Source organism: Ammospiza caudacuta, chromosome 8 (genome assembly GCF_027887145.1).
Source record: "Ammospiza caudacuta isolate bAmmCau1 chromosome 8, bAmmCau1.pri, whole genome shotgun sequence".
Taxonomy (NCBI): Eukaryota; Metazoa; Chordata; class Aves; order Passeriformes; family Passerellidae; genus Ammospiza; species Ammospiza caudacuta.
Window position 1 is genome coordinate 25,921,848 of NC_080600.1, and position 114,007 is coordinate 26,035,854.

A 114,007-nucleotide genomic window follows, 5' to 3' on the forward strand; every position below is an offset into this window, starting at 1 on the left:
GCGGCCCCGCACGGCTGAGCTGCCCCGGCTTCCCTCTCACCTGCTCCGTCCAAGCCACCTGCTGCCCTGGCTGCTCCCCGGCAGAGCACCTGGACCCGACTGGCCCTTTCCCGAGCCAGCACCTGCTCAATCTCAGCAATGCTTTCCAGCTCCAAAGGGCCATTATTGGACTAATTAACCACATATACACAGAGATGGAGAAATGGAAACAATCCAGGTTTGTACCCAGTCCCTGCCGTGACTCAAGGAATTACTTTTTGTACTTGTATTTGTTTGGCTATTTCTCCTTTTTTTACACTTACCTATACTTGATACTCCATACAACACACATTTATCTTTTTTTCTCCTGAGCTATTACTTTGGAAAAAAGGAAAGCTCTACCAGAAAGCAGATTCCTGCAACAACTTCCTTTGGTTTTTTTTTCCCTGATTATGTGTATTGCTACCAAAATATTTACTTCTGTTTTCTCTGACTCTACAAAGAATGAAGTTGCTTTTGGAAATCCCTGTATGAAACAGTTCAACAGGATCACCTCCCTCCTAAAAAAACCTTCAGGCTGTGGTACTGGATAGCACCTCCTTCACCATCTTAGTTTCTCCTGAAATGCAAATCTTTCCAAGTAGGAGAGAAGGTAAGCAATGGCTGAGGGCAAAATGATCTTGTAGATGTACAAATCTCAAAGAACTCTGATTAATGGTAACTAATATCTCTTGATCTCCACTCCATACACCACACAGGCACACTCAGCCCCTGGATCCCAGCAGCTATACTCTGGTTACACAACTTCATGATAGCTTATCACACAGTCCTTCACTAAAACCAATTACTGTAGATCTCTCCTGTCAAGGGTGAGAGCAGCTCTAACATCCTTCATGAAGGCACAGCTTGATGTTTAGAGATAATGCTCCAGGCAGAGTTTTGAGACAGTCACCAGTCTGTTCACCAGGCTCCTGACTGCAGGCTCCAGCATTTGCCTAAGACAAGCAGTGGTTACCATCCAGCTCAGCAGCAGAAGAGCTATCATCTGACCTGTTGTAAGAGGTCAGGTCTTCCACAGCAAAATCCTCCTCTGAAAGATTGCTCCTTGGATGTTGAAACAGATTTCTCACACATGTCTAGAAATCAGATCCCTATTCACAATTCTGTTAGCAGGGTCCCAGAAGGCATGTCATGTTCCACACGTTAGATCTAGTGGATCTCCTGAATGCAGACAGGCATTGTAACACCTTGTTTCTCAGCATTCCACATGCCTGTGCAATGACACTGGAAGTAGAAGGAACCTGGCTTGTAAGGTAGCAACAAGACTGCATGAATTTCACAGCCAATGCCAATTCCATGTGGCAACTCAGGATATCTGCTGTTGTTACAAAATGTGCCACCATGGTCCCCAAGCAAAATAAAAATCATTAGAGGGAAAAAAAGAAAGGGATGAATTAACTACATATGACTTACTGGTGTCTACTCAGCTACCTAGAAAAATCCTGCATAGTCAAAAAACTGTGGTTTTTTTTTTCAAACCCACTGATGTTTGATTATGAAACCCAGGGCAAGGTTTCCCCAATTTGAAGTTGCTGGCATTGACATGAAGTTGTGTATGATTTATGACTGAAAGCAAATGGAAAATTGATGTTTCTTTCTCACAAATGGTAGAAAAATGCCATTATCGAGTCTTAAGAAATACCGGCAGAATCCCAATATTCTGAGGTTTAAGTAGTTGGAAGCTATCAAACAGCATACATGTGATACAGTTTCTGTGAGTTTTTAGCAAAAAATAAAAACAACTCCACAGTTAAATAGCAAAGTAAAAATGCAGAATCCATATAACAAGCTATACTGGCTTCAACGCCCATTGACTGCATTCAATGAAGCCTGAAGACAGGTCAGGTTGGAAAAGGTGGTGGATAATTACGGGCAATGCACAATGTCAATACATCACCCTATATTCTGAAAATCAAAACTGCTTCAGGAAAGAACAGGATTCATTAAGGACAGCATTCATACATTTGTATTCTTCAACAGAACCTAGAAGACTGTACTGTGTCTGAAGGAGTTGAACTGTGCTCCAGTTCAGAATGGAAACAAACCAAGCCCGTTCTCATCAGGCACATCATACTGGTCAGTGGATCTTGGCACTTGAATATATTCCTCCTGTTACAGTAGGAGGAATAAACTATCAAGGAGCTGTAAAAACTACACTGAGATGCTGGGCTTGCAGGTGAGGATGCAGATTGAGCTCTGGGTGGGAGGCCAGAGAGAGACAAGAGGCTGTGAACTGCAACTTTGGGATGACAAAAGGCACAAAGATTGGTGATGCTGGCCAGGTGAATGGACACTGAGAGACACAGGAGGAACTTTTTAATAAGAAAGGAGATGAAGTTGGGTGACACCAGGAAGGTGGATGGACACAGGGATGGCAGCAAGAGCTGAAGACCCCTGGAGGAGACTTTTCCACACTGGGACTGTGAAGGCACAAAGCCTTTGCTGGGGGTCCCTGCTCAGAGGCACCAGCTCCAGCTGCTTCTGTGTTACTGTGCCAGGAATAAACGGCTTCATGGGCATGTGAAGCTCCGCTGTGGGCAACCCGGGCTGGAACTGGTGAGGAAACTCGGTCTGGCTGTGTGAGGGGCTGTGCTGGGCGTCCAGCGGGGCCTGCCCCGTCACTGGGGCCGCCTGCCACGAAGGGCTCTGGTCCCACCTTGGGAGTGCAGCTGCCAGAGCCTCGGGAATGGGCACACTGGGAAGTTTCATCAGTGGGGCGAGTGGGGAAGGGCTGCACTGCCCACTGCACTGCTAAATGCCAAAGACACCTGCCCCAGCTTTAACACAAATAGTACTGGAGCACCCATTAGAAATAAGATTTTCTTTACTCCTTGATAAACAAAACCAAGGAAAACCAAAACAAATGTTCCTTTCTTCTTAAAATATGTGTAGCAAGCTTGTGTGAAATCAAGTAAAATTAAAAACAAAACCAACCAACCAAAAAAAAAAAAAACCCCTAAGAAAACCTACACCACAGAAACCTCCATGAAAATAGTGCCAGGTGAGAACAAATCTCAGGCAAAACTGAAAAACATATCCAAGGCAGACTAATTTAAACCTCTTAGAATGCAAGTTACATAAATTTCAAGTTTCTCAGACTCCCACCCACTTACCAACATTCAGTCTATACTCCTTCAATCAGCTCTAAAGTATAGTCATCTGCCTTCAGTCAAAGCAAAAGTCGTATAACAAATGACACAAAAAGAGACAAAAGGTAAGCAAGGAACTTTTGCACCAGAGTATAAATGGATTTCCATCAACTCATCTGTGACTATCCTATAAAGCAGCTTTCTACCATGGAAATTATTTCCAATTTTGTTAATTCGCAAACCAACTAAGTCAGGTAAGCGCTTCCTAAAACCCAGATTTGACTTCTCATAACTAAATAACAATACAAAAGCCTAAAACATCAGACTTCAAGAACAAGCTCCTCTTGAACCATAATCTACACTTCATGACTGAAAGGCAAAATGAAACAAACCTGAAAAAGTTTAACAACTCAGTTTTATTAGTGATAAATAAAAATCCTTGGCCTTTAGCCATATCTGCTCCAGTGACGGTGGCAGAGCACAGTAAGGGAAAGGAGGAGGTACTACCTTTGGAAAGGAACACAGACAGACTGACAGCTGGGTCAGTCTGGAACACCGCTTTTCACTGCTATGACACAGGCACCTTATGAGATTTTACTTAGTCAACACAGCTGAGTACCTGAAAGATTTATAAGGGTTCTTTTTCTGCTTATTTGCAGGCAAGAGTTTCTTCTTTTATTTATATTCCTCCTCCTCTACTAATGCACTGACTTGATGAAGCCTTTAAGGTTAATAAAACATACAGAAACATAAATGCATGAAGCCAAATATTATGAGCTTAAGCAGCTATACCACAATTAGTTTAGAATCAAACAGGAGAGGTGGAAAAACATTAAGAACAGGGATAATACCTAAATACATTTCCTCCAAACATTTGATGCTTACCCCAACTGTGGGCATCTCTCAATTTTTTCAAGAGTAAAATAAAAAAACAACAAGATTTAGATAAATTTTGCCCTGAGCATTATCATCCTGGTTTCAACCACATGCACAGTGTCCTAATCCTCCTAATTTGGTTTTTCCTAGCAAGTTTCAGCTCTCTCTCCCCTGCCCAGCTTCATTCATGAGTCTACAGCTACCCTATCTTCAGCCTTACCTACTGCTCATATTCATTCATATTGGTCACTAAAAGCAGCCCTTAGCATTTTACTTTTATTGGGGATTGTGGGGCTGCCCACAGTCAGCTCACACAGACGACCAGAGAGGTCACAAGGCTACACCAATATCTAAAATCACATTTTTCCTGTATTAGATATTGGATTTTGTGCCATATGCTGCATGTATCCATGTGCCAACCAGTGATCAAAAGAGGTATCAAATGGTGGATCAGGTTCTCAAGTACATCATACAGACAAACCAGGTTTTTTTTAATAACCATTTGTGGTGTGAAAAATTAACAGTGTTTTACATTTCTACCAACAGAAGTACTACATTTTTAAATACACTTACAAAAACTTTAATTCCAGAAGTCACTGAAGGAGCTCCTCCTTTACCCCATGTATATTTTCAGGAAAGGTCATGCCCTGTTGCTGTTGATAGTACTCAGTGTTTTTCCCCAGTACTGCTGATGCACAGCTCACCAAAACAGACAAGGAAAGAGCATCCAAGGAAATCATGTCCAGTTCATAAAGACGTGACTGACCAGTACTACCAGCCTTTCAATACAACCACTTCCTTGGGGCCACTCTCATGCCTGTTTGTTTGTAATAACAAAGAAAAATCACCATTGTACAGGAAAGAAACATAAGAAGTTATGCATAACATAAAGACTAAAGATCTTTAATCACAAAAGATGATGAGTAGGGAATTAAGTTAAGCTATTGAATTAATAGTAAGCAAATTTAAAGCTTGTAAATGGCAGAGCTGTTAAAAAAAAGAAGGGGAAAATTATATGAAAGATCAGTTGCTTTTTCAGAAATTCAGAGTGTGCCTAATTTGTCTCCTTGTAAAATGAAAGGTCATTATTTAACTTTTTACTCCATCACAGCTAAGACAGAATTCAAAACGTACATAATTCTGCTGATAAATTAAAATGGCCTCACTCCCCAAGTAACGGGAACTTCAGCTGCACCAAAGAAAGCAGTGTTCTGCAAAAATCGACCTGCCTCTTCACATACAGATCTGCAAAAGCATTCTAGAAGAGAACACTCACTTGGCAGGGAACAAGAGTCTAGCTCCTATTTCCAAATCAATCTTGTGAACAAGAAAGCCAAATGATCCCTACACACAAGTGAGTGGCCCAGCATTAGAGTGTTATGCCCCATTTCATCCAATATCAGCCAAGAGAATGGCAGCCCTTGCTTGGCACTATCCTCCCAACATTATTTTATAGCTTGTTCATTACCTTATATCTCTGAAAGATTCAGGTGTCAATTTCAACACTTCCAACCAAGAAAAAACAGTATCCAAGTCTCTCATTTTCTTCGGAACAGCTCCCAGCTACAATAAACCAGTATGTGGCTATCACTGGTAGAAGAGAAAATTCAATCACATTAAGAGTTCACCCATAGAAAAGAGATCAGTGCTTTGGATTTCCACTGCACACAGCTGACTGTACTCTAAAGCTCAGAATTCCTACAGTGCTGGGATGCCCATTTCAGCAGGGTGGAAGCCCCAGTGAAATGCTGGGTGACACATGTTCTACTGGCTATGTTAAAAACAGGGTAAGCATTACTTTAAAGGTTGTAGCTGCAGAGAGATGTCAAATGGATTTCCTGACTTGCAAACGCCTTTTTAATCACCTTCAGTGCAGCAGCAGCCTGCAAGAAAATGCTTAGCAGAATCACAAACTTTGAAGGAGCCATACCAACAGAAAGTCAGGGTTGGCAGTGAAAAACAGGATAGTCAAAAGCAACAACAAGGAGCTAATTTAAACAGTTTTCTCAAGACATGTCAAACAAGGAAAGACAAAAAACATTGTCACTGGGCAGAGAGAGCTCTTTTCAGACAGATCAGCTTCTGGAAGAATCCCAAAGTTGTCATCAAAACCAAAAAGCCTCACTTCTTACACAAACTGTTAAGCCTTAGGCTAGGAAGGATTTTCAAAGCAGTGACAGAGTCTGCTTTATTTTGCATCATTGTGAATACATGATTTTTTGTGAAGTTAATGAGTGATAGAAGCTGGAGAACAGGCTTCCTTCGGTGTTCAGACACAAAATCAGAAAGTCATATGCAATGAGAAGTCATTTAAGCTCTCCTTTATTTAGAACAAGTGTTTATATTCAGTGTGTCTCTAAGGGAGAGGTGCAGACAATGGTCTCCACAGTCTTTCTACTGTATCCCTTACAGATCTCTTACAAATTCAATCAAAAATTGTCTGAAAAATCTGTCCAGTCAGGTAGCTGTGTCCCATGATGAGAGATGCAGTGTTTAATGTAACTGGAGGGACTCTGGGCAGAAGAAATCAGCCCTTGATGATCAGATGGTTCTTGTCTCACAGGTAGGTGGTATGATGAAACAAAGATGGCATCAAAGATAGCACAGCTATCAATTACAGCTTTTACAGATACATCAAATTGGGAAAATACTGAAGGTTGGCCATCAGACAATCCCTTCAGTATCTCTGCTACCTACTGAATATGCAGAAAGACAGTGTACAGCACAGGTCAAAACCTTGTCTTTGTAACCAAGCCAACTGCTCTTATCTATTAGCACGACCATTGGCACCTCCCCGAGGGTAACCTGGAACAGTTCCACAAAAGCCCTCACCTGTAAATAGATTAGGTATAAAAGGGTAAAGGGTATCATCCACTCAATGTTATGGATTAAAATATAATAGGAAAAGTTCCATATAAGCTGGAAGGTACAGGAAAGCCATTTCAAATATTTTCATATATCACATGAATGACTCTTTTTGGTGTTTTCACCTACTAATGTACAGTTCTCACCAAGCACTTTCACAGGCAACACAAAAAATATCCATTTTGGAATAATTTAAACTTTTAGATGAATGCTGATCACTCTACAGAGATTGAAAAGATGAGTTCCCTAACCATTTATTACTAAAACGAAATTAAATATTAATTTAAATCTGTTTTAAAAGTGGATTTTCAATCAATTTTTTTAGTCCACCTTTTTTTAAAAATCTAATAGTGAGATGCAAGCAATTCAAGATATTCTAATAAACACTATATTTCACTCTAGGGATACAATATGATAAGAGAACAGAAAACCAGGCAATTTTAGCTTTTTTCACGGGGCTTTCCTCCTCTCTGATTGACATTTACAGACTTGATCTTTAATAGTTTTGATAACAACTGAATGTATTCATTTTCACTATAAAAACTACAATTTTTCTACATCTTAATAGGAACTTTACCCACACCCAGGATCAGCAACAGTATGAGTAGAGTGTTTCATCAGTAATATATCAGATGCTGACAAGAAATCCTGATAGTGATCAGTTCAGGAGCTACTCTAAGACTTTAAATTTTCTTCATTAAGCACAAAACATGGTCGCAATTTTATTTTAATATCAGCATTTTTATCAGACTGTTTCTAAAAACAAGACTAAACTGTTCCTAACAAAAAAGAAGTAATTACTTTTCTTCATTAGTTATCCTTAAATGTAACCCACACTGCATTCTGCAAACAAAAGTGTGAATTTTCTTTAAAATCCCTCTTCATAAGGGAGGTACCACGATCAAAGAACTCGGCAAGAGCATCATTTGGCTGCAATCACGCACTGACACCTAGTGAATGCTTGCAGCTAAGGAATCCTGCGCTCATCTCCTCCCTGCCCTGCACCACGAGTGTTACCAGCACACTCATCCTCACAAGGTGCTTCAAACACAGCGTGCCCCCAGTTCCGACAGGGGGACACCAGGACGCGTGTTATTCCGAGCATGAAGAGGCACACAGAGCATGTGACCAGCTCAAAAGCCTCTATGTCCCTGTAAACGAGTCCCTACTTTGCTCTGTTTTTCACGCATAATGGCAGCCTAGTGACAAGTGCTCAGCACGGCAGTGGGAACGAGCAGACAGACAAGCTCCTCCAGACGAGATGGATTCTGCCACCCCCCAAATCCACTCAGGGAGTCAGCTGGCTCCACACACAGCACAATTGTTTTCTTTCCATTATGCAGCAGATGGTGCTGGAGATGATCTGAAAAGCCCTTAAACGTGAACGGCACATGCAGTGAAACAGGGGAGACTGCAACCAGAGGATTTATAGCCGAGAACAATCTGGGGTCAGTGATTATGTCATCACATTGTCACTCCTAATGTGTCTCAGCAGAGATGCAGAAGCTAGCTGTTCAATCCATTCATCGGGCTCCATGCAGAATCACCAGCCTCACATCCTCACCACAAACAACAGAGTTCCTGACATTCTTACTCCACTGCTCTTATTCTATAATTGCATTTAAGGGTTCCCTTTTCCCAAACGTTTTGCATTTCTTCAGCCTAAAACCCAAGGTAGCAATTATCTCTTCTCTCGAATTCTTAGGGAGCACTGGACAAATTATTCAGTGAAAAACTGCACTGCCTAGTATTACAAGCCAAGCCAGAAAACAAATTCCAAAATAAGCCTTCAATCTCTTTCTTACAAGTGAGTTGAGGTTGTGTTGGAAGGCAGGGGAGGAGGGGCAATGCAATACACTGCCAGACGCTATCCATCTCCCTAAATCTTTTCAGACCCATGTTCCAAATTCCAGTTTTCACAGCATGAGTTTCTTGAATTTCCAAACAGAATGTTCCAGAATCACATAAAGCATTATGAATTGTATACCTCTGCAGCCTGTAAGCATTTTTCCAATATTAGCTCTGAATTGACTTTAATGGAAGTTAGTTGGAAGAAAAAAACAAAATCAGTAATTCCAGAACTTCTAGCTTCACTTGAAAAAAAAATTATGTGTATCCAGGGTATTCATGCTCGGCTCTGGGTGCTAGGCTCAATTTCTCTCATGTATATGCAAGTTATTTTGTTACACCTATAACCTACACAGGTGATAGCAGTAGTGAAAAGTCCTTAATAAATGGATATTTGGATGAAGTTATCACTAAATAGTAGGTTGCTCTTTCCTGTATGACCCTTTTCCAGCAGAACTGCTTCTCTTTGAATGAGCAGCTCCAGTTGCAGAGGTCACAGTGGTCCTTTTTCCTTTTCATGATTCCATAATAATCCACATTTGTGTGTGGTGATAGTGGCAGGGGGAAAGGGAGTTCTCCCAGCCCAAACCACGAAGACCAGCAGGCCACTGGCAACTACCTTTACTTTCCAAATTTGTTTTTAATGCATCTCTAAATTACCACATATTATGAGGATAAATTTCTTAGATGTACTATTCAGAGGCTTTTACAACATTAAATTATCTACTTTACCTGAGTTGATTATTTCAGCAACTTTGTAATTCCCATTTCCTTTTTACCAGTTACAAAACAAAACAACCCATGCTAAACTTGGGGTTATGGCAGGGACTTCACAAATCTGAATAACTGGCTTCTTATTTTGGAATGAGTGCTCAGAAGGAAAAGCAACAACACAGACAAACTATCTAACTTTGAAAAAATGACCCAAGCAGAGTCACTCTATCAAGGCTTATCCTATAGCTATTTGGTTCAGGATACACCCCAAACACCCCATGTCACTTTTGCCCATCTGAGACGGTGAGGGACAGACACTGAAAAACACACAAAATTACTGCCACTGTTAACAAATTTTAGTTTGTGAATTGGGTGCAGTATTTTGAGATCCTTCATTTAAAAAGTACAGTGTAAGTCTCTTAAAGAAGTAAATATTTCACGAATATTTTATCTTGGAAACAAGTTCAAGCCAAAGTAAACATTAGCAGAAGCAGCGCAAATTCTAAGCAATTAAACCCTCAATGGTTTTTATAAGCATATACAAGGTTCACAAATATATAAACATACAAATTTTTAGGTATACAGAGTGCGCTCCTGCTTGTTGAGACCGTATCTGGAAGACAACATGTTTTTCTATGCTATCACCACAGTAAGGCTTGACAATTTTTTCATAATTTCTTATTCTGTGTAAAAAATTAGAACAGGTATTCTTGTCAAATAAGAATTCACATTTAGGTGTAAACATATGGGCAATTGGGGAGGAACCGCAGAGTGCCTGATCAGCTTTCAATGATCAAAATTTCTTTTGTAATAAAGAATATTTATACTCCCTCAAAGCAGTATCCTGCTTGGCAGCTCAAAAATCCTTGTTGCCATGGGAACTGCAAAAGAAGCCAGTTGTGACATAGCAAGCCTATAACAGAAACAAGTCTACTGTGAAATGACCAACAGTTCAGGGTTTTGTATAAAAATGCTTGAGTATTTTCAACCTGAAAACAAAATGCTGCCTCAAATCTTTCTTCCAAATCCTCCTTCCACAAATATATTGCAAATTTTCATTAAAATACAGACATTGCTTATATAAAATGAGGTAATTTTGTATTTCATATCTACTTCATCCAGCACAAAAATACCTACTTCCATATGTGTCCTTTGCAGATATATTTGGTACAAAGTGTACATTAGTGATTTACTGTACTTTATGTAGAGAGACAAACATCTCAGAAACAGAAGAGACAAAAGACTAAAGCAAACACAAAAAAATACTGCATAAGAAACTATATAAAGGAAGACTTCTAATGCAATTATATAAACCAATATTTCAAGGGTATACATGCAATTTGCCCTTTGTATCTGTTCTCACCAGGTAAGAAAAATCAGTGCTTGATTACTAAAATAGAACATCATGCCTTTTGAGAAGGCTGTTGGCACTTCAAAGCAAAGTGAAAAAGCAGTGTCAAACCCAGAGTCATGCAGTTCCCACTTGAACACAGTTTGCAGAAGTGTGAATAAAAAAACCCAACAGGCTGATCAAAGGATCCATGTAATAACATGGGACTCATACTGTCAAACATAACCCTTTCAGTACCCCATTATAATCTTATCGAGACACTAGACTTATTTTCCTGCCAAATATGTGTATGATAAAAACGTCCTGAGAACACCACATGATAAGGACTGCACTGAAATGATGTGACCTTTAGGTCACATATGCTGATTTGTGACACATCAATGAAGTTGGGGAGAACCCCGAAGAAAACAGTTTTGCAAAACAGTTACCTGCAAAACTGCTTTTATATGCCAAAGCAGGCTCGGATATGTTTAGAATACCTTTTAACATTGTAACTACTTAAGCATCACATTATGACTAATTAAAAAAGAATCCTAGGGAACTAGGTACAAGTCTTATCTGCAGACTGCCTCACGGCTCCAGATTGCTTTGCAGAACCATTAATTAGGAAATACGTTCTTTTTTATCTGTTCTAACAACACTTGCTTATCAGACAGCACATTATACAGAATGTATTATCACTGAAACCAATTAGTTTGGATTACCTTCACTTCACCCCCCTCCCTGGAGGGCAGATAAGAGCAGCTATCTCCATTTTGGCCATGCCCACTCTCCTTTTTGACCTAGCCTGCACACCCTGGCACAGAACTGTGCAGGTCTTGCCAAATGCTTGGACTAATCGTCAAGTAACTGAGGCTGTTGAGAGTAATGGAAGGCATTCCCAATGGAGAGGGCACTGCCTGGGAAATGGGAAATGCAACAGGCTTCACTTTTTTACCTGTCAAAGCCATAGAGCAAACAGGATGAAGGAGAGGGAGAGCAGTGATACCTGCATCTTTATTAATGTCTGCAAAAGTATTTAAACTGGACTCAAGAAGTCAAGCAATCTACAACAAAGTGAACCAGTTCAGTGAGAAAACCTCAAAAAGATAAAATTTTACTTTCAGAATAGTGTGGCATTATTCATTTGACAAGTTTTTAGAATTAGCAAAAATATATGCTTCCTTAAATGGGTTGTGGGATAAGAGAGTAATACATTACAATGATGCGTACTAGAAACAGCAAAAAATAAAAATATTAAATCTTCTAGATTATTTTACATGCATGTATCAGTCCTTCACTTAACATTGCATCTATTTGATGAATCCTTTTTCCAGTGACACAAATGTTCTATTTTTTTCAGATTCATACACACCTTAGGCAGATGTGTTCACTGCCAGAGATACCTGTGAGAGATGAAGAGACTGATGTCCAGAGACCTCTGGAGTGCAGGTGTGAGGGGCAGGGGCAGCTCAGGCCTTGCCCTGGAGCCTGCTGTACCCCAGCTCCCAGCACAGGGGAAGCAATGCCCCACACCCCACTCTGGGGCTCCTAACCCAGCTCCTAAGTGGCCAAATGACCACAAGGCCCACCTGGGAGAAGGGCCCAGGAAGGCCAAGGCGTATTTAAGGCCAAACACAAAGCAATCAGATGTCTTGACCCTACTTTTATCTCAGTACCACAGGAGTCCAGGAGTTGGTACTGATATGTGTCCTTTTCTGAATCTTTTCTGCCTTCCTTTCTTCTTCTAATTCCTTCTTCTTGGAATTTTTAAGAACTTAAAACTGAATTGGTTTACAGTTTGCTAAGTTGAATGGGCCAAGTTAATGCTTTAAGAAATGTTTTATGTTGATTGAATGCTGCATTAAACCCTTTTCAAAGTTTCTTTGATTTTCTAAAGCTGCCAATAAAGTTCTTTTTGTTGTTTTGATCTCTTGAGAATACCTTGTCTGTATTTCTCCTGTGGGTCTAACGTAGAGTACATGAACAACTGTAAGACCTTTCCAATGGCTCATCAAGTGAGTTGCTTGGGGCCTTTACAGCACTCAAACCCTCTTATTCTCTGGCTCAACATTTCTCTGAATTAGTGTGCTGGGCTTGGCTTGGAGAGAGTTAAATTTCTTCATAGCAGCTGGTAGGGTGCTGTGTTTTGGATGTGTGCTGGACACAGCGTTGGTAATTCCAGGATGATTTTGTCATGCTGAGCAGTGCTCACACACAGTCAAAGCCCTTCCTGCCCCTCACACAGCCCCACCAGGGAGGAGAGGGAGCTGGGAGGGGGCACAGCCAGGACAGCTGCCCCAGCTGACCACAGGGACATCCCACACCACAGGGTACTGTGCTCAGCACACAAACCTGGGGAAGAAGGAAGGGGAGGTGTTTGCAGTGACAGTGTTTGTCCTCAAGTCCCGTTACGTGTGCTGCAGCCCTGGCTGTCCTGGATGAGGCTGAGCACCGGCCTGCCCATGGGATCTGCTGGATGGATGCCTTGTTTGGCTTTGTTTGTGTGCACAGCTTTCCCTTTACCCACTGAACTGCCTTTACCTCAACCCACAAGTTTCCTCACTTTTACCCTTCTGACTGTCTCCCCCATCCTGCTGCTGGAGTGAGTGAACAGCTGTGCAGCATTTAGCTGCCAGCTGGGGTTAAACCAAAACCATCAGTCACCATCAACCACCTGTAGGAGATTCCCCCATAGAAAGTAAAGCAAACCCCAGCTCAGCCCCATTCCCCCCCTTCACTGTGAGCAAACAGACTGATGTAGTACATCCGTGCAGTAACATCTGTCTGTGGTTAAAGCAAGCTGTGCTACCAGTGTGACAAGTGCCAAACAAGGCTGTCTGCCGATCTGCAGCGTCTCTACAAGGCCATTTGTTTCCAAAATACAACAATTTACAATAGTGAATGTGTGTTGTAACACACATCATAACCTCCTGCAGTTGCTTATTGCTTATTCCCTCCACAGCCATTGCAATGCAATCACAGAGGCAGGAAATAATTTTAAATTGTCATTAGAACAACCTCACAAAGACAAAAATCTAAACACTAGACACAAGACCTATCACAAAGATAAATTCATAGCAAGGTAACAGTGCATGCTGCAAACACTTTTTTGACTATTACATAAGTAAGGGTCCCCACAGAGTGAAGAAACCAGTCTACATTCAGGTGCTTTAGATTCCATATATACTACCTAACTCAAAATACAACCAGATTTCCCAAGGTTCAACCAAAATTCTACCACATATTGCAGAAAGTTCTCTTTATTTCATAGTAAAAGCTAAGTACACCTAAAAAGCTTTATGAAGTGTAAGAACACTTTAAAATAAAGCATGCTTAGTCACAAACTATCCACATTTTCTCATTTTGTTGCACTTAACTGCATTGTCTAAAACAAATTATGATGACAATTTTAGTGACTAGTGAGGGATGTTGTTGAGTTAACCTGAACTACTCTTCAAATAATAAACATGAAAATAACATCTTGAAACAATAGCCACAGATAAGACCAGACATACAAAAAGGGCAGACCTTTCCTTGTAGTCAATATTTAAAACCTCTATTTTAGAGATTTCTTTAGCCTGCCTTGTTCTGACAAGACTAAAAAGCACATAAGTTGTGATTCTGGAATCACCCTAAGGTATGTCACTCCAGCACCTATGTCCCTGGGTGTTTATTTACGTGGCCACTTCTCAGGGTAAATATACTGAAATTTACAAATCCCTTAGAGCTTTGTTTTTTCTACAGACACTATGCAAAAATCCATTCTCCAGTTTGCCCACTGATAAAGTAAGGGTGACTAATGTGGATGAGAAGTCTTTTGCGGCAGACTTGCCCCAGTAAAACATCCTCGTTCAGAACACTGCAATATATGGTGGGTATAGTTACCCGTTAAGTGTGAATGAACATGGGAAACTGAGCATGTTTTGCAGCCTGCATCGAGCTGTTCATTATTTAGCTCTACTAGCCTCTCACAACTGTTTGTTTCCCTGTCTACCGAGAGCAGAAGATGTTTTAGACAAAGAACGAACTGGAGGTATATCATCGCTCCCGAGTTTGCTGCGCTAAGTGGATATCGAACACAGTTTCTCACACAGGACAAGCACAGTCTTGCAGCACCACAGATCTATCCAGAACCACAGACTACACAGAAATCAATCCCCTGACACATTTCCCATTTATTCCGCTGTGCCGGGGCCAGGGGGGCCAGCGCAGCCCGGTCCGTGCGCTCCGTGCAGCGAGGCCAGGCCCGGCCCGGCACCCCCGGCCCAGCGAGCCGGCCGGGGCAGACACACACACGCATACTCACACACACAGACACGCACACAGACACACAGACACGCACACAGACACACGCACACACACACAGACACGCACACACACGCACACACACACAGACACGCACACACACACACAGACACGCACACACACACACGCACACGCACATACACACACGCACACGCACATACACACAAACACACCCCGAGGGGCTCCGGGCCGAGGGCCGCGGCTGGGAATGGACGTGCTGGGCCAGCGGCAGCGCCGAGGGACGGCCAGAACCCCAGGAGCCCTAACCCAAGGTAGCCGCAGGCCACCTCACCTCACCTCGCATCCCTTTCCGCGTCAGGTGTGCCAACCGCCAGGACAGACAGGCGCCCTTGCAGGCGAGGATCCAGATCGCCTCCGCTCTGGGGACAGCCGCTGTCTCTGGGTGACTCCCAAGCGCCGATGCCAGCGGGGTTTGCTCTCCTCTCCCCTCGCCCGGATCTCCCAGCCCCTGCGCTGGCAGCGGCCGCGCCGCGCTCCGCCTGAGCCTGAGCCCGGCGGACGCGCACTGCGCCTGCGGGCCCTCACCTGAGCCGCCGGGCTCCCAGCGCCGCCGGGCGCTTCCCGGGCTCGCCAGCCGGGCCCGCGCCCGCTCCGGCAGCCGCCGCCGCCAGGGACGCCGGGCCCCCGCCCTCCATCGCCGGCAGAGAGCGCGGCCAGCGGCGCTGCCCCGGCTCCGGGGCGGGGTGACCCCAGCGGCTCCCGCTCCGCCCTCCCCGGGGCGCCGCTCGGGTCCGGGCGCTGCCGAGCCGGGCGGGGCCGGGGCAGCTCCGAGCGGGATGCTGCGGGACACGCGTGGGTATCGCCCGTGTCCCATGGGTCTGTCACAGGTGTTTCCAGTACTGCTGCAGAGCTGTTGACTAAACAAACAACCAAGGGAGGGGTACCCAAGCACAACCACAGCTCCTTGTTGTTCTGCTTGTTGTTTCAGGCATTTAATAATTTCTTACTTTGTGCTCGTCTTCTGGTAAGCTCAAACCCCTCTCAGACACATACTGATTATTTTCAGTCTAAGTCAGACAAATTTATTATTTATGTACCTGCTATTTTTTCAATACCTTTTCCTCCCCAAAACCAACCAAACCAACGTGAAACTTGTCCTTTAATTACACATTTTGGATTTTGGATATTTTGGATTTTGGGTTCTCTCATCTCTCCCTATCTTACACCCTGCCTTGACAATTGTTTTTTACAGCTGATGTGAAAAATCTAACTGAAACAGTGCAGCCTGAGTGCTCACTACTTGAGAGTAGCAATACTCATTTCTAGGGTGGACAACCTCAACAGACCATCAGCGGTTGAAAACTGGAGAGAAGGGACAAAAGGCATGCACCATCTGACTGCTCCATTTGTGCTTCTCCTGGGGTGCACACCCGGAGCTCACAGTTCCACATCACTCAGATTCCTGGGTACATCTGTCTTCCCAATACTCTTCAGAGGATCTGATGTAGAGTGCATATCTGCACATCTATGATGATTATTAGAGTTTGTGCTTTTAATTTGTTCAGTGTAACCTTCATGGCATTACTTTAAATTTAAGACAGAGAAAAGTTCTTAGAAACAGCACTCAAATATGATTGCTACCTAAAAATTTGGCTCTCGTGTTATCATAAAATAATAAATTCTACTTAGAAAATAATGAGATAAATATTTTTTTCTTTATAACACAAAGCTAAATCTTCACTTCAAATGTAGAATATAATTGAAATTATACCTACATTGCAGCCTTGGTAGCTAGAGACTTTATTTAATATCTGGCTTTTCAGGTGTCTCAGAACACCTGATATGAAAAAGGGATTGAAGCATCATGAGCTCTTAGATGTTATCCTGGGATCCTGAATAGGATTAATAACCTCAAGAGTTTAAGTTCAAATGATGTTTAAGATCTTTCAGAAAGCATACAGCTTCAATTTTTTTACTTTTCACAAACCTATTTCTAACATTTTATATATATTTATATTTTACTTTCATAGCACCTCTTGATATTCAATAGTTTATAGTGGGAAAATAAAAAATGCAGACAAAACCATTAAATACAATAAAAAATGAAGTCTTTATTCTTTTGGCTCAACTGTAATGTGGTTTACTGTTCTTTATGGTAATAGCATTTTCCTGCATGCAGTTCACCGACACACAAGTCAATATTTTTGTAAAAGGAGGAGTCAACATCGAATTTTTGCTTGTGTAAGAAACACAAAATGTCCTGATGTGATCAATTATACAAGTTTGCTATTTAATTCCTGTGGAAAAAAAAAAAGCATTGTGGATCCCATATTATATTTAGAACAGTTCTAGTGCAGCATGAATCAACAAGAATAAGAATAGTCTATGTAAACAAACACTGGTAAAGATTTCATGAATAAAAATACTACCTTGAAACTTCTGATGCAGGCAGTGCTAGAATCTTAAACAAATCCTTCCCACCACATTTCAATTACAAGTTATATCTATTTGGAAGCAAGTGCATTTTGGACTCAGTTTGAAACTTATTTCACATTAAAATGTGTGCAAAAATACAGTACTAATAAAAAAGCAGAAACCTAAAGCTACCCCATTCTTTCCTTTGTTTCTTATTTTGTGAAGTTCTTGAATTAAAAAGTGCTATGGATAGAAAGTAATAAAAGTGACAGTAACATCAACCTGAAGATAATTCTCATTTCTTATTTTATGTACAAAATGCTGAAAAATAAAATAAAATGGTATTTTTTACAGTATTTATATTTTCTTAGAAAATTCTATCCATGTAGTTTTCAACAGATTAAGCAGTTTGCAACATATCCTGTACAGTCTGACTATGCACCGTACAGTAGTCACTTAAAATTTTAGAATGCAAAGCAAGAAGCTCTTAAATAACTGCAAACTATTGCTTGATGTCGTGAAAGAATGATGACCAATTGAACAATTTATTTCACTTAACCACTGAGCTATGGCTTCCCATATTAGACTCTTAACAGTGGAAGGAGTAAAATTACAGCAGCAAAGGCAAGATAAACATGCATCAGTGATAGCTTCCAAACTGTCTATAATGGTACAGAATACTTCATATTAGCTGTTGAGAGATTGCAAATTACACTTACTGTGGTACATATTTGATGCAATAAATATTGTGCACATGTCATTATTTGTTTGCTCAAACATGCACCACGGGATAAAGTAACTATTTACATAGAGGGTACTTTTTTAACCAACACATACAATGTCAACCTTGCTGAGAGCAGAAGATGGCTAAATGATACTGCAGGGTGAAGCAGAACAACTTCATAATCCTTGTGTTTTGCAGGTTTTTGGTAAGCTCAATTTCCCAAGGTCAGGTAAACTGTTTTCCGCAGAAGAATACTTAGAAGTGGACTCTATGTCCCTTGGTAAAATTTTTATACGGAGATTGTTCAACTACTGTTAAATGACTTATGAAAAAATAAAACATCTGTTCTATTATTGTAGACTCTCTGGGACTTTACAGGCACATTAAGATTTGTCTGGATGAGATACGGATACTGTTTTTAAGCACCTCAACATACAGAGCCACCCTGAAACATGGAAGTAGTCAGACTGCTGCTTTGTGCGACGTCATGTTTTCCCATGCATGAACTACAAGTGCAGCATGCCTTCATGCAAATCACTTCTGTTTGTACATTATAGAGAATCTGAGAGTAGAACACCTGGTCCTCATACCCCCTTCCCCAACATAAAACCCATATACAAAAATAGTCACATATAATAGTAAACAACCTGTGAATTAAAAAATGATAAGTTCACCAACACTGATTTTTGTAAAAATATGGCAAATGTGACTGTTGAAATGCTAACAGTGGATACAATTTTTGTACTGTGTATTTCATCTTAAACACAGAGATTCATAGGTTTGCACCTTATTTTTTTAACTGGTCCCTACAGTCTGGTTGGCCATTTTATCATCTCTTCAGCAGTGTCAGCTGGTACTAAAAACAACAACCTCCTGTCAAGATGTTACCCTGTTTTACAGAGTTGCAGTTTGATGACGAGGGGTCACTGTCTTGCTATAGGCACTGACCTTATATATATATATATATATAATTATATATATATCTATATATGTAAAAACTGACAGTTTGGCATGTACCTCCTACAGGAGTCCTGTTGACACAAATACATACTTTTTCAGGCTGTAAACAGTTTATTACAAACAGCGTTCTATGTTACTTTTTACTTTCCCTGCTGTCTTTACCTTTATCTTCTTTTTCTGACTTGTCTTTTTCATATTTATCCTTGTCTGGCTTTGTTACACTGTCATAAGAAGGCGGGGAGGTTGTCGATGGGGTCATATCTGTTTTTTCTGGAGTGGAGTTCTCATTTAGTTTATCCATAATCATATCTTCTTTCATGGGCAGATCATCTTCCTCTTTACCTTTATCCTGACTAAATATACATGATACTTTTTTGACTTTTTGCCTCAGGAGATGACGTCTGTAAGCACGCTGAATGATGACAGCAGACACCTCCTCCTGCTTTCGTTTCAGTGTGGTTGTAATTGGTTCATAGGAGACTTTAGAAGGATTGGCTGCCATAAACCGATCTTCCATCTGTATTCTGAGGGCATCCATCTCCCCACTTTCCCCCAAAACACGCTTTGTGAAAGCAAACAAGATGTCAAGGCAATGAATTCTGTCACCACTCACCATGGGCAGATCCATTGCAATGAGCTGGACTTTGTTGGGTTTTGCTATGAGAAGAGGTGGATCTAATGAAGCGGCAAAATCTGATAATTTACTAAACTCTATGAATTGTGTTGCATCGGGGTCAAACTTCTCCCAGACTTCATAGAACATCTCAAAGTCATCCTCGCTCAAGGGTTCAGCGCTTTCTTCAGTAGCAACACTGAAGTTCTCCAAAATCACAGCAATGTACATGTTCACCACTACCAGAAAGGATATGATAATGTAGCTGACAAAGAAGAAAATCCCAACAGAAGGGTTGCCACAGTCACCTTTCACAGAGCTCCCTGGATGATCTTTATGGGGGTCACAGTCTGGCTCCCCACTGTTGAGAATTGGGGCGAGCAAACCGTCCCAGCCAGCGGACGTGGTGATCTGGAACAGGCAGATCATGCTGTTGCCAAACGTTTCAAAGTTGAACATGTCATCAATCCCAACTTCCCTCTTGACGTAGGCAAAGTTGGACATGCCAAATATGGCATAGATGAACATGACCAGGAAGAGCAGCAGCCCAATGTTGAACAAGGCAGGGAGAGACATCATCAAAGCAAAAAGCAGAGTGCGGATTCCCTTAGCGCCTTTAATGAGGCGCAGGATTCGACCGATCCTGGCAAGCCGGATGACTCTGAATAGTGTGGGAGATACAAAGTACTTCTCAATCATCTCAGCCAAAAACATACCTGGGAAAAAACAAGTTAAATCAGTAAAGAGTATTATTACATTTTAAAACCACTGCTAAAGATATATTCTAAAAGGATTGTAGAACTTTAAGAAGAGTAGGATACTTAAACAGATTTTTAGGGATTAGCCATTCAGTTTTTTTACAAAACCTTTGTGTTTGGTATACTTTTTTAGGACAAACTGATAACTAGTGTATGTATATTAGCAAATGCTGAGATTAGAGGAATACCCTTTTGTTAATTGTAAGAAAAATAATCTCAGTTAATCTGAAGAAAGATCATATGCACATTAGTATTGAAATTCCATGTAATCAAGTTTAGGTTATTTAAAAAAATATGTGTATTTTAGGAGAACTGTGACTTCTTAATCACACAAAAAATAACATGAACACAGGTTTATTAGTAATGACACAGAAATTCCAAACATAAACAAACTGATGAAAAGGTTAGTTATGATTCATGGAAGAATAAAAGAATTGAGCATTGTATTATGTGCCTCAAAGCAGAAAAATAACTTTTTTGATACAAAAATAGCAAAACTGATTTGCATATTAAGGAGTACTTAAAACCCCACAATTTTTACTCAAGTTCTTTCAAGTTTGCTGCTCTAGATAAAGCAAAGGTTAGTGCAGTCATTATTTGTTACCACATCTGCTTCAGCTCTGCTCACTCTATCTCAGGCACAAAGCCTCTCAGGATCAAACAAAACTGAAGTAAGCAAGGGGTTTTACCCTGCTATCTGGGGTGCAGGCATCCTACCCTCATAATAGTCCCACACAGATTTTACTCTTGGATTTTGGAAGACTGAACTCTTTCACCTGCAACTGTCACTGTAAGTTTATATCAAAATTGCCTTTCATGCATGTGTAGGAATCTCTACTGATTTCAGAATATAGATCTAATTTCAACCAGTAAAAAAGTAGGTGTATGAAAATCTCTTGCTAAAAAATTCTTACCATACTTTTCAGTTATGTTATGGATAAGACTTTCTAGTGACAAAGTTGAACAAAAATATAAATAGATTTTACACGGCAAAAATATTTCCATGTTTACAGAATTAGACATTTCATAAAAGTGAGTTGCTCTTACCTACTATGGAGAGAATGACAACCACAAAATCAAAAATATTCCAACCTATAGTGAAGTAGTAATGACGAAGTGAAATCAGTTTCAGGACAAATTCTCCAGTGAAAAGTACGATAAACACCAGGTTAATCCAATATAAAATGTTTTCCATTTCTTCACTTTGATCATCTGTTTCTACCATCATTGTGACCATGTTAAGGCAGATAAGTATCATGATACTGATATCAAATGCTTGTTTGGTTACAAAATCAAAGACCATGCCTTGGAATTTGTTCTGTTATAACAGAAGAAAAAGAAAAAAATAGGTATTTCAGATTAATAAGGCTTTTCTTTTTTTTTTTTTTTTTTTGCTTACAGCTTATTTCAGCCTAAGGCATAATAGAAAAAATCCAATTTTAAATAGATGTAAAAATAACGGAAAATAGTTCTATTCTTACTGCTGGTCGAGGTATAGGCTTTTGTGGTTTCTTTGAACCCAATTTCTTCATTGCATTGTAGTATTTCTTCTGTTCTTCTGTCATGAAAATATCTTGACCTCCAAAGTAAACCCGAGAGACAAAAACTGGTTACAATCATGTATCTTTATTGATTACTTATAAATAAGACTAATGATCATATTCTCATCTGTGGGAAAATTTAGGACAGATATAAAAATCGTCTTTTATGATTTTTATATTAAGTATTAAGCGACAGAAAGTGTTGACAGCAGCTGGAACACTGATACCTTCTCAGACAGTGTTGACAAAACACAAAGACTAAAGAGGGTACAAATAAAGATAATACAATGTTTGTTATCAAAGTTCAGAAATCTATACTGCTGAGCTTTGTGACATGAAAGTAGTATAGCAAAGAGTTTTTACAGCTACATTTGGCTATTTCAGTGGTTAGCCTTTTTATGAGTCAATTAAGCCTTCAGTCTCAAATCCACATCTTTACAAAGATGACATTGAGTATTTCACTAACCATGGAGAGTCATAGATTGTCATTTGTCCATCTAACCCTCATCAAGACAAATTATAAGCTTTAATAATTTAATGTATTTACTATGTGGCACTTTAACTAATTTATCATAAAAATATTAATAAAGTTGTCATCAGTGGACCAAGATTTTTTTAATGTTCTTTTCAGAATAATAATGAAGTACTTATCTTCTTTTTCTGCTGGTTGAAATTGTCTATGATGACACCAATAAAAAGATTCAAGGTAAAAAACGATCCAAAGATGATAAAGATGACAAAGTAAAGATACATGTACAGGTTATCTTCATACTTGGGCTGATCCAAAACCTGCAAAACAGGCATAGAAACTACACATTAGTTTAACAGTGAATACAAAATATTTGCTTGTGGAGATTTCACTGCTACAGGCACTTAGGAAACTGCACAGGATTGTGGAAGAGAGGCATCCAAGCCATGTTTAGACTAAGCATATTTTCTTGGTATAGCTATGCACCTTCACTATACTACAGCAAGCCTCCTGCTGAGACTGCAGCTTACAAAAAAAAAAAAAACGAAAGAAATGGAGCTTTACTAGTATAGTTTATTCAATTGTCTACTTAGAACTAGAGGAAAACTTGCTCCAAGGGAACAAGGGGCAGGCCAAAGGGTAAGAAAATGCACAGGTCTAATTAAAAATAAGCACTCTGCCCTAAAGAAAGCAGTCAGGCATCTTGCAGAGCACAATGAAAGTCTTAACTATAAATAAGATCAGTATTACAAAAAAAACCCCAAAAACCTCTCTGTGATGGTGTCTGTTTCCAAATATAAAGAATGGCTCAATGCATAATGAGAGGAGGAGAAGGTATTTCATGGCAACAGGTGTGTTGTAGGATTGGGGAATTTTGATTCAAATGTACCATAGAGAAAATGGAATACTGTAGGACTGCTCCTCTGCTTACCTCATTTCTTGTAGTTTTCCCATGACTTCCATTTTCTTTAACTACAAAATTATAGTAACTCTTTGTTCTTTCATTTTTACTGTAATTTCTGAAAGATGTTAAAATTACATTCTCAAATCTTGGAGCTCATACAATCAAAACAAATGGAGTCAAGGGACTATACTTACATTACGAGAATCCACAGCTGCGTACATGATATCCATCCATCCTTTAAATGTAGCCTATAAACAGAACACAGGTGTTTAGGTCACACTGTTCCTGGAAAATGCCTTGTCAGAAGCATTTTTTAGGAGCTGAAGACTAAGTGTTTTTTGTACTCCTCATGAAAACCAGCAGAGTGAAATCCTAATAGCTGACTCTTGCTTTCTATTGTATGTTTTATTCATGGACAAGAATTGCAAGCCAATTCCAATATCTGACTATAGAGGGGCAGCATCCATTAAGAACTCTTTTGTCTATTATGAATAATATCTGGTGTAGAAGTTATTTTTCTGTGCATGAGCATTAGAGGTTTACTTGATACAGATTCAATGCAGCTACGGTCTATTATGTTTGAATTACGTTTTTTTTCTCATAGTCAGTATATCCTCTAGGCTTGTGTTACTTCTTCTGTAGAGTTATGGATTTATCTCACACTTCATAATTCAAACCAAGAATTGAGAGACAAAATTTCTAAATTAAAAAAAAAAGAAGTAAAAAACTTTTTACTGTTGCAGGTAAACAATAGAGATACAGAAAGATAAACAGAAATTAAGGACTGGTGACTTACCACTTGGAGCAGAGAAAGGTAACCAAGGCCTACATTGTCAAAGTTGACCTTCACATTCTTCCAGCGGGCAGTTTCGTTGTTTTGTATGAGCTCCTCACACTGACTGAAGTTGTTAATTTGGCTGATATCGAATCTCTCATCAGTTGTAGTGTTAACACAGTAGTAAAACTTTCCAGCAAATAGATTTACTCCCATGATACTAAATATCAGCCAGAATATAAGGCAAACAAGAAGCACATTCATAATAGATGGAATTGCTCCTAACAGGGCATTCACCACAACCTGGAGTACAAATGAAACCAAAGAGAGACACTGTAAGAATACAGGCACCAGGATCTTACCAATGCTTCACATGTAACATGCAATTATAATTCTAATATCTGTGTTACAACTCAGTTGTTGAGAGTAACAAGTCAGAAAAGCAGTACAGAGAAAAGATAAAATGCCAAACTTAGTTAGAAGGAAAAATACAAATAGTAGCGAATGTTAACTTTAAAGAATGGGTAAAGTAAGAACCATTAAAACAAACTTTAAAAAAAAAGAGGAGAAAGAAGTATTTATCAGTACTTTTTAGATTATTTACTTAATGTATATCTGCAAAACCGTGATAATTATAATCCCTGACTGAATCGAACAAACCAAATTTTTAATACTACATGTTTACTGGATAAATCCAAGCAAGTCCAAATCTATTTCTAAGCAAATTTCTAATTGAAATTAATTTTGAGGATTTTTAAAAATAAAACCAAGTAATGAATGCATGACATTTTGGATGTTTACATTTAGAATTAAAAGTGAAAATGTTCAAACCAGGAAAACTACTGAGTATCTGAACACACCAGAGCTGTTAGTGTTCAGGCAACTGGCAGATAGAACTTGAAAAAGAGATTTAATTCCCAACTGAATTTTCAGAAAAATCAGGCTTCAGGAAAGAAAAATGTGAAAATGATTTCATGTGTGATGATGAGCAATGATTAAAAACATGCCAGAATGAAAACAAAACACAGAGGAAAATAAAATTTAGGAGAAAGTAGGTCCATTATGAATGAGAATTATTAATTTAATGATGGAATCAATGATGCTAAATTAATTAATTCCTATTTTAAATCTCTCTGTAAATAACTCTAAGAATATAAACCTGGTTAAGTATAAAGCACTTTGCCACCAACTTTGCCAAAACAACTGAAGCAGATCCTTAAAACAAAGAAGTTTGCTTTTTCTCAAAACACTAGCTATTACTTTGGTAGGCTTTTTATACTTCATTTAGTATATATTATGTAAGTACTAGGACAGATCATCTAGCATAATAAACTTATTGTTTCTGTTGGAAATACAAATATGTAATGAAGTTCTATGAAGTATTTTGGCATTACAGTTATATCTGCAACTAATACCATCCCTAGAATCAATGAATTATAAAATTAGTGATCCAGGTAGATGGGCTTTGATTCCTTGCCCTCTTACAGAACAGAAAATAAACCGTTTGACTATTAGATAGGAGATGAACCACCATCATGTGTAGTATAAAGGAGAATTGGGCTGAAGGAAAGAAGAGATCCCTGTTGTACTTTCAGGGCCCCAATCCTGTCAAAACACTACCTCATTTGGGTGATAGACACTTTGGACATATGAGAGCCTATAGGACTTCAGTGAAATTGTTGTTATATTTAAATTTAGGAACTGGATCAAATGAAGTTGCTTTCAATGTGAACTACTCCATCATAAAAGCACAGAATGGTGCATGGGATCCTAATTTTCCATGCTTTTTTGTTTGTTTGTACCTTTTTTCCATATATTGTAAATCAAATGTTTTAATAAGTGGTTATTTCTGTTGCGGAAATTTAAAACAAATCAGAATAGTTTCTTAATCATACTAAAAATCTCCTTAGCAATACCTGTTATAAATTAATAAGCAAAATTCATATATAGAATTGTATAAGTCAGCATCTGGGTTGAGAGGATTCCGTAACTGATGGATAAATCTCTTCTGACTATTTCAACAGTGCTGTCTTATGCTGACAAGCTTGTACTCAGCACTGAACCACATGACTGTAGGAGGCCTAAGCAAAATTAACAGTCCAATAACTATGCTGAATTAGTTTAAATTGGAAAATCATGTACTCACTTATTTTTACAACAATCTGACTGCAATAATAAATAGCAAGGTCATTTTTCCCCAATTTAGGAATATTTTCCAAATATATTAGGTTTTTTGATTGAAATTTATCTCAATTCTCAAAAAATGTAAGTAGATTTCTTAAATGTAATGATATCATCAGGAACAATTTTTGAGATATAAAGGGATAGTTAATGAAGTGAAAACATTTGTCCTCAAGCTTTCAGTCTCAGTACACCCAAGAATTCTGTTCCTCTTTGTGCTGCAGCTGCAGGTCCAGTCATGTTCTTTCCTTAATTGCTGGATTTCTACAGCTGACCTACTTTCTCTGGTATTAGTCTGAGTCCTGAAGCTACAGAGAACCAGCTTGTGATACGAATCATTTGAAGACACTCAAAACATACGGTTGAGCATCACTGGAAACACTGATCCCAACACCTTCCATTTCCACCAGTAGTAACTCTTTGAGGAAAGGGGGCTAGGCCTGGCAGCAAATGAAAGCAAGGGAAGCATAAGAAAGACATCAAACCCCTTGTTTTCTGCTTGAGAGAAAAAGGTATTAGTGCCTAGCACCATATAGCAGTGAGTGATACTGCTTGGGACAGAGCATGGACAGATTAATTATATTCCTACAGGTTATTTTAATGAAGTACCAAGTGCAAATTAAAGTATAACTTTCCTAGCAATGCCAGTGGTGGGAAGATGCAGAGAAAAAAATAATGTTTTTCATAGGGGCAATTTTTTTCTTTTAATTACTAGTTTGTATGGGCGCAAGTTGAAATACAGAGAAAAGTAGTGTGTTAAAAACTGTACCTGTACTGAACAGAATTTCTTGCTTGTATAAGGGAAGTGCTCAATGGAAGCAATTTAAGTGTCTATGCAAGTACATGCATTGTACCGGATTGTCATATTTTCAGTTCATACATGATAAATACCAATGGAATGATTATGTTATGAACAGACATCTTGAATTTCCATGTATCAGACCTCAAAATAGTCTTATACAAGTCATCAACTTGAGCTACTGTATCTTTAAAGACACTAAACTTGGAATTAATTACTTTAAATAAGGCAAAATTCAGTACATCCATTGGAATATTGCAATGGTTAACTGCCTAACTAATGAAGTTATAGGTCACATTTCTAGTCTTAAGTGATCTAACTTCATCTACTACTTTTTATTGCATTTTTTGCTAAACTCATAAATCTTCTCCTCATCTGGGAATGTACAGAGATACAGTTGGCAGACCAGGATCAAACATGTAGATAAAGTTTACACCAACATGGAAGTCATGGGATTTACAATTACCCCTAAACCTTCATGACAAGGTTATTGGGTTTTTCCTTGCAACAATGAATTGCCACTTAAGCAATTTTATATAAAAATTGAAATATTTTTATTTTGAGTTTTTTGTTTTGCTAATCATTGTCATAAAAGAAACCCCTACAGTTAATACGATGAGGTAATACTTTAGACAGGCCTTACCTCTGATATAAACATCCCAAATTTTCAAATTTGTTTTAGGAAAAGTCCTGAAATTTTTTGGAGGCAAAGAAATGCTATTTCCTGTTTGAATTTATAACATTTCATCAAAGCCCATTTTCTTTTCTACTGAAGTCTCTTCTCTTACTTTCCACACACACAGAGCATGACATTTTCTTCAGAAGCTCACCAGTTTGTAGTTGATTTACAAATTAGCTAATCAGCTTATCACCTGGGGTGGCAAAGAAGAGTGATCGCAGGAGGGAGCTCACACAAGGATCCCTCTTAATTATGGTGGGAGGGTTCCAGTTCAGGTGCATCTGCTGATGCCCACAATGGCAATATGTCCAAGAGAGACAGATGGACCCTGAAGGTGTAAGCCAGACACCTTCCTGTGGCTGGAGCTAGAAATATCTACCATGTCTGGTTGCTCACTACTACCCTTGAGAGAAACATTTCTAGAGCTTTTGAGTCATGGCTGAGTACACCAGGTCTTTGTCCATTTCAGTGCACTAAAGAAGTGATTTAAACTGACCACTTTGACTTTGCCCTGAGACACACTGATCGTGCCCTGTTGGGCAGCTGAGGGCCTCAGCTGTGGTAACTGATAAGAGTGGCAACAAACAGCTGGGGACAGGAACTTCTCAAATATACCAGCAAAAGTCTAATATGTTTTCAGGCTGCTTAGTGCTCTACAGATTATACTCAACATTTTACAAACAATATGGAAAGCAATGGGCAACCAGAAATCACTAAACCAGCTCCACCTCTAATATGCTAGAAAAGTTTTCTTAAATAGAATGCAATGGTTCTAATACGAAAGAGAGAAGGTATTTTAATAGTGCTAATTTACTTATTAACAGACAAATTAATTTAAAAACTTTTAGTTCTAAAAGACTTTCCCAATTTATATATACACAATACTATGTTAAAGGATATAAGATTATGTATGATAGCCCAAACTGGTACAAAATACACATGTGCATGCATACATGGATGTATGCACACACACTTTTAAGAGGAAGTATTGGAGCTTTTTTAAACTGTTCTGACAATAGCAGGATTTGTTTGTATAGGATAAATTCAGTAATATTGCATAGATCCATGCAGTTGATAGATCCTTGGGCCCTCCATGAAAGTATGAAAATGGGGAAAGGCCAAGGAGCCTCATTAAGTGTAACAATATGTGCAATAACACATGAATTCATATAAGCAGATGAAGCCTTTTGCTTATATGTTAGTGATAAATGTGAAATATAGAGGATGGTAGTGTAGCATTTCTGCATGGATTGGTCGTTGGTTATTCTGCATGCATTGTTTCCGTGGATGCATGCATTATTTCAGATTCTTTCACGTTGTCTTACCCTCATCCCTTCAAATCGCGACAAGGCTCTCAGAGGTCTCAAAGCTCTTAGTGTCCTAAGGGATTTAATCGCACCAAGTTCTGAGTAGCCCAAGGCATTAGCTGTTAAGCTAACCAAAGAGACCTACACAAAAACAGAAAGGCAATATTGCTCATTCATCTCTATATCCTTCTGATACATATGGTGGGAATGATGTGTGCCCTGAACTTCTCAAGAAGATTCAAGGCTGGACCTCTTTCTCCAGGAAACCCTCTATAATGCAGAAAAAATTTTATGTCAGACAAAGTAGAATAAAAGGATATTCTAGGTACCTGTTGATGAAATCATGTTGATAGCATGGTATAAAAGTGCCTTCTATAGTCACATAAACCAGTCAACATTTGGTGGGATTTAAACAAAAATGAAGTCACATGCAAAAACAAAACACCCAAAAGCTGGGTGAATTGGAATGGACAATTTAGGTCAGGACTTCCCATGATATCTTCAGGACTTGATGAGAATGTAAATGCTCTCAAAAACCACATCCAGACCTTGCTTTTGGTCAAAATGTAACTTTCTAGTGTCCAGAAAATCTTATTCAACAGCCATAGCTACCAGTGCTGTTCAGATTTAACAGGACTAATCAAGACTGAGAACCAACTGTTTGTTAGACAATGGTAGAAGCTTCACTGTTAGGCATATCCACACTTCATTACATTCCCTGTGACTCCTTTAACCACTTCATCAATTCTGGCTTGCATAACGCTGGTCTGGTCTGCAGGCAGATGAGTAAATAAACTAGAATAGCTGTAAAATAAATAATACAATTATCTTTCATCAATAATCCTTGGAAATGTATTTCTATTAGCCATTGGGAAGGAGTGACCCTAATAAATCAAAAATAAAACATATCACCTTCTATTTACGTCTATTTAATGCCCTTCCCTTCCATCCTTCCTGCTCTTGCAATTCCTTCATCTCCAAATTGTTCTTTTGGCTTTTTTATTTCAATCCCCTGTCTATAGATTAAAATGAATGTCTCAGATATTATTTTTTGTTATGTTAAAAAATGCACCAGGATAAGGTTGACATGAAAAACTAATAAAGCTAATAAAGCTAGTCATAGAAGTAACTAAACCACAGATTATCAAATAAGAATTAAATATTTGTTGATAAATACAAGTTCTACTGGTCGTGGCAATTTACACATCAGATGATTGAGCCAATACATATTTTACAGAGGTATAGACTCAATCATAAAATACTATATGAGCATATAGTCATGTCTTATCATAGGATTTGCAATGCTGCTCTGGATTTACAAAGTATAGCATTTTCCAAGGTCTGTGTAGTAAAGAGCTCCACTGTAGTTTTAGGGAGATGTTAAGCAATTTCTACAGAATTCTTGTGCTTTTCATAATGCACAAATAGGTGGTTTAAGATATACCCTTAACTTGCATTCCATGGGAATTACATCTGTGGAGCTGAGAGGTAAATCAGGCTATTGGGGATGGAAGGGAAATGAACATCTGCTATGTGATCAAACATCTGTAGTCTTCCATTTATACTACCCAGTACTTTACATACATTGTTGAGCATGTAGACCTGAAATTACAATGCACTTCTCACTAGGTCTCCTTCAGACAATGTGTAGCTGCTCCTTGGTAGTGCAGCCTTTGGAAAATCATGTGGGAACCCATTCCAGGGGGGCTTATCTATGGTTCTCTGAACTGTCTCTTTGAGGTCACGCCCATGATACAGTGAAAAGTGCAAGAGTACTGAATAGTACAATGGAACTGACAATTCCTAGCAGTATTTTCCTTTCATTTTGCACAGAGTAAGTGACAGGACACTTACAGTAATTCATTAGAAATTAGAAACAGTTTGAAAAATTGTTTCCATATACAAAAAAACCTGAAGAGGCTGAACAGCATCTTTTCTATACCATCAAAAAACGATAGGAAAAAGCATAATTTCAAGAAAGAATTACAACTTCAGAAAACTAGAGAATTTTAAAATAACATTTCTAGAGAAATAAGTATATCCAAATTTTTTTTCCATTCTGAACAGAATTATAAACCACACCACCACACCAGTTAAAATAGAGTTTTTGTTGAATAGAACAGAAATCTTATCCTGAAAACATAATATTCTTTTTTTTAAGCCTATCGTACAGGACATGAAAAAGAATACATACATCAACAATCAGGAAGTCCAGCCAGCACCATGCATTAGTGAAATAGGTTTGAAAGCCATAAGCAACCCATTTTAAAAGCATTTCCAGAATGAAGATATAGGTGAAAACTTTGTCAGCATATTCCAGCATGGTCTTGATAGTTTTACGTTGCTCTATGTAGATATCTTCAAATGCCTGGAAACAAATTAAAACGAAGTTTGAAGAGTGGTCCTACAGTAATTTTTTTGTATTGCTGTTCAGCTCAGCTGAAAGATGAATACTCTTTGGAACCAGCCTTATGAAAAGTATTAAGTGAAAGCTGAAGTTATACTTGAGGGAAAGATACGTGCCTTATCATCATGTATATTTTTTCAATTCAAATTTTTTCTTTGCAATTCCTACAGGACACTGCAAATTGTGAAGACATTTAATTATATCTTGCAGATATATATTTATATTATAATATATACTAAGTTGACATCAAATTCTAATTTGTTACCTGTAGCTATGTGATTAACTGTAATTTTAAATGCTTGCTGTTTAAAATCACAATAGTCACAATAGTCCCACACTTAATTTACCAGAGCACCGCTGCTGAGAAGAATCATGAAGACTATGAAGGTCTCAAACCAGTTGTGTTCAACAATCTTATAGCAGGTTTTCCTAAGATTCCACCAGATTTTCCCCTTTCCTTCTTCTACACTGACTTGACAGCATTTGAATCTCCGTACACACCCTAAATGTGACAAGAAATTTTAAGATGTCAGAATATAGTAAATATTTATAAACAATCACAATGAATGGTAATAATTTGACTTACTTCTTATCATAGTGCTGGTGCATTAGATCCTTATAATTCCTCTTTGAGCATTTTTGTTTAGTATTTGAATTTAAATCTATTTATCTTTTGCAATACCTTCCAAAGAGAGAGAACACTCAAGAGCAGTAAATCTATGGCAGTAACTCTGAAAGAGTTACTAATACTATCAGATATTACAACTATAATCACTAAACTTCTTTTGATTTTGAATAAAAAGAGAATCCTGCACAAATCTACACAACTAGGTCTATTTATCTTGCCTTTATTTTGCTTTGCCTACCTTCTGTAAAACAAGCTTCTGGCTCTAGAACTTCTTCTGGTTCTGCTTCTGGCTGTTCACCTTCTGGAGGTAGTCCAATATCAACTGTGCTGCCTTCTGATGAACTGGATGCATTCAATTTCTGTGAACGAAACCCCACATAATTATTTTTTCCAGTTTTATTATTTTGAATAGAAATTTATGTTAGAAATGTATATCAAAATATTTTGTATGTATTCAGTGCTGTGATACTAAAATAACTTCTTATCTACAATCTATAATGCCAAATTGCTCTACTACAGGTGAGGTCACAAGATTAGAAACTACATAATGTGCATTTTCCCTATTGAAAATATTTTGATATTTTCATACAAGGAATTGCTGAAATTAGTAGAGTATTATTCTAAGCCACACATAAGAATTTCAAAGTGAAATTGCAGTAAACTAGGAATGGGTGCTTTCCACATTTTGTACTGTTTAATTATTCCAATCATGTGGCTGCATTTTAGGTTACACTTTAGACAGCATGTGTTAATACCAATAAATTTCCAAAATCATGACCAAACCAACAGCAAGTTGCACAGATGTATTTTCATGCCTCAAGTAAATATTATTCTAGCAAGTCTGTATAAAGCTAAATCTAAAGTTTCAATGTAATGTTTTCATTATTATTGACATGAAAACACATATTATGAGTTTTACAGGATAATTTAATTATCTTTATTTCCAAAAGAGCAGCACATTACTTTAGGAGCAGTAGCTGATATTTTGCATACTCACTTGCCAATGCATTTTCTGAATTTATTGTGCATTTTGAAACTACTTATTACTTTGGTACAGTACACATAGATGTCCAATTACTATAAAAGGCCAAAAAATTTTGAATGTCTAAAGTTAAAACAAATTCTTTTAAACAATATTGTAATAAAAGAATCCTGCATCAATAAATCATATCAATATTATAATCCAAACCTTAAAAATTATTCTTTTACACCATCATATGATGCTGGCAACAGACAAATATGAGTACTATAATAAGTAAAAGTAGTTTGATTACAGCATTCTATGACTCTTCTAATGTTATCACTATATGGAGTATAACATCAGTAAAATGGCTGCATTGATAAGTAGCTAATCTTGTAAAGGGAATGATGTAAGCAGATTTAGAATAGAGTCTATAGGGAATTAATATTAGACAGAGATGTTCTATGGTAACATTAAAGATATATATTTTTGCTGACACTTAAATCTGAAGTTAGAGGCATTATTCCTTTAAAACATTCCTGAGTAGCTTCAAATTCTATACAGTTTTTTGTAAAGAAAATGTAAACAGTATTAGTCTGTGGATACAAAAACTAACTTGAGACATTTAATGGAATTTTACATAGCAACAAATATTCAGTTTGTTCTTCAAACAAAAAGAAGATTTATTTCTTTCTCCCTCATTCTGATTCTATTGAATCACACTGACAATATATTGTGTTGTGATTCTGACATAAGCTTATCTTTGATTTTTGTGTACCACGGTTCACTATAGAACACATTTCAGAGGAAGGCTGAGCAAATGGAAACATGTATTGGAGGGTGTATTATGCACCTAGTTTCGGTGCTATCTGCACACCCATTTTATATATGCTTTTTTGAATTTCCCAGCTAAGAAATTCATATCTCATATTTCTGCATGAGTATAAATATCTGTTGAGGTCAGGCCCAATGTACAAAGAGATGGATGCACACTTTTCTGCAGATCATTTTTGACAAATTTCAGATTGCAATATGTTTGAATTATAGATAATACATGGCAGTTTGATCATTGTGGAATACTGCCTCTAAAATGGAGAAACTGGAAAGTATGGGATAAATACTGTAGTCATCAAGTAAGGACCACAGCATTTAAACATCAGTGGAAGTCAATCATCAGTTTGAGGAAAAGCCAGAAATACCATAAATGCAAGGTACATTAAAAAAAAAATACATATTATGTTAAAATTTACCATTTATCAATACAATACAGTAAGTTATTTTAAAACTGAGAAATGACTGTTTTTATTACATAGTGTTTTCTTAAAATGTTGCTTGCATCATTCCAATCTGGAGAGCATTTCTAGCAGAATGCTGTAGGAGTAGCAGAGCAAACAAAAATTATGAATTGGCTGAACCATAAGTTTGAGAGACCTACTGTCCATTCTTTTACAGGAAAATGAAGAGTTCAGTGACTCAGATATTATGCAGTTAGTTTAATGAGCAAAAAAGGGTAATGAATTCCTATTACTGAAATTGTTCAAGACTAACAGTTAACTCAGCATGCAAGATTAGATATAGCTACTATAAGGAGAGATCACAAATATCAGATAGAAAGGTAAAAAATTATCAATAGAATAGCAAATTATCAGGAACATCAAAAAGACAAGTTTATCTGGGGCACTGTGTATGGTGAGATGTATCTTTCAAGTCTCTTCTCAATAAAAATCTGCTATGCTTCATTTACAGAGCTGTAACAATAATCATAGGAGTTAAACTGAACTGAAAAATCCTAAATTGAATTAACAGCAGCTGATACTTGAAATGCAACTATTAAATGCCTCATCCCACTGAGAACTCAGTTACTCTTCTGCTGATGTAACAGAGTATTTCCTTAGCATGCTGCTCTATTATACCTGAATTCGGCCCCAACCAGATCAGAATATAAAGAAAAGTATTACAAAAATTATTCAATAAGTTCTGTCTGTAAAAGTTCAGTATCATTTGGGAAAGAACAAAAACTAGAAATTTTCAACAGTAGAATTTCTTTTTACACTTTTCTTTGTTATTTTTAACATTGAATTTATTGTATGGCATTGTGTACAAAATGTATAAAATTTCGTATGCATTAGAAACAGCTAGAAAGATTTTATGATACAACATCTCAAGATTTTATCAACTCAATTAAGTTCAGTATGCTAGGAAAACTTTTCATTAACATTTACATATTTCCACAGCAAACTTATGCTCTGGCATAAAGCAACTGACTCAGGGACTTGTTACTGGTTTCTATGTATTCAACACAACATGACCTGGCAATGGATCATGTTATTGCTATCATGTTTGTCCATGCCTTAATACAGAGGAAGACTTTTTCTGGCACTTACTGTGACTTACCAGTGTTCACACATATGGAATCCAGTTGGCTAGCTAGACTACCCCAACTGCAGACCCTGAGATGTTAGGTATGTAGCATATATCCCACTTCTTTACCTAAACATATCTGAAAGTTACCTTTGTAGCTGGAAAATTGCTCTCTGCTCACCAGCATTACAAAAACTGAATTTAGGCTATTTAGTTAACATTAGCTTTTTTAAAAAATGAACCTATAGAAACGAGATAATAACCAAACCCAAACATTAGCTTTGATCTAATAGTAAGTCCATTTTAAGCTTTTTGTTATACCATGAGTCTAGATTTCAAAAGGATTCAGTCATGCAGATTATAAGAGATTTATCAGGATCAAGCGTTAGACACTCTTTGAGAGTTATGAGGAGAGAAATTTTCTGAATAGTATGCTAAGAAAATTATTCTCAGAGAAATCTGTTTTCTGAAACCTTAAAATGTACATACTCTACCTCCTTTTCGAAGAAAACAGTAAGGGGACAAAAGTAGTTAGATGTTTCTAAAGCAGCAGTATACTGATTATCCTAGAGATTTAAATATCTTTTACATCACATGTACCAACAGCCTTGCCAGACATGCTTTAGTCAGCAATACAGAACAATATGAGATACAGATTTTAATTTAGCTTTCAAGATAGGAAAGCAGCTTGCCTATCAGAGAAGCATTGCAAAAAGCAGCAGCCAAGATTAGGTCAGGAAGTTTTTGACATAATTACTTTCTGAACCTTGACAACATCGCATAGATTCATACAATTCTGCTTCACTTACAGCCAGGCCTCTTCTAATATTTCTTTGTTTGTTCCAAAGATGATTATCTGAGAGTAGATGGACAGCTCTTAGCTTAACATTTTTAACAAAGGCTGAAATTTCATGATTGGCCAGGATGCCAATAATAGATGTTGAAATCATAATTTAAGGGATTGAAGGAGCAAAGAGCAGGACAGACATAAGCAGGAAGATGGCGCCAAGAGAAACCAACATTTTGATTTTGCTTTCAATTTCCTTTCCTCCCAAATACCTGTGAAAATGCTAAATAATGGAAATTAAATTGGTTTTATTTTCTCAGTGCTGTCTGGATGTCAGTATGAAATTGAAATGTTCCATGACATAAATGGCAATATTATATCCAAACTATCCAAACTATCTTCAAAGTGGTAGATATCTTTGTGATTCCACTGGTGTAACTAGGTGGAATCTGGATTTCACTCTTTCTAATGCTTATAAAATAAGGCAGAATAACTCTCTAAGTATAAAAATCCAGAACACTGTAAATCAAAGCAAAACAATTTTGTGGTCATTATTGGTTGCAAAAACTGAAAAAAACCCAGTATCTCTAAATTATAGTCCACTCTGGACTTTATTGATACTCATAATTCCTTTGATCTATTTATTAATGAGAATTTATTAAATGAAAATATTTGCAAAAAAGTTGTATGCAAGCAAAAGCATTTTAAGTAGCAGTGGTAATATGCTCCAGTGGGAAAAAGCTCTCCTACCAGTACCTACTTTAAAAGGCTCTTTAATTCATATAAGCAATAGTGAAAGGATATTTCTGAAAGAGAGCAAGGGAACAACTGTTTGCAAATATTAATTAAGCAAAATTTCAATAACTCTAACATTAACAACTTAATATCATCCACAGTGAATCACAATATGCTAATACAATGTTACCAATTCACAATACAAAGCCTAAATGCTTCAGAGTATCAAGGGATTTTAAATAATGAATATTTTAAAATCAAAATACATCTTATCAGAATAATTATTCTTTACAAAATATAAGAGGAAAAGCTCTGGAGTAAGTATGTTTTAATTCCACTGATTTACAAAACTGAAAGCAGCAACTGTAGTGTTGTAAATATTATGGCATAGTTTAAGATGTGAAATGTAAATCACGCTGAAGCTGAGGAACTTCCGCACATTTTGATCCAAACTCAGTAGTTCATTTACTTGAATGCTAAACTTTGTTTATTACTGATGAGATGAGAATAAGTTTCTCAAGGCAGACAATTTTATCTATTTGGGGAGGTAATAATTTTTTGACCATAAATTAAAGAGCTATAATAAGATTGAATTGGGCCATATCTTTCAATCAGTGTTCTCTTTGCAACTCTAAACCTAAGTGTGAGCGTAAGTAAGCGCAGAACTGATCTCTGAATGTTTAACCAGCCAAATAACAGTTTTGTATGAATTCTTTCAACCAAATTACGGTCACATGCTTTGACTGCAGAAATTAAATAATTTCATGCTTAATGGTGCTCCAAGTACTGCATATTAATCTCCAAAATAATGAAATGCTTATACAAGTACTAAAGAAAAGCACTTCTAAAAAAAAAGTGAAAAATAAATACATGACTATGATGAGTTTGCAGGTTACCTCCATTGTAAGTTAAAAGACAATAATATGAAAGTTTTCTAAAACAGCTAGCAGGTTTTCATTATCAACACAATTTACAGATGAACTTATATATAAATATAAGCTTCTGATGAGAATTGTGGCATATGTGTTACATATCCTGCCTTCCCTCAAAGCAAAAGAAAACCCTTCAAACACAGAATCCTGAATTCTATATCATCAAGTTTAGGAGAGGTAGATAGCATGCACTGCAAAATACTATTAAAGTATTATGGAGAGGACCAGAACCACAGAAATCCTGGGGCTGCCGCTCTTGCCTGCCCATGCTGTGATGCGAGTCCCGTGGCTCAGCAGGGAGCAGCTGTGCATGTTGGTACTTATTGCAATGAATGGGACAGGATCATAGCTGAAGAGCATGCAGGCCAGTCAATATTGGCTAAAAGGTGATTAAATAGGATATAGAGAGATGTATAACTTGCTTAGGTAACCTGTGTAAAACTGGTGACACGATGCTCTGCCTCGCTAAAAGGCACCAGAGCTGCCCGCTTGACTGATCCAGCTTGGTTCTACTCCTGTGAGAAGTAAGAACGGTAGGAAATGAAGTTCAGGACACAGCACCTCTGGTTTTTTGCACTGAATATTGCTTAGAGTAAAATATACATTATTAATGTCTCTACAACAGCATTAGGAGAGCCCATTTTCTTCAAAGCATTGAAAAATATTTTGTCATTGTATATCTTGGAGTTATTATTGGCCTATAAGTTACATTTAACATAAATTAATTATTGTTACCCACTATTATGATTATTTTAACTAATTATTATACAGTCATACAGGTACTACAAAATTTTCCATATAAACCATCCTCATAGTACTTTAAAACCTAAAATGGAAAAAAAATATATTCATAGTTTCTAAACTAAATAGCAGTACTGCAGCTCAGCTCCACAGACCTTTATTTATAGGACAATGGACTCAGCACAGTGTTCCCACAATTATTAATGGCCTACTTCCATGATAAAGTTTTATTTAGTATTTTTTCTCTAATTTCCTTATTATACTATATTCACCCACTGACATCCTTAGGGACATAATGTTTTTATAATTAAATTTATTTTAGGTTTCAGTAACTTTCTAGAAAATTCCTTGTTAATTCACACCTACTAAGTATGTACAACATTTTATGTATTGTTTCTACAAAGGCATAATCTAGTCAACATTTCTATCAAACTACTGGAAAGATACATGTTCTATAATAAAGAATTCACCAAACATTAACACGCTTAATTAAAACTTGCTAAGAAATAATAATTATTTTGTTGGAATTCAGCTTATTGCCCTATACAACAGTGAATACATGGACTTGGTTGTAGACACAGAAGCAAGCAGAAGCACACAGACACACACTCATCAGCATCTGGCTATCCTGTACAGTGTCCTCATAGCACCTGGATGCCTCGGCTGCCTTTCATCTGCAAATCTGCTAATTGAACACAATTTGATGGCAGTTCCTGACTTAGATTTTTTTCATTTGTGGTGTAAGCAGTGAAGTGACTGGCAGATCAACTTGGCAACAGCAGTGTTGTATAAACAAGAAAACAAGAGAGGCCAGAAATGCAAGGCACATTATGGCATAGCAAAAAAGAGGAAACCTTATTAAAAGCCATCTGTAGTCAATTTTTAAATTTAAAAAATGCCTTATTTTCCTATGGAACATTTTCATTACAAGAGTGTTGGTCATCTGACTAATAAGCCAACACTCCACTATATCATAAATCATGGTAGTTAAGAGTATTAAGTGAAGAGTAGGAACTAGGATTAAGATTTTAATGCTTTTGTGTCATGCTTCTGTGACTCAAATCTACTTGAAATTTAGGCACTTTTCTGAGAAATATGCTCACAATCTTTGCTTACTGCTGTGTCTCTCTTAAAAATTCCTGAAACAAATAAAAATTCCTTTTATTTTTTCACCTTCAGCATCTTTATTAGCAAGAAATTTTGGCCCCAAATATACTCAGCAGAGTTTCAAACTTGGCCAGTTGGAGCCCTTGGCACTAGCTCATCCCTGACTTAATATGCATTTCTTTGTCTTATCACCTGTTCGCAATTCCTGAAGCACAACAGCATTAAGGGCCTCCAAGAATGCAATGAAGACACTGTTTTCTTTTAAATAGGGTAGGTGGTGTAGAAAGCCTTTCTTTTATGGTGTAAGCTTAATGACTGGAGTTCGTGCCTCAAATGTGAGACAATCTGCTTTAAAACTTTTCCTATAGGAAGTCAATATTTCTGTCATATTATAGAAGAACCCAATGAGGGTCCTTCTGTGGAGAGAAAAGAAAGATTTGGCTAATGAATACAGTCAGCAGTCACATCATCCAGTGATACAGAGAAGTAAGAGATGCACCATTGTCATACTCAGCCCTGCTAACCACCTGCACACAGGTTTGTGTAAAGCTCACCCTCCACCTCTCCTACTGACAAAGTGCTCTTGTGCAATAAAGAGCAGAACAACTGAAGGTTAAACTTCAACTGATTTTTTCTACACCCAAGTACTGGTTTTGAAGAGAAAGATAAGTATTAATGCAATCAATCTGAAAAAAAAAAAATTTATAAGAATAATAAAGACATTTGTGATAAGAAACAAGAAAATATGACTAAATGTGTAATGCAGTCGGTACAGAAAAGGATCTCAGGCAGAAAATTACTAGAATCTTACCCAAATTTATACTCTCAGATTCAAGTAAGAAAAAACCACTAATGAAAGCCTTTATGTTAGTTTACGTCTACCCCACAGCATGCAATACTGTTCAAAAATACCCATGCTAATGCTGAATGAACTAGCATCAGTATTAAGCATTGCACAGACTTACTCCACTTGAGCTGATGTGCCTCCACCACTTTCAGTTGTGCAGGACAAAGCAGTGGGTTAATAATACACACAATAACAATGCCTTGGCATCCTCTATAACTCTCAGTGCTAGATTGGATTTATCCTCTTGGCACCACCTTGTGCCAGAAAGAGGTACATTTTATTAGTCATAGTAAGTAACACATTCAAATATCTTAAAGCTTTGAAAATAAGAATGAGTAATCAAATGAAAGGATCTTATACTATGGTATTAAGCTTTGTAACTTTTTTGCCATAAGGCCATTACTTCACTTCAGTGGTTCTGCAACCATCAGCTGGATTATACATGATTTATTTTACATTGTTTAGTGATGCTAGTCCAGTATTCAAATGTATCTATGATGTATATGGATGCATTTTTCACTTTATAAAAAAGGTTAACACATCAGAATGAACTGTTAAAAAAGCAGATTAAAAAACAAACTGCTCTAATGAAATAAGCATGGAGAAATTTCCACCAGCCAGACACACTTCATATGACTTCTGCTATCCAGGATTATTAAACTGGTTCCTTTGCTTGTTAAGGATTTAACTAAATAAAATAGAAAAAAATATTAATTTTCTAAAAACTTTTCTTACGTATCTTGATTGTTACTGTAAGTGCAATATTGTATCACCATCATTCAAAACTCACAACCTTACATCAATTTTCCTTAAACAACATTACAAGTTTGTATATGCTTTTGTAAAAGAATTAAAGAAAGATTTGAATCAACACTCAGAAAAAAAAAAAAAAAACAAAAGAAAAGCATCAGAGTATTTAAAAGCTAGAAATAGGCTTACCTCTTTGCTTTCTTCCAGGTCTGATTCACTGCTGAACTCCTCTGTGTTTAAATTTTCAAAATCTGATTCTCCAACAGCAATGGGCACTGTCACGGTGAGACTTGGGTTGTTTATGAATGACATGTAATCACTTTCATCAACAACATATTTTTCCACACTGCTGCCTATGCCACTGGTCGTTCCATTCCCATCCTTGAGATAGGCAAGGTTTTTACCTATGTCTACTATTGTATGGTTGGAAATACAGCTGTCTTTTTTATTGTTTAGGTCTTCAAGAGGTTTGATTTCATCTAAAGCTTTCTGTTTTCTAACAAAGGCTTTTTGGATGAATTCACGCACTTTTCTCTTCACATAATCTATGCCTTTCTGAATCCTTGCCACAGCAATCTGGAGATTGTTCATTTCATTATCATCATCTGTAGCAGCAAGGTTGTCTGAACTAAATGAGCTCAGCAGCAAGGCCAGAAATAGGTTGAGTACCTAAAATAAAATAAGGAAAAAATTACTCTTATTTTTAAGTCATAAAAGATATGTCATTAAAAGTTTTTCAATATAAGACAATTTTTATTTCACACGTAACACTTTATTTCTATGCACCTTCCTGCTATTCTTTTCAGTTTATAATCCCTGTCCCCAACATTTTATTATCTTGCCAAAAGCACTTTTGCTGATTTAACGGCACTAATACAGGTGAAAATCTGAGCTGTTCCTTGACTGTCTTCTCCACAATCTGCAGTAGTACAGATCTGCTCCTCAACATGGAGAAAGACATAAAAAGGCAGAATACAACATAATGCAGTGATTTATGCAAGTTGTGTCCACTGTAGTGTTCATAGGACAGTGGAATGCAGGCAAATGCCAGTCCTCTACAGTTCAACAGACCACAGCTCTAGTGACCATCTCTAATTCAGAATATAGTAAAATTTTGTATTTGGCAAATATACATGAGTCTATCTTGGTCCTGGGCAGAAACACTAGCTAAGAAATAGTCCCCAGATGTGGTACACCTCAATTTCAGTAAGCTATTTAATCTCACTTTCAAGCAGCTATTTCAGACTTTCTTGCATGACATTTTACAAACATACAAGAGAATTTTGGATTGCAAGCAATTATGACAGACCATGTGCAAAACTGATTAAAAAGAATTTAATTAAAAATCAGTTAAATTATATTTGCAGTTCTTCCTGTTATGCCACAGTACTCACATTACTCTGATGATACTTGGTAGTGATGACTCTGGATAAGCATATTTATAAAATTTGTGGATCATACTAAAAAGAAAAAGGATGCCAGCACTCAAGGAGAAAGAACTAAAAATAATATAATCATGGTTTATGGCAAGTTAGTGAAATTATTCAAAATCAATATTTTGTTTAATTCTGAAGTACTGTTGTGGAAAGGATTGTTAAGAAAAATGAAAAGTATATACAAAGAAAATGTGAAAATAGGCAAAGTGGAAGCACTGCAGAAAGGGGTATAGAAGCTGCATCAGGAAAGCAATGTTGGTACAGAAATTTCATGTGTCTTTTGGGGATGTACTACAACGAACGCTCAGTGTAAGAATTGAAAGTATCATTATTCCACATTATTCAGTACTTGTGTCTTTATTAAAAATGTTGCTTGGGAAGAATTCAGAAGCCAGTAGCAAAATGGATAAGCCATTTACAAATCATCACTTATGAGAAAAAAAATTGAAGAGTCAGGCTTGTTTTGTTTTCCAGAGAAATGACTGAAAGTGGAAACAGTAAGCTTTTAAGTATTATAAATGTTGTCATAAAAACCAGCAGTTTTCCATCAATATTGAGATAATTTAGTTTACTTGGCTGTAAAAGGTGATTTGAATTAGATGGTTTTTTAAAAGGCACTCTTAACTGTAACTACAATTCAGCACGGCCCTTATTAAAGAGGTTATAGACTTACTGAGATTTAAAAGAAAAGTAGCGAAACATTCTTCATAGATAACCAAGGTGTATTTGAACCTGGTGTACAGAAAGGGCAAGTGAAATACAAGATTTCCTGAAGTCCTTTTCTAGTTTTCATTTTAGATTTCTAAATCATGAAAAACAAGAGATATGTCCTAGGAGTTTAAAAAATCCCCGCTGATTACTTACCACTAGGTTTCCAATCACCATGACCATCATGAAGACTGTAAGGCACATAGTTTGGCCTGCAACCTCCATGCAGTCCCACATGGTTTCTATCCATTCCCCACACAGCACTCGGAATACAATCAGGAAAGAGTGGAAAAAGTCGTGCATGTGCCAGCGAGGCAGTTCACAGTCACTGGAGATCTTGCAGACACATTCCTTGTAGCTCTTCCCAAAGAGCTGCATCCCAACCACAGCGAAAATGAACACAATGATGGCCAGCACCAGGGTCAGGTTCCCCAGAGCCCCCACTGAGTTGCCAATAATCTTAATCAGCATATTTAGAGTTGGCCAAGATTTTGCCAATTTGAAAACTCGAAGCTGCAAAACAGAAGAATGGTATAAAGTTCTTCGTTATCTAATTAGAATGAAATTGCCGCTATATATTGCATATGTCAGTTACCATGCGTCTACATCATGTCTCTTGCAATCGTTCGAAGTTTTAGTTACAAAATTTCTGATTCAAGTTCTTTGTACAATACTACACATCAGCAGTGGTAAGTCCTGATTCAAGTGATTAGAAATCAAAAATAATATCTCTATGCTCATTTCAATTACATTGAAATTATCGCAAAGACTCCTATTCAGACTTTGACTCTTAGGATTACTTTAGGTACTTGTAAAGAAGTTTTACTTGTTAAAGAAGTTGGACAAAACAGTCTTTCTCCTGTAAACTCTGAGAAAATATTACTAAAAATAAATGAGCACATATGAAATGTGATCAGTTGAACAGGACCATAAGTGTATAGTCACTTCCGGATGCTTTCAACTTAACAGGCTGTGAGATGGAGGAAATGGCTTTCCTAAAAAGAGAAACAAGCTAGAGTTGTTAATTACAGACATAAAAGTGACTTGCAAGTATCTTTAACAACATATTTTCAGTCTTTTAAAATAAATGTAATGTGTTTTACAAAGCTTGTCATGCAACATTGAGAAAAACAAGGGAAAGTATATTAATAAGTACAACTTAAAACAGACAAAAATCAAATTCTTGGAAAGATACAGCAATTGTTCAGACAATTGAAAGAAGAATACTAAACTGAAGATAAAACTAAATATTATTTCATGTGATGATTTTGTTTCATAAAGAAAATATGACATAAAAACAACTTGACATAAATGTCGAGTTAAAACCGGAATCTACTACTGAGAGAGAAGTCAATCCAGACAGATTTTAGACTTCAGGCAAAGTACAATGTAATGCTATGCAGATAAGCAGAAAAAACTTATTTAAAACCCCTTATTTTTTAAAGGGGATGTATTTAACTTTCATTTCAAGTTAATTTTTTTTTTTAATTTAAGGCAGAAGTTGATCTTGATGACCAGGAACTCTAGCTTCATGTCTCTCATTGTATAGGTCTTTTCAGAAGAGTGTTTGGACACTGAATTGCATGCTAGCCTAGTGTGTAAGAAAACCAAGGTTTTTCAAGTTCCTGTTCATGAAAGAGATCTCTAATAACAGACAGAGATACTGTAGTGACTTCTGAGCAGAAAAGCTGTCACACAGCAGAGAGACCCTTGCAGAGGATGGTACAGAGAAGGCTGGTAGGAAGGAAAAGCCCCTGGACAATGAAAAATCTTAACACTACTCTCTTGTAAAACTAACCAACAAAGGCAATTGGTAATGGAAGTCTATAAGCTAAAATTGTCAATCAACTTTTATTAATTAACTTATTATTTACCAAGCCATTCACTAATCTTCAGTCACATGTAGCTCTGTGGCTCTTGAATATTTTACTCCCTCATCTAGGGAGAAGACTCTAAGAAATACCTCTCTTAGAAAAGTTAATCCTTTAAGCATACTTTTGACAAGAATAGAATTGATGTTGACAATATCTTGAAGGAGAAATAGACATTACTATGATAATATGCAAAACAAACTTGATATAATATATACATGCCATGTAGTGAATATGCAATTTAGCATTTTGTAAGTTCTGAAAAGATCTTCTGTCTCAGCCAAATATCTAATTTACAAATGAAAAATGCACAAAATATATATGTACAAATACAAAAATGTAATCTAGAAATGTATTTTAAATAGTATATTTACCAATCGGAACGATCGAAGGACAGATAATCCTTCTACATTTGCAAGGCCAAGTTCCATTAAACTAAGACTCACAATAAAACCATCAAATATATTCCAGCCCTCTTGGAAATAATAATAAGGATCCATGGCAATTATCTTGAGAAACATTTCTGCTGTGAAAATTCCAGTAAACACCTGCAAGGAAAATACAGTTTCTTACTCCAGTTTAGGAAGAAAATATTTAAAAAGTAAAACTAATGGTATCAACACATGCTAAGTTATATTATCAGCAAGAAATTAAATCTGAATTTTCTCTAGATTTCCATACAATGGGGTAGGAATAAAATTAATATTGGAAATTTACATAGAGTTTGGGTTATAAATAAAAAGAATAGGAAAATGTGGTTTTTATCTAGCCTGTTAATATGCACGTATGCCAATACACAGAATATTATCTGATTTTAATGCTAATTTTTATCTCCTTAGAGCTCATCTTTGCCCTTGGACCACCTTTTGACTTCTAGAAATAAAGATAATTGTTCCTAGCATAAACTTATTTTATTAAGAAAAAAGTTATACAGACAGTTGAGCAGAACTGTTCTTCTTCAGGATGACCTGTGGAAGACATTGTCATTCCATTTCATCATTTCCTTACATCTGTCATGCTTACTGGGTCTTTCCCCTCTAAAATTCCTTGAACACCCAGATCCTTAGGAGGTGCTAGTGAGGAACACAATGGGTGTGGGAATGCAACTGAAAGTTCTTATGATTTGTAACTATTCATCAAATAAAAACAATCCTCCTTTAATGAGCTTCAATGACAGAAGATGAAGATTTTAAAAATCAAAGTGCATATATTGACTCAGTAGATCTTGACTCTGTAAAGTAAGAGTGGTGAAATTTACATGTGTCAACAACTTAAATTTAAGTTCAACAATCCCAAACCTCTAAATAGTCAACTTTTTCTTTTACATGAATGTGCATAAGTCACAAAAGAATTAAAGAAAAATGCATTTTACAAACATGGCACATCATGAAAGACTTACAAGGTTTCCTACTGAAAGCACACCACTAAACTGTTCTGTCATCGGGTAGTGCTCCATGGCCATGAACAGGGTGTTCAGGACGATGCAGATGGTAATGGCCAGATCAACAAATGGGTCCATCACAATCAAATTGACAATATGTTTGACTTTCAGCCAGGGAGTACAGCAGTCCCAAATCAAGCAAGTGTTAGCAAATTTATACCAGCATGGTGGACATTTCTGTCTGGATTCTTCCAGTTCTAGAGAGGAAAATGAAAATAGAATTTCAAATATATTTCTCTATTCCAGAATCACCTGGATATTTCTTTGAAACTAAATGCTGTTTTCCAAGGTACTGTTGGTAAATTGTGTTGATATTTTGAAACTGAGGCTGCTTTCAGTTAAAAGAAATTAAAATTTAAAATAATTTATTAAAAAAACCCCACACACCAAAATCCACCCCCAAAACAACTATACTAAAGATTCAATAGATAAAAGAACCATTCACAAGCTAATGCTTTATAGAATGCAAAAGAGAAATTTGTCTTAGAATCCTGCCATAAGGCTGGGGATGAGGGGATTGAAAGCAGCCCAGCAGACAGAGTCTTGGGGTTATTGGTGGCTGAAAAATTGCGTGTGAGCCAACCGTGTCCGTCACAGCCCAGAGAGCCAAAATCCTCCTGGGCAGCATCAAAAGCAGCATGGCCAGAGGGCTGAGGAAAGGGGTTCTCCTCCTCCAGCTGGATTGCTGTGTTCAGCTCTAGGGTTCCAGCATGAGAGCAGCTTCAGAGGAGGCCACAAAGATATTCAGGGGCCAGAGCACATGGCCTATGAAGACAGGCTGAGAGACCTGGGGTTACTTATCCAGAGAAGGGAAGGCTCCAAGGAGACCTTATTGCAGCCTTCCAGCACTTATAAGGGGCCTGCAGGAAAGATGGAGAGGGAGCCTTTATCTGGGAGTGGAGTGAGAGGATGAGGGTGTACAGTTTTAAACAGAAAGAGGGTAGGTTTGGATTAGGTAGTAGGCAAAAATTCTTTACTGTGAGAGTGGTGAGGCCCTGGCAGAAGTTGTCCAGGGAAGATGTAGATGTCCTATCCTTGGATGTGTTCAAGGACAGGTTGGATGGGACTTGGAGCAATCAGCTCCAGTGAAAGGTGTTCCTGTCCATGGCAGGAGGATTGGAACTCTAGATGATATTTAAGGTCTCTTCCAAAAAAATATTTTAAAATATCCTCATGAAAGATAAGCATTTAGAGCAAGCCTGAAGTCAGACAAGTATTTAGGCAGCATTATTAGGTCCACATGTGCACAAGTGCTCTTTATTACCTTCCAATTTTCTATTTGGGCATAGTCATTTAAGCCTCAACATAATGTTTCAGCCTTTCTTACAAATAATTTTTTAATTCCATGATTCAGAGTAATTGTATTTAGCCTTACAGAAAGAACAACATGATGCCTCCTTTGTAAAACAGCAAGTCTATTGAATTGGTAGAAGGGGATTGTTCTACTGCAAGAAACATAGCCATTTTAAAATTGGAAACTTGCTACTTCTACCTCAAACCTATCAGTATGTTGCAAGATTTATCTTTTTCCAAATTTATCAGTCCCAAATTAAAAAATAAAAAAATTAAAAAAAAAAAACAGCAAAAAATCCCTCCCCTAACTCCATATAGAAATCTCTTCTTGTCTAGGCTGAAATAGCTGCCTTAAAACATCACTACCACTTAATGCATCACACATTTAATAGCACTTTTAAGGCACTGTCATACAAAAAATATCTGTGCTACATACCTTCCATTGTGTTTGTAAGCATGCTGGCTATACTCATTGCTCTTTGCCTTGCACTAGGGTCTGTTAGGTAGTCCATAGGAACGTGGTAAGAACTAGAATGTCTCTTTCTTAAGTCAGTTTCCGTAGTAGTGCCCTGAAAATAAAGCACTGATGAAGTAGCTAATTGATGGTACATTTAATAACACCGTGAGTTACTGTAGAGCTCTACTGGTTTAGAACACTGCTGCCCCACACCGTGCTCCAGTGCTGCTGAGGCTTCACAGCAGACTAAGGTATGCCTGACTCTGCAGAGAACAAATAGTCAAACACTGCAGCACATTGCTCTTGTGCCTGAAGAATATGTTTTTAAGTATTTTGCTGAAACAGGGCTGAGATATTAAAGCAGATTTCAGACTAAAAAATGTTTCACAGTGCTTGTCAATGAGCTCTGCTCTAAATATCTTTCTATTTAGGCAGTGAAGTCTTTTTCTAAACATAAAAATGCACAGCCCACACAGCTAGCAGTAAAGGAACTAAGCATAAGTGAATTTTCTTAAAATAACTCTTAATTTAGAATAAACTATGAATTTCCCAGCACATTTTACAGACAAATTAAAAAATATTTAGTAATGCTGACATGAAAAAACCCATAGAAAAATTAGCTATATTACAGTCATAACCCTTGTAAGTTGTACTACCAGGGTAACATCAAAAGTTTCATGTATGGACAGCAGAAAGCTAAATACCAATTTAAAATATTCCATTAAGTAAATGTAATTTTTTTTCCATTTTGATATCCTTTCTGATATACAAGTACAGAACCATCCAGTTGAGTCTAAGCATAATGAATCAATGAGTGTAAGACTACACAAACTAAACTTATTCAATGGTTTACTATGTTATTCTGTAAATTCCCAAGTTTGCATGCATTTTCACATATTTAATTTATGAGAGCTGGACAACTTTAATTTCTCCTTTAGCTTATAGCTGAAATACGTGAGAGGAGCATTCACAGCTTAGCCAGAAAGGTCATTGTTGCCATGTGACTAAATTTGTGGAAACAGTGACTGATCATACAGGGACAGAACATCATGCCTGAGCTATTGCAGACTTCCTTACATTGCTAGCAGTGGCTGCTTTATCAATCATCACCTCTGGCAGAAGCTGTCCCGTAGGCGATGTCAAAGCTGGCGGCCCCCCAACTAACGACACCACTCCATTGCAGTCCACAGTGCTGTGCATCTTCCCGTTTGCTGGAAGTGCAGGGACTGTTCTGGATGACCTACTGGCCTGGCTGATGTTGCTGTTGCGCCGTTCTCCGTGTCTATGAGGAACAAAGAGAGAATCTCTTCTGCTCTCGTTGTCTTCAAAAGTGCTGTGCTCATCATCAGCAAAGTCATTTTCTGATCCCACATCCTTTGCTCGACCTCTGAAGCTGAAAAGACTTGTTCTGCTGTTGCGCCTTGGGGAAAACAGCGAGCCACGAATGCTCAGCAAAGACTGCAGGCAAATAAAAACAATTATTATCAGATGAAAAGAATTTAAAATACAACATTTTCATACAGAGGAAAAATCCACAATGTCTTAAAGGGTAAGGTCATCTACAAAGAAATGAACTGGTACAGTCCCCCCGCTAATACACTCCCTTTTGGGTAGTAAACAAAGAGCACATAAGTGACAGACAAAGACCAGTTATTCTACTGCTTTGGATTCAGTTTAATCAGAGTAAAAGAAACTGCTTGACAGAATTGTTTCCTCTGCTCTTCTGCCTATGTTATTACCAACTGTTCACAAACTGAATAAGTATATCTAGACACTCTTTACCCCAGGCTGGCATTAGTATGACAGGCTGAGTAAATAAAATTTTAGGCAAATTTTCTGTGACCCAGTCTGCACACAGATGTAGCTCCCAAATACTGCCTAGTTTAAAAAACATACATATCTTTTCAGATATTAAAGTAGACCATAATATAGGTTTCTTGTCTTTAAAAGTCTTAGCTATCCTGAATATGCAACAATTTGCTTGTAATTTTACATAAATAGGTTTGATAATCTTCATCAATATTTACTCATTGGAGTAAATATTCTGCTATTGGAGGATCTCCTGTATTAGAGTCAAATTAATGCTCTAGCCTTACAATTAATTATACATGTTCTTAATTTTAATTCATATCAGTAATTGCCTTGACTTCATCGGTAACTATTAGCACCTGATTTCACCCAAGATCTCTATGAATAGCAGAGATGATACATAATGAAGCAGTGTCTTTGTTTCACTTCTGCAACTTATCTTTGTGTACCTGAGCCCCATTGTATTAGGGGCTGTATTGCAAAATGCAGAACAAAAAGGCACTCTGCAAAGAACTTATCATTTAAATGTGACACAACAGATGGATACAAAAAGAAAGGGAATACACAGAAGCAAAATTGATGAGTATGATAAACAGTCATCTTAGCTCACCTGAAGTCACTTCCCTGTCAAGTTTTCTGTAGGCAGCATGGTAAAAGAGAGTTTTAAAGAGGGATTTGAGGAAAGCAATGAAGTGTTCTGTGAAAACTCATGGGAGCTTCTTCCAAGCATGAAGGGCAGCATACCAGAAAGAGCTCAAAGAAACTAGTTTGAAAATTTAACAGGAGGTTATGAATGCTGCTTTGGGTCAGTCAAAGCTGAGACTTGTTTACTGTAAGTAGACAAGGTGGGTTGGGAGGAACTTTAGGTACAGTATGTTTTATGATATTAAAAAAAAAATCTTTAGGTAAGTATGTTTACTAGCAGATTAGAGAAAAGCAATGGGATAGGTTAGTGCTCTTTGCAACAACATTCTTGATGAATACAGCAGTAAAGAGGTCCAAGTTAAAAATGATTCACAGTTGTGGGTCCAGAATAGGGTTTAAAAAAAAAGAAAGAAAAGAGAGAGAAAAGGGATCTAGCAAAAGGCCTTGTGGAAATCCTTTGGAAAACTGTCAAAGGGGTAAAAGGATCTCCTAAAGCACAACTAAACCAGGAGAATTGAGAGGAGAAAAAGTTATGAATGTTAGGAAGAATAAGATTTCAAGAGGAATAAAATGGTCATTTACATTGAAAGAAAATGAAATGCCAAGGAAAAAGTCAAAGATTATATATAAGCCTGAGTTTTTTCTAGGAAAATGGTATTAAAAGCTGGTGAGTGGAATTTCTTTTTAGTGGTTAGAATCCAGAGTGAAAAGGAACTAGGGTTGGAAAACCAGAGGGGAGGTGATTTCTAGACTGTCATAGTCAAACAACTGTAAATGAACTTGGAGATGAAAATGTTAGAACAAGAATTTGTATGAGGAATGCTTAATTTCTTACAAGATGGATGAATTGTGCTGCAGTTGAATAAGGCTGCAGTTTGAATGAAGAGATAGGCAAGAATATGCACCTAGGGGATCAGATGGATCTTCAACATGAAGTTGAAGTCAATTGACATGTGTGGAAATTTGTATAAGGAACAGAATGAATCATGAACTAAATTCAGCAATGAAGCCTCACAGAGATTAGTTAGACAGCTAACAACATAAAACAGTGGCAGACCAAGGAGGTGGGGTGGGGGGAAGGGAAGGATACATTACTATTGAGAAAGGAAATACATTAGGAAGTGAGTGGAAGGATTGGCGGAAATAGAAAGCCAGAAACATTATATTCCCACCACAGTCTGGTCTAAGGATGACAGTCCTTAGTAAGAAAATACTGGTTGAAGAGGTCTGAGCTTCTTTGAGAATGGGAGGCTGGAGAAAACAATACATGAAGAGAGTATGAACACTCATGACCTATTAAGGGATGAAACAAACTTTCTAGAGACAGAAATAGAAAAGGATTAAAAAGGCAGGAATGAGTTTAGTAATAATGACTAAAAAGAGGGAGAAAGCAAGTCATGAAGACCAGGGAAAATCAAGAATATGGAGATAAAAGGAAGAAGCATATAGAGGAACAAAAAGGGGTGGAAAAAGGAGAGAATGTATGTGAGATCTGGATTTGCAGTGCTAAGGGGAGAGTGAGAAGTGGGCAAATGAAGAGGAGCTTTGAAAACTGTAGGAGATAACATTACAAAACTATCAAATGAAATAAATGTCTGGATGGGAGATGCAGATGGCATTCTGAGTCACTGATGTTTCAATGTAAGAGAACACATGCAGAGACACTTTGCCACACACATTTCCACCTTCTTTAAGATAACACAATTAATGGTCTCACATCAATTAATTTCTTAAATTTCACATGAGCATTACTTTCTATTAAGCATCCCAAATTTTAATATTCTTCTCATTTGAAACATTACATTTTGTATGTATGCACCCTGTTTTGAAGCTACTCATCATGCTGAATACATCCAACTTGGTGGGGAGATAGGTCCATTTTAACTAAGAAGCTTGAAATACAGCTCCTATTAATTAGTATATGTAATTTTGATTTTTCACACAGGAATTCAGAGTAAAACCAAAATCTCTCAAATTCTTAGTTTCATATTTGGCTGCAAGTTTTTACTTGGTTAGTCTTTGATTTAGGATATTAATGAATCTGTGGTATCTTGCAAGAATTAACCAAACTGCTATACAGTGCTTTCTTTATATGATGAGTAGACAAAAAAGGTGTTTAAGAGGTAATAATACTATGGTACCTGGTGTGGGGAAGAGAATCTCTTTTCATATGTCAATCTATTCCCCTCAATGGAAAATCGGAAACCTTTCTTTTTGATGCTGTCCTCTGATTCCGATTTGTGAAATTCTTCCCCATCCTTCTCCTCGCCTTCAGACTGTTCTTTCTGCTTTTTTTTCTTTCTTCTATTCCTTCTCTCTTTAGCACTCTTTGAGCTCAGCTTTGATGCCTCAGAAGAACTTTCGGAGAATCCACCTATTCCACCTACTCCACTATAATCTCTTGAGTCAGCTGCTGCAGCTGCTGCCGCCGCCTATACACACAAGCACATGTGCAATTTACAGCATTTATACAAATACATACCCTGCTCACTATTTCAAATTTATTGCCACTCTTAAAGAAACTATTATTTTGAAATAAAAGCAGTGTTTCACTTCACCAAACCCAGCATATCATAAGAAGTGTAATTTGTGAAATACTACAGGAACCGTAATTTGCCAATGCTCCATAAACCAAGAGCAAGAGTAACCCAAGGGAAAACTGTGCTGTCAAAAAAACAAGTTAAAAAACATCTGTTTCAGATTGAAGCAATATGTTGCAATGATTTTTCATCTGAAGCACTATGTAAAAATAAAGAATCAAGGCTCAAACAAATGGTAAAATCCCTGTTAACTGGAACCAACACTTTCTTATAATATTTTGATGGGTTTTGAATACTCCCTAGTCTATTGAAGATCTTGTGTAATGCTGATATATCAGCTTTGCAAATAACAATCAGAGATTTGTGTTAAACTATCCACTATTACATACTTGTTGCTGTTTGATTTTCAACACATGTGGAGCATTTCATTAACATTTATTTACAAGGTGTGGTAAAAAACAAGAAAAAGAATATCTCCCAATTCCCCCCAACACATAGCAATTGATCAATGAAACAAAAAACGCTGACTGCTGCCTTTAGTCATGTGCCTATATGGAAGACATAGTTCAACTTCTGCTCTATGAGGCCACATGCCAAGAATACATATAAATTTTTCTATTAAAGATTTAAGAGCCTTCAAAAAATGAAACGTAATTTCAAAGCAGCATGTAATCATTACATTTGTATCAAAGTGTTTTCTTCGGTTTCTCCACTTTTCCCAACTCTCTTTAAAACTATGTCTTTCTGCTGTGAGAGATGGGCAGGGAGTATAAAAAAGCCAAATATTGCTGAAGGGAGTAGAAAAAAACCCTAATATTGCTGAAGCACCATCACGTACAATAGTTTTGCTTCTGTTACTTATATAAGCACAATTACTCTTTGGATTTTTTTTCCACATCTCCACCTCCATTTCAGACAATCACAGAATGGTTGAGGTTGCAAAGGAACCTCTGGAGGTCATCATGTCCACCTCTCCAGCAGACAGGGTCACCTAAAGCAGGTTGCCCAAGGACCATATCCAGATGGCTTTTGATTATCTCCACAAGCACTCTGGGCAACTTTTTAAGTGCTCCAATAAAAAGTTAATTTCCATCTCCAATTTGAAAACTCAGTGCTTTAGCTTTTTGGTTATTATTTTTGTCACAAAATTAACAGGTTCAATCAAACCAGCAAAACCAGTGCAATGGAAAACATCAGAGATTGTTTACAATATGAAGAAATTGATGAGGCAAAGTAATATATTGTTAGAAGTAGGGGAATAAAAGTTTTCTCATATGTGGACCTAAAGCACATGTTAACAGTCATGCATGGACTGAAGAAATTTTACTTTACAGGGATACCTGAGCTTCTTCCTGTTGCTTTTTCAGTTGTTCCAGCATTTGCTGAAATTCTGCCTCTTTCTGCTCTGCTTCTTCCATTGTTGCTTGATTCTGTTCTTCATAGGCCATGGCAACCACAGCCAAGATCAAGTTGATTAGGTAGAAAGAACCCAGGAAAATGACCAAAACAAAAAATATCATGTATGTCTTCCCAGCAGCACGCAGTGTCTGGAGAAAAAGAGATAATACACTCTTTAAAAAGACTTTAACTACTGTTGTATAATAAGTTAATCTCCATGTTATATTTTAGATATATAAGATTGATTTATGTTAGCACAAGATTATTCAGTTAATTTTTCCTTATAGAAATAACATTATATCCTAGATACATATGAAAAAGTTTTGTGTCTACAATTGTCAAGGTAAATCCAATTATGAATAGCTCAGAACTTATACCAGTAAGAATCTATACATCTACATTACAGCCTTTAAATTTAACAGTAGGTGGGGCCACTGATCAGCATCTTACCTTCCTGTCTCATCAGTCTCAAACTACACTGCCACAAAAATAGTGCATTATACAAAATGTTACAATGGAGAAAATTACAGTCCTTCAAGTAAGGATATTTGTAGTTCAGGGAAAAGGTGTAACTTTTTCAAACAAAACATATTTTTACTAGACTGCAAATCAATTAAACATAGCATCTCTTTACATCATGCATGGGTAAAAAACTTTGACAACTTAAATTCATGTATTCATTTAGGTAAAAAAACCAATAATGCTTAACCATCTTCATAAAATAACAACTATTCCCTATAATGTATTTAAGAAGCACATGGGAACCTAAATCATGAATAAGGGCCTTATTGTTTTAGACAACAATTTACATATATAAAATTAAAGACAATTTCTGTTCCAAAGGCCTTAGGGACAAGTGAATGAAAATAACTACGCAAATACTATGTAGTAATGGTATTGGTGATGGTGCTGTTTATTTTAATAAGTCCTCACCAGCTGGTAAAGATTCTCCCAAAAGTCCTGAGTCATCAATCGAAACAGTGACAAGAATGCCCAACTGAATGTATCAAAACTTGTGTAGCCATAGTTGGGGTTTCTACCAGCTTTCACACATATATATCCTTCTGGGCATTGACTACAAAAGAAGAGGAAATGCTATTTTTAACAACTACTCTATATTACGATATGCTGCAGTAAAACAAAATTCTTCAGGAGTACCAGTTGCTAATGAAATTATGAACAAGTAAAATGTCATTCTACATATCTAAGATAAAAATATATAGCTTATTAATTTTCACTTTTTAATTCTACTTCCTAATAATATTTCAATACTTTAGTAATATAACTAATAGTATTCTACCCTTCCCCACAATTTTTCATAACACATCTCCATCAGGACAAAAGAACACCAAGTAGCATGGCTGATAAACAGTTGTTAGCAAGTTGGCAGCAACACTTATGCACAGATCATTCATGTGATTACCTTTACAAAAGTAGCCTAAGAGGCTGATGGAAGTGCCTGTGTAAATTCAAATCACAAAGATGGTTGTATTTAGGTATAGCTTCAAATGCAAAACATTGATAATTTGCAACTCTACAGTTGATATTAAAGTTGACTACCTGAGCTATTCTAAGTAGCTTATTATTTGTCTTTGATGCCTAATGAAAAATGATGATCATTTTCTTACCCTGCATCTGAGCTATTGCCACAGAGCAGTGCATCATTTTGTCCTTCCAAGAAGTAGAAATGACCTTTTAAAAAAATCAAAAAGGTGATGAGAAATATAATATTTATGCCTAATGAAAATTGAGCAATTATATAGACTTTTACACTTGAAAGAAACTAGCAGAGCTAACAAACTGTTCAACTGCAATATAGAGTGGTTAGGAATGAAAAAAACATGGAAAGTATTGTTTTGACAGGAAAATTACTTTCTACAGAATCTTCAAGTTAGCCTTTCTTTAGAAAACAAAAAGTTAGTTATGCAGTTAATTCTTGGCAACCTAACCAAATTACAAGATACAAGGGGAATATCAAATTGTGTATGCTAGCAAATAAAAAAATACCAAGAAAATGAAGCAAAGGATGAGAGCAATTCTGGGACCTCATTCGTGCCTTTTGACACAGAACATTTAGTACTATTCATTTATAATTATCAATTACATATTATTTTATCCAAGTATTCCTTTAAAAAACCTGAACTATTAGGGATGAGATTTCTTCTGTGTGCTCAGCACCGGTGAGGCCACATCTCAAGTACTGTGTCCAGTTCTGGGTGCCTCAGTTCAGAAAGGACATTGAGGTGCTGGAACAGGTCCAGAGAAGGGCACTGAAGCTGGTGAAGGTTGTGGAGCACAAGTGCTGTGAGGAGCAGCTGAGGGAGCTGGGGGTGTTTAGCCTGGAGAACAGAAGGATCAGGGGGCCTTGTCACTCTCCACAGCTCCCTAGAAGGAGGGTGTACCCAGGTGGGGGTCGGTCTCCTCTCCCAGGCACCCAGTGACAGGATGAGAGGGCACAGCCTTAAGCTGTGCCAGGGGAAGTTTAGGTTGGACATAAGGAACAATTTCTTCACGGAAAGGGTGGCTGGGCACTGGAATGGACTGCCCAGGGAGGTGGTGGAGTCACCATCCCTGGAGGTGTTTAAGAAGACGGGATGTGGCACTCAGTGACATGGTCTAGTTGACAAGGTGGTGTTAGGTCAGAGGTTGGGCTAGATGATCTCAAAGGTCTTCTCCACTCCCATTGATTCTGTGATAACACAACATGTTCAAGAAATCTCTAATTAGATCTTGATTTGAGCAGCTGGGGAAGAAACCAGGTGTTTATTGTACCTTACACAAAACTAATACACAAAATTCTGTAGCAGAGGAATGTACTTGAACATTTAGGCTATCTATTAGGATGAGGTAAAAAATAGTTTAAAGTGACAGAAGGCCTAAAAACCCCCAACACGCTCTTCTTTTTTATTTTATTTTTCTTCCTTTGTAGCAGAAAAGGAAACACATTTTGCCATCAATTCCTAGTTTGTGATTCTTAAACACAAGTAAAAATGGGAATCTCTAATGGAGATTTTTTAGTCAGGTGGCACATTAAGCTAAAGTTGCCAGAACTAGGTATGTTCTGGCTGTTCTCAGGAAGCAGATGGTTCCGTGAGATTCACTGCCAGCTGGCATGGACTAACTTAGCTGGCATGAGCTAACTGAGGGCTAATGCTAAACAGGCAAGCAGGGAATTGCAACCAGTTCCTACTGACTGCTTCTACTCTGTCACCACCAGTATACAATAGGGGCAGCATAAAATCTGCTTATTTTAAAGAGAGAGAAATTATGTCCATAATTTATATATCTGCAATTCTAGTCCCAGATATCATGTAAGAAATCAATGAATTTTCAGACATTCTGGTGACCACAGAGTCACAGCCTGTGAGTGACCCCTACTTAAAAAGAAGTTTAAAAATGCCCACAGGCTCCAAGCAGAACTTGCAAAACCTTCTGTGGGCCTAATCCACATTCTTTTGTAGCACAGCTCCACTTTCAGTCCACTTCTTTGGAAAACAAACAAGACTCTTTTAATACAAAAATAATAATGCTAAATCAATAAAAACAGTAAATATGAGTTTGTAGAAAATATGCCATATACAAAACTATTCCTGTCTCCTGCCAGCATTATAACAGAACAGTCATGGGTACAAGTCCTACATAACACTTCCAGATACAAATAAAGGAAATGTGTTCTAGCTGGAAATATCACAAAACAATTGAAAAAAGTTCTTAGAGAGCTATTGCCAGTGATACAATGTCAATTCATTAAGGAACCTCTCCCAGGCATCTATGCCAGACATGGTTTTCTAATAAGTTTCATTACCAACTCAAGACACGAAACAATAGAAAAATAATGCATCAAGTATTCTGAAGACATAAGGCTAGGAGAAAAGGTATTTGAAATTTAGAATGACCTTTACAAATTGACAAGTTTGTCCAAAAGCAATTGGATTTATTCCAATAGAGACAAGTGGAAAATGCTACACTTGACAGGGCAAAATCAAATAGGTAAATACAAAATATCAGGATGTGGCTGCAGCCACCACTGTACAAAAAGATGCAGTAACTGTCACAAAATACAAACTGTTTGTGAATCAACAAATACAGTGCTGATATAAAAATGACTTAATTTTGAAATGTGCTAAAAGGAATGTTGCATGTATGGCATGAGGTAAAGATAAAAATCAGAAGTAATTGCTAGAGGAGTTAGCACCCAGTTTAAGGATCTCATTAAAAAACCCCCATGCAAACAAAAAGAGGCAAAATAAAAACAATAAGAAAAAAAAAAAAAAAAAAACAGACTAACTGGAAAGACTGAAAAAAAGAATAAAAAATGAAAATAGGTATAGAAAATGCAAAATGGCAAATAGGATTACTTGCCTTAGGAAAGACCAGAAATGCAGAGAATAAGAGTTTTTAAACTGTATAAAGACTAATATAAAGTAGTCTATGATTATCTTAGTCCAGAGCAGATGTAGTAATATATTCAATCAGAAATTAGGAAAATGTAGGTCAGATATTTAGAAAAAAAACGTTTCTATTTGTGTGACATAGTACCAGAAACAACTTAAGGGGAATGGAATGGAATCTGTTCTTCAGATGGCTTTAAGAATAGGTTATCATCCAAAATTTCTGCATGACATTTGTATATTTCAAGCATGCTGGGATGATAAGTATATTAAAAGATTATGAGACAATAAGACTTGGATCTAAAAGCATTTAGTTCTTAACTGAGGTTTCCTAACTTTCATTGATATAGTCATCAGTTAAAATATACATACAGACTTTATTAAAAACCTATAACACCTAATTATGAATACATTAAATATACTAAAAACACTAAAATAAATAGAAAAGGCTGAACAGATAAATGGGAGAGATTAACAATAGTTCAGAGTCATTCTATCTGAATTTTTAAAGATGTTTTGTTAACACAGTAGTAACATTAACTACCTAAAATGGTGGAAATAGTGTATTATGAGGTACAAAATAGAAAAAAGTGCTCAGTTCTTGATTTTTCAAAGAGAAGAAACAACTTAAAAGACAGCAATCTGGAATCCAGTTCTTATTTTGCAAGAAAGAATCTTGGGGTAAATCACTGGCATTCTCTTAAAGGAGTGTCTATGTTGTGCAAGGGTGTGTGGGGCAAAGCCACTCACCCAACTCCAGAAGGAACAACAATTCCTTTAATTCTACATTTACGTGCTCTGGCAGGATTCCTGGGCTAGCTGATGTTCAGATGTGGGCTTATGAGACTGGGCACTACCTTGCACTAACCTAGCTGTTACATTTCAGATCCCATGTTAGGGCTGTCACACTATTTCAAGAGGCTTGAAGCTGGAAATTTCTGGTTTATGCTGCAATGTGATTTTAATTTAGAAGTCGTGTTCTGTGAAAGAAAAAGATATTTTGCTACCCAATATAATGTTATGAATGTTAAATTATATAATGACAGTGCTTTTATTTATTAGAGAGAAATGAGTGCTTTTATGTCTCTTGGCCATATTACACACTTTTAAAGGCAAGAGAAAGATACTGATGTTCTCAAATCTGATTGAATCAATACCAGAATATCAATGCAGTAGATAATATAATTAACTCTTACTTTTGTCTTCGATGTATTCATCCCAGTTAAATATTGTCATTGTTGCATTAATAAATGTTCCATTTTCACCTATAGAGCTATTAAAGATGGAAATAACAGTTGTTTCAAAAGTAGAATTGTCTGGAGGCCACTGCAGGCATTTATTCCTCAGGTTGCCCATGAACAGCTGCAGCCCTATCAGTGCAAATACACTCAGACAAAAGACAGTCAGGATCATCACATCCGAGAGCTTCTTCACAGACTGAATCAGGGCTCCTACAATGGTCTTCAGGCCTGCAAAGAGAAAAGATTTTTATTATGATGTTAAATAGATAATAAACCCTCACAAAAAATCATGTGACTTTTTTCCTGATAAAGACATCATGCAAAAAGACTAGTAATTTGTGACACAATAATTTTAAAGAAAAGCCCTATTATTTGGAAAGATGAATGAGAATATGTAAATTTATACTTATTTTATAGTGTAAAAAAAATAGATAATACCAAAAACATTGTTTTTGCCAAAACAAGTGATTTTATTATTCATGCTATATCTCAACCCTACATAAAATAGCATTGTTTGCTTTTGCTGATGCTTCTTGCCCAAACCTTTCTTTTATGAACTTTTGCAATGTATTCTATATTAATGCAACCCCATTACACGTGCACATTGAAATGATACCGTAATAATCTTGTTACAATATATGACAGGTGATGGTTTGGAGAAGAAAGACATCTTTGGAACAATACCCCATGCATGGCCCATGCTATCCTTTAGAGTTTGGGGGTTTTTTTGACATAACTTAAAACTGAATTAAGTTGCTATATCAAGTGCCTCCAATAAATGAGAAAATTTGCATCAGTATGAAAGCTTAAAAGTAACTTATATTTAAAACATATAAAGGAAAGCTTGATGTCATAAGATGCAAATCACATAGGCTGTTTACTGCAAATATCTCATGCAAGAATTTGTTAAACTCAAAGGCTGATTTTTTTTTTTGAGAAGAAAATACAATTAATACAAGCATGAATCAATTTAAATAAATCACATCTTGATTCCTGCTTTTTGGTATGTTGACAATGTGTAGCAAACAAGGCTTATGATTGAAAATGTGAGCACAGCCTTTGTAGAACAAAAGTCAGCCTCGGTGTTTAACCTCGCTCTCACCTGGAATGACTGATATTGTTTTCAAAGCTCGGAGAACTCTGAATGTTCTCAACGCTGAGACATTGCCCAGGTCCACAAACTCTGTCACATATCTGTAATAGGGGAGTTCACACACAAACACAATGACAGCACACAAATAACAGTTGGAGATACGAGGGGCCTAACACCTGACACCAACTACTTCTTACCTGGAATTACAGAAATAGTTTTCAAAGCTCTCAATACTCTGAAAGTTCGAAGAGCTGAAACATTGCCTAGGTTTACAAATTCTGTTACATACCTGTAGGATTAAATCACAATTACTCAGAATTGAGGCAGATTTTATTCTATTTGCTTGGGTCTTTGAGCAAGACCTTTTCACCGTTCACCATATTTTGCCTGTGTTATAAATATACTTCTGGCCATAAAATTAAATTAATTTTTATCATAATAAATCACATTGACTCGATGTTTGAAAACTAATCTGGTCAGCTATTAGCAGGAAGTCAAAAGGATTCCTTTAATTCTGGTATGCAGAAAGGAGACAGGATATGAACAGTTCAGGGTGACGGCATTCACAATCCTAATGGGCTGGCACACCATGCTGGCCTCCGCAGCACATGCTTGGCTAGAAGTACTAAAATGTGTAAAAGAGTAGAAGAAACATATTGAAACTGCAGGAAGTCCAGGCTCCAAATATTCTGGCTGACAAGATATGAGGCAATTTTTAGTCACTAATCTCATGCTACCAGAAAGAATTTTTAATAAAAAAAATAAGTAGAAGACTTACGCAAATGTAATGACAGTGAAATCTAGCCAATTCCATGGGTCACGAAGAAACGTAAAATCTTCTAAACAGAAGCCCCTTGCAAGAATTTTAATAAGTGATTCAAAGGTATAAATTCCAGTGAATGTGTATCTGAGGAAAATATGCAAGACAGAGTTTATAGATCATGTTATTTTTGCAGTTTATTCTCTCTAGTTGTTTTATTCTCATTTTCTTCTCATTAAGTAGCATAAGAAATAATGGCAGTTACAACCAACTTTAACATCTGCATAATTTATACCATAAGGAAAGAGGAATGAAATTAAGATTAAAAGTCTGATAACCCACATCTTAAATCCAACTTCTACATTCTATGCAATAAGACAGATGCAAAATTCCCATTTACTTCATTGGTGCATGTTTATGACCAGTCTGAATCCATGTTATAACAAAACACACAGATGTATTATGTTAGGGTTTTAGAAGTTACTTTCAGGCTAAAAATTCCTTTCTTCAATGTTTTTTTTTAATGCTGAAATGTTGCTTACTCCCAAAAGTTGGCAAGTGCCAACCCTCAAGTCTTCATTGCTCTGTAACTGTGCTATGGAGTAGATATATCCAGTACTTTACCTTCAGCAAGAGAGATGCAGTACTGGAATCAAACAAGTGCAAAAACAACCAAAATTATTTATGAATGCCAATAAAATTTTGACTAAAAAATGTGGTTGAAATGTAATTTAATTCTGGCATTCTGAGTAATTTCAATCTTCTGTGTCCAAGTGATGTCATCCTGAAATTTAGTTTAATTTATATCTTTAATGAAAAGGAATTCAAATTAAACTGCTCAAAAAGCTTACTCTAACTGAGCTAGCCTGAAAACAATTTTCCAATATGAATTTTTTTCCATTCAATTACTAAAAAATTTATTTCCTGCAGAACTTTACTCCACAGATGAGGATATTCATTGTAACTCTAACTGGCACAATATACAGACATGAAGAAATATTCAAGCAACGAATTTTCATCATAAATATTTACTACATGCTAGGCATCCTGAATACATAGAGACTTACACTGAACTCAAAAGGAGAATGTCTTTGTTGAAACCTTAATAGCCCTATGGTGTTTTGATTTCTGGATATTAAACAGGTATGGATCAGCCCAAGCAGCAGGGAATGTGAAAGAAGCAGCAGAAAGGAAGCACCAAGAACTGTGTTTCACATTGTGGCCTGCAGTTTGGAATGTCATTGTGTGTCGACACCTCGAAGCTAATTGGACCAATTAGCCAAGCAGTCATCATTTTGCACCAATGATTAACTAACCATTTCAATACTTTTTTAATGGCTCATTCTGCATACAAGTTTTCCATTGTTAGATTGGTTTTAGTAAGAGAAAGCTGCACAGTGACCAACACAGCCATCCATAAGATAATTCCTTTATGTGTAACAGTTATTGCAACAGAGGTGAAAGACTGCATTTCTCTGCATTCTTGCACAGATGTGATATAGAACACAGTCAAAAATATTTATAATCCACTATTTCTGTATGATCATAAGAATAGCTTTTTTTACATTTTCCTTCTAGTACTGCAAACAGAGGAAGGACATTAAAGAACTTGTCATGACAAAATTATATGTATTTCATGTTACAGCAAAGGAAATAGCATCAGAACAGCTGCTGATAGGATATCCCAACAAGGTAGCTGCTGCCAGGGGAAACCATCCTAATATAATTTGCAGCAGTTTATTTCTGATTATTGGATATTATTCAAAGAAAATCCATTTAACTTACTCTACATTCTTTGTCCAGTCTGGAGGGTTACTCATGGTCATAAATACGCAGTTGGTCAAAATAGTGCACATGATAAGCATGCTGAATAATGTAGGCTAAGAGTTAAGGAACATAAGCCAGAAAATGTCATGAAAAGAGTATCAAATAGCACACTGCTTTGGTAGATTTTCACTATCAGGAGCTATCTATTCCTCTACTACTCTTTTAATACTCAGGGAAAAGCCCTGAATATGTTAAAACTTTCATTCCCTGTTTTATAGCCACAAGAGAACAATCATATACTAAAAATTAGAAAATCTGAAAGGTATTTTAAAAAGCACCCCAAGTCTAAAATATTTTTTCTTATTGAACAGAAATGTCACCCTTTGAAGTATTAGCTTCTAATTTCGTGGAATAACACAAAAAGTATTTCTTTTAGATTATCTAGAAAAATCTGAACTGCTTCATGCATTCAAAGAAATGAAAAATACATTTTCTTCACTTTAATGTTTTATCATAAAATTAGGCATGTATCAACATTTTTCCTTATCACTATGATACACTGAAGGCTAGCTGCCACGTAGTAGGAGAGAACATAGGGAAATCTTAGTGAGAAAAGTATTCTCTTGCTGTTATTTCACATATGACTTTCGTAATATAGATGCTTTTGGGAGGGGAAGGCACATGTGATTCTCAAAAAAATAAATCCAAATAGAATTCCAGAACAGGTCCATGTCACTCTAAATCTACAACCTTTTATTCTCAGAACTGCTGACATTCTTCTAATACACAAAAAAACCACAACCATCAAAATGAGAACCATGCAGACGAACCATGAAACGCCCACATGATGGCACCAACACCTAAAGCTACAGAGAGGACAAAGCTCGAGTTTGAGAACAGCTGCAGGTTCATGTGGTGCTCCTAAATAGAAATCCAAATACAGTGGGGTGAGAAGTACTGTGAGGTTCCCCTCGAAAACTTTTCTTTGCATGTCTATGCTAATAAAAAAACCTTTCAGTGATAATGATACCTCTACCTTCTGAGCTGTCAAAAAACTGTGGCATTATATTCCACAATCCTTTGGGTTTCTGTGCAATGAATATATTTTAAATCCTTTATGAGAACCCAGCTTTCCTTTATGGAATTCACATATGAACAGTGCAAAGGAGAAATAAATATATTATTTTAAATATTAAAAACCTATGTTACAAGTGTTTCACCAGTCTGCACTTTACATAGGCTTTCAAAATCCTTTTTGATGAAATGTCCACTTGGAGTTGCAGATTCTCACTATGCTTTCATTAGTGGAAAAATAATTATAATATACCTTACCAAAAAATTTAAACAACATGTTTTAGAATTCTGACTTTGGTGACTAGCCCTTCACCACTACCTCAGTCCCACAATCTTTTATTATTCCCCATAACTCAATATAATAATGCTTCAGAATATGGTAAAGAGTGTCATATAACTGAAAAATAATTATTTGTAGTGGCACCTGTAGCAAAAAAATTGAAAATAGGCTATGTAATATCATGATTGTTTTGGAAGTCATTTGTAGGCTAGGCATTGATAACAATGTCTAACAGATACCAACCACTGTAATTGTCAGTCTTCCAGTATACCAAGACTGAAAAAAGTCCTTTCAAAATTTAGTCTACTTAATCTTAGGATCCCTATATGCAATGCTAACACAAAGCTACTTTCAGTGTGCTTATGTTAGACTTCTGTAAATACAAGTGTGCAAACATTTGTATTCTTTCCTTATCAAGTAAGCTGGCTTTCTGAAGTCAATGACCTCATGGCTCATATTGGTATTTGGGATCAGACCAGTGGGATGCCTACTATAGTCTGCTATTAAAACACAGAAAAAGGCAAAATAATAGTTAAGTAATTATAATAATTTAGCTTTTCAAATCTCTACCTGCAATTGGAAATCTCATGACCTTCTTGAAGACTGAAATTAAAACATCAATAGGCCTACAAGTATATAATGCAATAATGATCAAGAAATAAAACAGACAGGTGGGATACATACAAGACTGAGAATGAATAACAAAAAAAAAAATCTAAGCTGTGTTATGAATCTATCTTTCTGTAAGTGTTATCTGAATCAGAAAATGAAAAGGAATAATGAAACCATATTTTTACTAAATACTCATGCAAGCACAGATCTGGGATCAAAGATTTGACTTTAATATACAGTGTCAGGGAAGAACTGAAAGTATTCCAAGCAATATATCTGCACTTTATGAAAAATGTGGAGGAGGGGAAAGATGAAAAAAAGATGTGAAGATTACAGAAAAAAATAAGAGGGAAGGAAAAATTATGTGGGGGAAGAAAGAAGATACAGAAATTGTAAAGGACGATGACTGGTTGTCTGGCTTCTGGTATTACTATATTAGGATCCAGCAATGAACAGAAATGAAAAAGGAGAATGAGAAAAAGAACAGAAGACAGAAATAGTAGAGAGAAGAGGGACAAAGCACTACCGATCACATTGATCCTGGGACATGTGCCGGAGAATGATCTAAATACTAAGTAACATCTCATTCATTACAGTTTTAGACTAACCACTTGAAAAGGATATGAATGTACCAAAATCTTAATAGCTATTTTTCTAAGAGGATTGAAAGGAGTTAACATGTACAGGGCAGAGGTGGCACTGAATCGGAATATTGCCTTCCCTTTATTTAATACTATAAAGGTCTGGAAAAAGAAAAAGAGAATGAAAACATGCATTTAGAAGATACCAAGTTACAAACCCTGAATCATTTTCATTTCATCATTAATCATATTTGTTCAATATGCTCTATTTGCATTGACACAATCCCCTTGTCCAGTTCACACATTGTAGCATCCAGCCAAATTACTATATATACAATTAAAAGAACACTTAAATGCATTGATAAAGAAATCATAAGTAATCCTGATATTGCTAGCTTGTAAACAGAGACAAGTATGAAAGTAATGTAGGCAATATTTGAAGAATTAGCATACTTTTTGTACTGTATAATATATACACTGAGGTGTGTAACTGTAACCAAAATGAGAGCCATCAAAACTTCAATCTCTAAATCAAATAACCAGCTTAAATTATCAAATCAAAGTACTAAGACAAAACTAACTCTAAGTGATCTAAGTTTTAAGTGATCATGAAAATATGGAAATCAAGAGGGTTCAATAACCATTTTTGAACATAACACTAATTTTTGCTGTACTCAATTTTTGCTGTACTCTGAGAGCAATGTATTACTCCCCTTTTCAGCTATTGCTTGTGATAGTTCTATACCTGCCAATCTATTTTCTTTGTCATATTTTACTTTCACCTAATACAGAATTCACACTATTCACTGTATCCAGGTATTTTCACTCTCTCCATAGTTTCAGCAATAACTCATGGATATTATCAACATATAAAAAAAACATTTTTTAAATGTAACAGTGCTTTTAAAATCCAAGCGATAAAGAATAAAACCTGTACTTTTTTTTTAAATTATGTTGATTCCCACACATCTGGGGAAAGTCCTGTCTATTTCCATGTTTTCTTTCTACACATGGATGACTTTCATGCTTTTGAAAGGAAATGGATCTAGATAGCATTGTGGCAGTCCTAGGAAGCCCAAAGGGCACATAAACCATGCAGACCTGGAACAGTGCCAGCAGCCATGATCTAACTCAACTGAAATTAGAGGGCAGCATTTGTCAAGACTATGCTCTACTTTCTGAGCAGGTGTGGCAAATAGAGCAGCAAAAACCACAATGCCTCTCTCTGCCTGAAATAATAAATTATAAATTATAAAAATCAGTGGTTCCAAACTTAACATGTTTGCGTTCTCCCATACTTAGTGATTCTCAAGCTGTACTTTGATCATTTATTGTACTGGAGTCTGTAACATGCTCTTTACTAGAGATTTTTCAACTCTCTTCCTATTGGTCCTGGAGTTAATAAAAACAGGACTTCTAATAATCAGAGCTCTTATGTTTTCTGTTCCCTTTACTCTGCCAAACCTCTGATGAAGTAGCATTTGTGTTATGCTGACTCATCAAGTTATGCTAAAAAATGAAAATGGAGCCTGACCCAAACATGATGTTCAAAATATGCAAAGAATGCTAAGAAAAATAATAGGAGAAATTATGATTGTAACATACAGCTTGAAGTCTTGCTTTGCCTACTGGAAACCACAATGCTTGTAATGAAAAGATCATGACAACTGCTATGCATTTCTCAATCAGGAACAAGCAATTCAGCAGGATTTTACTTCACATCCACACTTAATTGCAGAATTACTCTTCTAGTTTCCAAAGCATGATGATACATGCTCTAACTTTAGGATTTCTGGCATTGAATTTAAAATTTTACTACTACAGAATGTGGAAAGAATTAAGGAAAGGAATCGGTACTTTGACCCAAATTCTATTTGCCTTCCAGACTTCAACAGGGTAAATCACTTGAGTAAAGGAAGCAAAACATGATAACTATTGAAAACCTTGTTTTCAGATTTAACTCATGATTCTCCATACATGAATTCAGTTTTAGAAATCCTGCAATGAACATTTAAGGCACAATCGATTTTTGAGCTACTCTGCTTAGTTATTCATGGTATGCCTATATTGGTATTATTTCAACATACTACTGATGAGGCATACCCCTAATTCCTGCAGGAAATATCTTCGTTTGCATTTTTTCTCTTAGTCTGAGTTTGAATCATAACAATTCTTGGAATCTTTCTTCATTTTTCTTTGAAGCAGTTTCTTCACTTTCATGGGTTTTGTTTTTGTTAGTTAGCTAGTTTCCACGGGAAAGAAAGCAGAAGAAAAAAAAATGAAAAAAAAGGGAAAAAAACCCATTTCTTCTTTACTAGCAGAATAATGAGACTGCAATACGTATGATGCCAAAATCAAAGGGACTGAAAATCTGGAGGAAACCCAAGGCCATCTGGACACTAGTCTCAAGTTCAACACTTTTGTGCTGGCCACAGCAGTTGTTGTTACTTTAAATCAAAGCAAATAAGTGGATTGTTGTTGTTTTGTTGGTTTTTTTTTAAGTAACATCTCCATAAAAATAATTTTTTTAATTATGTAACATTCTGTCAACACTCCAAGTGCAATTGCTACCTCCACTTTATTTATGTCCCTCTTTAGAACACCTCCTCTTTGAAAACAATCCTAGTACAAAATAGAACTGGATAAGAAAACTTTTTCACCCAGACTAAGTTGGATATATGATGCCTCTACAGAGTAAAAATGGGTCAAGATGATCATCATATCCTGAGAAATTATCTTTACATACTTCCCCATCCTTCCCAGTGACATGAGAATGCAACCTAAATTTTCACAACAGTGAAGAAATCTAGTAGGAGGATGTGTAACTACCTTTGAGATAGATTTCATATTGAAGACCTGCTCCTTTCACAACTATAACATAGCAATTAGTAATTATTCTATTGATAAACCCTGTGCTGCTACTTCAATTCTCCTGTGTGTAAAACACTGAAAGTTACAGGTTTTAATAAAATCCCAGGTTTATTAAAAAAAAAAAAAAGTGCATCTCTTCTTATCTATAAGGTCCCACAAGCATTACTAATTTCTGTTCTTAGAGTGGAGATTTCTGCCAATCACATCAGCTGTTGGGGGAATTATTATATGGAAGCTCTAGATCAAAAATAATAGAAATACTATGTCTTTGAAGGGTTGTTTATTATTTATTTTTCTTAAAGTCTGATGGAAATACTTTTACACTCACCTTTTTATTGATATAATATGGGTCCAGGTCTTCCAAGGGCTCGGACACCATTCCTGGAGGTATGTCACCGTAAATAAATGGCAGTGTCTTTCCTGCCTCCAAGTCACTGTTTGGCTTCGGGCCATCTTCATCATCATCATCTTTGCGTTCTTGTTTGGATTTTTGAGCTTTCTCTTCATTGATACGCTGTTCAATAGCTGCAAGGGATTCTCTTGTGAAGTAGCGGAAGCTGTCGGGTCCTGGTGGTACCAGCACTGATTGTGCCATCTTTTCATCCTGCACCTCTTAATTACTGTTTAGCCTTTCTCATAAAAAAAGTGCTAAAAAAAAATAAAATAAAAAAAATAAAAAAAAAAACACAGAAAAAATTTAGAACAACACAGCTACCAACAATGCAAAGTAATATACCATCACAGAATTTTGTGGGGGACATCTTGTTAAATTCAGTAATTATCATCCAAGACGAGGCTGCTGTGAAATGAATTTTTAAATTTGTTTTTATTTCAAGACAAACCATTTTCCTTTGCAGCTTGCCTCTTAGTATTGTCTCAGAGGTATCAATTCTTAAAGCATTTTGTTTAAAATTCACTTAGTGCTTGCACCAATAGATTGTCAATTCTACAAGCTGATAAAAAAAGTCACATACAATACAATAACATCTTTTGCCTTTATCAAGGGTAATCCATTCCCATGAATAAAGTAGGAGATATTTTCCACTACATTCAGCGTGAGGAATCAACAGTTCTGAAGTATTTGGTTCAGCGTTGAGTGAGACTCCAGACAAGGTAGCTCCTTATTACCCTGAAAGCTATATCTTGGACCAGTCCTCCCTCTACCTATGTGGACCAGAAATGACTCTTAGAATCCACTATTGCCACGTAAGGCAGAAGGATCAGTTGAAAACAATACAAGATGCTTCTTCTCTTTGAGTACAAATATGCTGCCTTTGCCGAACTGCCAGCTCAGGAAACAATGTTCAGGCATAAGCACCTGTATTCAGATCCCCTGCTTGGCAACACACTGTGCACTGGAAGAATTGCTGAATTAAACAAAACTGATTCTTAATCATTACATCCCACACTTAGATCTTTTACATCTGATATCATATCAATTGTATATATATTTCACAAATTTCACCAGCAAGCGCAGGGTCATCTCTTCTTAATGAAGAAGAGGCAGGCAGTTCAGTTAAAAAGAACAGTGGAAAATATTCCCAATGCAAATACTTTGATCTGAAATTGCAAACAGGCTATCTGCTGCAGCCTACAAGAATTTTTCTCAAGCATCCTTCTGAGTAAGCATATTAAAAATATAGCAAATGCAATAAAATAACAAATTCTGAGTAAGACAATATACCAAGAAATAATAATCAGATTAAAATGATACAAAAGTTTGAATACAATCAGCCTGATCCTATTTTACTGCCTCACTTAGCACACATACCTCGGCACAGCCGCAACAAATTAATATTTTTGAAGGCTGTTAAATAAGCTGCAACATGATGCTTGCTCCTCCTTTTCAACCATATGCACACAGCCACTTACACCTACACAATCCACACAGATCCCAACTCCTGCAGGTCTCCCTGTGAGCATGCTCTTCCACTGCAGGCAAATGCACCTGGTGCATTCTGTCATGGACGGTCTGTACCAAACTGCTGCTGGAAGCCGCACTCACCACCAGCAGCAGAAAGGTTCACTAGGAAAATAAAAGTGGTCCTACAGCAGGATCCTGTTAGATTTTATTTCTAATTACAGAAGGGAAAAAAAAAAAAAAAGAAAAAGCATAATTCTGTTTTAATACTGCAGGAAACAATTAAAAATTCATTACCAGTGAAGAATCTTGCAGTTATGTGGGTTTGGAATGGCACCAGGGAAGACTGCAGTTAAAATTCCAACATGCCTTTTCCTTTTTTTTTTTTTTTTTCCCTTTCTTCTTCTTCTTCTTTTTTTTTTTTTTTTTTTTTTTTTTTTTTTTTAATTCTCCCTTTACGGACCACACCTAACTTCCTGCTGAAGGATCCTGGTTATTGAAGTAAAGTCTGGCATTTCCTGTGTGAGCCTACTAAGTGCTGTAACTCTTATTGCCAGTAGATGGTACTGATATATACTCATAAATTCTTAGAAATGGTAAAGAATTTTTGCATGCTTGCGTTTACTTAAACTGAGACTCTTGCACTAAAATATATGATTTTATATAACCAGTCAAGTCTCAAGATTCTCAAAAATTCTTTTGAGTACATAGCAGCTACTGCTGATGTGACCATAGCTGTTAAAACTGTGAAAGTGTGAAAGAAAGAAAGTAGGAGGGATAGCGAAGTAAGAAAAATCAAAAAATGGACGTTACACAGGCAGAGTATAACCTAAGCAATTGCTGAAACTGTATTATCAGCAGTCTGAATTATTTTAAACTACAGGTAGTGCAAATATTCTAAAATAAATGCATACAATATGTTCACTGGGCATTCTTTCTGAATGCGGATTGGCCAGCAAAGGGAGGGAAGGAGGGCCTTTCTGAGTGTTCCCTGCAGCAGAGAGATCCTGGACACAAGTCAGCTATTCTTGCTCCCTGCTGCAGCAGGTGGTTGGGAGCACTGTAAGCCACTCTCTGTGGCAAATCAGTAAAACACCACCTTTGGGCCTCACTCCACCAAAACACCATCCTACTTCTTTCCACCCTTCTGCTTGCTCTGTATTTTCCATGCCTACCAATTTTCGTACTTTTTCCTCCTGCTGCACCAATAAAACGTTTTTATCTCTCTCCTGCCTCACCATCAACCTTCTGCCCTTCCCTCCTTCTTTCACACATTTCACACTCCTTCCTTCCTCCAAACTTTTCAAGCAAGACACATTGCTGTATCCATACGTTCAGACCTTCTGGCAGTCATTTACTCTCTGCTGTCTCCTTTCCTTCAGCCACAAAGAGGAGAAAAAAAAAAGGCGTGAAAACTAATAAAAAGCAAAAGGTCAATCTAAAGTGAGAGATGTTGGAGAAGGAATTAATAGAGTGGCTGAAGAAACATCACTGTGGCTTTGAAAAACAGACAGTGAAGAGAGGAGAAAATATTGATAACTTTTTCCTTTTGTAATCGTGGTGACAGAATGAAGAGTTTGACTTGGTCAAAATAAGATTTTTGAAATTTTCAGCAACTAAGACAAAATGTGCCAAATGAGAACTATAATTGAACCACATCAAAAATATTGATTTGGTTTTGATTAATTTAAATATTACACAATACATTAAATAATGTTACAAGCATTTTTAGAAAAATGTTTCATTCTATAGAGGTTTCTATTTTCACAGATGATTCAAAGAAATAAACAAATAGTTTACAAATAATTCCATGAAACCAATTTTTTGGTTAAGAAGCTTGGGATGCAAACTCCTGGCTGTCTCTAATTAGGACTACAGTTTACTTGTTTTGAACTCTCAGAATAAGAGGATTATGAGGCAGCACAGATCCACAGGAGGAGTAGAAGAGCTTCTAACTAAAAAAACATTTTGATTATTTGTTTGCATGTATAGGCAACTGCTTATGTATGAAAGTTACAGTAAACCAAGTACCTGAAAAGCTGGGCTAATTCACACAATATGGAAAAGGTGCCTCATTCTTCCATTAATAGTAAAGTAAGTGAAAGCATCTGATTATTTGTTTCTTATTGTAAGGGTCTGAAATTACCAAAGGTCTCATTTTGATTCCACCAGTGCTATACAATCTACAAGCACAGTGTGAGGAAGGACAGCAAAAAGAGAAGACAAAAAGGAAATAGCCAGGGGACATTGTATCCCATTGCATTAAAGGCTTGGGTCTACAGTCTTATTAGGGTGTAAGGAAAAATGAACAAATATTTTGGAGAGACAGGCTACACAGGAACTGCAATATCAGCTTTGCAGTCTAAAAGAAAAATATACATGCTTCTAAAGAAGAGACAACAGTAATACATTTAGAGAAGCTTGTAACAATCCTTAAAATATATTAGATATTATACATAGCTATAGTAAATTTAACAGATAAAATTATTTGTGATAAAAGGGAAAATTATTAAATCAAATAGAAAATATCAATGAAAACCCAATCCAACATAGCCTATGTTTAAGAACTATTGTGTGAACATGGTAAAAAAATTGCCTAAAACATAAACATGAAATAAGAATAGCAATTCTGGTAATAAGTCATTCCAACTGCTGTCTAGCTTCCCACCTACAACCATGGGTACATTTTATGAACAATTTTATCACTGACGGTATCCATCTTCCCTCTACTGTGGCATGTGTGAAAGCTTGAAATGGACCTTGTCATTTACTCATCTGGTAAAACACAAGGCCCACTGAGAGGGTAGAGATGAAGAAGTGTTCAGTGTCATATGTAAAGAAACTCTACATCAGGGTGAATGATTTTTGACAGAATAGAGCCAAGAGAAACCTCCAAATCTTTTCCTGGTGTCCCAAGAGCCTTCATTTACAGACAATCCTGATTAATAAAATTAGAAGGAAAACAGATTACCAGTTTTTTCCTCAGAAATGTGTAAAAAACTGTTCAATGGCAAAGCAAAGCATTAAAATGCACAACTGGCAACTGGCCATCATTCTCTGTGGTTCTGTGATCGTTTTACTCTCCAGCTGTGTGTCCCTGTACGATATTAGATTGTCCCTAATTGCATGACTTTTCATTTATAGTTCTGAATTTCATCTTGTTCCACTAACACCAGTCATCAAGCTCATCTAGTCCTTTCTGTATAATAGCTTGCTCAGTCTTTGACAACGCCTTACAACTTTGTGATAGGAGCAAATTACATTGGCATATTTCCATTTCTTTGCTGAAACAATAAATTAAACTTTAAATAAAATCTGTCCCAAAATTAAAACAGTGGCAAGCAACTTTGACCAAAGCGTAGGTTACTGTGATACTTGCTGTAGTTTGCAAAATATGTTAATACTACTTTAAGACCTTTAATCTTAAAAACACAATGCCATTAATTTTATGCTCTAAAATAAAACAGTATTTTAATTGAAAGAGCAAAAGAGACCTAAGTGGAGCTTTTTCTTCTTGTAAATAGTATCCATTTAATTGAATACATTGAATCTAAAGAACTCCTGTCACCTCTTCCATCCATGATACTTACAATTCTTACTATACTACTAAATTAATCATGGTGATCTAGGTAACTGAAAAACATGTTTGCTAGCTTTGAGATGACATGAAACTGGGAGGGCTACAAGTAAACTGGAGGATAGTATTAGAATTTAAAATGTCCTGACAAACAACAAAATGGGCTCAAAAAGAGATGCGATTGAAGAAATTGAAGTTCTACATTTTATACTTAGACAATATGGAAAGAATTCAGACCACAGAAATAAAACATCCAAGGAAATGTAGGATCCATGAGATCCTACACCTGAAAGCTTCCAGGGAGATGCAAGATTTGAGCTCTTTCTGTCTTAACTTTACTTTGAAAAGATCAATTTAAGGCACAATGACTGTCTTTATATGTCCAAAAAGCTTTTCCAAGGAAGCAAAGGAATTTGTTTTCTTTTTATCTAACATCCAGATAAACAGGTTGTTGTGTTAAACTGCAGCAAGAGGATTTGTTAGCAAAACATTTTACCAGTGAAAAAAGAGAATTAACAGAGTAGACATATGACAATTTTTCAAGGACTTTAAGAAAAGCTAGACCTCAGAGGAAAAAGATCAGTAGTGAGTGTGAGTTTTGTAGCAAAACTGATCAGAATGAGAATCAAGAAACTTGTAATAGGCCTCCACTGTTTTAGGGTCTTAATAATTGTAGGTTTCTCATTGTTTAGTGCTGCTTCATCTGTCATGTTTTTTCCCAGGCCTAAAGGAAGCTGTCAGCACTCCACGGAACTGCATGAAAGATTGCGTAACATGGGATTGCCCTGTTGGAAGGTGGAAGGTTTAGAGCTGGTGCAGTACCTCTGCTAAGATTTATGTTTTCACTGCTTCACTGCTGAAATTAGACAGCAAATAAACATCAGTCCTCCTGTGCATGAGCTTTGTGTGTCTCATACAATGCTCCACTGTCTGTTCAGTAGCCACAGCTGAGACAGAGGTCCCTTCATACAATATCAATGTACTGAACTGTGCACTTTGAACAGTAGGTGCTCCTTCAAAACAAATCTTTCCAAATGGCTCTGCAAGAGCCATACAAAAACACAGCTTCCTACACATTTTCCAACATTTTAGATGGATGTACAACTAGCAAGTCACCTTTGAAAATGCAGTTACTTGAAACCTTAAGCCAATATGAGATAGTTCTGTCAGAAAGGACAGATGCAATTTCCACCCACTCTTACCCTGCTCATTTCCCACTGTGTTGGCCTGAGCTTTTCTGCACCTCTGCATTTTAGCCAGATCAGACTTCTAGTCTGACTGAAAACTGTAAATAACTGGGCAGATTTCAGAAAGATCAAAGAGCTGATGCATCGCACTTCAGAAAAGGAATTAGGAGTCTTAATGTCTCGAGAAGTCCTCTCACTTTAGAGTGAAAAGGACTAGCTGGCTACCTTCAGTGTCCACCAAATCGTAGTGCTTCACCTAAGCGCAACCTCAAAAGGCTTAAGGCACCAGAAAATGAACGAATGGATCTCCAGAGCCTGAACAATGGAGCAGAACAGGGCCCTAACAAATATTGGCACAGATCCTTTACTTGGTGTAGAACCCAGTATAAGCAGAATAAAAAGGCAAAAAGAGTCACTAAAATGCCTAATTGCTAGCAAATCTAAGGCTACCATTGAGTTACAGCAGCCTCAGGATTGCTCTTCCAAGATCAGAAAGTGACCAGAATCACCTGTTTCCTTTCAACATGGCCATCAGGACAGTATTTTAAGAAAAATGTGCAGCAAGGATCATATAATGTGAAAACAGATATACAAAGATCCATACTAGGAAAGTTTGGGAGTCCTTCAAATCAATTTTTTTACTCTCTTTAAAACTTATTTCAGGAAACTATCCATAGGTCTCTGGCAAGATGTACTTCAAAGAATTATTTTTTAAAAATTGGTAAAAATCAGTTACTTGTTATCTTTAATTACTGTTAACCAATAATTGGAAATTACTTGCATTTGTTAAAGTTAAACCATTTTCCTCTTTTATCAGAAATGGCCTTTGAAAAATTGCTGCTTTTCAATCAAATGTCAGTGCACGAACAAAAAAGCTACTTGTCTTTCCAGATGAGAGACCCTTAAATCCTTCCTTCTAGTTAGACAATTAGACAATCTGGATTTTTCACTTGATGAAAATACCATTCTTAACTTTTTTATTTACTACAAAGATAAGCTTTCTGCTAGACTGTAATGATCTCCTCCAGTGCTCCTTGACCACAGGAAAAAACCAAGGCGGACTTAAGAAAGGTTCAAAACAACAGTTCAAGTTTCCCTTGACAAAAAGAGAAATACTGTCTCCAAATCAAACAGCAATGTGGGAAGACAATGCAAGAGTATTCACCAAATCCCTAATGAAGCTGATTAAGTGATTACAGCCTTTCAGCTATCTAGCTGCAGTGGGCTCTTCTTCAAATCAATCTTTGCCCTGATACACATAGTGAGAAACTATCCCCACAAGTAGTCTTGTGTGTCAGGCTAGAGATATATCCATTTTTAGTGTGTTTGTGTGGGGAGAGTGAATATACAATTCAAAGATGTAATGATAACAGAAGTGCCATATGTATGGGATGAGCTAGATATTTCCAGATGCCAGAATAGGAGAATGTGCTGACTACTTATGCTGTTAATAAAACATGCTGTGATTTCTTTCCTGACAAACCAGAACTCAGAATTTAGCATTCCCAGTATGGGCATTATGCAAAGATGTTTAGAATGAAATCTCCAATTAAACTTAACTACAGCATGGCTACAGAAAATTCATATATAATTTATATTCTTCTGGATACACTGCACCAGGTAGATGGGAGATTCTAACATCCCCCAAACATCTGTCTAGAAGTTTTGGATGAACAACATAAATCACTGTGGGACAAATTATTGTGGGTAACACTCTGTGATGCCACTTTTATAGCCTCTTACTGCATTCTGTCGAAAAGACAACCTATGAATAAGCCTGTGCCTTATCAGTTATCGCTTACGTAAGCCCAGGCTAGGCTCCGACAGGGAAGCCGGGCGACGCTTCCCTCGAGCCAGGGACAAAGGGGCACGGACCGAGCCCTCCATCGCCATGAGCAGCCGCGAGCAGCCTCCACGTCCACGCAAAACATTTCCACCCTCTCCTTGTAACCCGGCAGCGCCGACAGGGCGGGCGCTGCGGCGAGCCGGGAGCAGCGGGCAGGATGCCGGGGAGTACGGCAGGGGGAGCAGGGCGGAGCCCGCCGGGCGCCACCGCCCAGCCCGCGCCGCCGGCGAGCACCGCAGGTGCGGCACCGAGCCGCCGCCCCGAGCCTCGGCCCCCGCCGTGGGCACAGCGAGGGGAGCCGGGCAGCCCGGTGTCTCTGGAAGCGCCGAGGCCGAGGGAAAAGGCGGCCGGGGAGGCGGCGGGGAGCGGCCGGGCTCCGCAATGGCGCGGCGCCCAGGGGAGGTTGCCAGGCAACCGGTCCGGCGGCTGCGGCACCGCGCTGCGCGGGGGGAGCGCCGCCGCCCGCGGGCCCGGGACTCCCGCAAAGCCTCCGCTGCCACACGGCCTGCTCCAGGGCAACAGCTGCCCCGCAGCCTCAGCCCGGCCCGGTCACACGGGAGCAGCAGGAGGGGCGGGAGCGAGCAGGTGGTTCGGGCAGATAACGGCAGGAGAGGCACAAGTGGGGGGGTTGCTGAGGGGAACCCGCCCTCCAGCGCCACCGGCGAGGGAGAGCGGAGCCCCGCCGGGCGAGGTCCCTCCCCGCTGTCCCTGGAGCCGAGCTGAGCAGCGATGGAGCCAAATTCGGGCTTTACCATCAGGGCGGGAAGAAACCGGGGGATCACCATCCCTCCTTCAGTTAGATTTGCGTGCCGTCTGTATTGGATACAGAGTCAGCCATGCTGCCTACTGCCTGCAGCCAGCCAATTCCCCTGCTCCGGGTGGGCGGGTGTTGTGGGGCTTTTTTAAATAGGAAACGGTGACTGTAAAACCATAGAAACGGACCTAGGGAGTGGGGTGCTGGGACAGTTTTTACATCATCTCCACTCTTTTCAAGCTGTTGGTATATTTTTGATAAAAAAATTAACCTCATCCGCTACATGCAAAACCCCTGAGTTTTGACTTGGTATATGTGAGAGGACGTGAGGGTGTACATGTCCTATTTGTAACTTTGCAAATTAAAGAGAACCTGGATCTGAACGGAGCATTTTCTAAATAGGCTTGCATTTGCAAAGATAGCTGACTAGTGACAAACAAAACTGCCTGTTGAGAAACTTCCAAACCCAAAACACAATAGGCACAGAAAGCATGAGGACCATCCCACATGGGGGAAACAAATATCTCCATGGATAACAGATGAGAATTTCTCCCCCGGGAACTGTATTGACGCTGACAGGCTCCCTGCAGCTGCACAGCACCAGCTGCCAAGGGGCTCCTGCAGGAGTTAATGCAGCTTGAAAGAAGCATTAACTCCCTGGATATCTATCAACCTTCAAGGGCAGGATGCCACAAAATGTTTCCTCATAAGCACTACTCATGCCCCTACTATGTAGCTGCACCTGGAAACACATCAAGGTCTCTAAAGGAGATAGAATCACATGCACAAAAAGCCACATCTACAAAAAATCACAACTACACAGTACAACTTCCTTTCTCATTCATGGTCGTCACCAGATTCCCTTTGCCACTGGAATGGAAGAGCTGGCTTTGTTTCAGTGAAGTGCCACTTCAAATAAACTAGAAGCAAAGTGGTTTCACTGATTCTGGAAATTAAGTCACAGATGAGGTCCCATATTTACTTTTAAATATTCTTTTAGTCTTATGATGGTTTATGGGTAGCGGCTCTTACTATATCCTTAGGGACAGAGTGCAGATGGGTCCAAGCCAGCTACTGGTTACAAGTTGCGATGTCTCATACTAATTGCAGATGGGGCTGATGGTACTGTTTATTACTGAGATACTTGACATTGACCTATCCATTTTCCTTTTATTTTTTCTTCTTCCTCTCTTGCTCAGTTATGCTAAACTTGAAGTGCTGGGGCTAAAATTTTACATTTTTGCCTCAGACCAATTTTTAGAGGGAAGCTTCAACTCAAATGAGACTATTTCTAAGAAAAAGGCAATGTATATGTATTTACCCTTAAAATTTTATAGCTACCAATTTTCAAAGCATGAATAAGTCACATTCTGAGTTTGGGACTTTTTCTTTTGGACTAGTATCTATAATAATTGCCTAGAGTTGAAAATTTTTGAAAAATTAGTTTGCATCTACTTGAAAGAACACCGCAGAGATTTGAATTGTGATTTGAAAAGTGTGAATTACAGAGATAATGCATTTTTCTGTTTATATTTCATTGTCCATCTGAGGGCATTTTCCTTCAACTGAAGTCTGTATTTGTGGACTCTGCTGACCCAGGAGTGGGAATGCTTTCATCTTTTTCTTCTAGATCATTTTTATGTTCGTTATTAAAGAAACCAAACCAAACAAACAAGAAAAAAAACCCATAAAAACCCAGAAGGAAAAGGGGTCATTTAGGAGAAAAGGGAGACATATCTCAGACTGAAGACCGGCAGCATAAGAAACCTCCAGGGAAATGATACGTGTAAGAACTGTCTGCCTGGATAAAGCAACTGTCTCAAAATTGGCTGCAGTAGTCCTGCAGGCTGGTTGCAGAGACGTGAAAAATTCAAAGACTTGTAGATTATTATGATCATAAAGTTCATCTAGGTTGATCAATTTGAATACAAAGGAGACCAGGCTGGGGAGCAGAAGCAGGGGGAGGAAGCAGTATAATGGAGAAAGCAGACATAGGAGAAAGCAAAAAAGCTTGGGATGAATGGGCAAGAGAGGGAATAAAAACCTGAGATAACTGGACTGGAATTAATTAGAAGGATGGACAAAAATGTGGAAATGAGTTTATAAATGTGACAGGAGCTCTGTGAAGTATGTGTAAACATGTATTCAATAACTCACTCATATGTGTATCAATATGGTCTCCCTAAAACTGTGTATGAACATGCCCATAAAAAGTCCCTATTACTGTAGGAAAAAGGACTGAAATGACAGCATAGAACTGAGGTCTGCTTTAGTTTTAGTGCATTTGTCAGGAGATACTGTAATGCAATGTTCACTGTCTGATGTAGTATACAATATGGATGAGCTCTTAAAAGCAGTGAGATTTGTTTTGGAGGAGGATTCCTTGATTCGTTGGTGCTGCACAGGCATCAGGAGAAGTGACTAGTGGGAAGGGGAAAGGAAGGATGGTAACTGTGTCCTTCATGCAAGGTCTGCGTGCTGTTTTGGAGAACTGGCCATGCCACAAGTAGGGTTTGCCTTCTCTGGCATTGGATGCCTGTGTCTATTGGCATCTGCATCTAAGCCAATCTGAACTCCTTTCATATTTCTGGAGAAAAGTAGGTCTTGTAAAAGGCAATTCTTCTGACCTGTTTCAGATATCTACCTTAAGATGAGGCAAGTTGTGCCCTAGAAGTGCCTGTCTGTCAGGACTGACTAGAAGGGGCAAGAGATGAGTACTCAGTACTGCCTGATGGTAGACAATTCACTCAAACTGCTGTTTTCACAAGTAGCTACAAATCATGATTTCTAGAATGTAAAGACAGCCTTAATTCAGTGTTCCACAGCATACTTTTAATCTGATTTTTTAAAGTGTGAAATATTTAGTAGATCCTTTTACTTCTACACCTCCTTACTAAATATCAGCCACTTATTTTGTGCCTATTACCATTGCTCCCATTTTGTGTTTTAAGAAGCAGAACCACATGTGTTTTGGGAACCAGAATAACATATGAAAATATATGGGGTCTGCATTATGATACACATTGACAGAGATGGGAGAAAATTGTATATTCCTGTTGTAATACTGAACAATATGTATTAATTACTGTAATTTTAATGGTTTTTATGTATTACAGTTCTGCCAACTGTCCAAAGCTTCACACTACAGGCATCTCTACAGCTGAGTAACTATGTATTTTAAATGAAGATGTCATCAGTGGGAGACACATAAGACTGGATGCATATTCAAAATTTGGCAACCAAAAGGGAAAAATTAAACCAACCAGCATGAAATTACATCCTATGATGAGTAATATGGTTGTTGATTTGTGCAGAACGTGGCCAAATGGTTATATAGGATTCCCAGACCATCATACAGGAACTGTTAGAAAGCTTAAGAGCTGCCCCTTCATCCCCTCCATGTCCCATGCAAAGGCAGAGAGCAAATATCATCACTACTCCCCAGTGACCTGCATGCTTGTTTCCCTGGGTAATGAAAAGCTCAGTCAGATATATAACATTAAAAAGCATTAAACAAGTCTCTATTAAATTTAGAAGATTTCCTTTTTGCTCTGAAAGGAAACAGAGTAGTTAATTGGCCCACAATTAAATAGAAATGCCATTAAAAAAATCCTGAAATGGTTTGCCAGGCCCAGTTTCTGTTTGCCTTTTATAGTGTTCTCAAAACCTGTCATATCAAGACATAAACTGAAAATATTCTGAACGCTATGAAAACATCTTTATGGATCAATTTATCCTGAGGGACAATGTGCCTATGGCCGACACATGCAGTTAAGTAAGAGCAGGAAGGTACTATCACTATTGCATCAAGAAACTTGAAAGGCCTGAGGGAGCAATGCAGATTCATAAGTGCAGGATCAGAGGGAATGGTTATGAGTGCTTACTCTGATATTCTGCCCACTTTTTATTATACCAGTCCCCTGATTTAAAAAGAGTCTCAGCTGAAACACACCAACTTCATGAGAAACCCTTAGTAAGTTACCTTATGGCAACGTACTATTGAAATGACATGGATGCCTTGTTTCATACTCAGACATCGCTTTCCTGGGTAGTGATGTTAGGAAAAGAACAAGTGCTACGGAAGTATGGAAATGTGCCAGAAATGGAAATCTGAATACTTACATCATATATCTGCCCCAAACTAATTTTTTATAGCTCCTGATTGTTTTCATAAGAGGGAGAAAACAATTAACAGCTTTAAAGTTCAGTCTCTTTTTTTAAAAAAATGCAGATTCAGTTTTAAGGTAACTTTATTTTAAAAAAAAGGAGTGGAGGCTTGCTCATTATAATATTTTATAACTATGGGGAAAAGAAAGATTGCTGAGGACAACCTACAAAATTCTAGGCTAAAATAAAACTGCAGCAAATTGTAACCGGACTATTTGAAACTGATATTTGTTCAGTGGAGTTTGATAAATTTTTTCCAGTTCAGCATAATTTCCTAAATGTATGGGGGTTTTTTATGTACTCAATTTGCATTTGTTGGTACGCGTGAATAAAACAACAGAGCAGATGCTGAAAACTTCCTCAGGAGAGTTTTTCCATTCCCACTATGTTTGAGCCAGCAAAACAGGTTCTGATTAGAGGGAATACAGGAGCTCCCCAAAGAATTCTTAGAAGTATTCCTTGCTCACAGCATCACCTGCAACTTGGAGCTGTACCACTGCAAGGACGATTTCCCACAGGAGCTGTGCATATCACGCTGCTCATATCCATACAGAAACATGGATACACAAGTCAATATTTTCTTTTGCAATGTATTCAACTTTTTTCATATAAACTCAATTTGTATACCCTTCTAAAATTTCTATTTCCCCCACCCTACATTTGACTGTGTTTTGCCCATCAGTCACTCTTCTCTAGATTCCCACATGATATTTCCTCTTACCACAATTCCACAGCCATTTACCCATCCTCACAATATTTATACCAGCTCACCAGCTCACTCCATTTCTGCATCATATCCTTCATCTTTCTCACTAAGGACAGATTATTTTGAGAATGTGTGAATCCATGAATTAATTTGGAAGTGAGGTCAATACTGAGAAAAGCTATATAATCCCTTTCCCAGCAATGGAGATCACTTCTCCAGAGTTCCCAGCCTCTGCCACTCCAAAGAGCAAGATATCAGCATGAGTAATAACACCCAAGTGTGCCATATAACATTAAAGGTCATCATCACCATCATCATTCCCTGAGGCTTATGTTCATTTTTTTTCCCCTGAAGAATACTACTGTAGTAAAGTATAGGATTTCTCTGGTAGGAGAAATCAGCTTAGCTTTGAGGGCCAAAGCTTTGCTTCAGATGAAAGATCCAAAAATTTCATCTGGCAAAAGCACAAGTATTTTTTTATGGTCACAAACATAAAGGCCATGAAGCACTTTAAATGTTAACTATTACTGAAAATAACATAAAAAATTTTGGAACAATAAGTCTTGAAAATGTTATGACTGTTGCATATGTTTAGCCAACATAACTACAAAAGCAAATTCTGCAAGATATAAAATGTTATTCTGTTGCAAAGTGACTCTTTTAGGTGTGGCCCAGTAACATGTACTGTCTATTTCTTTCTAATAAAATTGACTTCCTTAAAGGTTTCCATCTTCCCGTTGTTTCTGAGAGTAAAATTTGGTGCTTTTCATTTCATCTATTAGTATTTTCCAGAAGCCAAATGAAAGTAGAACTCAACCTGCATCCCAGCATTTTCAAAGCATATTCTCATTGCTTCACTAGGAGAACTTTTCAGCACTATTATTGTGGTACTTGGGATGCTGTTTACTGTCAACACTTTTGTAGTGCTACCCATTTCACAAAATGGAAACCAGGTTCTGCACTGAAAAATCTAACCTGTGTGAACGCATTTGCACAGGGTGTTTGTGCAGCCATCACCAAAGACTCAATCTGCAAACAATCGTGCAGTGTTTGCCCCATGTCTGCTTTCAGGTTAACACAACTACAGATGGAAGGTTTTTTCATCCTGCCTGGTGTCAGTACTTATCTTGTAGTTTCCATGGTTGCATTATTGACTTTCAGCAAGGAGAAAACACATGGAGCTCACACACTCTACAAATACACCTGTTAAACTCTTTGGATACAACCTTGCGTGCTACAGTGCCAGTTAAAATAACTTTGCCAGAAACTTCCAGGAGGGAAGACTTATCTAACAAAGCTTGCCTTGTGGCCCAAGAAGTAGGATTTTCCACTCATTTGGCTTTGGCACAAATGTTTAATTATACACAAAATACAACTAGCATACTTAGAGATAGGCTGTCAAATTTCAACTATCCTGGGCAGAGACCTTGTTTCATTATAGTGCTTGTCTAGAAATTTGCCATATACTTGCCTTTAAGCATATGGTTTGTTTACTGTGTGCTGGCACCTGTTTATGGAACTGATTGTTAACTGCAAATCCCAGTGCAAAGGCAAAGGACACTTTTTTCTAACCTTGCTCCCCACAGTTTATGATCCATGAAACTCTGGCCACTGTTTTTCTTGAGATCACGGACTGTCAATTTTTTTGCCTGTATCTGTCTCCATTTTGTATACATGTATGGAATCCAGCTCCTAATATATCTGTTATCCTACTGAGACAAACGGGTGAGTCTAGAACACAGTGTATTGCTTTAGAGAACTTGAGTCAGACTTCTAATTTCAGAGTGAGTCATTTACATTTATCATCAAACAAAACTACATTGGGATCAAAGTCTGTGGAGGATTTTGCAGTTACACTGAGCTTGGTGAGACACGGTGAAGATGGTATCGAAAAAAAATGATGCATAATTACCTCCCATTCAGATAGGAGGACTCTTTCTGCCCCACTCTGAAAGCCTGCTGGTAATAATTCAACTAAAACAACATTCACCATGATGTGAGAGGAATGACAGCAGTAAATGAGGAAACATTGTAGCTTTAACTAAGTTAGCTCGGTATCGGTGACCGGAAAGCGATGGAGCCAGAAGTTAACAGGCCAAAATAATCAGGTAGGCTTGTGCAGTTCCATACAGCACAAATGCTGCCTTTGAAACCAAAGTGCTAAGCTAAAGGCTGGCTGGACCTGCTGCCACCCTGCTTTTACTGCAGTCTTGAACAGTACCCAATATTTTGGCTAGAGCAGGTGGTTTGGCATCTGAATTACTCAAAAGCTGTATGTTACAACTCCATTTAAGACCAGACAATCAGCACCTTATGGCATAAAACAAAGGCATCCCCTTTCATATGACAAGGCCGCATCAGAAAATCCCTTGCTGTACGTTCAAAACCTGGACATCCATCATCTCAAAATGCGTGCCTGCTCATGCTGTCTGTCATCAGTTTGTGCAGGTAAGGTAGCTGTAACCTGCATGGAACAATCATTATCTTATTGAACACAAGCCTCTTCCTTGGGGAAGGATGTTTGCATTTTTAATGCATAATGGCAACCACCTGTGAGGATCTCCAGAAAGATGGTGAGGATCAACTAGCATTAGCTACAACAATAACTCATCTGGCCAAAATCAGCGGAAACCAAGCAAAGAATCAAGCAGAAAGAAGGATCACAATTGCACAAAGCCTAAGAAAATTTCACATAGAACAATCACTGAACTTCATCTCGAGAGACATAAAAAGAAGTTATTGCTATTTTTTTATTTTTAATTTTTTTTTCCATATAGTATGGACAACCTGACAGAATTTTGTTTGCTTAATGTTTCCATTATGTGAATCACTTCATAATGCTTTCAGCTTTGCCAAATATTGATTGTTGATACTTGATTTATTTCTTTAATGGCACTATAAATGGTGAAATATTTCCTTCAATGAAAATAGAAAGTTAATATCAACTTCACAATGCAGATTCATCTATCCTCTTTCCATCTGAATGCTTATAACAAAAACTTCATCATTAAATAGAAAAAATACATTTTTAGTCTGCTTATTGGAAAAACTTTGACAGTATTATTTCCCTAACCTACAAGTTTAAAAAACAACAGGCAAGAATGATGAATCTATGTTGTTGGTTTTTTAATAGGAAGATTAAAAACTGGGTTTGTGTTTATTAAATAAAGCATGGTGGTAATACTGCAACATTAAAATGTATTTCCAGCCAGTTTTTTTGAGAGCTTTTGCTACAATCTATTTATTCTGGATTGTATCAGGTAGGCTGCTCAGGCAATATGAGTTTGAGTCTTGTTGCTCCTGTTTAAATTTATTGAAATCTGGCCATTTAACATGTCTCTAAAATAATTTCTAGATATGCTCAGAAAAAGCTTCTTAGCAGCTTGTAATAAATACTTAGAGAGCTGCCATGAGTTGGCTGTGTTTCTACATTAGCAGCCCCTTCAGCACAGTTAATACTGAGAACTTCTGAGGCACCCAGCACTGAAAGGTGGAGTGGAAGCAAAGCCCTTCTACTGGTCCCAGACGAGTCAGAGGCAGAAAGAGGAAGCAGCTGAACTTCAGTTGGAGGTAAGAAAACCAATAGTAGGTTCAGAAGCAAAAATAAGAGAGTTAAAGTTGCAAACTTGCAATTTGAATTGAAGAGTATGAATATAGTTATTAAATGTTTCTTTAAATTGTTTTCTGTCAGTATTTTGGTCCCAAACCTTCTTTACAGGATATCTTCCCAAGTATGCATTAAGTACAGAATGATTATTTCCTCAGCTTTTTTTTTTTTAATTTGTGAGGCATTTAGTAATTCCCAACATCATTTGCCTCTCCTCCTTCCCACCTCTAGGAAATGAGGTACATTATTTGTCTTTCAAAGACAGTAACAGAGGAACAGGAGATACAAGTGACCATTGGCAGAAATGTCTTCTAACCCAGCATTTCTAAGAATGGTGGGTGTCCATGAAATGAGAGACGGTACAAGAAATGAATTTATTCTAGTGACTTCAGGAAGCCTCTAGAAAGGAGGCCCTGGGATTCCTGATGCCTGCTTGGCAGGCTGGGACCGAGGGCAAAGAGAGAGGAACATGAAGGCTCTGATGGGCAAGAGGCTGCTTCCACTCAGGGGGAGTGCAGGACCAGGGTCTGCAGCTGCAAAGGATCCACTGTGGTTTTTGAGAAGCTGGTGGGAGCATGTCTATGGCCTTAAAACATTGGAAGCAACACAGTGAAAATCTTGCTTGATATTTTCTTGTGCTCCCGCTGAGAGCATAACGGGATTACGGTTGCGCTTGTTGCTACCAGGTATGAGTCAAGCATATAGACTATATTAGATTTCAGTGTTCTCTCCAGCCCTTGGGTGGGAGAGTTTTTAGGGCTCCTTGGGGGTGGAGCAGGGCTGCAGGTAGTGACCACACAAATCTATCCAGGTCTGAGATGAAATCAAGGAAGCAGCCCTGGCAGCATAACTGATGCTGTTCTTGCTCTTGCTGCAGGGTGGGTACACTGGTCTCTGCTGTTGAGATCTGATGCTTACATGAGTACAAAGTACACTTCATTTAGAGTAATTCAGTATTCAAAAGTAACAAGTAGGTTTTAATAGCCCCTATACTTAAGTTTCACACAACATAGCTTTCTCTTAGGGTCAAGTTTTGCTTGAACTCCTTCAGAAATATCCAACTTTATTCCTAGTCAAAGATATCTGGATCAGGCTTTGATATGATACAGCCATTTATGTGCCAAGACCTAATGTTCACAATAAACATATTCAAAATCTGTAAGAATTTTGCTTCAATGTTTTCCTTTAAGGGTTATGATAACTCAGTCAATTTTCTTTTTATTTTTTTAAACAGAAGAGTTAATCTAAAGATTACCTTTGAAGCTACATGCCCATTTGACCTACTAACTGCATTTTATGAACACTGTAATATTTCTGTTATTACAAATATTTTTTCTTTGAAAATTGGTGCAGTTTAAAAATCAAGAGAACAGAGCCAGGTATTTATCCGCTTCCCCAATATTGAGAATGTGAGTCATCCCATTGACATGTCTGTTTGTTGTTGAAGTGGGGCCTATAGACATATGAGAGCATAATTATTTAATGCATTTGTCACCAGAGGAAACAGCAGATCATTTGGACATGATCATTCATCATTTCTCCAGATCCATTCAATAATGAAGGAACCTTTACCATCTAGTGAAGAGACCTTCAGACATTGCAATGGCTCAGCCATAACCAGATAATGCATATTGAAAACATTGATCAGAAAAATGCAGCTAAGCAGGCAACCTGCAGAGATGGCGAGAATGTGTGTGAACCTTCTTAATGTTTCACTTGTATCTATGGAATCATCTAAAGCCAACACAGCATCGAACATTCAAATCCCAACAGGCAATTTTCTGTTGCTTCACTAATCACCACAAAAAGAAAAAAGTTTGCCTTTTCACAGATGTGTGAAAATTTTGATGAAGTGCTACTTACCACCTTATAATAGAAAGCAACAGGGAAAAAACTGATTGCACAGTCTCTGTATTTTTCCCAGCCTGGTTATTGAGACCCTTCTCTGATCTATGACTTTGTAAGTCAATGAATGTCTGTGTTGTTTTTACCAACTAAAACCATTATTGGTGTAATGAAGAGAAGGTAGAAAAAAGACCAGAAGGTTTGAAAGAAGAGTCAGGGGGTGCTGCATGAGCTTCCCACCTCCTGAGTCATTCTGCTGTCTCTCCCAGTGGGTATCATGCTTCTAAAAAAATAATGGAAGGAATATTTTTTTCTCTCTCATGCAATATGGAATGAAGTTTCAAAATAAAAATTTCATTCTTATATATAAAAAACAAGTCATAAAACAGACGTGTTTCATATGGTATATGCAGCAGTGCAAAACCATGTTTAGTCACAGACAAGTCCTCCATTCTGTCTTCCATCAGGGAGAGGCTGTTTTGGGAGATGAGGGAGGGGAGAATCCTATAAATCTCCTATGCCTCACAGAAAAAAAATATATGAATCTATGAAGTAAAGACAGCCTCACACTGAAAATGCTATAAAGAAGCAACAGTACATCTCTGCATCAAAATTGTGCAATCCCAGAGATGCAGTTGTGTGCTTTAAAAGACATTCAAATTTGTATTCAGAATACAGCACCAATATAGCCTGCCACAGAAAAAGAAAACACTTGTGGATGACCACCTTAAAACAGCAGCAACAAATTACCACAATTAAGATGAAAACCACAAACTCAAAAATAATTCCTATTATGAACATGCACGCTTAAAAAACATAGGACCAGAAAGCTGCAAAGAGCAACATTATTTTTCATTATTGTGCTAAGACCTGATTGAATGCTATGAAAAATCCATGCAGTGGCAAAGATGGCTATTATTTCCTCTCCTCTTGCTCTATTAATATTAATTGAAAACTAGGTGTGGCTCCACAAGAGAAGAATCTTGGTAAAAACCAGCTAGAATTTGTTGGCTTTTAGCATTCTAATTAAATATAATGTTGTCTTACCTGATTAAAGGAGGATTAAAAATCATAGCATAAGAAATATCCATACACTTGTAGATAGATGATGAGAGGCTTCTTCTACTGCAGGTACAGGTTCCTGGGCAAAGAAGCTTGTAAACTCTTGATTTCACTGAAATGAAAAAGGAAAGAAATAAAGAACCTCCCCATAAAAGCAACAAAGGAGCCTCTGCAGTATTCTGTAGTCTCTTCGCCTGCTTCCTGTTCTGAGATTCACTCCTTGAATCCCAGCATCGATCAGAAAATTGGTCGTGGGGGAAAAAAAGGAGGGGGGAGAGGGGAGAGGGAGGAAACGAAGCGGCAGCGGATTCCGTGCTGGCTCCACCTCCTGGCAGGACCGAGCGCGCTGGAGCCCGCACACCCTGCCCGCGATACCCTCGAGTACACAGCTTTAACTACAGCAACGGCAACACTGAGCAGTGCTCACCAATTCCTGACAACTGCCTTGACATTTAAAGTACACAACACGATTTTTTCTTTTTTTTTTTTTTTTTGTCTTTTTTTTTTCTTTTTTTTTTCTTTTTTTTTTTTTACAATGAGATAAATATTTGAATACATCGGTATACACATAACTGCAGAAAACTCAAGGAACTGCCAGATATCTTTATTTTACTATGTACTAATCCATGTTCTGTTTAGAAATAAATCATTCTTTGTGCACTACTCCCCACTACAGATATAGTGGCAAGTAAGTGTGCAGGTTTTCTTCCTTTGATTATTGATCCTGCAAAACACAAATGACATTTATATATTTATTGAAAGCCAGAAGAAAACTAAAGTTGTTAAGTAAGACAGAAGGAATGAATCTTTGTATGTAGCAAGAACTATTACATTATTGCTCAATAAAGAGTGTTTAGCGTGAGCTGTTTTACTTACTTTAATCCAAGGTTCCATTGCATTTTATAGCATCTTAGAACTGATCTTTGGTATTCTGGATACTATTAGTTGTAAAAGACTAATGTACAAATTGACTGCCTCACCCCAGTTGTCTCTAGCCACAATTCCTATAATAGCAGTGTTGGATTTAGTGTTACTAAAGGATACCTTACACTGGAATGCTGTGTAGCTGACTGTTTCTACTTTTATCTTCTATTTCTATCACGTACACCTGCTCTGTCACATCACACAGCTAGCAGCCACCTGCATGTGGGGTTGGCTCAGCAATTCTCAGCTGTGGAGGAAAATTTAATCATACCAAAACATGGGGCCTGGGGGAGGAAAAAAGTGCAGAGTTAACTAGGAATGGATCTAGATGAAAACTGTGTACTTATAATTGGGAACCATGATCTAACTCACCACAAAAATCAGTGTCATCAACACAAGGGAGTAGCTGAAGAGACAGTCCATTTGAGTAATGACGGATATTTTTGTCAGCTTAAACCACTCATCACAGTTATCCCAAAGCCTTGGAGTGTCCCAGGAAAATGGTCCATTTTCATGCTTGTTCAAGCTCTGCTTTGGGATCTCGGACCCTGAAAGGACTCCAAAATACTAAAATAGTGCAAGCAGTGATAATAATAGTTCAAAATACCTATTGTGCAAGCATGGACTGAAATCCCTTAGAAATCCCGCTGGCACCAAAAAAGGCGCTCTAGTTTGACTTTAAGGACCTTTTTCCTTAAAATACTCCTTTATACAGAGCTACTCACACTTGTGAGGGTTTCCCCGCGAAGTGCCGCCAGTGTTACCCTCAGCCGGCGCTGTCCGCGGTGCTGGAGCGCGGCCCGGCTCCACGGGCTCCGCTCCTCAGTGCCCGCATCTCCCAGCATCTTCCTTTGCAATATGCTTTGACAACCTTGTATAAATGTTGAAATACGTCATAAATGCATATAGGCCTGCTTGGGATCAAAAATGCTGAAGCTCATATTCAAAAGTCTAATTCTAAAGTCACTTTTTGAATGTATTTTTTGGAAAATTATCATTTCATTGGGGTATGTAATATTAAAGGTTTGGATATAAATTCAACTTCATAAACTAAACAGGAACTTCTATGCTATCTAAGAAAAAATATAATTTGAATTAATAACATCTGTACTATTAAAAGTGAGATAACACTTGTGCAAGAAATTTGAAAATTATATGAATCTTTATTACTTAGAATAGTAGTAATATGTAATTCTTTGCAGTAGAGGAGCAATTTAGTTAAAGGTGTACTGGTAATAAATATGAATTTCAGTTGCATTATAAAAAATATATACAAACTCAGAGAAGCTTTTATTATGTAATCTTAATCCTTCTACTCCTCACTTCTAAAATCTGTAGGTATATGGCAATTACATCTTAGTGCTAAAGCTCACTGGCAAAGTGAGATTTGATTTTCTGTATCTTCATGAGGAGTAAAATTAAAATAAGATATTATAAGATCTCTGATATACCACAATAAAGTGCCACAGTAATTAAATAGACTTAACTGCTGATTCTCTGGAGTTTTCTAAGGTTTTATTTTCCCATACAAACTGGATTTTTCACAAAGTGGCACAAACTTTCCAGCAGTTACAGTGAGAAAGTAAAGAGTTTCTCTATGAAAACTTCAGAAGAGATCCAAAGAGATCCTAGCAAATCTCTCATAGCTGAATCTAAATCTCCTAAAGCTATTCAACACCTACAAACATGATTTATTCCTGGTTTTATTAACCATTTTAATAGTAGTTATAGGAACTCCATAGGATTGAAAACAAATATGCATTGAATAAATCTCATTTTCTGATTTTTTTTCAAGTCTCCTAAAACTAGGATAGATGGAAGAATCTCTCTGCTTATTCAGCCATGCTGATAGAGCTCATTTCTACCAGAAATCTCTCTTTGCCTCTTAGAGCATGGCTAACAGTCATCTGCATAAAAAATAACCATTCTACTAAATCATGCAAAAACATTTGCCCAGAAGAGATGGAGCAAAAGGTCAAACTCCAGTTTCCACAGCGCATGGCATGTTAAGCTTAAGGAGCAATGCTTGGAGCTGTTCTGGCCAACAGACACTTATCTGCGCCTGTCGTTTACAAGCCTCAAAGAAATAGCTGCTTCACATATGTAGAACCCTTCCTTTTTATTTTTTGTATTTTTTTTAATCCACAGATCTCTTAACTCTCAAACTGTAGACCTAAATCTGGAAATTGCTCAGGCAAAAGACAGGTCTGCAGATTGAACAGTGGTTTATTGATGTGTCATCTTTTAAAAAGATATAAATGAATCTCAATCAGAAGTTATTGGTCTTTGTTTAGTTCTTATGAAATCATAAAGCCTATTATTCTTGCCTTTAACATCTGAGAGTCACCTTTGCAAATTACTCATTGAAGTGAAATGGAAATTTAATGTTATTCTAAACATGAAGAATATTCTCTTCCCAGTTCCAGTTACTTTAAGAGAAACTGCTTTGGTGACTATTAATCATTAACAATTTTTGAAGTTTTTACATTTCTTTCAGATCTAAAATATTTGCATCTGAGGTGTATTAGTGCAGGCTACCACATTTTACCTCTGCCTGAAAAAAAAGCTTTGGAATTTAAAAGATTTCTGAAAATTTTTCTACATAAAAATTCTCTGATCTTGGTATCTACATTTGAAGAAGGGACTATTTTATATCACATTTACAATATTTTCAAAATTTAAAGCCAGCAATTTCTTTGCTGCTTGAGGCTAACACTGAAGTCTCTTTTAATGACCAATGATGAATTTGAAAAGGAATAAGTACAATGTTTTTTGAAAGAACATCTCTCTTCCATCTTTTCTCTCTGTGACATTGTGTACCTGTACTTTACAACTCGGTGCAGCAGTTTACACGTTCTCTATCCTTATCATTCTTGGCCAAAAGCAGATCAAAGTACAATTATTTTTCTTTAACATGCTGGAGTAAATTTTTTGAAATGTTTTTCTCTCGGTGTAATATATTTTCATAGTTTAGTTATAAAGGTACTATTTTTAGTACACATAACTGCTACATATACTATGAGAGACAGAGAAACTTTCTAAAGCAAGATCAACTTGGCAAGCATATGTTATTAAACAGAGCAATTATTCTAGGCATTCCAGCTTTTAAAGACTAGCAAATAAATAAATCATAACTTGAGGTTTGCTTAACAAAACCTCCCCTCTCTCCAAGTGATGATTACCCTTCATCTGACCAATTAAACCACATGACTCAGTAGCAATAAATGGAATGAAAACATATGAATGCAATCTCTCTGTTTATAGGAGTCCTGGGAGAACATTATTAGATTTTGTTACTAGCTCTGAGAGCACACTAGTGCACTTGTTGCTGAGGTATCATTTAATTCATTTCTCCACCTCTTAAAATCTGCCTACCTTAAATTGTATTTGTTCACTCTGAAATCAATTGCTTTCATTTCATCTTTGTTTATTGGTGTTGTCATATATATGTTAGATCCTTTTGAACATTGTCCATGTCCTGTGAACATAAGGTGCTTGAAATAATAGCTTCCTAGGCCTGGTTGGCCTCTTTGGACTTTACAAGGAATAACAAAATATTTCTTCACTCTTGATCTCTAGAGCTTTGTTGTCTAACAAAATTAATTTATGCTATAGCCCCTTCTGACATCAGGAATTATCTCTATTTCATAGGAGAGGAACTAAGACACATACATACGTTAATTTCTGGAAGTTATACAAGAAGAGTGCAAGCCTTAGATATTGAACTCTTATTATCTGAGTCAGTGCCTGTCCCCTAACTTTTATTACTCACATAAATACCTAATATTTCTCAAAATTCTCCTAACCTGTTTGCCTGTATCCCTGTAAGTTCTCGAGGCATATGACATGCAAAAGACATATTTACTAATAAATAAGTTGCCTTCTGTGATTCTCCTGTTTTGTGATTAAATAGACATAAAATTAAAAAAAAAACTTATCAAGCGAGATTAGCAAGATTAGTATAAATATTGCTTCTACCACTTGGAAATTTGTAAACTACTTCTGCAGTGGCAGCAGATGCAGTGCCTACTACATACTAGAGGGTAGAAACATTTAGAACATATATGGTGGGAAAGCTACATCTTTCCAGTTAACCTATGGAACTTTTCACCAAATCTCCCACTGAGTAGTGAACAATGCCAGTGAGGTTGGCTGCAAAGCTCCTGAAGGTGCAGTTAGGCCCACCTCTACCTTGAGGATCACTGGCATAAGAAATTTTTTTTTATTGACCAGTTATTTTATTATTGTTTGCTGGTAATTATTGAACTTAGACATCAGTGTCATACAATGATTTTATTTTTTCAAAATGTAGATACACAAGAGTCCTACTCTTTCTAAATATATGAACATATTATGTGTATTTATAAGTGAACATTTTAAGATACCGCTAAGCGGTGATTGTTGTGTACATTTTGTTCCACTCATGATAACTTTATGATTGTGATTGTAGTTCATCTAAATGACAGGAAACTTATAAACTGAGATGAATATTTTGGAAGCACTTAGGCCCATATGAAAGGTGGTTGGGGTGTTTTATGCTTTGTGAATTATTTTTAGTTGATTTTTACTGAATGAATGGAATTATTGCAATGGAGTCCACTTGCATATGGCCTTCTTATTGGTTCTTCTACAAGATTTGGAGGGCTTTAACTATTATTTAATAACATAATGTTAAAACAATTTTGTTATTATTAAAATCTATAACCATTAAAGTACAGATTGCTGATCATATATCTTTATTATGATGTTAGGAATAATTAAAACAGCTAATTTTTCAGATAGTATGCTCTGTGGCCTGTTAAAATAGATTCTCAAGTAAAAATGCAGATTATTAGGTGAAAAGCTACTAAGCTACTGTATTAGGTTCATGGCTTGTAAATATGCATTAGTAGCTGGTACAGAATTTATTAAAAGCAGGATCTTTTTCATTTGGCACACTAGGGATAAAAGGAGAAAAAGAAAGAGAGAAATTGAAGAAATTTATGCACTTATATTAGCCAGCGTCGAACTTGAATTAAAGTCACGTTCATTACACTTAGCTAAATACTGCAATTTTGATTTCTTTCAACAGGTAACATTGATAAGTAGTTAAAGGAGTAGAGATAATATAATTTTATATTTTGGTGCCTTTAAGTACATTAGTTCACAACAGTGCCTGAGAATTACTAAGGAGAATTGTTGACAAAAAATAATTGTATGAATAAAATAAAATATCTGATGTTAAAACAAGTTGATAACTTAATTGCTGAAAGCTTACATGTGAGATATGTACAGGTATTGCCCTTATGAAACCCCATACAGGGGCTGTACTCATTCATATTTAACGCTTCAAAATTATTTTCCTCTTTGGAACTAAGATATTTCAACATTTGTATTTGAGATGTTTAGTTAAAAGTGACTGGATAGCTTTGCATGTATTCAGTCTTTACTGGGAGCAAAAATGCACCTGGGGCAGGATTCCCAGAAAGATTATTTAGAAATTAAGTTACATTTTTAAATGTAATTTCTGAGTTGAACTTTCAACTCAGTGATGATTCATTAAAAGTTGTAATCATAATTTAAATTGAAGCAAGTGTCACGCTGGAATTGTTATAAATTACTTTTCCCAAGGCAGCCTATTTGTTGTTGTCCTTTGAATGGTCACTTCTGATTTTCAGATCTGGCAGTGGTATCTAGTGAGGCAGAAGAAAGGGGGGAGGGAGATTTTGTATATATACTATTGATCACATATAAACATTTAATATAGAGTGTTTTAAAAATGAAATTTTCATATTTAAAAATTCAGGGGTTTGGGAGGACCATATAGATGGTTTGATGCATTTATATTATAAATGTATATAGCTATTTGTTTGTGCCACTGATAGATTTCAAAGTTCTTAAGAACATTATTCAAAGTCTGTACATGAATAAAGAAGAATATAGGCTGTACATGAGCTGTGTGTGACCTGGGCCTGGTTAGCCTGGAGAGGAGATGGCCAAGAGGAGATCTTATCAACGCATACATTATCTTAAGGACAAATGTCAAGAAGATGAGACCAGATGGTGCCCAGATGATGCCCAGTGACAGAACAAGAGACAGTGGAATAAACTGAAACCCAGGAAGTTCCATCTGAACATGAGAAGAAACTTCTTCAGTTTGAGTGTGACAGAGCACTGGAGCAGACTGCCTGGAGAGGCTGTGGAGTCTCCTTGCATGGAGATACTCAAAGCCCAGCTATATGGGATCCTGCAACTTGCTCGAGGTGAGCCTGCTTTAGCAGAGAGGTTGGGTTACATAATTTCCAGAGGTTCCTTCCAACACAACCATTCTGTGATTCTGTAAATGAACATTTGCCATGACTTTGTGTGGCATGAGAATTTCTACAAACAAAACTTAGATTTTCTGGACTCTTCTTTTAGTGTGAAGATTGATAATTGAAGTGTTTATATTAGTGACATAATATTTCTCTAATAGCGCACCTACACCTATGAGAAGGCTGTCTTAGTACAGACAAATGCATTAGGTATAGTCATTGTGCCAACTGGCATATCACAGAGGATTGCAATAAATATAGGACAGTATCACAAAAAAGCAGAACTGGGGGTTCTCTAGTAATTTGACATTAATCTAACCATCTTGTGGAACAGTAGTTCACAAAAATTAGCTATTCTAAGACTAAACTCTTATACAACTTAAGAAAGAATCAAACCTCTGAACCAACTCAGGTTAAAAACTGTCTTTCAGAGACCTGTTTCTGTTGGAATTACACAGCTAGTATTAAGGAGTATGCTTTTTAATTTTTAACAAAATTGAAATTGTTTGTTATTTAGATTCACATTTCTTAATTTTTGCAGATTCAACATGTATTACTCCCCTTTAACTCTCTGATGTTACTAGATGATGATTACCTTTGGACAATGACATAAAGACTTTCTAAAGAAAACTTCCAATGACCCTCAAGAACTTTTTTTTTATATTAAAAATTAAAAATTCCAGACATCTCTTTGAAGCAAACAGGGGGACTTGTGTGAGCAGTATGATGAGGAGTGTCTCTGTATGCCCCAAGTTTACAATACCCAAACATTTTGAATGTACATATACATATGTACTGATACATCTCTTTTGCTTAGTACACAGAGATTATTCTGTACATAGAGAATACATACATCCCCTGAAAATGTATTCCTGTTTCCTGCTGCCAGATTCAGGAATTTGGTGTTTATATCTGTCAAGCACACAGCAAGTGTAACCAAAACCAAAAGGACTTCTCGCAAAGTGACACAAAATGGTTTAGGATAAATGCTAAGTGCAAAGGGGATATCTGTTGATATGAGGGATATGGGACATGAGTTGTAGGCAGTTATCACTACTCCTGCTGCTTTGTGCAGTTGTGACTTGGTAGGGGCCATCAGGGTGGATACCTGCTGGCTGCCCTGGGGTCTCTGCTTCCAAAACAAACTGTGTGACCAGGGAACAGAGAACAGGGCTGTTTCTAAGCTCTGCAGAAGAGGCATTTAAAGGAACTACAGGAGCTGCAAGAAAGCAAGATATTAATTGCTTGTTATACTCATTTATTCTTGTTTTGTGGAATCGTGTTTGTTTATTAAATCCCACATGACTGAACATGAAAGCTCGTAGCTTGATTTTCAATTAGGTGGGATCTGTAGCAGTCTCTACCCCAAGGCTTTGAGTCATTATATCGCACACACTTGCTGACACTGCTCAGCATTTCTACACTTCACTTTCCACAGACACAACGCTCCTCAAGCTGCCAGGCAGGACACAACAATATGCTGCCCGAAGCGTATTATTCACTCAATACTGCTGCTCGTGGAGGAGGTGGTGCTGGAGCCAGTGCTCTAATAATTCTTCCCAGGATGGCCAGAGGAATTCTAGGTAAGCAGATGTCAATCTGCACATGCCCAGGAAGCCTGTCTAAGGGAAAGACTTTGAGCTTTGATTTTACATAAGCATAGTACATTTTACACATGTGAAAGACATGAACATGGTGCCAAAAATACATGGTAGTTTATAATGAATAAGAAAGTATCAAGATAATTAGCAAGTTCTGCATACACCAGTTAGGGAGGCAGTTAGGGAGTCTGTTATTTACACATTCCTCTGTTCCCATGCATTTTAAAGGAAACAGCACATTTAAAACCGAATGCTCTGTTCAATGTATACGGCCAACGGCTTCAAAATTTAATTATTTCATGCAAAAGGCATTTGGAGGGGTTGTTCAATAACCAGCGCGGCCCCGCGGGTGTGTTCTGCTCCTTGGCTGCCGGCAGCGCGGGTGCGAGCCGAGGAGGCGGCGGGCTGCAAGGCGGCACAGCGGAGGCTCCAGGCCGGGCGGCCGCGCTCGCCGGCTCGGGCTCGCCACCAGTAGGTGGAGCTGCCACGTCAGGTGCTGCGGGCTGGGCTCGTCACTGCGCCCCTGCCTCCCCTCCCGGCCCCCCTGCGCAGAATAAGCTGTTTTCTCGTATATGTTGGGTACCATAGAGTGACTGAGAACAGGAAGCGGAGGCAGAAGCAGAGAGCATTCTGGAAAGGTCTCTGTGTTTTCCACCGAGAATACAGAAATTGTGATCAATTAGTAAGGCTTTGTGGATGGAAATCTGGACTGTTTCAAGAGGAGACATGTATCACATTATTTTTGGATGCTGGGCTTTGCAGTGATTTTTCATTCTCTTTCAATCAGGTAAGCTGGCAAAACGTTTCATTTTACCCATAATCAATCATGGCAACATGGTCTTTTCCACATTTTGGAATTGGATTTTTCCCTCTGGTTTTCTGTTAAGGTAGAGTCAAAGATGGAACGGGGAATTCAAAGCCATTTTGTACTGACTGATTGTGATGATGGTGTGATTTTTTTTCTTTTTAACCCTGTTAAGTCTGATATCTGGTCTCTTAATGTGATGTTGTAATGCAGTAGTCTTCCTCACAAAATCAGATCATTTTGTTATCAAGGTATACAGCATTAATTCCAAGCATTTTATAGAAGTGACCTTGTTTCCTAGGAAGAAAAATCTGGTGACATTCAGACTCAGGATTCTGATGATTCAGGGATAAAATCTACATTGTTTTATATATATATGGTATATATTTGGTGGTATTTGAATAAATTCCCTTATTAGCTAAATTTTGTAAAAAAATACAGGGAAATATTTTCTTTCTGTGCCATTTTTTTTCATGGTTGTGTGTAGGAGAGAATGGACTCCCTGACTGTTTATTAAGCAGAGGTCCACACCAAATGTGTAGTTCACATTTTGTCTGTATTATTACTGTCAAGCTTAATATATACTCCTTAATAGGGCTGTTTGAAGATATCAACCCAAGAATTATTATATTTCTTCATTTCATTGTCCATTCATCTATTGTCTCATTCAATTGTTAACATAATAATTAAAGTTGTCAGTTATTAAAGGTAAAAGGAAAATATCTCCTGAAGATCACTTTGATACGTGAATTCTTTTTTTCAATAGTGGTTCTACAGACACATATAGACATTAGAGATACATATGTTATATTAGTATTGATTTGGAAATTATTCCAAGAAAAAACAGTAGGAAAAAATTGCCTTAAAAAAAAGCCCAAACAGCAGAATAAGGAGCCCACAATTTATAAATCACCTCCTCAATGCATATATATAAAAAAAGCAGGATTGGCTCTCAGGTGATATTCAGAGTAGCAAGCAAGGCCTGTACCTGAAGAAATGATGTCAAAGAAAGAAGTTTTTAATTTGTATTCTTTATGGTGCTTGGGGCATCCTTGTTTAACTCCAAGATAAATAATCAGTAATAATGATGCTTGTTTTAGAAACACATCACGTTTGTGCTTTCATAATCGACTTGTCAAGAAAACAGTTTCAGAAGGGACTTTTTAACTCTAACAGTTTAATATTTAATATTTGCTCTCTTGCACATCTCCATTTTGGAACGGAAGGTTGTTAAAGACAAGAATGTGAGTTCCTGCAGTAATTTGAAGCTTCATAGCACCTGTTAAACAGATATGCTGTTTATTAGGCTGTGATATTTACAGAAATGATGCTTGTGTTGTCAGTTTACAATAATGAGCAGACATTAGGTCTGATTTTATGAGCTCTGTCAATAAAGGTCAGTATTGCAAAATTCTGCATAGGTAATACTAGATGTTAGCAAAGAAAGCCAATTTCACATTTTCAGTGAAGAACATGAAACAATTCCCCTGTCCTCTCTAAGGCTGTCAGAGTGGTAGTTTGGTCATTTCTGTATATTATCAGGTAACCTGAAGTGGGAAGTATCAAGGGAAAGAAAAAATCATAAAAAGTAGGGTGTGTTTAATCAATATACTTGTGACACCTTTCATGCTTTCACCTCTTTTTCTTCACAGACGGCATTAGATGAGTTAGCTTTTACCTTATGAAGATTAGGCATGGAGAGAAATTTCTTTGCCCTCCAAAGAGCAAGGATTTTTGAAGAAAAAAAATAATAGTGGGATGTAAGATGGAACTTTCTGATTGATTATATCCATTTCCTTCTGCTGCTCCCATCTCAGCCCGATATAATTTGTTGTGTGCATGCCATGTACTAATGACATTACTGGAATACCACAACTTTTGATGAATCAGTGAAGAGCAGATACTAAAAGAGTGCTATGTACAAGGCAAGCAAGTTGTGACCTTGTTCTAGAAAGTACAAATCTTGGCCCTTTTATCTATATGCTCTTCTTGCCATAAGGTGACAAAGGGAAATAATTGCTTGAACTCTGCTTCAGTTAAACCTAAGGAGAATAAATGCAAGTTTCTGATATTTGGTACTTTATTTTTATATTTTCTGAATTCTGACAGTGATAATTGAAAGTAAGTTTCAGAAAGTTGCATTTACTCTGTTCTTTATCACAAAATTACATTTAGAAGTTAGAAATTTAATTTACAAAATTCTAGTTAGCTTATTTTCCACTCAGCATAACTCTTCTGTTTTGTTTTTTTACCTTACAGCTGTTAATCAGTAATATATACTGCTGCAATTTGCAAGATATATTGGTTTTTTCATCTTCACTTGAATAAATAAATGCTTTAAAGCATCATAGTAAAATTGATGCCCTGCTTACACAACACGTGTACATGGTCTGAGCTGTGGTTTCAATCAGTCCATCAAATCAACTGCCAACCACCCTAAAAACCACCTGTAGGAAAAAGGCATCCTCTTAACTGGAAACCCGATATTATGCATTACATCTACTCCTGATTAAAATCTGTGAAACCCCTTGCAATGGCATGTCTAAGTTTGATATTGACCAACAGGACTCCCATAGGACCTTGACACTGGAGCTGGCATCATACAACCTGTTCATCTGCTTTCATCAAAATTGTCTTTATGAACAGCTGGAATCTCCAGTACATTACTGTGACAGTGTTATTGCCTGACTTTCCCTGCCTTATGATGAGGTAAAGCAGGGAATAGGGATACGAGCAGCTCAGGCAGGGACTGTGATACTTGAAAATATAAATATAGAGTAGGTACAGCATATGCTCTTGAGTAACCATGTACTACTAATGTACTACCACTGTAATCCTAAATTAACTTGCTTACAGGAGTAAGCAAGTTAAATTCTAGGTCACAGAAGTATCCAGTTTCTCTTTTTTTCATTATGCAGCCCCAAATTATTTCTTCACATTACAATCAAACAAACACAACAAACCAACTAACAACAGCAAAAAGCCCCGAAGATCCACATCTCAAACAAAAAGGATCAGATAATCCACTCCAAACCAGTGATTTCAAACTGTTGCTAACAGTCCCCATCTTGGTAACATCTTCTTACAAAAAATTGCTGCTGACTTACTCTATCAATTAAGACAGATCACAGAATATGGTTTACAGTAAAAAATGGAACTAAAAAAGTTAATCTTTAATTAAAGAGCTTATGAGGCTTTTTCCCATGTAAAAGCTTAAGGAAAAGGTTATTTATGATGAGATTAATTATTTGTATAGTTAATAATTCTTTATTGCTATTGCTCTTTTTTTGACTGAGTAGTTTTACTTAGATAAGTGCAATCATGGAGCTACCCATGTGCACAGGTCCCTTTTTCAAGTTGGAATTGTTTTTCCTGCTACTTCCTTGGGCCAATGTTGTGGATGTCATATACCCTTATCAAATGGTCCCATTTTGAATATGCATATATTGACTGTATAGTCCATATGCATGGGTCTGGCACATGCCAGATGTATCAGTTGCACAGATGATGTACCTGCTCGGCAAGGCTGCAGTTTCACAGGTGCTGAAGTTACTGTGTGTGTGTATAGATCAGCTGAGGAGCACAGACAGCTGACTCCCTGTCTGTGAGATGCATCAGGCACATCCTCACATTTCTCTACAAGATTTCCTCAATGAACGCAGTGAGGCACACTGGTTAATCTGAGAGGATATCACAGATTCCAGTAAGGAAAATGGCTGGGATGAGCATCAGGACTACTGGTTCTGTGATCCTCTTTACCATACATACCCATTGTAACCACACAACAGGAGGATCTTGGGATAAGTATACATTGCAGGAAATTTCCATTTATAGATTATTTATACCTAAATTAGATGTTGCTTATTTAATTTTAAGGCCCTCCTTTTCAGTGTGGAGAGGATCAATGTTCATGATCTTTTAGCATAATTTATTTTAAGAACAATGTGAAGCAAGAAACTTCCTTTATCTGCTTAACCATAAAATATTATGTATGATTATATAGGATTCTAGGAAGTTGCAAGTTTGTGTTCAAATCACTACAGAAATGCAGATGAAAAAGTAAACGAGGAAATGAAATGTTCACAGGAAAAAGAGATCCTTTTATGTAGGACAACATAGCACTGTGTGGCCTGGCTACTGTATTAATTAAGGGAAAGTCTGTCACCATTTCTCATAAATTATGTCCTTTCACTGCCTGGTAGTCCGGGAATAGAAGCAGAAATTTTTTTAGTCCATGTAGCCTGAATTTGGGGCCACATGTCCCCATTTCTTGCCTGCCTAGATTTGCATATCCTGAAAACTCTGTCCTTTCTTAGGCATTATTGTACTATCTTTTAATGTTTGGACACACTAAGGAATTCCAAATTTGTGTTGGTTAAAAATATACTCAAAGGAATCTAAATTTCTTGGTCCAGTTTTAAATATGTCCAAACACAAACTTTTCAGATGTTAAATGAATGTGCTTTCTTGACAAACAACTCTTATTGCCTTCTCAAAAGCCAGTCACAGAGGACAACTGTGTAACTGTATCAAGACTCTGATACAAGAATATTTTTATCCCTTTTTACAAATATTTCAGATATATGTGTGACAGTCTTTGAAACCTGAATGTGTATTCGTCTGTGTCCCACCTAAAAATGCTGGGGTTTTTTCTCAGATGCAATTAACATGTTACCAACTTGATTTCCTTGATGACAGGAATTTCTCCACAGTTATCACTATCAAAAACATTTACTTTTGAATGCATGTGTTCTTGCGCAGTGGCTAAACAGCAAGGATAAAACTGCTAGACTACAAACTTATGATATTAAGTCAAAGGAATGAAGGCTCTCTATACATTTTAGAAAAGTTGACCTAACTCCACAGTGGAACTCAGGGATAGACAGATAGAAAATTATTCTTATTTTCAGTAGATAATTCAATTCCATTGAAAAGCACACTTTAAAGAAAAATAATGCTCTGCATCTAAGATGTGTGATAGCTTTTACATTACATAGAGGGCACTTTTAAATGATGAGTGAAGGTATACACCTAACTTACACTCTTGCACCTTATCAAGGAGCAAAATAAATTTCCCTCATCCCAAACAGCTTTGGATATTTAAAAAAAATTTCTTTAAGTTTATTCTTACCTCATAGCTCAATAATCTTCAAAACTTGTTTGTGACAGAAGAAGGCAAAAGTACTAGGCTTACAGTTAGAAAGGCAATCAGTAATGATATTTTAGTGTCTGAGTGGTGTAAACTTGCTGACAGAATAAGTAGGCAATTTCAAAAGGTCCCAAGAGTCCAAGGTCAGATTGAACTGAAGGAGGGCAATCCTAATGTTTACTGTCATTTAAATGAAATGTCTAAAGAAAAGCCTGTCACTGATATTTAAAGCCAAAATGCTCGCATGAAGGCACTTTAGTCTCTGACCTGAGACAAAAGTTCTGACCAAAATCAATATAAATAAAATTCAACCAGTATTATGAAGGAATGTCTTACCTACTGAGTGAAGGTGTAACTGGGCATTAAAGGAGTCTTCCTGAAAGGATTTTGCTAACACCATTTTAAGTTACTTGACATGTATTTCCTACAAATCAATTTTTTTAGTTAGTATTATAATAGGTAGAATACTAGGATTCTAGTAGCTGCTACAGCACTAGCTATCATTCCATAGCACATATCACTTAAAACTAAAGGCCTCTAATTAGTACAATATTCTGTTAATATACTGAAATTTCAACATTATAAGAGATAACTTTTAGAGAGATGGTAGAACTTGTAACTTATAGGCTTTGCTCCTTTAGATTTATTACATGCAGGTAGAGACTAGATGTAAGTCATGCTTCCATACTCTATTTGGAAAACATTCCAGAATTAAGGCTTGATTATATTTTATTAGACAGTTCCATGACATCTGAATAAATGCCTTGGAGAAATCCATGCACATCTTTCATATGCTGTATTAAACCTTGGGTATAAAGCACTCTATTTTCATGTTGACTTTATGTGAGTTTTCTTCCTGGTATAGTAATGGTATAGTATAGTATAGTATATCACATTCAACCAAGGACTCTGTATGAGCCTCTCAAACAGAAGTTCCAATTTTTCCCCTTTGGTTTCCTAGACAACTGTCAAATTCCAAATACAGTTCATTAATCTTGTGTTATACAAAGTTTATTCTTTCATATTTTGTATTGACTTGTTTCTGCAGCATAGTAAGACTAGGAAAGCATTTCAGCTGCATGGTTCTTACTGATTCAATTAATTTTCCTAATTTAGTTTTTTTCTTTTTTTCTGAAATTCATAAACAATGTGTTTTGTTCCAAGTGCATTTTTGTAAGATTCCCTAGAAAAATTTAGAAAAGAATACTACTTTACAAACAGAGCCTTCTATTTCTTTAATACAGCAAAATCAATACTGTGATGTATTTAGATATTGCTCACTGAAGTTTTATTGGGGCGACATCACTGGCATATTGTCCTATAATGGTCTTTATAGCAAAATCTCGTTTTGAATAACCCCATTTCTTTCTTTTCCAGTTTATTGTTACATTGGGAGCTAAAGAGCATGAGGATGTACTTTGAAACATTCTTTGAAGCAATGTTGTCTCAGAATTTGAAACATATTCTAACCAGTTTTAGATGAAATGTTTGTGCTATATATGCAGAAGACTTCAGGAAAGAGCCCTACATGAAAGAATCTATGTAATTTGTCAATCAGGAATCACTTCTGACTAGGCCTGAGATTTTACCCATGATTCTTCTTGGAAGTTTTGCTGTAACTACCACTTATTAGTACAGCATAACCATGATGCATAGAGGTAGAGACAAGGTTGGGGTCACATGTGAAAAAGGGTTCACTGTGCTTTAATTCAAAATACAGATTTGTTGAAAATACCTGCTCTTCTAGTGTTATTAATAATTCTCACATTAAAAATGAATTCCTCAGTATTTTGCAAACTGGCAGATATTTTACAACTGGAGAGAAGTTACACTTCCTTTTTTGAAAATAAATGTCATATGAATGTTTAGTATTAGTGATTGTTCTTTTATTAGGAACCTCTAGAATCTCTTACATTTATTTTGAAACTTGTGAGCAGAAGCACTTAAACATTTTGTTGTATCTGACCATGAGATCAAATTTCAGCCACAGTGCTGCTTGAGAGGCAGAATCCAGATGCACCCAATAGTCAAAGGGATTGGGAAGTCCTGTCTGTACCCCCAGGGAAAGCTGCATTCAGTGTAAAATATGCGTTGGTGGATAAGTATCAATGGTGGCAGAGTCATGATTCCCTGAGGTCAGTTCTGGAGACACAGCTTTCAGATGTCTTCAGTGGAGCCTCTCCAGCAGTGACTCACCACAGCAAAATGTGCTGAATCAGTGCATCACTCAAAATGACCAAGGCATTGAGAGAATTTGCTCTTAGCCATCATTGGAATGAGTTTATGTTACATTATTAAACAATGGAAGCTCTAATTATGTTAACACTTATTGTATATTTGGGAAAATGCAAGTCTAGATTGATAGGAAATAGTACCAGACAAATTCTAGGTTAGGTTTTGAAATATATTCTCTGTACTTGAAGTACTTGGAGATCCTCTGTCTTTAAGAGTAAGAGAAGCAGTGATCTAAAAGAAAGCTTTCACTTTTTGTTTTTCCACTTTTTGTGTTCTCTCTGACCTGATCTGTGTCTACTCAGATTTTCTTTATTTTATCTACAGAGCTTCTACTGTGGCTGTTCATGCTCACTGTATTTGGAGAAAAGTATTATTAAGAGCTACTTTCACAAGAGCAGAGACCTAAAAGAGAGGGATGTGTTCTTCTCTTCTATAGGAGTAAAAGCAAAATAACAACATAAAACAGTAAAAAAAAAAAGCCAGAAGTATATCTAGATGAGATATCTAAATGACAATAAATGTCTTAAAGACAGCTCATCTGAATCTCAGTGGCTGAAGATGAATATGTGTAAGATGTAAGTAGACACTTTAATGAACTGGATACCCAGATTATTAAAGACTGAAGAACACATGGCCAACCTTTGGCCAGCTCTTGTAATGATGCAAGTAATTTATACTGAAGAACCTGAAGATACTGCGTGTTTCTGGTATTATATTACTTGGCAGGGAAGAAAAATTTTGCTGCACAAAGAAAAGCATTCGTACCAACAATCTCTATAATAGATAACTTGAAGAAGTACCCATATGTTCCTGTAAATATAGAGTTAATTAACTTCCATGCTTGCTTAAAGACAGTAAATCCATTGGGAGAAATGATACAGTGTTCAGTTCCCAAAATGACAGGTGAGAACACTCCTGTTGGTCCAGGAGCTCCCATCTACCATGTCTTACCCCATGTCTACCAAAAACTGTTCTAGTGATGCAGTAATTCCAACAAGGCCCATTTTTCCCTTTTAGTGAAAGCATGCAGGTAAATGATGACGTGGAGTCTTTGAAATGCACACTTAAAGAATATTCTTAATGTACTTTTGTTCTGTATTAGGTTTTGTGACATTACTAATTTTCAATCCTGTTTTTCTTACTTCTCAGTGCTCTTAGGCTAGAAAAATATGTCTATGTGAATATGTAGACTTAACCTTGTCTACTGTAATTAATTTTTGAGAAGCTTTGGACACAGGAACAAAGAATGAGAAAGTTTTGAAGGAACTGCAGTCTTGAAGACACTTCAGGTCCCAAGGAGAAGCCTTCCTTGCCAATTCATTTTCTGCCAGAAATGAAGCCTTTTTCTTTTCACATTAGCAAAACATGCAGAGGTTAAATTCTGAGATTTGGCATTTCTTAGAAGAATAAAGGTAAGATTGTCTTTTCTTCTCTGCCAGAAATAATGTTACACTGCCAATAATGGCTAGTTGATATTCTGCTACATATCTTCACTAAAATACCAGTGGGAAAATGAAATTAACCCCTTTATGAGGTTCAGCTATAGAAATTTGTGTTACGTATATTGTATCTATTTTTCTTTAGAATTTAAGGATCTCTGATGCTGGAAGGTATTTGCAAAATGTTGATTAGAGTGCAGGATTCCAATTAGGCTGATGGACTAAGAAAAAGACCCTTTCTCTTCCTCTTTAATTGCATATGGTTTTCATTTGTCCTTCTTCAGGTTTCTCCAATACTTAAAGTATTGACACTTGATCTCTTTTCACACATTCTCAGAGGAAACTCATGGTGTTAAAGAAAATACAAGGCAGGCTTACATTTATAAAATTCCTAGAGGTTTCGGTCAACTTTATCTAAAGATAAACGGGTCAGATAATTTATTTTGGGAATTCTACAACTTGCAGGTAGGTATCTAAAGGAATTCAGGTTTATTCCTTTACATAACCTATCATTTTTTGATTAAGAACTAAGATAAGAAATAAGAACTAATTAATTCAAAAGCAAATATTGGAGAGAGGTCACAGGAAAGAAAGTGTTTTCTTCTGCTGAGGGTGGGGTTCTTAAGGTTTAGTTAATGTACTTTCACACCTAATTTCAAGTCATTACTGGGAACATGAAATAAGATTGCATGTAGTACCCCTGAGGCAACTGAAGCTTTTACTACATATACTATTATTTGGAAAGGTTTCCACCTATTTTAAATCACCCCATTCTAAATTATTTTAAAGCAAGTTTTTATGAAGGAATATTATTTCTGTGACATAGTCTTATTAATTGATTTCATAGTCTCATAACAAGTTTTTTTGTCTTCTGGTATTTATTAATCTTATTAATAAACACCTGGTGTAGATGTCATTATTATTTTTTATTTTGAATAGTTATGTAACACTAATGCCTATAGGCTGCTGAGGCTGACTGCAAAATTACAGACAAAAATACAAAATACAAATACAGTCATTGCTACAGATAAATTATAATCTAAAAATTTACACAATGGATCAATAATAAATGTTGAACATAATGGAAAAAAGGAAAACAAATCCTATGTATTTGTCAGGGAGGACCTATTAAAAAATTGTCAAAGTTTAAATTACTAGATTAGAGTTTAAAGAGGCAGGCTCTGACCAGGTGCTAAGTTCTGAAGGCTGTTTTCACCTTTGAGGAAATCACTCCTTTCCTTGAAATACCTATTTTTATGACGCCAACTTCCATGTATTCCTTGCCTTAGGAACCACGGCTAATTTTAACTGAATGTCTCTTCAGATATCTCAAAGAAATCTGCATTGCATTGCATTTACCACTGTGAACTACAGCAGTGACATTTTGAGTCTCTTTTGATCTTTTTGTAATTCCATTTTTTACTAGAATATTTTAAAGCAGTAAAAAATAGCGTAAATATGCCAAGATAAATGGCAAACAATGGTAAATGTCAATTATGAAAAGATAATGATCTGTAAATTTAAAAAGTATTTCAGACCACATTTTTCCTCATGAAATTATTCTCTGTATAAAAAAGCCATGAAAACATTCAATAAAAATATTTAATTTTAGTTCTTCTCACAAGAAACTAATATTTACCTATCCTTTTCTTTCTTGAAAAAACTGAAGGCAGCATTTCCTGATTTGGAATTTGATCAGAGAACAGTAATTTTACTGTCATTTACCTTCACTTCCAGAAAAATCAATACCTGAATTTTGTAAAGCAACATCCCAAACACTATGAAAGGGAGCTGAGATGACTCATTTTTTCAGACTGTCCCAGCATACGCTGTCTTGAATCTCTTTCCTCCTGGGGACAGTAGGAGCTTGAGTTGAGGTATTTTTCTGGTATCAGCACACAAGAGCTACACGTTTAATTTCTAAACAGCAGGAAGCAATCTCTAGCTGATGCTGAGGGGGTGCCACTAGCCCTGCTGTTTCTGTCTGTCCCACTGTGGGAGACTCACCCTTCGATTTGGACTAACAGCTCTACTTCTGTTGAGACAGCTGGCCTTATTAACACCAGTGGTTTAGAGAAAAGTTTTTAATCCAGGCTTTAGCATCTGAGAGGCTGTTGCAAGGCTTGGCACAGGGGAAGATACTAGTTTCAAATTACAGCTTCTCAAATAAAAGATTAGCATAAGAAAATTAGGATAGCTGGTCATTTTACAGATTCCATTTGCTATTCTTGCACTTGCTTCAAGCCTAATCAACTGTTACAGTTTTAATAGAATGAAAATCTCAGTAGTCAGCTTTTTCAAGGTTTTAGCAGGCAGTACTTTAAAGGGAAAAAACCCCAGCAAGATTTGCTATTTCTCCACCTTGAAAACTTTGAAGTGTATATATGCAGTTTCATGCAAAATGCAGATAACCTGTTAGATAACCTGAAGATTTGAATAAACAATCGTGGTACCTACCTGGTACTTCTACTGGTACTTTCACTTTTACCATTTGCCCTATTTAAGAGATCATAAAAATAGATACCTTCAGGCCACTTCTTCTGGCTTTTTCAGAGATACAGAAAAATTAATTTGACATTGTTAGCAAAGATATTTTACTTACTTTCTGACTCATCTTCTGTAAATGATGAGAAGATTACTATATTAAAAATAAAATTTAACAAGTTATCTTTAATATATATTATATATCCACAGATAACTAGCTGTTATATATATATGGACATATATATATATGTCCACAATATAACTAGCTGAAATATGTATAAAATTAAAAACATGTATGTACTGTTTATTGCTTGGTCTTATTATTTAAAGGTAGGGGCTGATGGAAAACTGGAGAAGGACTTACAGCATGCAATGCTCAGTTACAACTAAATTGCAAAAGCATGTCTTTAATAAAGGGGAACTTCATTTTTCTAATGAAATGTATTAAATTACAGAGCATTACATATATGATATATAAACCAGAATTGTATTTCAAATACTTGAAAGTCTCTTTACTGAGCAGCAGAAGGTACAGAGGGGCCTGGACCACATGTAGTTTTGAGACTCTCTCTTTAAAAATTGTTTTTTTAATGACAGTTTTTCTGAATTATTAGATATATTCAGAATATCTGAATTCTGCCTAATATCATTCATGTCCTGGCAGTTTATTTACCAGATAACAAGCAACTTTAAAACTAGTGAAGGAAGGAGAGGGAAGCTATCACTAACAAATGAGCAGTTTATGAATCGAGGATTGCAAAGAGCTTATTTAGGGCTCAGTACAGGCAACAGCACAATTTCTGTTTCATTGTTCTATTAAATTAATGCATGTATAGAAACTGTAATCAGATACATATTTCTGTGTTGTTCTGTTAAGCTTTGTAACTTAAATGAAAATGCTTGGGGCATATTTAGTATAGGAAAAGCCTTCTTGTGTAATAGCAGCAGCAAAGAAAAGATATAATTGCACTAGACAGTAGTGGAGGCAGGTCTCAAATAATGTTTTCAACTCATCAGGAAAACTTTTTTTTAGGGTATATTTTTTTCCCTGAAAAATACAGTAAATCCTTAAGTCTGCCAATACTTTCCCCAGTCAGTCATTGGCTCCTTTGTGGATTTCTGGAAATACAAATGCATATCCTTTAAGTGAGCACAAAGCATTTTGTTACATCATTCATAGCTGTAACTGTTAATGGTGGAAAAGTAAACAAATGCATTGCATTATAAAGACAAGAATTACACGCTGATTACTTGATTTGGATGCATCTTTTGAGACTAGTTTCATAGAAAAAGCACCTAGAGTGACAAGTTGAATCACAGACCTGTAAAATGGGGAATAAATAAATGAATTATTCAGAAAGACCAAGGAGAAACCTCAGGCATCTTCATAGTTCATTAATCCTGCACAAGCAAAAGTAGTAATCAAAGGACTGTATCCAGAAAATGAGTGTGCTTTTAATTCTAAAACGAAGGGACAACTTTGAGTTTAGCATCCTTATAATTGGGAGTTACATTAATTTAAAAAAGAGATTAGCAAAGGCATCCATCTTGTACAAAGAAAAAAGTAGTAGTGGAAATTTCAGCATAGAAACCTGTGATAAGGTTGCATGCTGGAGACTCTGGCTGGTGTTATAATTTACTTTTTCCTTTTATATTGCATCTTTATGGCCACTCCAAGGTGTCTTTCACTCTGGATATTACATTAACTCATAGTTCTCCAGGATATTCCTTTAGAGAAATTTTCTTCTTCGTGTCTAGAGTACAGAGTATTTTAATTCTGAATTTATGGTCAGGTATCTTGGTTTTGGTCTTGTATTACTTACCTGCTTGGTGCTATAATCTACTGACTGAATTATTTTAGTGACCTCAGTGCTAATCATACACACTGATGGATGCTGTGTTGTGAACCCACTCCAGAGATTTAAACTTGAGGTGGCATAGGAACATGAGTCCTTACCATGTCATTGGATTGGTAATTCAGATTTAGGAGTATGCTGTTTTATTTCTCTCCTCTAATTTCTAACTCTAGGTTTTTCAAGCACTTTTTAACATCCCCTTCAGCCTTCACATATCTTATTTCATAAGATCATTACTGTAGCACTTTGTGTGTCTCTGTGTGTGTGGATTTCTACAAAATGCTTCAGACAGGCAAGAAGCTTTAGGAGAAGGACTATTGAATGAGTGCAAATGAGCAGAATATTATAATCAAATTTAGATGTGGCATCTCCAGGATACATATGTTGCACATTGATGAAGTAATGCAGCAAAGGCAACATGGCTTCCTGTAACAGAAAACATAATTAAAGCTCATTAGTTAAGCATTGAAACTCACTCTTAAAATTGGTTCTCATAACTAACGTTTTTACAACAGTATGCTGTAAACTCTTTTGAAGTAGACACCAAGTAAGGCTTTAATTTATTCCCTGGTGGCAGGACTCTTTTACCATATCTGCCTTCATTTTGCCATTCTCTCCCTCCAGCTATTCAAACCTCTCAACTATGCTGTACAGCACATCACTTTAAATAACTGATCCTGCTGCAGAAGGACTTGGAAGAGTGAAAAATAACACTGCTTTCAGTTGATGCACGGCAGGACTTCATAAAGAGACCTGCTGTACAGTAGAGAGTTCAATGCAGAGAGCAGGAAAAAGCAGCTTCATCCACCACTGGTACTAAAGCCATTCACAGTGAACCAGAGTCAGGTTTCGGATGAGTTTCAGTCTGAAACAGTACTATGACACTTGCCTTGCAAAGAATCAGAAGCAGCATCTCTTCCCATATAGCCT

At 37.0% G+C, this 114,007-nt stretch overlaps 1 protein-coding gene across 6 annotated transcripts; it reads right to left on the reverse strand.

The window, feature by feature from the left end:
- Nucleotides 1-17,158: 17,158 nt before the first annotated feature.
- On the reverse strand, nt 17,159-91,309 carry SCN2A (sodium voltage-gated channel alpha subunit 2). 6 transcript variants are annotated; one of them, XM_058809447.1, is made up of 28 exons: nt 91,168-91,309; nt 90,277-90,403; nt 70,008-70,327; nt 66,850-66,970; nt 64,280-64,367; nt 62,513-62,641; nt 61,744-61,835; nt 60,597-60,869; nt 56,638-56,701; nt 55,943-56,084; nt 54,952-55,158; nt 53,213-53,503; nt 49,695-50,075; nt 48,597-48,729; nt 46,826-47,064; nt 45,801-45,974; nt 43,712-44,068; nt 41,601-42,080; nt 32,429-32,549; nt 31,910-32,064; nt 31,350-31,523; nt 29,174-29,296; nt 24,211-24,492; nt 23,609-23,662; nt 22,693-22,830; nt 21,982-22,086; nt 21,548-21,818; nt 17,159-20,458 (listed from the first exon to the last, which is right to left on the reverse strand). In XM_058809447.1, the coding sequence occupies exons 3-28, from the start codon at nt 70,272-70,274 to the stop codon at nt 19,263-19,265; spliced, it is 6,057 nt and encodes a 2,018-aa protein (XP_058665430.1). In that variant the 5' UTR covers nt 70,275-70,327; nt 90,277-90,403; nt 91,168-91,309; the 3' UTR covers nt 17,159-19,262. The 6 variants fall into 6 exon arrangements, with proteins under 6 accessions (XP_058665430.1, XP_058665432.1, XP_058665427.1 ...); XM_058809449.1 differs by lacking the exon at nt 91,168-91,309 and having other exon boundaries at nt 49,728-50,075; nt 90,277-90,512; XM_058809444.1 differs by lacking the exon at nt 91,168-91,309 and having other exon boundaries at nt 90,277-90,512.
- Nucleotides 91,310-114,007: the final 22,698 nt, after the last annotated feature.

What these genes read in the sequence shown, in the direction of transcription:
- SCN2A (XM_058809447.1), bottom strand. Translation starts at nt 70,274, where the DNA reads ATGGCACAATCAGTGCTGGTACCACCAGGACCCGACAGCTTCCGCTAC. An exon ending in AGCAACAGGAAGAAGCTCAG is followed by an intron (nt 53,504 to 54,951) that starts GTATCCCTGTAA and finishes TTGTGTGTATAG; the next exon opens with GCGGCGGCAGCAGCTGCAGC. An exon ending in AGAAGCTTGTTTTACAGAAG is followed by an intron (nt 32,065 to 32,428) that starts GTAGGCAAAGCA and finishes TGTCACATTTAG; the next exon opens with GGTGTGTACGGAGATTCAAA.